The following is a 121896-nucleotide window of genomic DNA, read 5'->3' as shown; positions in this document are numbered from 1 at the left end:
TGTAAAGTATGGTTTACCGTCACAAAGGCAGCTTTAATATCCAGGCATCGTCACAAACTTGTAAGTGGGGTTTTAGTGACTAATTAATGCATTTAAAAGCTGTATTATATTTTAAAACCTACCGAAACAAGTGGCAGTTTTATCCAGCTAACTTAAACAGTTGAGTTTTGAAATATTATCCAACTATAAGCTGTGTTATTGACAGGTAAAGCCAACCTGCTGGCGACACAGTGACCTGTAACACAGTCTGTGTGTGTGCGGGTAAAGTTTTCCTCGTGCCTGCTACATCTGATACCAGTGGGCAGCGCGCGCACAGACGCATGCGGATCTATCTTGTCAATTCACTGTAACCTTCCGACTCCGCTGCCCTTAAAAACTTTTTAGCTCTCATTTTGTACATTTAAAAGCTATTAATGCGTGGTTTTTCTCCTCCTTCTTCCCGTGTGAGCTTGTCACGGACACATTTTCCACGCAGCAGAGAAAGAAGCAGTGGCTGAAGACAGTAAAATTCATGGTTATGGACGGAGAGACTTGTTGAATGTGGTGGTGACAGCGGTGATACAGTGAGGTAGGTAGCACTGTCACAACTGTATTTGGGGTTTGTCTGCTTTTTTTGTTGCTTTTCTGTTTCCCGTTTCTTGTCAGTTGTTGTTGCCAATTTGTTGCCTTGTGTGGTGAATTGACAGCGTGGTATTGAGACACTTCCAATATGGGCGGGGACAGCAGCAGTGACTGTGAGGAGGGAGACAGCTAGCACCATGAATCATAGCTGTAGTATTAGCTGTGGCTCAAGCAGTGATAAGTAGAGCCTTCACAGGACAAACACCTTATTTGTAGCTCAATGTATTTATATTAATTAATTATTTTTCAATGTATATCATTTTTATTAAGCTTATAAAGCCTAATTTTGGTTCATTTGAAGTGTTTACCTGTCCTGCAAAGCATTATGGTACTTTACTTTGGTGCATCCTGCAGCTATATCACCTTACACTTATTTACACTAGCTTAAAAAGGAATCAACACAGTTTCAAAGTTATAGCTACACTGCGTTATTTAATTTCTTGAAGCCTCTTCTTGCATTGTGCAGCATTTTGTAACACATGTCATCTGTCATTTTCCCCCAATATAGCACATAATGTAAGACTAACATGCGTTCACTCCCAGAAATAGGCCGATGCAGGTAGTTCAGGTTGCACACAGGACATTTATCAAAATATCATTTGCCTTAAGTTAACAGCAGTTGTACCTAGGTTTTACTCTCATTCATTCTGCCCCAGGCGGCAGTCATTTTTCTGTCTAATTATTTCCTTTTTTACCGTGCACCACACTTGACAGTGATGGATAGCAGGTTAAAAATGGACATTTTCTCCTCAGTTAGTGTATGTTGGATTGACTTAAGCACGCATGGTGTTCTTCCCTCAGACCGAAGGACCTTGGAAAGATTGTGTTCCCCTCTGCTTTTCCCATTCCAATATGATACAGTTTGTCTTCATTTTCCTCGGACTTGGACTCATTTTCGTGATATATGGCCGAAGCACATCATCAAGACAGAAGTGTAGGTTATGTCAAAGTTATGCCATCATGATTACAGTGTAGGATGCAGACGCAGGCCTTCGACTACAGTGCTGCAGCACTGTGTAAGCATCGGCTGTGTAAAGATGGTGGTTCCCTGATTGGATGTTTTTCTTTGTCTTAGGACCAAGTTGTCAAATATCAGTAGTCTGTTAGAGTCTAAATGTCAATTCAGGAAGCTTTCATATATTTATGCACCTGGTTAAATGTTATGATGAGGTCACTGCTGAGGATTGGCTTGCTTGTGACCAGAGGTCATGCATTGGCTGCACGAACCATGTGGTGCTGTAATCACAAGGGTAGAAAAGTGGAGCAGATGATGTTTGCTTTGTCTGTCTGTCTCATCTGGTCCACATCTTTTTAGTTTAATCTCAGATATTTCTAATGTGAGAGGTTTGGATTCAATGTTGGTAATCAGACTGCTTTTCATGATAGATAAGCCGAATTGTGTATTGTTACTTCTGCCAAGGAGGTCATGTTTTTAGTGCCGTTTGTCTGTTTGTCAGCAGGATTACAGAAGAACTACTGGCCTGATTTTAATGAAACTTAGTGGAAGGGTATAGGATGGATGAAGGAGGAACTCATTAAATTTTGGAGCAGATCTGAATCACGCAGCTGATACACAAATTATTTTTCACTTTCTTTAACAAAGCAAGGTACAGCATTTGGCCTTGGTGGAGAGAGGCGCTCTCTTTGTGCCCCTCTAGTTTATATGCTTTAGCCTTAAGTATCTTTAGTACCCATCTTTCCCTCAGAATATAGGCTGCAACTAACAATTATTGTCATAGTCATTCAATTTGCAGATTATTTTTTGATTAATCGTTTAAAGAAATGTCAGAAAATAGTGAAAAATACCCGTCAGTTCACTAAAATCCAAGGTGGCATCTTCACATTGTTTGTTTTAACTGACCAACACTTAAAGATTTTCATTTTCTGACCACATGAGACAAAGAAATGCAGCAAATTATCGCATCTGAAAGGCTGGAACTGGTCAATAGATCATCAATAGATGCCTGTTTTTCTGTCGATACACTAGGCTAAATAGGCAAATCAGCCATACTACTAACACTGCACTCCTTTCATATTGTGATTAGATCATCGTCTGACAAGGCCACCATTTCACTTTCCTGTCTTTGGGTTGCCTTGCCGAAATATCATCCATTTTATGAACATAGTCAAAATGCACAACACCATAAATGACACATCTATTGTGACTTACGGTCATTACATTTTAAAGCTTTTTCTTTTACTCCGGGTGATCTCACATCCTCTGACTGATATGTTTTATGGAGGTCTTTATTGACACTGTGGAATATCTTGTTTTGTTTCGACCCAGTTTCTTTCCCCCACATTCTGTATTTTCAGCCACTGATCTGAGCTGGAGCAGCTGTGACCTAAGGATTGGACTTCAGTCCGTTTAAAAAAGAGCGGTAGCGCAGCAGGAACACTGCAATGTATCATGTCTGCGGCAATGAGCAGAACAAGTTTTATTCACACATGTACCAGATTCCCTACTGTACTGTACATGTGCTTCACGTTTTCTTTAAGACTTTGACTTCAGAGGGAAGTTCTCCAGTCTGTTCTCCTCACTTTTGAAGTTACATGCTCCTCCAATTACTGGGGCCATGCAGTCTCCCCTATGGTGTCCTTGGACAGCTCTTTGAGTGCCTGAAAATGTTGCGGACCATTAATTCTGGATTGTCTTCATCTGTTTGCATAATTTTCCCTCCGTAACCATTTTCCTCCCCCATTTTCACAGTCTGTGCTCTCAGGTTTATTTTTTTTTCTCTTTTATGATTGTTTGAGTCTTCATGAGATTTCGATTTTATATCATTTTTTTTCAATACCACTGACAGTTGTTAAACTTTTACATCAGCCTGTTTTATGGTATACAGCCTGTCAGCTGTGTACATGTGTGTTTTACAACCTGTGTGCTGATGTTGACTATTGAAACTCCTCACCTGCCAGCGTAAAGCTTTACAGATGTATTCAGTATTTTTTATTTTCTTGTTGAAATTTCCAAAAAAATATAAAGATGATAAACACAGCAGCACAGTCAGTAAACAGCAAATCAATTTTAAGTGAAACACAATGGGCTGTTTTATTTAACCTTATGCATTTTCTAAGGTTTTTCAGTTAAGACTAATTTGCTGTCAGGCAGGAGGTTGTTTTTGCAACTCAGGCAGACTCCAGAAATTAATTTATCCAAATAACCAAGTCCTCCTGGGCCATGGAGGTTGGGACACTGAAATGGCCCTGGTAGGCAAAGCCGCCTTTTGATGTCTGGAATGTTTTGGCTGACTTAGAGCAGGCGACTGGAGTGGAGGGATCATTTTCACTGACCCATGGGATTTTTAACCATTTTCATATACTGAGAACAAAACAAAGTGAGGAAAAATGCCTGAGCTGATTTGCATCGACTTTGCTATCCAAAACCGAGCTGAAAAAATGAGGTGAAACTGATTCGGGGCATCTTTAGTTCTTTTAAAGACATATAAGCATATGTGACAACATCATGCACGTTAGAGTGTACTCTTTAGAGTTTCCAAATTGCTGCTTTTAAGATTGGCTCTTTAAAAAGATCAGCCTCATAATAAAAATGCCCTTTAATAATGCACTCTGAGTGCTAATGATGTGGTCATTTGGACTGCGGGCAAAGCAAATACAAGGCCCATCCTAATAATACAAACACTCTGATTGTACACTATCATTGTATAAAAGCCCTCATTAGGCGCACGCACTGTTGGTGTATAATTTGTTATATCCATTATGAAAAAAAAAATCCCCGCACATTAATAAAACGAACTCCTATTTATATATTGGATTCTCTTAAAGACTTTAATTACAACAACTAAATGCTATGCTTTTATTAAACAAGCCCCGAGGAAAGGGAAGTGCAGGAAACCAGGCGGTCTTGAGTAACGGGGGACTTGAGTTTCCAGCGTAATAAATAATTCACAGGTCCTGTGTGATGAGCTGCTGAGGACAGAAATCCCTAATGACAGCTTTTTATAACCTATGACTCAGCTGGCCATTATGCTTCTGACATCCTTACACAGACCACATTCCCTCTGCATGCTCAGTGCTCGCTCTTCTCTCACGTCTCCGCTTCACCCACCGCATCGACAAGAAGGAGTTATATTACAATCTACTATATACAGTCACTTAATGACAGAAATTGGATGGAAGACATATTAAAATATTTTTTTTGCATGTTAAATTTAATATCAATATTGTTCCTGAACGAAGTCTATCTATAATAACCTGTAAAAGGTGTTTTATGTTTATATTTTCTTAGATCCTGCCCAAAAATCTGTATTTTTCCATAATTCATTTATCAATTAGTATGTCTGTCTTCCTTCTAAAGTAGTTTTTCAAGTGTGAAAATGCAGAAAATGTGAAAATTGCTGTGCTTTTCCTCTCAAAATAGCTCAACTGTGGTTATTAATTTCCCTCCATTGTCATTTCCCACGTCAGGTCCATGCAGGAGGGATTGGGCTGACCTTAACGCCTGTTGCTACCGCTGTGTACGTGTGAGGTAAGAGACTGAATAATTGAGTTTCTCCAGTCTGCTTTAGGCCTGTGACTGATCAAGTGTTACAGTGTTTGATTGGCATAATGGCACCATACCCCCCCAGGTAGGGTCAGTCCGAGCAACATCTGGGTCTATTATGCATTATGCAACTCCCAGTATGAAAGGCAAGGCCTCATATGGTATTGGTTGATATCATTATTGTTATCATTTCCAAACCCCAGCTCTCACTAAGAATAGGTGGTTAATTTTAGATGCAAAAAAAGATCCAATTACTCAGGCCTCTGCTTGTGGTTGTCCCCAGAGTTAGCGCAGGGAAATAAATCTGGTGGCCTTGATTAAGTACCTGACAATAGAGTTAGCACAGCACTAGTGGTTTATAGTAATACAGCGGACATGGGCAATTAGGCCCACCAAGTAATTTACAGTACTGCTTGCAGGTGGTGACCTGGTATGAGCTTGGGACCACCTCAGTAACAAATTAGATCGTATAGGCAGGCAGAGTAGCAGCTCTGTAGGACTTCCAAATACAGCAAAGCAATCAAAGATTATAAAAAGCTTGACGCGTATTTCAAATTTGTTATGGTTTTGTTCCTGTGAAAGGAATAACATATGGCGCTGCGTTCTTCATATGTAATTTTCTGGGGAATGAATGATCACTTTTATACGTTGTTGATCTTTTTACGTCAGCGTGGCGCGCTCTCCTCTCGCTGCTACCTATTAATTATGAAATACTGTAGGTCTTGCCCATTTCGTTTTACTACGTCTTCCTGCTGAACTCGGTGTGAAAGGCTGCTGTTCTTAAATAGGTGTATAAACGTGAGAGTGGGGAAAGTTCCCCCCAGCGCCCACTCTCTCCAGTATTATGTCATCAGAGTCAAAAAGGCACGGCTGAAGAAAAATAGCTTGTTTCACACATGATAGACACCTTAACACATGGAGCAAATGGAGCGGGGTATGTGGCTACTTCTCTTAACCATAGCAGGACGCACAGCAGCGGCCTTCATGCAGTAGGGTTTTTTTTTTATCATCCATGAATGTAACAGTGATTCAAAAAATGCTGGGATGCTGTTTAAGATGTAAATAAAAACAAAATGCAGTGATTTGCAAACACTTTTTGACATACATTCAATTAAATACAACACAAAGACAACATATTTAATGTTCAAACTGATGCACTTCATTGTTTTTTGTACATATACACTCATTCTGAATTTGATGCCTGCGATTCGGTCCAAAATTTGGGACATCTGTGTGTTTTCGACTGTGTTACATCAACTCAGTAAGTGTTTGGAAACTGGGGACACTCATTGTTGAAGTATTGCAAGTGACATTTTTTTCTAAAGATTCACAAAATTCACAAAATCTTCAATATTGTAAGACACTCTGTACCAAAGAATGGGCCAAAACTCCATCTGAACACTGTAAGAGATTAGTTTCTTCAAACAGGAAGTGTCTTGAAGTATCTCCAAGTATTAAATAAATTCTAGTTAGCATGTTTAACACGCTTTTTCTGTGCTATTCCACTGTATTGCACCTAATTTATATGGTTTAAAATGTTATAATTTCTTTTTCTGTGTAGTTTTATTGAGTTGATACCAATGTCCGATATAAATTTCACATAAATAGCTGCACTGGAAATATATTTCATGAAAAAAATGAATGTATTGAATCCCTATTTCCCTCACTGTATGTCTAGAAGGATTTGCAAATAATTGCATTCTGGTTTAATTTATTTTTTAGAGAGATTTGTCTAAAATGAGATATGTGAATTTTCTTGGTTATTAAAGGATAATAACCTGCATTGTAACAACAGTCCACATGCTAGATTATACTCTTTTTATATAGAATTTTGCACACATAAAACCTCTAAGTGCATTTCAGTACCATCAATACTTTTATATAGACTATATTTCCATCATTGAACTGCACTGTGTGTAACAGTGAAGAAAAACAGTGCCCTCTTCTGCCTGTCTCTCTGCCTGTCTCTGTCTCTGTTGTGTCGCCCACAGATTGAAACATTACTTCAGGTTTCTCTGTAGTTTACAGTGTGGAGACTGGCTCTCTGTCTCTGTGGCTTATCAGCCTCTTGTACAGGTCAGCCGCTGGGCTGAGCGGCGCGACCTCTGGAATAACTCTGACCACCATTATCCCCACTGTCAGCACATTGGCTTTAGTGCGAGCTGATTTCATCAAGGCCACCACAGCATGGTGGTCGCCCTGCTCCCCCATGACGGACCACTGCTGGGCTGGTTTCAGGAGCATGTCCTGTGCAGCTTCTTATTTTTGTTTGTGGTCATACACTTAATTTAAAGTATTTTTTTATATTAAAAAAAACTTTTAATCACATGAAAGTTTAATGAACTGATACCAGTAGTCTATTGTTATTCATGTCTTCTGTTTACTCTTATATTACGAGTCAGAGCGAGCCCTGCCACACAGCCGTGGAGGCTATTTTTACGTGTGTCATTCATTCATGACAAACACCCTGCAAATAGGGAGAAAGGCTAATTGGCATAAACTCCAATGATGTAAGCAGCACCACACCACTAACAGCTGTGTGTGGTCCAGCAATGCTTGCACAGCTATTTTGGAGCTCCAATCCAAAAGAAATACAACGTATACTCGCGCTACACCTGCAATGCAGCTCGGTCTTGAGGACAGACGGTGTAAGCAGCAGAACATTTTGTTTTTTCCCTTGACAGAGAAAGGATTAGTTTTGTTGAGCTCAGCTATTATTTCCATGACCCTCTGTCGAAACTAATGCATGGGCAATTATTAATAAATGAAGCCTGTCTTTCTGTAGATGATTGCATTTTCTATTTTTGATAGATCGTGTAAGTGAGCATTGATTGGGAGAATTATCACAGGTCATTTTGTTCAGATGCTTTAAATAATACAAGAAAGAAAATGCTCAATTAAGCTCCTAATTATGAGTGATGTTTCCATTCACCCAGTAAGGAAATGTTCTCTGGGTTATTTCCACAGACGAAAGTGTGAACTCCTTGCCGGACTACTGGAACAATATTTAGCATTTCTGCTACTGATGTTTAATCTCTCATTAGCCTTTAGGTGACACGAAACAGCATCAGCCTCAATCTTGCGTTTGCCCATCAAAGGCAGGTTGAGTGACAGGCACAGAACAGCACATCCCTTATGTAAACCCTTCCTCTACTGCCACGAAATTAGAGTGGCTGTTGCTACACGCCGCCGCCTCCTGCTTCTACACAAATGAGAAAGTAAGCACTCCGGTTCAGAAGTTCACATTTTGGATGCGTGCCGGATATACTTAAGGCCGGTGACGTTTTTTTTTTTTTCTCCAGAGGAACAGGTGGTCAGAGTGACATAATTCTGGCTCAGTGTTAAGATCCTTAGAAATTAGGCCCTGCTGCTCTGTCAAACGTGTTATTACTCTGTCAATATGTATGAGTGAGAGTTTATCTGACTAATGTAAACTGATAAAAATGAAGAGAACACTTCTTAAGACCTGCCTCTATATAATTCAGCAAACAAACAAATCACACACATATGCACCCATCTTTGACAGGTCTCAAGGCCTGGCTGAGAAAGCTATTTATTCTCATACACTGTTAACTACTGGCACGTATGCGTTCGAGCGGAATGCCATTCAGAATGCAGAAAATATATTTAGTTCTCGCCAACAGACAGCAAAAGGCACCAGTGGGTCTAGCCCCTGTGTGAGAACAGTTATTTCTGTCGCAGTATGGACTTTCAATTACTGTAATCCGCTGCTCGACTCCTTTAAGAACATCAGGCCTGATTAACTATGTCGATGCATCAAGTGTTGACACCTACAGTACGCATCATAAATTGACTTATTTTTGACATTTGATAAAAATATTTTGTATATATTCACTACAAAAGTTTGGGAATATGGTGCAAAATTTCTGCCTCCATCTATAGCTGTTTTTAATGACTGTGCATGGAAGCAAGGGAGACAGGAAATACAATATAGAATATCTGCTTGCCTTTGGTTTGATGAGCAATTGTTGCATGCAAGAGAATGTGCAGAAACAGTTTGGCAGATTTGAGTTATTATGAGTTTCTTTAAGCCCATTAATAGGTAGGTGCTTATGGACAGTGGAAATACCCCACAGCTGCAGTCTGGCTGTTGCTCCATATGTGATCCTCCTGTCAGACCCTCAGAAAACACTCAAACTTCACTACCAAGCAGGCGCAGTCTCAACTCCAGCCGACTCCTGCAGACATGTGTCCCACAAACATTCTGGGTGCAGAATGAATCCACCAATAATCTGCTTTCACTCACAGTTAATACAAAACACAGCTGACAGGCCATTAGCATGTAGCTGTGTAGCGATGCATGGTGCAAAGAGTGCATTTCTTTAAGCTATTGGCATTTAAAGTCGCTAAACATTCTGCATGGTTGTATTTTGGGAAGTCCTGTGAGGTCTGTGCTTATATTTGGTGGAGGTTTTACCCAAAGCTGGGCAAATCTCATGGCAAAGCCGTGTGATTCAACAGGGATGAACAGAGAACAATGCCCAGATAAGTGAATTACCTACCTGGTAGGAACACACAAGGGCTGTGTCCTGAAGCTAGGCAACTGGCAGGCCTTCTGTTTGTGTTAGGAAACAGTTGAGCAGCTCCTGCAAACACGACTTATCCTGTTTAATTGGTGCGTAATTCCTGCAAAGTTGTCATATATGTCTGTTTTTCTTGACTTGTGCAAACAGTGGAGGGTGGTGTGAATGGTCGTGGAGTGGTTAAGTGGACGCCTCTAGAATGGCCAATAATTGGTGGTAGGAATTTTGTAAACACTTCTGAGGCTTGAGTTGACAAAATTGCATCATTTATCTTGGAGGAATCTGATTGTTAATCAGACTGACTGACTGACTGACTGAGTTAGACTGACGTATAAAGTACACGTGTTTCCATCTACTGAATTGTATTGTTTAATGCTAATATATTTCTGACGACTCAGGATGTTTGAATTATAAGATCATACCTATTCAACAACTAATTCCTGGTTAGTCATTAAGTATTTAATGATTAGATGAGGCATTAACTTAATTAAGTAATTGTGGAAATTACATGTTAATGCATTTACTAATACTAAACAGAAGGCCCTGTGTTTTTAGTTTGTTCTTTTATGTGAAACTCTTAATGCTGCTTTCTTGGCCAGGACTTCCTTGTAAAAGAGATTTTGAATCAGTTTGTGACAATTCTTAGTTAAATAAAAGTTGAATTAAATAAAATTGAAAAAAGCTTGAAATAAAAATTATATGCACTTATTTTATTCAGACTTTTATTCATTTAATTAACTGTCTTTAATAAGGTTGGGAGTCACCAGAGGGTCCATGATACGATACGATAAGATATTATCACGATACGTCAGTCACAATACAATATTATTGCAAATTCTAAATATGTTACGATATGCTGAGTATTGTGATAAAATATATCGCGATACATTGCAAATTATTTATTACCATTTTCAACTGTAAATTATGTTTTCAGCTGTTTTATGTACTCTGTCAACATCTGTTTTATCTAATAAGATAAAGTTTTCATTTGTTTCATCTCACTTCAGCTATTTTTTTGCAGCAAAATGTACCTAGTGGACTCGAAAAACACAATTTATTATATTATTATAGTAGGATACCTAAAGTTTAATTTGTATTTGTAATAATAATAATTTTATTATTTTAAAAAATTGATACTTGCCACAGAAAAATATCGCAATACTATGCTGTATCGGTCCCCCCCCCCCCAACCCCTAATATTTGATACCTCTCACTGACACACTGTTTTGTGTGCTGCCGCCTCCACAAATGGAAAGCTATTTTTAGAGAAATGTACAGTGACTTGGCTAAAACATATTGAGCATAATTGGATTTTAAATTAAATGCAAATATGGATTACAACAACCATAACATTTTTACATATTTAGTATTTGTTTCCCAGAACATCTGTGCCCTCAGATTTGGAACAAAATCCATCTGGTTTGACTAAAATCATGTAAAATAGATTTGTTAGTCATATCTCTGATCTGCTGCCTTGACTAAACAATACCTTTACCTCCTCTCTCTGTGTTCAAACTTTTTAAATGTCCTGGAGGAGTTCTTGTTCGAGTCCCAAACCTACTGAGATCTCTAATGAAGGCTTTACCTTCCAGGCAAGCATATTTCTCCGAATGACAGTAATTTACATATGATGTATTTAGAGAAGAAGAGGGCAGGCTAATTCTATTTAGAGATTTTCCTTTGTTTTAGGAGTCATTAGCAGCTAGCTCAAATCTAATTTTTACAATTTCATCAGGCCATCTTGGAAAGCCTCTGTGAGCTCATCAGAGAGGAGCATTTATTGCTAAGTGTTCTCTATTGCATTAGCACACAATAAAGCGGCCAGGGACTGCTACAGACGTTTATGTGGAATCCAGTTAACACTCCGCCAATTCGTTTTTTATTGGGACACAATCAATTTTTATTCATTTTAAAGGCAGAATGCTTTCTTTCATTGTGTGCCTACCCCAGCTTATTATGCCCTAAACTAATTACTCAGTTGTTTTCACAAAATGCTAATGTTTATGTTAAAGATTTCCTCTTTGAAATGGAGGCCTGATGTGCATATACATAATGAGAGATTCTAACGCGAGTCTGTCACATATGGTCTTTATTATCACATGCTTCCCACAATGTTTTTTAAGCATAATAATTGCATTCATTTAATTTGTAGTCTGGCTATAACAATAACAATAAAGTCAGAGTAATAACACATTATGTGGCATGTTGAAGCTTTTGAGAGTTTTATTAACTAGATAATAATCGATGATAGACTGTCATCGATCATTGGTATATACGTCTTATTTATTATTGTATTAAAAACTTTATGCTGCTATTTATTTTGATGCTTGTGTGGATGGCTGAGAACTCGATCCATGTGTGGTGGAAAGGTAGCTGAAGACGTCTCGATGTGTGCATCTTCACTGCTGTGTGATAATTAGAGTGCTTAAGTGCTCCTGGAGACAAGACAAACCCAGATACCCTCTTCCTCTTCAGCCCCTCCTCTCATTCACTAAGAAGGCCTTTAATGGCTCCCATTTGACTCTGATATCATTTATTGTTTGGTATCAGATGTACACCTTGTACCCTTCACCATTTGCACTGAAGCACGTTTGACCTGAACTGTAATGCAGGCAACAGACGTCAAGTCTTACTCTTTTCCCTTCATCCTCCAACCCGCAGCCCTCCGCTGCTTTCCCATCAGTAAATTGCACAGGCATCCTCTGCTTGGTATTGCATTTCAATATGCACAAACAAAGAATATTCATAGCTGCATCCTCAAATGACAGTCAGTGACATTGCTCGGCGTACAGTAAATGTGTGTGTATGGGCTTTCCGTACGTGCGTGCTGATATTTTTCTATTCCAGTTTTGGGATTTGCCATGCAGTGGGCTCTGGAATGCTTTCAACACATTGATGAGATGACAAGTTATCATTGATCTGTCCTTACTTAGTGGGATCCATTAAATAATGTATGGGCTCCTGTGCATTACCAGTGCACTCTGCTGTCCTCGACCCATTAGAGGAGTAGGGCATGGGGCCCTTGTGGCTCCAGGCCCTCAGAGGTCCTTGGGCTTTCATTTAATTAAATTATCCTATAATGAAAACTCCCATAACGAGATTAATTTTAATTATTTATCAGCAGCCGATTTGAGGGAGAGGCGGCATTAATAATGCATGAAAGGGCTAAACATTTTTCAATTCATCACCTTTTCCTTTTGTTAAAGGTGCAATTTATTAAGTGCTCCGCAGCTGCTAGAGGTGATGGTGCTGGAGATATGGACGACCAGGCCCAGAGGTCAGTCAGAGGGGCGGCTGAAGTGCTTAGTGTCGGTTGATAATGTGAATTATTTCATTAAATTAGCGTCACCATAAAACGTGCGGTATAATGCATTCCCTCGTGTGTACAGTCATGATTTAGTTTTCTTAGAAGACTTGTCCGCTATGTGAAAAAAGAGCATGTCACAGTTTTGGCATTCTTCAATAATTTTGTCCTCAGTTTTTTAAAGATTCATAGATATTATATTAATACCTAAAGGCAGAGAAGTAATCAAAATTCAGCCTGTAATTCTCCACTACTGTTTGTATACCTCCATCAGGTTGGCACGCTGATTCCCCTCGTGTGAGCAGATTAGAAGTCTTTGGTGGCTGGCCAGCAGAATAGGGGAAGATTGTCGACTGTCACACAGTGTGAAACTGTAATTAGCTGGCGTGCAAGTGTGCTTATTTGAGTTCCCGGGCAAGAGAGATAGCAGTACAGTCGAGATATGTAAGCCGATACATTCTTGAAAACAATTACCCTTTGTGATTTAAATGAGGACATTTCACATCTTCCAAACTTTTGTATCATCTGACAGAAACATATAGGCAGGCAGAAAAGTGGCCCAGGGCAGGAGGCAAGAATGTCATTGGGATTGTGAGCCGAGTGCATTTATCAGGCCTTCATCAATAGTTGATTAATAATTCAGGCAGAGTCTGGGGCTTCTTTAGGGCAGGGTTTCAGCTAGCTTGTAATTTTGTAAATTGCATAGTCATCATGCAATGGATGGGCCAGGCTGCCACTGAGAGTCACAACTGTGAATGTTGGTTGGGATTTTAGTAACAGTTACAGGAAGAGTTTAATCCAGATGTGGTGGAGTTGTAGTCAGGTATCCACAACAAATGCAGCGTGGAAACAAAAGAGGCCTGGAGAGAAACAATATAATGACAGTTGGAAGCTTCTTGATTTCTGAAAAACAAAATATCAAAGCTAGAGTTAGTTGGATACCGATACAAATATTGGAAATGTCTGTGATACTGCCTGAACTGCTGGGTCAGGTCTATGCACTGATCAGACATTGCGTAATTTATTAATAAACTTAAAAGTAGTTTCACACCCAGATAAAGTCAAAGTTTTCTCGGTATTCAATTCTTCCTCGCTGCTCTAGGCAAGTTGTGCTATGGAACCACACACAGCTACTGTTTTAGAGCCGTGAAGAAGAAGTGTGTCGCAAACCAAGCCGCCCATCCAGCCTAAGCGTCAAGGAAGTTTATTTTTAAGATGTTTTAAACCAGTGGTTCCCAACTGGTCCAGCCACGGGGTCCGCATTTTTCCTCAGTCGTTAGTTCAAGGTCCACACAACTTAAAGGCGCTGTATGTAAGAATGTGGCCAAAATGGTTACTGCACTCAAATTCAAAATACTGCCGCAAGTCGTGTCCACCCCCCCTCCCCTACAGATTCGAGGATGCTGCTCTGTGCTGAATTGCTGCGTTGTGCTTCGGCGTCCGGTGATCTAACACAGGCAAAAAAGTCCTGCGTATCTGTTGTGGTGGGCTCTGGATTGCTGCAGCTGAGATGGAGCCGAGACGCAGCACAGCCGCAGCAGGTGGAAACACACACATTGACTAGAATTGAATCCTATCGGCTCTGCTGCCGTGCCGGAGCGCAGACGCAACCAACACGCATCTGGTGGAAATTGGGGGTGATTTGTTTGCCCACGGGTGGCTGCCGTGGCAGGGCTGCATCGCCGCGTCCTTGATCTTCGGTTTTCCAGCCGACCGTTCTAGCAAGTCCGGCTTCTCTGCTGCTAACGCTGCTGCCGGAATACAGCGGAGGAGGAGCCGGCTGCTTGCCGTGTTGCTAACGTTTGTTTCTCAAAAAAATCAGGTCAGGTCAGGTCGATGACCCACCTGCACATGTGCTACAATGTATGATTGAAAATGAGTAACGGTTGAAAGTATTCGAAATGTCCATCCCCATCTAGCTATGATGCTAGTTAGCCAATTCTTCTCCGCTTTCAACCGTCTCCACCATTTAAAAGCTTCTCCTATATAGACCCTCATTTTGCCTCAAGTTTTGTCTTGGCGTTTTTGGGAATCATAACGAGGTCGTTTGGGTTTAGTCGCACCGTCAGCCATTGTAGCTCAGTCATAACTGTACCTGATGCTGAGACTCTACTGACTGTGTGACTGGTAGACGGCAGTGGGTCAACACACAAATTCAAAACATAAACTTGATTTGCAGACCGCAAAAAAATTTTTTAAATGCAAATATTCTGGCTGCACTATTGTTGTCAGTGAGATCATTATGTTATATGAACATTATTCTTTGGTCTCTGTGACATATTAGGATGATTTTACGACTGTTTGCTTTAGATTTCTTACATATAGCTCCTTTAATATATTCCGCATCATACTTGCCTTTTGGGGTTGTTGTGGAGCTAGTTTGCTGTCTCTATTAAGTATCTGTCCGTTATTCACTCATGCTACAGCAGGAAGCAGCACTTCTAAATAAAAATCCTGTGCTGGAAATTCACTTTACTTGAAAATAAAGTGTATTTTTTCCAACTTGAGACATTCACGAGTCACTTGTGGGCGATTTAGAGTGGACCCACGACCCATGAGTTGGGCACCACTGTTTTAAACTACAGTAGCCTAGAGAGCTTTTCAAAGTTTTACAAATGGTTGCAAAACTATTCAACATTAGCAATCATTTCACATCCTTACAGGTGTAGTCGTGCACAGCTGTTATTTTTATTTTTTAACGCAGCAGTATTGGATCAGTAGTCCGTATCGGCTGATTTATAAGTTCAAGTATCGGATCCGGTATCGGGAAGGAATGGTATTGGATGCATCTAATTAAAGCTTGTGATGCACACAGATAATCTAAATCAGACACAGAGCAATAGATGAAGATAAATGGTTGTTTTGTTACATGCAGAAAGGCGACACGTTCTGAGCTCAGCACTCTGGACGCAATTGTAGTCAAACAGATCTATTGCTTTCCACTTTAGCTTGGCTACAGAATTAACAATATTACCCAAGCCCAAATGAAAATCAATATTCAGATAGTGGCCTTTTGTTAAACCAGCAGTCCCGTCCTTTGACAGCTTTCCACCAGATACTTCCCCTGGCTCACAGAAAACAAACAGGCATTTCTTTCCATTGTGAGTTGTTCAAGGTGCCTTGGCCCAGGTGCAGCGTGAGCAGAACAGTCCGCGGCCAGTGAATGAGCAAACCCCTCAATTACCCCAAGCCAGCTCTCTGATAACTCCCATTCAACAAAATGGGCCCTCTAATTGCCCTGACCAGTATTACCTGTTCTGCGTCCAAAAGTGCACTATTCTTCCACATTGTTTCCTAGGCAACTGGAAGTTTTTGTGACCTATAAAAAGTTGCTACTCCTGTAACTGATCCGAGGCTAGGTGGTTGTTTGTTTCCATGGCAGGCTGCTGAGCTATTTATAGGTCTATCTAGCTGGTACGAGAAGGCACAGAAAGCGTTACCAACAGTTTTATTCATTCATTTAGAAGAGAGAAGTTAGTCTTGTAGTTTTTGATAGACAGAAATTCAACTAGAGAGTTGACTGGATGTTTTGAGAACAAAAAACACCTGGGGCCTCGGCAATTGAGTCACAAAGTCAAGAGGAAGAAGGCTTCACACTCTTCTCCCTTGTTTTCCCACTGTCTGCTTTTCCCCCTCAGTGCAGTAGCGGATCCTGGTAACAAAACGTAATGTTTATTTTGGAGTCAGAGGCAATACCCCGGATGGCCGGAATTTCTTTGTTGTGGTTTCGTTTGTGTTTTCAGCAAAGACTTGCGGAGCTGCTGGTATTGATGATTCATGTGTTCATCATCAGAGGTCCTTGGCAGTTCATCACGTCTCCCCTCGCTGTGTGCGTCTTTAGCAAAAGGTTAATCAGAGGGAACCCTCCATATTAAAGTGATAATTTATCTCTGATTCACAGGGTTGAAAAGGCGTATTAATTATCAAAGGTGTCAAGTACAGAGTTCAAGACAAGATGTCCCTTAAGGCATTTGGCAGCTGCATCAAACTTAACTCCGATTTCAAAATCTGTCTGTAACCTTAAGTCCTATTCACTATCCTTATACACTCGGCATATTGTAATATCTCTGTTCCACAGTTGCCTTTAGTCTTATTGTTCCTAAAACATTTTCAAGGTTTAGTTCAAGACAGAGTAATATTTGTTGAATAAAAGAAACTAAAAAGACAGAGTAAAACAGTATTGCTTTATGATAACCAAACGTGGATACAGTAAGAAACTTTGAGTCCACAGAGAAGACTTAAAGAGGCTAGACAATAGATGGAATGAGATGGACTTTTAAAAGAGGTGAGATATCAATAGGAATCCATTTAGTTTATGGACTAGATACATTAACTTAACTAACAATCAATCATTCTTGTCTTTAAAGCTTTTTAATGCACATAAATCTAACCTGTCAATACATTTTCAAGCATCAAGCTCACTCCTAACACCATTGTTGTGGTTATTCACCTACCTTAGTCCGTTTGTTACATCCCCCCCTTGAAATGCGCCTTTTACTGTACAGTCTTCTTCACGAGCACTCTTAGATTCCAGTAATGCTGCTTTGCAACACATCCGATCTACAGTGGAAGAAGATGAAAAGTTTAAAGGTAAAACTCTTGTCAGGGGAGTAATTTATGGAGGGAATGCAATTGTTTTTACATTTCTGTAAATCATGGATACATTACATTTGTACATTTCATACGTATCATTCAGATTCAGATTCAGATTCAGAATACTTTATTAATCCCTGGGGGGAAATTGTTTTTGTTCCAATGCTCCGTGCAAAGTAGAAATAGAAATACAGCATGAATGGAAACAAGAGATAAAGATGAAGATATAAATAAAATACTAAAATAGACAATGAAATAAATAAAATAAAATATTAAAGTAGACATTAAAATAAAATAAAGTAAAATAAAATATTAGACATTAAAATAAAATAAAATAAGATAAAATATTAAAGTAGACAATCTGAAATATATACAATATACAATGAAATGGTTGTAACGTTATAAATGAAATGAGAATGAGTAGTTATATTGTTTGTTTTGTTAAGCAGGAGCAACTGGAACAGGCTGCATACACCGTGGCGCATGCACACTCACATCTATCAACTCATATCAACCTTGTTTAAGTGACATAATTCTGATTACATGTATATAAGCTGCCTTTGTCATCAGGAGGTGTGTGTGTGTGTGTGTGTGTGTGTGTGTGTGTGGGGGGGGGGGGTGCATGACATAAAAACAAGGTGAAATGGTTGCCAAGCTGCAGACCATTGTTCCAGACTAGCAAACAACAAAACCAGTTGTTTTTCAGCGAGACATCAACGACATTTCCAGCCATAATTATGCCAGCAAACCAGGTATTTTAAGCCAAATTATGATCTTTTTCTGCCCATAACCAATTAGTTTTTGTGCCTAAACAAAACCTCGTAACTACATCGTTGTTGAAACGTAAATATCTGCTATATAATAACGTACAAATGGTACATATCTGTGATTTGCAGAAATGTACAATGCCAACAGTCATTCTGGTGATTGGTTTGACTTGTCAGTGTCCTGCCTGGTGGAGGTCATGTGATGTTTTTGTCTCTCACAATTTGCTCTTATTGTTGATAATCTCTTTTTTTAACTAAAACAATAATTACACCATGTAATAGCCTGTAATTATAAAACTATTGTGTTATCTATTAGGACAGTGAGGTCACTAGTTGGCAAGATTTCATTGGTCGCTTTGTGGCAGAAAAAAAAGGTGAAACTCTTTAAGGAGCTGCACCTTGTCAAAATAAATCAAAACCTATATGAGTGGACCATGTGGGAATTTATTTTGAAAGGACAGACACAGGAGGTAGCCACGGGCTAGTTAATAACATGTCAGGCAGGAAATCCAAAGTGTGGGATCATTTTGAGAAGGTGAAGGACGAACCCAAGGTGATATGTAAACTCATCTTCATTGGTCGACTACAAACATGACGTATCATCTGAAACATGGAAGTAGCTACATGCCCATTAGCCCACAGCGTCATTAACAGGCGGCTCGCTCAGTGTGTGACGTGCACTTGTAGATAAAATATAGGCCTATATTAATGAAGGTTCATTAGTACGGTTTTGTATTTCTCTGTAATGTAGCACAGTGTTAACAATGTTACTGATACTATTCTTTCTCACACCTTCAACTCAAACCATTGTGTTGCCCCACCCAAATATATAATTATATAATTAAATAATATCGTAAACATGCAGGCGACTAGTCAACTAATGGCCCTAAATGACGACTATTGGTCGACTAGGAAAATTCTTAGTCGGGGGCAGGCCTGTTATCTCTAGCAGAAAGTCTTGTACTGAAACAGTGAAATACTGTACACCATTATGTGGGTGACTGATACAAAAAGACTGTAAAAAATGAGACTGTTTTTCCTCAAATCACTTGTAAGCAGCTCAATGAGATACAACATATTTTCACGCAAGTACAAAGGGAGAGTGTGCTGCAAGGAGTGCATTGCAAATTCCATTTCCTCATAGAGGAAGTCACCTTTTAGCAGGGCCACTGCTGTTCCAAACACATCAAGAGGAAACAAACATGGAAAGTTGGCATATCATTCAGTCCGGTCGGCTCTATTGATGTCTTTCACAATGATATGTTTGTCCAAATGAACTGCATTAAGAGGCGGCAAAGTCTCAAGAAAGTGGATGAGTATTACAGTAAGACAGGATTGGACAGAGAGAATTGATGTTTCCTTTCAATGAACTACTGTTATATTTGCTATTTCCTCCTGGTTTATAACCCACTGTTAGTGGTCTCCTCACTTAATTGATGCAGTCTTTGTTTTTTCATTTGTAAAGTAGCCTGGACAACTCTTCCTGTTCATTGGTTATTGATAGTGTAGCAGTAGTGCTCTAGTAAAAACACTAAATGAAAGGCTGTCTCCCTTACTCACGATGACTGCAGCGACATGTACCAGACACATGCACAGAAGTCACCAAGAGGTACTTTGGGGTAAGGTATTAGCATATACGTCAGCACTCTCCTCGCATAGTCTTAAACTGCGATTACCCCATTGGTTATTTTGGAACTTCGTGTCATGCCTCAGGTCCCTCTGACATGATTGGAGGCACCCACTGGTTCAGCAAGCCGCTAATAGTTCACACTGTCCTCAAGGCTGTGAAAAATTGTGCAGCTCAGCATGTTTCCTGCTGTTCTATAAAACGAGTGACATTTGGTGCCTAGATAATCCGAGCTTCGGCTTTTTTAAGTGCACATGCAGAAGGAGGCCAGGCGGACAGATAAGCCCAGCTGTTAAGTCTGTCCAGGAGTTTAAAATTACTGAAAACTGGTGTCCGATGGGAATGCCCATTCATCACTGCAAATACCCCCGCTGTGTTCGCTTGCACTTGCCTCTCAGAGAACAAATGTGGATGTAGGTTAAATATAAGTTATTTTCCAGTCTGTAGTTTTTCTGTTTTATTTATGTAGGATAGATGGCTGATTGGTAATACCCCAGGCTTAAATAGCCTTGTCCAAGCTCTTGTATCGTCCTTTGGCACACACAGCACCAGAACTTGAATGTGGAAGCATATTCTGTCAGTGAGACAAACCACTGGCTCGCACAGCACTGCCTCTTTTGTAACTGTACTTAGTCTCTAAGCAGAATGGCACAGACCCAATCTAAGTGGCTTTCATCTGGCCAATTCAAACAGACGTTTGACCCCAGACATTTGCCTAATGTGTTTTTGTTATGTGGACTCCTGGCTTCACAAATGTCACAGTGGCTGGGCTAGTGGGGGTTTGGTGAGTGACTCAGGGGGGTACAGAAACAGGGAGTCAGCCTGAGAGGGTGAGGTTGCAAGGCAGAAGTTACGTCCATAACCTCTGCATTTTGTACTCTAACCCACTGGGAGTTGTGTGGCGTGGTGAACATAAGTTCCCACTGATGACCAGCCCCTCCTTCCTCTTGGGCCAGACCCACTGCAAGCCTGCTGACGAGCGCCCCAGCCCCCAGCTCTCTGCTGACCTGGGCCCAACTGGGCAGGCAGCTGTGGAGGAGACGGGGAGTGCCACATTTCTGGCCGCCCGGGTTGCGCAAGTCAGGAGCAGTCTCAGACAGTTGGGGCTGCCCTGACAAATGCTGCCATTAGAGGGGTGCTGAAAATTTATTACCAAACATATTGGTATTTTAGGGTGCAGCTGACTTAGATTTAGTGGTGCTGCTGATGAGGCTCTGTCTTTAAACCCAAATGCCAGATTACTACCAGAAAGTCACACCCACCTCTTACTGCCCTCATACCACCTACTGTATTTATAATAATCACTGATATCTGCTCAGCGTGTTTCCTCAGCGGTTGTATTTCCACTGAACTTAATTTCAAGCGTGAAACTTGGGAATAAAGTCAGACGATGACTTGTTTCAAGTTACTGGAATCAACTGATTGTCAATATAAATGTTTCCTCTGTTTGTATGCAAATTGTAGGGCAGCGTTGAGAAGAAAGAACAGGAAAAAATATACTGTATATGTTGTATCCAGCGAACCTATATTTATGGTCGCTTTTTTTGGTTTGTATCTTATCTCCTTTCCCAGACTGCAAACATTTTTAGTATCAAACTGCACCAGTGAAATGAAGCTTCATCTAACACTGTATTCAGTGTATTTATGGCGAAGGTTAGGAGAGCATTTATGTAGAATAAGTGAGCCGTACAATGTGAAAGCTTTGTTGTTCGGTTTAAAATCCGTCCATCCAACATTCAATTAGATTACACACTCCTGAGGCCAGACAAATGCTGCTCAACATAAGAAGAAAACGAGAGAAACAAAATACTTCCCTCCTTTATAAATCAGGCAAATTTAAGAATGTGTATTTGATAGTATTTTATCGCAGATATTTGGTCTTAGATCACTGGCTTGGGGACGATTTTAAATCACAAAGGCATGTCAGAGGAATTTGTACAAAGTCCATATGGCCTGTCAGAAAAATGTTTTTACTGGATAAAACAGCACAATGATGCAAAATAAGTGCAGCTCAGATCTTGGCTGTTTAGTGAAAAACTTTTAGTCATCCCCTCACAAAGCCACACTGGTGACTAAAAAAGCAACTGTTACTTTAGTGTTTAGATGATGACATCAATAACAGCTCCCTCAAAAACTGCAAACCTTGTGGACAACTTTTTAAACTATCTTGAGGTGAGACCTTTCATTTATTAAATTACGTCTGCCCCCACACAAATGCACACATCTTAAATCACATATTAAAACTAAAATTCAGATATTTTTGGAAGACATATATATCTCAAAATATACTGAACCTTATTTATGTGACTTTTTAAGCTGAATTTACTCTTATTATTCTCTTTATCTTTTAACAGGCTATATATTTTAAACGTAATGCCTGCGGTGATACTTCCAGCCATAGTGATGTCTCATTCTGAGTAATAGGTCTCTAAAGTGTGCTTGTTTGGCTTTTTTGGGGCCATTGGAGAGCAATAAAGTGTCTGTCTGAGGATTTTCGGGGTCCTCATAGACTTTCTCCAGGTGTGCCTCGCCGGTCATAAAGTACAGCTTGTCTCTCATGGTATATGCGTGGATAAATGTGTCCGCTGAGTGTTCTTTAATCAAATACCACTTAGCATGCACTGGGATCTTTAACACAACAAACTGTAGGAATGACTTTTGTAAATTCTTGTTTGCTTTTTATATTTCAAATGGGTATTTTATTTAGTTTCAAAGCATGTTCTTTCTTTTTTTGTTTGGAACCAAGATGGCGACAACAATAAGGTCACTCTGTTAATTTAAGCTTGTGACGTCCGCTGAGGTTAACCATTTCCTTTGTTCCTAGCTTTTTGTGGAGGAAAACTCCAATGTATTTTCATGTTGAGGTATGCTGTGTTTACTTTTATCACTGCTCCTCGGTAAGGCGGGCCAACCTGATGTTTGTTTATAAGGAATTCTGTCTTCACTCGAAACTTTCATTCACCACTTGAAAGCACTCGACTTGCTACTAATTTACCTTGAGGGACTTCAAAATTATCTGTCTGCGATGTCAAGATCTTTTTTGTGGTGGCAACTTGTCATCATCAAAGTTTTTCTTTCGAGTTTAATGAAAGCCTGGTAGATAGATGGGTTAATGTTATATTGTTTATACTTGAATGCTGCATGCAGAAAGACATCTTAAACTCAAGGTAACATGTTTTCTGAGCCTCAAAATTATGTTGGTTGCGTTTTGTTTTTGCTTCAGTTGCGTTAGCTGTCATTGTTGCTATGCAAGTCGCCTTTTAAGTTTCAGAGTTCACATGAAAACACAAGCAGGGGGAACAGAGGAGGAATGGAAGAGTATTGAAAATGATCTTGAATTTCCCTTGGTCATCAGTGTTGCTTTGCTTTACCAAGGATATGTCACTCTGTGCAGCTCGGTTATTTTCAACAGGAAACTATGCACATTGAATAACTCAGGAATATCCAGTACCTAGCACTTACAGAGCTCTTTGACAAATTGCCATCCAGCAAACTTAATGTCCCACTTGTGTCAGGGGCAAGGCTGGCGGGTGGGAGGTTTGTGTAGTTAAGGGTTTTTTTCTGTTTTCTCCTTAGTCAATAGGTGAACACTTCACCTAGTAATGCCTGTATAAATATATAAAAACTGTTATTTCATCCAAAGTTATCCCAAGTTCAGATTTCCCTTCTTGGGGGAAGGTTCGGAGTGTAATACTCTGCTGAGACTTGTGTCAAAAAAGGAACTTGATCCCCCCAATGTGTGACATTGTATAAACACCGTAGTAGCTCTACCCAAACAAATTTGCAGCATATGCATATGAAAATATTGCAACTGTGTCACTAGGGTGTTAGCATTTTGTTTCATCCGCACCATTTGATCCCTTGTCACACCGCTCCTGCACCTTTCACACTGTTTATGTATTCTTTGTCAAGATAAGCAAACTCACTTTACTGAGATGTTCCCCTTTGTGGAGTGACAGAGGAAAAACCCACCGCAGCTTCAGGATCTAAAACTTTCCAAGCACTAGGATTCCAGTTAGTGTACATTAACCCTCCGTTCCTTATCTCGAAGACGGAATCAGCCATTTGGAAGTGAGTCTATTTTCATGTGTGCAAGAAGCTGAGTGGATAACCTGTTGGCAGCGGAGGACAGTGCAGATCTCTCTTCACTCTAAATTGCAGGCAGGCATCCCTGCAACCCCACATGAGGACCATTGAGTCCCATCAAGATAATCCTTAATAAAGAACGGCTTCGCATTTAATCTTAGCTCACTTCTCAAATTTCTTCCTTGATATAGTTTTTGGCAAGTGACGTTTTAGCGCTGATGTCAGTCGGACAGTATCAGTGCATCTTTTGTTAAGCTTCCATTTGGCAGACGTAAAACTGTCTATTGGGATAAGTTTATATAGTTGCTTAAAAATTATTGTGTTGAATATGTGTTAGTTCCTTTTATGCTGTAATATTTTATGTATGTGAGTATTTTTCATCAGAAGGTTAAGCATCATTCGAAGTTTCATCAATCCAAAGTTCAACCTACATTTTACATCAGATTGTTTGCATTCAACGGCCTTCCATTTAATACCGCTCAACATGAAAATAGCAATCACCAAACATCACCGGTAAAACTGCGAGGTTGATTGGAGCCTTGATTCAAAACATACCACACTGCACTGCATGCAGGACAGTACGAGGAAAATCTGAGTTTAGTCGTCGAGACATAAACAACTCGGGATAATTACACTGTGCAATTTGAAAATAACTCACTTGCAAAATTACATCTCAAACTAATTTTGTACAGCTGCTTATTGAAATAGAGAGCGACAGAGTAAATGCAGTAACTCAATTGGCATGTGTACCCCTCCGCTATTAGAAATAGTTACTTGAGAGTCCCCGAGCATCTATTAGTCAATCGAGTTATCAGGAACCTGCTCAATGTGCAATATATTTCATGCTTCGATACTGAAACGTGAGCCTGCGGATTTACCTGTGGGCAGTTGGTTTGGAGGAAAAGAGGGTAGCACGTCGTCCACACATCATTACTGCAATGTATTTAAATCAGGAGCAGTGCAGCTTGAGTCTATTTCTGTCAGCTCCTTGTTGACTGCTGCTACAGAGGTTGGTTTGTGTTGACCTGCTTTCAGTGTGGGTTGTGAACTCTAGAAACTGACTAATGTATCAGTCCTTTTTTAATTGAAACATGCCATATGATTAACAAAGGAGGTTTGAGTGTGCCCTTTCAGTGACACACATCACCGTTTTCTTATTTTTATCATCACCCACTGACTAGTAACAGTGACACACAAGCGGGCCAACCGCTAACACAGTGTACTATTCTTCCAGCCGTGGGTGTTCTTCTTCTCTCACCACCTCTTTACCATTGTAAATGTATGATTTCCTCTTTCTCGGTAATCATTTTTCAGTATTACAGTCGGTATTTCACCCACAGTTTTATTCTGTGGAAATTAAACAAATTTCAGATGGTCCACTGACCTCTCCACCGTTCATTACACAGATCTGATACTCTTAGAAAAACAAATGGCATGACATATTGAAGCAAAAGTTGTACAAGCCTCATCACCAGCTTGAATAAATCACCAGTTTGAGCTCATCAGTAGCAGCGTGGCCTTGTGTAGCAGCTTCGCACAGTTGAAATAATAACCTGGAGCAGACAGAAGGCAGTCATTACCTTGCACACAGACGCGGTGTGTATGTGTTGACGGAAGACTTCCACTAGACTGCTGTGGAGACGGACAGAGCCGAGCCGCTCGGCCCCCTCTGTTAAACCTCCAGCTTCCCATCACCTAAGCTAATGACCTAAGCCCTTGTTTACCCTCTGAAGTCCCTCTATGACAAAGAGAAATCCAGCAGCGACCTAAGACTCACAAGTGAGAGCAAAAAAATGTGGTTTGTGGTGAAAAAAAAAGAGAGAACATAACAAAAACAAGAGAGAAAAGGGGGGAGAGGAAAAGTGTGGGCCCTTGGGGTGTGTGAGCGGAGCCTGGTGTTCCAGTGGACAGGCAGGCCGGTGGAGAGATCTGCCATTTCATTGTCTTAGTCTCCACTGATACAATCTGGAGAGGGCTCTATTGCTTAAAGCTGTGAGTGAATGACATATGGGGAGCTGGTGTGAGGCACAACTCCCCCGTGCCTCCTCCAGACCCAAAGTCTTCCTGTGAGAGAGCACCGAGCAACTTTTCTGCTTTTTCAAACGGCAGCAGCCTCCCTCTCCCTCCCTCATTCACCCTCCCTCCTCCCTTTCCCTCACTCTCTCACTCCCTCTCTTTTTTTTCCCTCTTCCTCAGACACTCACTAGTCACTGCCTGAAGCAGTAATCGGACAACTCTCTTTCTCACCAGGACCGGGGTCTCCTGAGATACCGTGCGGGGCTCCATGGGTTCCAACACCTAAAATGAAAAAGAAAAAAGTAGTCTTGTAGTTTACATTTATTGTGCTACAGATTCTACCAGCACCTGAAGAAGTCAGCAAAAAAGTTTGCTGTTCGTGCTGCTGGACTGAACGATCTCTCTGTAGAAGGTTTTTTTTTTTTTTAAATAAGAAGATATAAGAAGGGATAAACACACAAGGATTCAACCATAATTGTAGTGAGTATGACTTTAATTTGTACGTGATGTGTGATATGTGCGTTTACTGTCTTGTCTTACCTTGTCTGACTTGTGTGTGTGTGTGGAAATATCTTGTTTATTTGGCACATTTGCATCAGCGTTTAATTCAAGATTTAATTCTCAATTAAGGCGTTCATATTAACAGAGCAGTAGGAGTAGCCATTTAATTTTTGCAATTAGCTTGTCATTAATTTTCATGGTTTAAATTAGCACCTATGTCTTAATTATTGTAAGAACTGGAATATTGTAGAGCTACTAAAAATGTTTTAATATTGATCATAATATCAAGCAAAGAGGAACGTAATGTAAGTCACTGATGATTAGATATAAATAGCTAAAATAAATAAATAATTAAATTCTTCTTGCTGGATGTTTAGTTTTAATTTAAGTGAAAGCAAATGCAAGTCACATCCTGGTAAAGAAGTCAACACAAATTGTAATATGATACTGTTTAAATAGCAATTCACAGTATATTACAGTGTGTTTGATAATTGCTAAACAATTTTATATGTTCTGTATTTATAGTACATATAGTACGTCCAATAGTTTTATAAATGTAACATCCAAATTATCCGTAATTATAAATGTTGTCACCAAAAATTTCCATCTTAAATATCATGATTTACAATTTTTCTCTCCACACACACATTTTTATTTAAACTGCAAAAACATATTTTTGTTAGCAAGAGAAACTAATATCCTAGTTGCACATGTATCCACATTTTCATTTGAAATATGGGATCTTCTGCTTGGCCCAGTTTACATTTTTGATCAGGCTATGAAAACACGCTGCTCCCTGCAGGAGTCCCTTTTTGACTGGCAGAACAAACAAAACCAACACAGTTAAAGCAGTTGACATCTAATGCCATCTGCTGAGGCCAGGAATGCTCAGGGAGACCTGAGAGGCTCCCAGCGTCTGACCGAGACAACAGGCCTCGACTCCCGGCCGCGCTGCTCCTCCGCTCGCCAGTGTTTCGCGTGTAGTAAAGATGACTCACCCGCTGTAATCACTAGCCTCTCTAATTGAAGGATGTTCTGGTTTAATGTTCTGCGTATGATCACAGGCTTACATCACAAGTCAGGGAATTATTGTGTGTGTGAAGGGCATTTCATCTCTCTCAAATTGTGCTTTTTTTTCCTCCCCTCTTTCCTTTTTCATCCTCTAATTCCTGTCATTTTCAAACGCCTGCCCTTTTTGGTGTTTAGAAAGGTGTGTGTTTGTAGATGAAAGAGAGGAAACTGAGAGGTTAGGACAGGCGAGTGAGCCAGGCTGCTTGCAGAGTGGCCTCGGCTCCGTGCAGACAAACATGACAGTGTGTGTGATCGCCTGCTGCAACCATTCACTCACACAATAACCTTATTTATCCAATTAACAGATAATGAGCCGGCTGATTTGGGGCTGTTTACACTGCGTATTTGCTTTGCGCAGGGACAGATCAGGGTCTCTCTGCCTGGCTGCGGAGCTCCATGCATGTGTAGCAGCAGTGTGCACAAGCAGGAGTGGTCGGCGGTGACGGTGGCATTGTTTGCCCAAAGCCTGATGCCTTCCGTATAGATGTGTCTAGCCGGCCGAGCCCTTGTCCTCTTCTCTCAGGGAGGAGATTGAAAATGGTGAAAGACACAGAGGGCTAATTGATCCAGCCTCACTGATAGAGTATTACTGAGGAAGAGGGGGTGAGAGAGCGCGAGAGAAAGACGAAGGAAATAAGGGACCTCCTATTAAGTAGCCCATACTGGGTGATTAGTGGACAGGGGCTGTTTACTAAATACTGTGGGGTGTTATTTTGTTAACACGCCACTGTTTGCATCTGCAATATGGGGCTGAAAGAACAGGAAATGATCGCCATTACAGATCCACAATCACTAATACCCACTTGTGTGTTTGTTTGTAAATGGCAATATGTTTACAGTGTGAAAGAAGATGAGTTGGAAGTCTGAGCAGAAACTGTATTTAAAGGGATCGCACTGCAAATGTGCCTACAGTCAAACGTACCTCTGATTTTACATCATTTTTTTCGTCTTTAAAATTGTAAAAAATGCAGCTTTGAACAAAGCAATTTTAGAATTTTGTCCTCTTCCTCACCTGATAATAATTTTATCAGCATAGCAGATCACTGCTGTAGATTTTGGAGAATTTGAATAACAAGCCACGAGCATTAAAAGTGATATAATCGTTAAGATTCGTCACTGGACTTCCTTTCATCTCTGTGTTGTAAAGCCTCCCTCGTTCTGCGGTGGTCACGGTGGTAGGCAGGTTGTGATAAAAATGTGCACCTTAAATCTTGTTTGATGGCCCCTCAAAGCTGAACTGGCCTTCTGGAAATAATTTGGAAGGTTGAAGAGCACAGTATTAACAGATTTAACGTAGCTATTGAGTGAATTGCTGGAGCACCAATGTCAGATTGAGCCAAATGAGAGAGACAAATTGCACATCGACACGCAGCACATGTGTTAATAATTGTGCTGTTAATTACAGACGAGTACACAATTTTAAATTACGTGTGAAAAGCCATGTGCTTTTATAATTTGTCGCCGTAAGTCTTATTCGTGTACCAACCAGTGTAGCTAATCTGTATAAATAAATGTATGTGGGATATAAAAAATAAAAAGTAATATTAGTGTTTTTTTATATAAATATATTTTGATTTATTGATTTATTTAATTTAGTGTTCTAGTGCTGTTTTATTAAGCTAAAAACATCTTTCAGAAAATGCCCTTATTGTGCAAAATGACACCACCATCTAGTTTCAAATGTTCACCCATTTAATTAAAAATATGCAACGCCTGTCTCCTCTAAAATGCTTTACTTTTGAGGATGAAAAAACACCAAGCCATTTAATGTTGCATTTGTTGGCAGCCGTCATTTTTTCGGCCACGTATAGAGACACAAGTGAAGTGTAGCATTTTGTAAACTGTGCCTAATTCCACTCACATCTGTGTCCAATTGTTGTCTGCATCTACATTCTTTGAGAGTGGATTTATTTTTCCTGGGCCACCATGTGGATTCAGCTGACCAGCTTAAGTGGGGATTAGTTGTTTTAAAGTTAGATTTTGATTAAAGCATTGTTTTTCAAAAGTTGTAACTCACAACACATGGCTTACATAGACTGTAAAATTCAAAGAGCTATGGTCTGTGCCCTATAGAATTAATATCTAGTGAGGATGACACAGGACAGAAGAAATAAACAAAGCATGTTCGCTCATATTTCTGTTTCACTGGCTGTTTTTATTTGCAGCAGTAAACTTTAATATGTGAAACTACCTTTTAACATATATGTTAAAAGTTTGCTGTCTATACAACACATCAGTAACTGTTTGCTGGATAGTAACGGTATATGTAGCAAAGGTGAAGAAGCGATTTGTGCCGGGTCAGACAGCCTGCATGCTGAGATGATCTATGCTAAAAGCTTGGCTGTGGCTATGTTTACCTTTGGAAACGCAGGTCTTGAAATAAGTAAAGCGAAACAAAAGGGCCAGCAAACAACCGTGAGTGAAGCGTGTTGTGGCACTTCTTCCTCTGTTTTTTTTCTTTCGCTCTTGATGACACTTCCAGCGCTTCATCTAGCCTGGCTTTGTTCTTGTTAGCTTCAAAGACCTGGCAGTTCAGGTTGAACCAAGAAGCACATCAAAGATGCTGAATGCAGCCTGTTTTTTTTTTTTTTAACAATAAATATTTAGCGGCGCAGAAAAAAGACTTGTGCTTTTAAATCCCTTCCCCCTCTCCCCATCTTCCTCACTCCCCCCCTCTCTCTTTCTCTCTTCACCTGGCCAGTTTCACCTGCTGGCAATGGCTGAGACACCAGCATGGTAATGGCTTCATTGGCTTGCACTACTGAACAGAGAAACCAGCAACCACACACACACACTCACACACACTATACCACATCTCTCCACCACAACACACTCTCTCCACAACTTCCCCCAACTCTGTGATCGCTGTTAATGTGCTGTGGCAAAATGTGTTTCTCTTTCGTCTTTATGGCTTTTACCTCCGTAGACTTTCTTTTCCATTGATATTTTTACATCCCCTCTGCATATTTTAGTGTTGGGAAAAGCCAGGAGGAGGCACTGCTGTTGTCCGTAGCTTCTAAAATGAGAAATATAATGGTTATTTTTTGCTAAGATGGCTGTACCATCAGCAGAGGGAGAGTGGGCAAATTGTAAAGCTGGAAGGGTATTCATGAAGGCTTTGCCTTGGTGTGAAGAGCAAAGCCTGTTGAAAAAAAAAAACCCTAAGACCATGCAGCTCAGGTTACCCTGGCTCATGTAAACAGTCAGCCATTAAAAAAATCATGCTAGGATTTTTCAGAAAAAGGCTTTATATGCCGTTTTCCCTGACCAGTTGAATACCTTTGACCTTTTTTGGACCCTGTATTCCCATGGTGGGCCGGAGTCAGGTCTAATATAGTGTTATAGCCATGCAAGTATATGGCTGTGCTTGATGTTGGGAGAGAGACGAGCAGAGCGGGAGTGGACAGCAAAATGTAACTGTCAGCTAAAGGAGAGTAATAGAGGCATTCGTAGCGTCATAGGAAACATATGTGGCTCCATATGCTCTCCGTGTTCTTGTTTCCAGTCTCCTTCATTGTCTGAGATGCACCACTGATCTGGGGGCCTCTAAAGTGCCCCTGCGTGTGTATGTGTGTGTGTGTGTGTGTGCGTGTGCGTGTGTGTGTATTTGCAGCACTGATCTGGGGGCCTCTGAAGTGCCCCGTGTATAAGTGTGTGTGTACGCATGCATGCAGACATACAGGCATGAGTTATGTGTCTCTGTGTGCTGAAGAAAAAAGACATTAAAAAAGACACAAGTTTTTGTGTTGCCACAGAGAAAGCAAAGATTTATATAATGTCTGTGTGAGTGTATATATTGTTCTCCTCCTGCCTCTCTGTCCATTGTGAATTGGCTGTGAAGTTAGGATGTTGTGTGTTTCTGTGCTGTGCCATGGCCCCAGGCTGGGGCAGGCCCGCGAGAAGCTGCCCTGACGGTCATTAGGACCTGTCAGTATGCCGGGAGGGGGAGTGCTGATAAATTTCAGATAGTGTCAATTGCAGATGAAAGATCTGCTGAAGATGCTAGGGGTGTCACGCTTGACTTGCCTCCACTCAACAAGTCCCATCTTCCTTCCAGCAGCAGGCTACCTGAAGCAGGAAAGCGGGCAGGCTCTCCCACCCCTCTGCTGTCCCTCAGCCCCTGCTCTCCCTCAACCCCTCACCCCTCTGCCTACCTTCACTCCTTCACCCCCACAACCCCCCCCCCCCCCCCCCCCCCCCACCCCCACCCCTTCCTGCTTACCTTGGCTAAGCCGCTTTGCATGTTGATTGGGGGAGGGCTAATCCAGTTTGCAGCTGTCGTAGACCAATGATGAATCACCTTTCCGTCATTTGGCTGTGCTCCCCTCGCTCAGGGAGGAGGGAGGACCTGGAGGAGGAAACAACAGCGGAGTAGGGCTGCGGCTCGGAGAGAGACAATGTGCGCCTCTGTTCCCCCCGCGAGCCCTTTCTTCCCATTCTGCTCCAGAATAACAATAATGTTTTCTCAGACAAGCCTTTTTGTGTCATGGATGGCTCTGGACTGTGACATCGAGCTGCAATAACAAGGAGTGACATTGTTTCTGCCGGGGCAGGTGGAGGCAGAGTAAAGAAAGGGAGTGTGGTTTGTGAGGACTCAAAGCCATCTAGGTCCAGGTAAGAGCACAGTTGAGCCAGTGCCAGCAGCATCAGAGACATGCAGCTCTGTGCGTGGCATCAGAGATTGACTTAGACACTGTGCTAAACAACTGTCAGCTTCCCTCAGCCTACTGTGCTGTCTGATTTGAGATAGTGGAGGCTTTTTAGCCATGAGCTAATGAGAAAAAAAGTTTGGGCAGAGGAGGAGAAAACAGGATTAAGTAGTGAGTGTGAAATGTGGGGTTAGTTTATTCTGCACGATCCTGAATGTGCTCGTATTTGTACCTCTGTGTGCTTTTATTTTTAGGGGAGACGTAAATGAATACACATCTGGGAAAAGGACAATGCAGCTTCTGTTTTTGTAGCATGTGTGAAAAAGACTTTTTTTATTATTTCTGATTTTTACTTGTATCTCAGTCTTTTTGGTATAAAATATATTTTTCCCATTAGTAATTAAATTAGACTGGAGCCACAAGAAAGGACTACATTTGCCAAGCTATACTGCAAAGTATCATAATATCATAACATTATAATATCATCTTAAATAGAGTAAATGCATATCATAATTTAATCTTTTTATCTCGTAATTCTGGTTTCTTCGTGCCATCTGATAGCACTCAGACTGCTCAGAGTTTCTTCAGCATTTATCTCTGTGGCCTTGTGTAAAAGGCCAATGTTTATCGATAGCAGAGATACCCAGAACCCCAGGATATAATTGGAAATGGCAGTATAATGTACAAAACATTTTGTCCTAATTTCATTAGCTCACTATTGCGATGGGAACGGTGGCAAAGACAAATGGGCTCTGGAGTTTGTGGCCGTACTTTTCAAATCACTCGTGCCTTCTCTTCTGCCTCCATGCTCCATACACTATCAAATCCTTTGAGCGCACAAATGAGAAGATAGAATAATGTTTTCAGTGGCGTGGTCTTTTGTATAAACACAGAAACAATTAAGGAGCTTGCCAGAGCAAACACATGCCTCATGAGCTTCTCATCTGCCCATCACTGAGGCATGGGCTCGTACAATCAGGCAGAGTGCTGCACTTTTAACAGGCACATTAACCATCGCCTCAAACCAGCAAACATCTGTTAACAGTCTTCGATACCACAAAAAACGATATACACTTAAGGCCATTTTTGCTTAAAGACAAATCAGAGTAAATTGACAGTAAACACTTTGTGTGCACTCGATGTAAAACGGTGACTTGCAGTGAGATTGTTGTAATGAGGGCAATCAGAAACTGCCTTGTCAAAATGTTTACTATTCATTTCATAGCTCCGCTCTGTTTTTCTTTGTGCATATGTGAGTGTGTGTGTGTGTGTGTGTGTGTGTGTGTGTGTGTTGCATTCTGCCTTGTATTTTCTTTCATTGTCATATATTAATTTTTTTCCATTTGAAATTCAGTAGAAAATATCATTCAAAATTGCTGTGAATTATATATTTAAAATGTATATTTTAAACCACACTTTTTTTTTTTTTACTCTGTAATATTACCACCATTTTATTCATCTAAATCCACACTACAGGATTTAGCATATTGTGCACACTGCATTGTGTACCAGAGCTGCGTGTCTTCCCTGAAACCAGAGTTATATGTGTAATTTGATTTTGGCGTGTGCATGTGCGTGTGTCTCGTCAGGTCTATGGAAATGCAGGATCTAGCCAGTCCTCACAGCCGAGTAAGTGGAAGCAGTGAATCTCCTAATGGTCCCAACCTCGACAACTCCCACATCAATAACAATTCCATGACACCCAATGGCACTGAAGGTATGTGTGCGGCGCTGTTGCTCTTTAGCTGCTCTCTCAGTCTTGCATGCTATTTTAAAAATTTTTAAAGGGCTGATAATGGTGACAGAAGCTGTATTGTAGCATTTCAGTAATTCAGTATAGCTTCATGCAAGTGTTTATATTGAAATATTTAGTCACTAGTTTTTGTGCGGTGCAGTAATATGATATTAAACAGTTGTAAAACAATTGAGACAAAGCACTTTATATTTGCTGCACTTGTAGCTTCAACAATCCGGTGCGACCAGTAGTTGTTTTCCAGTGACTATTAGCTGTTTATTTAAGTAGCCATGTAATTATTCAAAGCCCACAGCATGGAAATGACAGCGTTTTGCATGAGGTCTCTACTGTACATAGTTATTTACTCAGGTGATTCACCTGCGCTTAAATCTGAGCCTTTGTTTAGTGGAGCAGTCAAACCAACACAACTTATTAAAAACATCCCCTCCCCTCCTCTGTCACGTAATCTTCAGGTTAGCCTGTGCTTTGAGCTCAGGGTTTACTCTTGTGTGTATTCATGATACAGGACCCGTAGACATGGTGCAGACTGTCATGTGTCTTTCTTTCCCATAGGTGATAACATCACAATGCTTACCACTGCAGACTGGTTGTTAGGTTCTAACTCACAGTCCGCTGCAGGTTTGTTTACTCTTGGTGACACAATGAAAGGACAATACTTGGTTTTGAAAGCACTCCTTGTAGTTCCCCTTTTTGAACTCACTTTTAAAGAAATATTATCTATATAAAAGGCCTCAAAATATCAGCTGCTTAATTATGAAGTTGCCTCAACTATTGTGCCTTTCATTCACAAACTCTTTGCTGTAATTGTTGTGGTTTTTTGTTTCGAGCATGATTTGATACTGACTTGGATTTGAGTCCATTGTTCCAGATTGTGAACTTGCATACTGTGCATTTTGTTTTCATTTGGACGCCCCATGTCGTTTCCTGAATACAGTAGTTCCTGTGTGCTCTGTGCCCTGAGTGTGTGCTAGTTTATGCATGCACCTTACCGCTATTTTTTTTTTCATCGGTGTGTTGTTCAAAAGAATCTCCCCTCGTCAACATATGTTTCTGCACTGAACGAGCATAGCAGAAACATGTAAAACATGACAGCAAATGGCTTCTTCAACCATGGGGGATTCCACTGAGCATGACTCCCTTGCCCACATTGTCAATTTGTTTTGCCAAAAAGAGAGAGAGAGAGAAAAAAAAGTCCTCCAGCCCGCCTGAAGTGAAATGGATTGATTTCAAAGATTCCTGAGCTGTCAGAAAGCTGTGAAATTGTCTTTGCAGATCTATCGCTGAGCTGTATAATGGAGCCAAGGTCAAACAGCGTTCGCTACACTCTTAAAAAGATTTTATACACCATACATTTACTTGACATTTCAATTGCAGTTTCACGTCCCTGCGGAGCTCTTTTTTTTTATCTGCGCCTTTAACACATATCTGCAGTCATGATTTTTATTTCATGCTGCATTTAAGCTGTGATAAGGCAGCAATTAATCATAAAATGTAAAGGATAATATATTTTTTTAAGTACTGTTAAATAAAGTTTGATTTATATTGCTTCTGCAAAATATTTAAAATACATTTTACATCAGGAAATGGCTCATGCACATTTCTAAATGTAAAATGCTTTTATCTGGGTTTACCAATAAAGATCAGTGATAAAGATAAACCTAACTCTCTTATGCCATCAGATAAATCCCATCAGAAAGAATTAAACATAATGATAATATTCAAAAAATATATCCGTAAGCCATTTAAGTGGATACAGATGTAATGGATTTAGCTTTAATGACATTATTACAAATACTGAATGTTGTTTGACTCCTCCCTCCTCCTCTGCAGCTCTGTTTTTTATTTTATTCCGAGTAAATTTTTGTTCCGTTAAATCGTAATTTGGTGAATGTGAAAATCTGAAAGGTAGCTAGACATTAATCTGACCTTTTTTTATTTTTCTTTTCTTTTTCCAGACTTGATTTGGTGCATTTGGTGACAATGTGGCTTCTTTGTTTGCAGTTAAAACCGAGCCAATGAGCAGCAGCGAAATCGCCACCTCCGTAGCAGACACCTCTCTAGACAGCTTCTCAGGATCAGGTGAGGCTGGGGGACTATTGTGTGTGGGTGTGGGTGTGTGTGTGCACTGGTGTCTGGCTGCCTCTTTCACACACACACACACACACACAGCTGCTGAACTGATTAGCGAGAGATGAGCCTAGAGATGGGTGACCTATAAGCCGGGGCCCCAGGAAGTGTCCCTGCAGCTACAACACCAATATAATGTGTGTGTTTGTGTGTGTGTGTGTTTAAGAACAAGCGGCTCTACCTTGCCTTTGTCAGCATATTTATATGCTGTGCTTGCTTGCACATGTGTGTGTGTGAACACTGCTGGTTCCCATGCCAGCGAGGACTGAATTATGACCTGTAATGCACTGAACCTGTCTGTCCAGTGGAGTGACACGGCGTCCCAGTGGCCCTCGCTCTCCACGGGCTGTTATCCTATCGCCCTGTCAGAGCCAGGGTTTTCACACCCTCCTTTCAGCACAGGAACATCACACTCATATGCACGCACATAAACACACACACGGGGACATCTCTAAATAAAACCAAGACCTCTCGGAGTATAACAAGCATCGCAGGAATTGTAACAGAAACAATCACTAATGTGATAATTTTTTAGCTTATTTCTTTTTTCCAGCCTCACCAGTATCCGTGCCGTCCTGCAGCACTCTCCTCTATTTTCTATAAACATGCATTAACAATGCTGCATCCAACTGTGCATGGTATTATCTTGCTGCTAATTTTCCTGTATTTCCCTAACTGTTTAACTAAGCACTTGATACTTAATGCTAGAAGCGCATAAATCACTGCTATGACTTTTGTCTCTGACAATATTAATGAAATTTAGTAATCGTACACCCCATATCCTCCGCGGGGAAACCCAAAGCTCCGTTTAGAGGAGCAGGTTTTGTCCAGTGGCAGGTGCTGCTGATGTGGGAAAAGTGTTCAATATTAATAACGTGTGTGAGGGGTTACAGCATACAGTTACATACAGTTAGCGCTCCCCCGCAACCAAATCCCTTATTTTACATGTCACGACCAATTAGACAGATGTTTCAAAACTGGCACTCCACTGCAGTTAAAACGTGTAACGCTGCAGAACTGAGTTTGATTAAATGTCTAACTTTAATTTATTAATTATTAATTTGGAATGTAATTTAAAGTTCATCTGCTGTGTTTTAATCCAAATTTAGATATGAATGTGCGATAAATTGTGTCTGCAATTTAAATAATTATCGATTAAATAAAACCAATAAAAGAATTTGAATGAAGAAAGTTTAATTCATTTAATTATTTATTTTAAAATTGAGATTTTGAATTTTAAAACTGAAGCCTGCAGGTAACATTGGGCACACAAATATTAATTCCCATTTTCCTATTAATGAGAGTTTATTTAGAAAAAAATGTTAAAAAAAAAAAAAATAGCTCAATATGTGTCATTTATAATTCTCACAGCAGATTTAAAACAAGTGCACCTCTGTGAGTTATTTGTGGCTGAACTTTCGCGATTTCACAGCACCGTGGAACCACAGAGTCGCACGCTTAATGAAGGAATGATTATGCAGTAGCACTCATTACCTGCAATCAGTGATGTCACTTCCAATGTGGTTGTGGCCTGAAAGGCCCGAGGCAGCTGAAGCCACAGGCCGAGAGTGATTCAGACCATCCTGTTTGTGTTTACACCAGCAGTCGTCATGGCAGCCCACAAGTATCTCAGAGATACGCGGGTCAGCAGAAAAACCTGATGTTCTTACCTGATTATTTTACTTCATTATTGCTCTCCGGTCTTCAACCCTTAAATAAGGTTACTGAAATAAATAGAGTAATGCAATGTAATTACTGTTTCCTTGGAATCCAGAAGTTCTGTTGACAAAAGACAATATTTACCTTATTTCTTAATGTTTAAATATGTGCTTGCCTCTTTTCTTTTTAACTCTCCTCAGCTATTGGAACGAGTGGCTTCAGCCCAAGACAAACTCACCAGTTCTCTCCACAGATTTACCCTTCCAAGTAAGGCTTCTTTTATTTTTCTTTAAAAAATAAGCAGCATCCAGCTTCATTTGGATCTTTAATTAGATCCTTCTGCTAGATCGGGGGGTTTTCGACTGGCTTTGTTTGCCTGGATGTCTGCAGCTCGCGCACTCTGAAATCTGTTGTAATTATTATCTTGCAAAAAAATGTCCTTTGCCATTTATTGTTCTTTGACTATGTATATCAGCTGTGCGATGCTATCTGTCCCCCAGCTTGGCTCGGTGTTTAAAATGAAGTAGCACAATCACAAGGAATTTGTCAGTTAGCAGAGTTTGTGTTATGGTTTTAGGGATAAAACACGGTCCCCTTTCTTCCTGCCTGCCTTTCTCACTTTTGTCTTTTTGTTTCTTTTCTCAAATAGCAGAACATATCCGCATATTCTTCCTACCCCTTCATCCCAAAATATGGCTGCGTATGGGCAGACGCAGTACACCACAGGAATGCAGCAGGCCGCAGCTTATGCTAGCTACCCCCAGCCTGGCCAGCCCTATGGCATCCCAGCTTATGGTAAGATTTCTCAACACACACAAAGAAGCCTCCTCTTGTCTTGCTAAAAGATGCATGTTGACTACAACTAAATATTTTTCCTCCCTGAAGGTCAGGACCGAGACCTTGCTCATAACAAACTGTTCCCACAATTCCTCCAGCAGAGCAGCAGCAGCAGCAGAGATGCTGAGTTGTTGTTTAGTGCCTGCATAATCTCCTCCATTGCAATAAAACAGAATTTGCTTGTCGAGCTGTTCAGATAGATGTGGAAGATTAATGATAAAAATCTGAAAACTGGTTTCCTCTGGCGTTGCAAGAGAAAGCATGGCTCACTGTGGGCTTTATTTGTCCAAAGTCTTTCGAGTGTTTTGACCCTGAAAGACTCTCCAATATGTGGAGGAATTTACACTGTTTATTTGACTGGAGTCCTGCAACCTACCGCTGCACAGAAACTGCATCATGACTGATTGAGTGTAAGCAGTGGCCAGTTTCACTCACAAACACAAGCAGAATGTTTTATTACTTGTGCGTCTTTTCACAGATGACCTATCATAGATGATTATACTAATAATAACACTAATGATAACACAAAATCAAACAATCAGAGTCCTAACATTTTGGTTTTACAGCCAAATAGATCACTCCTTTGCAGTGTAAGATAATATTTCTAAACAACTGATGATAGTAAAAATCTTTAATCAGATAATCAGCGCTCATCCATTGTGATAAGTGTGTTACGCTAACAGACACAGGCTGTGTCCCTTTGCTGTGTCCAGTGTAATTTAAACCTGTGTGTTGACTGTTGTCTGTGCATCAAACCGATCTGGTGTCACTAACTGATTTAGGTCCATTGTGGGCAGGCATAAAGACGGAGGGGGGTCTGACCCAGTCCCAGTCCCCGGGACAGACAGGCTTCCTCAGCTACAGCTCGGGCTTCACCACGCCGCAGACAGGACAGGCCCCCTACAGTTACCAGATGCAGGGTGAGGACATGTTTGTGAATCCTTCATCTTTTTTTTTTCTCTGCGCATCTTCACATGTCAGTTTGGGTGTTTGTAAGGTGTCACAATGCAGCGTGAGATGCCACTGCTCTCTCTAAAAGTGACACGTTTGCAGCAGTGTATCTGAAACTGCTAACATCACGGGAGGTTTACAAAACTACAAAGCAGATTTTGATTCAGCAGCAGTCTAAAAATATGGTGGAAATCTGGTTGCTGTTATCTTTCCTGTTTTGTTTCTGTCCTTTGAAGTACTTATCTTCTTTGTCCTCTTTTTATATTATTTTGCCAGTGTCACTATTTCCCCCTCTGTCTTTTCCTTACTTAGTCTCATTTCGATGTTTCTGCCATGTGTTCCCTCTGCTTAGCCCATCCAAATAAGGTTTATTGTGCTCTATTTAAAAAAAAAAAGATTAGAGAAAAAGATCTCTGTCCCTGATTTAATAGCACGCAGAGCCAGACTGATTCACAACACGGCCCTCGCACTCACCCCAAAAGATGGTTGCATCCCGGCGGTCGTTATGTGCAGCCACGACGGCTGCCTCCCTCTCGTCTCCTCTTAAAAGAATCAACACAGATGGAAAAATGGCAGGCACTTAGGAGGCACCAGCCATGTCCTCCCCACTCCCCAGCCTTTGTTTTTTCTCTCCCTGTGATCATATTTGTATTTGTTTAAGAGCTGAGACCGTGGAGATTTATGGCCTTGAAACCGATAAAGATGAGTTGTTGCGCCCTGCACTCCCCCTCTTTTGCTCTCTCTGTCCAGTCATGCATTCTGTTTAAATGCAGATCAAGCCTTCTGTCATGTTGTATTTCTGTTACTCTCTCTTTGTATCGAGCCTCTGTTCCACCTGCACCGGGCGAAGTTAGCAGCTAGCTAACAGCCAGCGTAGTCTTTGTGTTCTCCCCTCCAATAGCTAATGTGCGACAGTAGAAACATCTCCACATGTTGTTGAAAAGCCTCTAGAGCATCTCACAATAAATAACGCCAGCTCAGCAGCAGATGTGGCGCGGGGAAGCCTCTTTTCCATGCCTCTTAACCAAATACAGTCGGCCACAGCCGGAGTTTTGCAGCACGCAGCCGAGCGCCTGAAAAAGAGAGGCAGAGAGAGAGAGAGAGAGAGAGGGGAAGAAAGGGAACGAGAGTCGGAGCATGTGCGGCAGAATGTTCAAGCTGCTATCCTGCCCTTAGTGGTTTAACTCACGATGACAGTATTATGTGCCCATTCATCTTCTAAGTATTATGCTCTTACTCTGTCTTTCTCCTTCCCTCTATCTAACTCTGTCTCTGCCTCACTGTCTCCTGCTATCTCTCTGGCTATCAGATGCCCCACGTAGCGTTAAGTGCGTTAGTAATTGACAGCCATGTTAGATGACAGATTGACCACTATTCTGGCCTTGAGTTCTCTAACTGTGGCTCTGGCCCTCCGCCACACCATCATCATTACTCTTTCTGGCCTATTGATCTGCCTGGGCGAGGTGCCTCGGGCCTGGGTGTCCCAACCAAAGACTCTTTTTCCACATCTGATACTCCCCCTCTCTGTCAGTGTCCCTGCCACCAGCCTGTGGCCAGCTGTCAAGGCGGAGGACGATTAGATTAATGTTTTTACTTGCTTTCATGTCCGATGCCATGGAGCTTTGTGTGGGTGCTACAGTCATGGCACCAAATGGTGAAGGGGACTGGTGTTTTCGTGCGTCTCAGTTTTGCAATCCCTCGTGGCAGTTTAAATGTAGTGCTTCTCGTGGATTGTCAGAAAAATCCTAAAACGTCAGAGGTGTGTGATGAGACAGGGAGATTGTGCTGATGGTGGGACTGAGCAGATGCTAATTAGGTGAATAATTGGATTCCAGCATTCTGTCCCAGCGGCAGCGTGAGCTGAAGAAGCCGAAGCCTCGGTTGCCTTTTTAAAAGGAAAGCCCCATCTGGACTTGATAGTCTATTCCCAAGTGGGGCATACAAACTTCTGCTACAAATATTGTGCACTGATGATAGACATAGCCCATGGCAAGGGGACTGATCAAGCAAAGCAAATGGACTTCCAATTGTGGAGCCAGAAGGCAGGAGGGAAGGAGGAGAGGAGGGAGGGATGATGTCTGGTCTTGAGTGAGTGAACTAACTGGAGCAGGACAGGGGGAGGGAGAGAAAACATGCCCCCCGGGGAACCACAAGACCCCCTCTTTCTCCCCCTACTATAACCAGCACCACCACTCCCAACAGCATGGGCTCATTCTCACTGCTAGCAGGGGTCCCCTCGGCTTTTATGTGGCTCCCTGTCCTCCACAGAGCAGCCCTCAAACCCTGCCAGTGAGAGCTTTTATGACTGTTTGAACTGTGCATTAGGCTAATTTGTTGTCCTTCGCAGCCTTACTCCTCCTCGTCTCTGCCTTATTGTTCTGTCAGACTTTCACTTGATGTTGAACTTTCTGCGGAGAACACAAAAGTTTTCAAATTCCCCCTGCAGGCATTGACATATCAGACAAAGTAACAAAGAGAGAGAGAGCAGCTCTGGTGAAAATAACCGGTAGAGGCCAGGATGAAGAATGAGGTAAAAATCTGCTGCGTTTGTAATTGCGGGAAGCATAGAGTGAGAAACTGCACAAATAATTAGTGGATCCTGGTAATCTTGGGAGCTTGGGAGGTATTTGTTTCTCTTTTTTAGCCACAGTGCTGGGTACTTAGCCAACTGTCAAGGCTAAACACTGCACTACGTCCTCTCTTTTCCTTGCTTTCATCCATACGGTACCCTTCATGCCCCCCTCCCCTACTTCCCTGATCCTCCCCCCCTGCTCTGAAAGCTGCTTCACGTTTGTCACGGTGTGGGAGGGCCCTCCTGATGGGGCCAATGACCAGAGGATGAAAGAAACTCTCTATGTTTGTCTCTGGGAACAAAGGTGTAATTACGCCCCCATTTAGGAACAGTAAATTTATCTCCCCCTTCGTTTTCACTGAAGCTACGGGATATTTTTTGGCTTCGGGAGGAGTGAAGAAGCTTTTTGAAATAATTCAATGGTAGTGCTAATGCATGTCTCCTGTGAATGTACGGAGAACTGATTTGTCTTTGGATGCACAAAAGTGAGCAGTGAAGCCCACGGGTCGAATTTGTTAAGGTTGTAAAAGTAAACTGCTCTGACTGGTGCATTTTTATACTTTTTTTAATAGATTATTTGTAATAAAACTCATAAGCGTCTGTTACTAGGTTGAGAAAGTCAACGTCTGCCCAAAGCTACTATTGCTATTGTTATATTTCAATGATTATATATTATTATAATACAGAATAATGCACACACACAGCTGCGTAAATAATCTTATAAAAATTGCGATCACAATTTTGGCCTTCACAATGCATAAACATGAGTTGATGCAATATTTATGCTTAACACGTCAAATCAGACGCTCCCCACTCTCGACTGAATTCTGTGACCAATTTTAGCTAGCCTTTTGCTTCAAGCACTTTGCGATTAAGCGCCATTTATAAACACGGTTGTGGCTGCAGGCAGGCAACCTGCATACATTTTCTTTTAAGGGTCAAATCTAGGGATGCACCGAATATTTGGTAACCGAATATATTCGGCTGAATATTGCAAAAAAACACACATTCGGTATTCGGTGGAATAAGTTAAAAGCAAGGCCGAATAATAGCGGCGTGTTTTGATAACACAAATAAACAGCGTGCCTTGACGGGCGGAGTAAAATGTCGGCAGTGTGGCGATCCGCCCGTCATGGCACTCGCATTTGCGACTAAAAATAGTTTTGAGCGAGCAAAATAGGCTTAAATCATTCAACACGCTGTGCGAGCAGCCTACAGATTTCAACCAGCAGCAGAAACGAAAGGCGAATCCCACCGATTGTGGGTTGAACGGGGGTCACAGACACAGACAGTAATGCATTCCTGTCAATTACAGCGGCCATCGGCTTACCGGGCGACGGAGAAGTCAGCTCCAATAATATCCTCTTCTTGGCGTGTGGACTGCCCAGAAGTACCTGAACAGCTGAGCCAACCGAACACAGACCGTACGTGATGTGTCAGAGGAGAAACGAGCCGTTCACGGTCCACAAACCTCACCGCACTTTAGGGACTGTTCTTTACTTATGAAGGGATGTGTCAGGGGAGGAGGGTGGCTGGTTGATTCTTATTTTATTTATTTATTTTATTTTGATCCCCCCTATGTTAATCACTTATTGATGCTGTTTTTGAAGTATGAATAAGTCAATAAGTAATTTATTCCATTGAAATATCATTGATGTATTATAGAAAAGTGATTTATCTTTTTGTAAACGACAAAAGGCACATCTGCCTCATTTTTGCTGTGGTATCCTGATACTACTCAGAACCATGATATTTTCATTGGTATCATACAATGGGTCCTAATTTTGGTACTGTGACAACACTAATCTGGAGGGGGTTCATCTGCAAAAACTAATGAAAAACTAAACAACGATATTCGGTATTCAGTACTCAGTATTCGGCCAAGCGCTTAATATTATTCGGCTTCGGCCACAAATTTTCATTTCGGTGCATCCCTAGTCAAATCAGGGTTTTAAGGTTGAATTTTGCAGTAGTATTGTTTAAAAAAACAAAACAAAAAAAAGCCCAGTTTCATAATGGTGAGCTTTGGGAAATGTCAAATTTGGGACTTTTTTTTCGTATATGTATAGAGCACAATATGCAAAGTGTTTTTTGTCAAATTAAAATGTAGTGCAATTAAACTGTTTTTGATTTAGGGGCATCTCTTGGCAGAAATGGTGTATCATATTTACAACTAAGTTTTTGTTAGTTTATAATCACCTGAAAATAAGAGTTGTTGTGTTCTCGCTACCTTAAATGAGCCGTCGATATCTACATATGGAGCGGGTCCTCTTCCACAGATTCCACCATGTTGTTTCTACAGTAGCCCTGAACGGACAAACCAAACACTGGCTCTAGATAGGGCTATTCGCATTTTCACATCGCCGTCATAGTTCTCCCACACGCTTCGCACACAGAAGTGTCAGCTCTGCAACCTCACTGCTAGATGCCACTTAATCCTACACACTGGACCTTTAAAGATTATTGAATGATCATAATGCTACATTCACGTGGAATTAGGGAGACGGTAGAGGGGAAACCCAGTATCACGCATGTTTCGCTTTACTGTCCCGCCATTTCGTTGGACTGTTTGTTTTTTCCCGTCCAGAACGTGTGGTCCATTTGCCCTCTACCATCTACGGTCTGATTCCATCTGAATGCAGCACAATTGTGATCTCAAAAATGAGCAAAATTATCTTGCTCTCCTTGTCACCCTGCTGCCTCCCTACCAGTCGCTGATCCCATTAAGAGCTGCTCCTCCTGCTGCTCTCTGGCCTGACATGACAGTACAGGTGGATGACCGCTGAAGAGAGAAGTCGTGCCCCGGGGGGCTGCCGCTGCTCCCCTCCTCTATAACTCATGTCGTGTACATTATTAAGCCATTAGATGCTATCAGCCTCTTTGAATGATTTAATTACCCAGGAGGACCATCCTTTGAGCAAGTGAAAAGAGGGACATACATATTCATTGGGGCTGGATGTCAGTGGCAAACCCCCCTAAGTGCTACTCACTGCGACCTCCACCCTCCTTCCCTATACATCTCTGTCTCACTACACTGCCCATGCACACCCCCCTGGCACCCTCATGCTCCGTCCCAGTGCAGCCATCGTTTCCAGCCTCCTCTTCACCCCCCCCCCCACGCCATCCTTCAGTAGCTCACACACAAAAGTCTCTTGTCTTCCTCACATTGTGCAGGCCTGGACGGCTTTTGGAAGCAGGTTGTGTCCACCCCTCACCCTTCGCTGCCCCCCCTCTGTCATTCATCAGGCCTGATCCAATCACTGATAAGCAAGGAAGAGGAGAAAGATAAGGCCAGTGGTGGGAGCGCTCCCTCAGGCCTCCCTCTGTTCACCACCTCAAATAGCTGTTTCACAAAAGACAATGTGCCATTTCATTTCTGTCACTGCGCTGCTGGAAACACTGCAGATTTATTAATGTTGTTTGATGTAACATGGTGTACACATAACTCAAAAGTTGTTTTATTTCTCCCTAAAGGTGGTACTTTCACAACAACGTCAGGATTGTACGCAGGAAACAACTCACTGACAAACTCCACCGGCTTCAACAGCACACAACAGGTAGCTCTGCACTTCCTTCTGCTCGCTCCATTTCTGTGATCTGGTATCAGTATATAGCTATCAGTGTATGTAAGTTTGCAGACTTCTTCCCAAACCTGGAAATCTTTATGAAACATGCATACTCAATATGTTACATTTCATCCGTGACACATTCAAACATAAATCACTCAGGATGTCAAAAGCTTTGTACGCAGGATTATCTACTGTACCTCCTCCAACACAAATGTATTATGCCACAGAGGGAGAAGGGAGAAGGAAAAAAAAACAAGACAGATCGCTGTCCAGATGTAGGACAGAACAGACATGTGTTTGCATTTATGTTTTGGAATCTGCACTGTAAAGTAGCAACACTGGTGCAGGGCATATCTCACATTACTCTGCCAAACCTCCTACTTCTCTTCCTCAGCTCCGCTACCTTCTGACTTGCTCCACCTTTTTGATCTCAATCTCTCTTACACCACATTGCACATATCTTTCTTTATCTCTCAGTTTTTCTTTTTTTTAATCGCCTTATCTTTATATGTAACCAACCTTTTTACCATTTCCCCTACTCTGTTTGTCTCAACAGGACTACGCCAGTTATCCAGCCTTTGGCCAGGGCCAGTATGCTCAGTATTACAACAGCTCACCCTACACTTCACCCTACATGACAAGTAACAACACCAGCCCCAGCACGCCCTCCACCACCACCACCTACACCCTCCAGGAGCCACCCACTGGCATCACCAGCCAGGCCCTCACAGAGAACCCTGCAGGTAAGAAACCACAGGCCACAGGGTCGCCTTGTGTAACCTGAATATCACGAGTTTGATGTTTCTTTCTTGAGCTTCCCCCCTTTGTACTGACTGGAAGTTGCTGCTGATAAGAGAACACGCGCTAAAGGCCAACAATCTGTATTTATCAGGAAATGATTTCAGCCATCACATCTCGTGTACTGCAGTGTGGCAAGCGGAAAAACAAAAGTTAAAAGTGTAATCATTTCCCATAATTCCATGTGACATTAATGCATCATCTGGCAATCGAACACTGATTGTATCTGTAGGAGTCAGTCAAAATTTTATGACTACATTTGAAATTGTCATCAATCAACACCAAAGACATCAGGCTTTAGATAAACATAATTTCATACACAGTCGTCCAGTTTGGATAAATGACATCCTCGCTATTTCTATTTGACGTGTACTCCATTACGTCTTGTTAATTGAATCAGCGTGGAGCACAATAGCTTTTAGTTTGTGCTCTGCAGCTGATTCATGACATGTTTGTTACCTGTAGGCCTGCACAATCACTAAAAATGTCCTGGGAAGTTGTCTGTCCTGCATGAAGACAAATGGTCACTCGCACTTCTTTGCTAAAAGCAAATAATAGCTCATCTTCGGTGCGCTCTTTTTATACTCTCCTTCTTCCTTCTATCCTTCCTTTCAGCAGAGTACAGTACCATCCACAGTCCATCAACCCCCATTAAAGATTCAGATTCAGATCGATTGCGCCGGGCCTCGGATGGAAAGTCACGTGGTCGGGGAAGAAGGAACAACAACCCATCACCGCCGCCTGACTCCGACCTTGAGGTAGGGTGAGCCCGCTACCTTGGCGACAGACAGCCTCACCCTGTCTGAGGCACATGGACACTAATCCACTTACTATATGGCTGCCACACCGGCTTTAACACTTGATGGGCATTAATTCTTAAAGATTTGATTCCTAAACTATAAATGCATTATTGATGCATTGTGGAATATATGACATCACTAAACACATATCTTATATAAAGCTCTCGTGTATACCTCATGAATAAACAATAAGGCATGTGATTAAGTGAGTCGTCACTGAGGTGAATAATATATATATGGACTCTAGCTGTGGATAACAAGGCTGCACCATGAGCCGTGCAACACTTTGATAGTGACCATATGTCACAATAAATCTTGGTAATTCAGAGGGCTCTTCATTAATATGATATGAATTTAAATGAGTTTAATAGCACCCATTATAGCGCTGACATCATGGCGTGTTAACATATCTAGTTAATTAGTTTGTCACTATTGATTACTCTAATGTAAAGGGCAGAGGGTGGAAAGCGTGCGGTGGGGTGATGGGAGGAGTGTTGCGGTGACCAACCCAAGCAAATGGATCCTGGTCCCTGTGGCGCACAAATACACGCTCCTGGCCTATTGACCAGAAGGATCACCTTGCAGCCCTACAGAGTGCACCATTGATTTTGCCTCTTTTCTCTCTGTTTTTCTTTGTTTCTTTCTTCCCCCCTCTCTCCCCCTCTCCGCCCCCCATCTCTCCAGCGAGTTTTCATCTGGGACCTGGATGAAACAATCATCGTTTTCCATTCCTTGCTTACGGGTTCTTATGCCAACAGATATGGACGGGTGAGTGACATCAGACTGTGGCAGTAGCGGTGCACTTTATCAGCAAAACACATAAATATTAAAAGATGTTTAAAAAAAAAAAGGGATCAGAGGAGGGGAAATGGGCATTGAGCGGCGGATAGATTTCACAGAGTCCAGAAAAGATAGAGCAGAACTCAATGTACAGATAATTGTTTCTTTTTTTAATAGGTCCAATGAGGCTTGGCAAATATTTGGCTGCTCTTTGCAGCTGTTGGAGCTATGCATGGCTGGTCAGGGCTCAGCTGTAGGGGCTCACAACAGTTGCACTCTGGATGTCTATTGACACATCTTAAGTGTTCCTTTCTCCTTCAGAAATGCCACATTGTTAGTTTAATTAAGTGCTTCTCAATCCATCCTTTTCAGACGGGGATCTCCCGGGAGACCCTGGCAGGAGACTGAGTGCACCGAATGTAACTCAGTCAAAACTCAAACTAGAACACGGAGATTCCCCTAAAACCTGCCTTTATATAAACCTTAACAAACATATATTATTATTATTATTATTCTGGAAGGTCATTTTCCATCCCATGTCACTGTGTGTGCTTATAAGATGAGGAGTTTACTTTTCCAGGCTTTGCTATTTGTTGTTCCTTGTAAATTGCTTCTCTAAATTTAAACTTTCAAAACAAACAATTTGGGAAATAAGGCCGAATCCTATTCTCATGTTCGGTTGAGGTCATAGGTTCTACAGTATATAGCCTCCAAAATGCACCACCCACTCTCATATTACCGTTTAGATATAGCAACTACACACAAATAAAGAACCTTAAAGCCAACTTATCACAAATTTTTAAGATGATAAATGAACCTTTATTTCATTGCATTTTTTGGGGGAGTGAAGCAGTTCTAATCACCGGTTGTTTTGGCTATGGAGGTGTCTGGTTTTGAAGTCAAAAATGACATATTGCTCCTCATATGTCAGAGAGCTTAGCGTCTGCGGCCCGCGCTCTGCGCCTTTGTTCTGGTATGAGGGGGTGTTTGATGGGGGCAGTGTTTTGTTTTTGGGGTGAAAGAGGGCTGCCCCACGACCCTCCACTGTTTATTTACTTTATTCTCAGCCCTGCATGCTGGGTAAAGAGAGAGCTAAGGCTTAGGGAGCCGTGGCGCAGTGATGAGGGACTCTCCAACTACACACACACACACATATGAACACACACACACACATGCATGCACAGGGTCTCCAGTGTGCTCCTCTGAAACAGGAAACACTCCTGACTCCATAAGGGCCCGTTCCATCGGAGCTCATATAGGATGTGACAGCCGCTAGAGTCCCTCTCACTCTGTTTTCTCTTTTGTTCCTTCTTTTTTTTCTCCGCACATTTAAGTCCCGTCTTTGCAAAAGTCTCCCTCATGCTCCGACCTGCTGACACTGTCACATTAAAGCGGCATTATGAGAGGGAGAAATGCTTACTCACAGCGACCACAGAGCACGCTACCTCAAAGCCTATCAGAGACACAGATCTGTAAACTACCTCAGAAAGGAAAGTGAAGCAGACCAACATCTACCACAACCACCCATCCACCACCACCACCACAACCACCCCTTCTCTTCCCCCTCTGTCATTCATGTCATCCTCAGCTTAGTCGCATAAACAAAAAAAAGTTACTAAACCGTTTTCCCTCCGAGCTGCTCTGAGCCTACTATAAATAGATGTGTATCTGAGTGAGCACACATCCACACTTTCTCTCACTTGCTGTGACCTCCCACCCACTCTCTCCGACTCTGTCTTTTTTTCTCTCCCTCTCATACACACATAAACACACTGCTGCTCTTATCAGCTCTTTTAATTGGCATCAAGGCAGCTCACCCCCATAAAGCTGATGGCTGAGGCCAGCTGTGCTGCTATTGGGCTGGCCAGAGCTAGAGCTTAAAGTGGGTGGGGATGGATGGGGGGTTGTTATTGGTAAGGGGCTCCGAGGGTGGTGGGGGGGACTTGGCGCCCCTGCGGATGGCACTGACATCTCGGGACAGGTGGTGCTGGAGCAATGACAGCAGCAGCACTTTGGCCTTCTGGCCTGCTTGTATTCTTAACTCCCTCACTGACTGATTGTTTAGATTTAATTGGAAAGGATTCACTCGCGCCAGAGAAGACGGCCTTTTCCCACCAAACCAGCCCCATAAAGCTAAATCACCCGACAGCGCCAGAGGTTCGGGAGAGGGAGCTGGTAGCCAGTTGATGTGGGAGGCTAATTATTTTTGATGAATTCTGACTGAAAGATTGATTCGAACTGGGAGGTTAAGAGGACGGAGAAAGCCTCCAGAAGTGGGGATTGTGCTCTACTTGTGTGGTTTGTCCTCTGTCATTTTAGGGAAAACATAAGCATTGTGGGGTGTGACAGCTAATCAGTGGAAAGCTCAGGTGTGTCTTCAGGTGGTTTAACTCTGTAATCCCTGCTTCTGGTCCTGCCTGGCCTGTCTTTTAACGCAGTCGCACCCAGCTGCAGAAAATCCTCCTGCACAGCCGGCCATTGTCTCTCTTCATCCTTTGCTTGCTGAGGACAATCTGCTAATTAGAGATTTAAGATAAAGAGGATTTTAATTGTGCAACAACAAAAAAGAATGGTGTATTCAGTTAGTTAATTAAAGTGTTTTGCATGCTGTTTTATTATAATAATTTGAAAGCAATTTATTTAATATGTGAAAAAATAATCGTAAATGTTAGGGTGAAAATGCACCGAAGACTTTTCGCCAATTCATTATCTTTTTAAAGGGAAAATCGCACACATTGTCACAGGCTCATTAACTATTTACAGTGCAGTTCACTCCTCTCTCGGTATTATCTTACAGACAGTGCAACCCTATCACCATTACCGCACGTGTCACATTACTGACAGAGATCATGATTTAAAGAAAAATTGCAGCCGTGCCCGGTGCAGAGAGCTATCCGTATCTTAAACGTGAATTATTTTAAATATTAATAAACACATCAGAGTGGTTGCTTCAGGGTGAAGTTTATAACCTGGAGAGCAATCGGATGATGCATCAACGCAAGTATGTGGAGAATGGGCTATTTACGAGGCTGTGACCCCCTAACTCTCCTACATCGACCACCCCTCCTGAGAAGAGACATGCTTTTACAGCATTCATTCAAGTCTGTGGCATTTCTGATGACTATTCTGGTCCGTTTCAGAAAGTCGTAAACAGAGGCTGAAACTTTCAAGTCCGTCTAATGTCTTCTTTTATGGGAACAGCCTGCTGAGGAATTTAAAGGGATTCTGTGTTAATTGAGTGACTTACAGGGACCAGCGTTATTTATTGTTTCACATTAACCCCTTCAAATGGAAAAAATACCTCAATATTTAAAGAGACGTTTTCATTTTTTTTTCTGTTTTTCAGGATCCTCCGACATCTGTATCATTAGGCCTGAGGATGGAAGAAATGATCTTCAACCTGGCCGACACACACCTATTCTTTAACGACTTGGAGGTGCGTCTATTTTGTGTGTTTTTCTCTCTTCTTTAAGCCGCCTTTAGCTCCGCTATGCTCTTGTTACAACTTCTGTTCACCTTGTGATTGTTGTGTATACACTCCAACAGGAGAGCAAGAACAGTCCATTAAGATTTTAGCAAAAGCAGCAACAACTGTTTCATAGCGTGAAGCCTGTTTCTCAGTAATCAGTCCCATAGTGGTGAAGTATTACCTCGGAGCCCAAGGGATACCATGAATTTTACATGTGCTGTCACTCTCCGTCATTCCTGGGTCACCAGCCCTGCCCCCACCCCCCACCTCCTTCCCACTCCCATAGCGGCCAGCTCAATTTGTCAAGCTCTAGTGTTTCTGTGGCCGCTCCGTCTGTCTGTGTGTCATGCTGTGTGCTTGGTGACGCTGTCCACCTACACCACAGACCCTTCCGTTGCAGCATGAAATCCCCCGCCATCTCCCCTCCCACGCCTCTTTGCCCCCCTGATTCATGTACAGCTAGTGTAAAATCTGCCCCTGGGGCACAGGAATAGAGGGATCAAGGGTAGGGAGGTGTGTGTGTGTGTGTGTGTGTGTGTGTGTGTGTGTGTGTGTGTGTGTGCGCGCGCGGTGGGGTGTCTGAGTGTCTGCTTCGCTCTGGGGAGAGGTGAAAGACCAGAGGGTCAGGGATGCTTATAGGCTCAGACTGAATGTACAGAAAAGTGTGTGCCACATTTGTCCATACGTATGTACACATGCACAGACACGAAGCGCACCCGCCACTCTCTTTCCAGATTCAGATCTCAAGCCAGGCAAACTATCCATGCTTGTCTTATTTTAACTTTTCACAAAGCACTTTATCTCAGTGTTATTTCCCTCAACACTAGCTCTATGCTTTTTTTTTTTTATGTTTTCAATTTTTATTTTTGTGATTTTCGTCCCTGCCTCCTCCCGCTGAATCTGATCCCACTGACCCAGTGCTTTTCCTCGGTGTCCTGCTTTATGCTGACCTCACAGTAGAGGAAATGTTTTGTTTGATACTTAAGTGTGAAGAGATCTGTGGCCAGTCTGCCAAGTCTCATTACTCACCACCATGTTTCGGCTGTGTTACATGAAGCAAACCCAAGAAGGAAGGAAAAAACAGCAGAGAGAGTGAGAGAGAGAGAGACAGACACAGAGAAAGCAAAGGTTCATATTCTCCCAGACAGACGAGTGACTGAGATTCCAAGCGCAGTCATTGTGATCAAAGTTAATTGGCTGCAATTGGCTGGTTAAATATTTCCTTATGCCCTGGCCATGTAGAATCCATTGTAGCTGCACTTTATTTAATAGATGTGCCCCAATCATGTGAAAAAATGGCAGTTTGTGACAACGCTTAAATGTGGTTTCGCTCAACATCTGTCCTGTGTTTTGATTTCTTTTCATGTGTGATGAAACCGTTCGCAGACGAATTGGCAGCTCAGTCTGCTTATAAAATTATTTGAAAATGCAACGCATACATTTCTTCTGCTCTATCTCAGTAACAAAATTATTAGATTTTGTTTTGACACTTTAAAGCGTTAGATATTTTTTTCCCAGCCAAAACTAGAGAAGTATTATGACTGGAATATCAATGTGTGGTCTACTGCAAGAATGCTTTTTAGGACATCCAATGTAAAGACCTCTCTGCAGACGCTGCAGTGATTGTCATTAACAATCATACCAGAGGAGGAGTGACATTCTCTCGAAGGCATATTGATCTCCCCTCTTAAACTGAGCTGAGACAGTCCGAGTGTTAAGTGCCAGTTCTCAGCAATGCCTAACCAGTTGTGTTTCCTCTCCGCTGATTTACAGTCCTCCATCTCAGATAGAGCTAAATAGAGTCCAACTATAAATACCGCAGCCAGCAGCAGTTATGTATTTAAGCATGTGCAGAAATGCATATGGTCCATCTAATTTAGTCTAAGCCATAAAGGGAGACCCCAGAGGCTGTGCAGAAACACAGGTGCAGAGTTAGTGGCCTTACGGTGTGTGAGTGTGAGTGGTCTATCTAAGTCTTAACACTGTTGTCCTGCCAGCCTCTGCACAAGAACATTAAATATGAACTCAGCCCCCTTAAAAACTCGCTACATGTGCAGATTATTTTGCTTGTGTTCAAATGGTTTTTTTTTAAGTAAATTTAAATGCACAAGTTTTGTTCAAAACATACAAATTAAGCATAATATCATGCTCAGCCTGCTGAAGCCACAGCCAGCACTCTAGTCTTGTGTATTATGTGTTCAAGTGTGTGTTGGAGTGTGTGTGAATGGAGGCTGGACGGCGTTGATAGAGCTGGTGAGTGACGATTCAGAGGAAAGTCATAAAAAGAAAGAGGGCATGCCGAAGGGGTCAACAGGGATCAGTTTCACCCTTACGTCTCCCTCTCTCTTTCCCTCTTTCTCCTCTAACCTTTTCCTGGATCAGCGTTCTCTCTTTTTTTCTCATTCATAGTAAGGTAGTATTGAAGATGCATCTCAGAAATATTGCACCTCCCCAGAAGATTTCCCCTCGCAACCCACACACACAAATCTCTATCGATCGTCCCACACAAACCATTTGCTGCTCAGCCCTTTACAGGACGGGTGTAGTGTTGTATGAACAGTAGAGGCTGTTTTTATCATCAAAAATGCTCTTACTGAAGGAAGTATTAGGAAAGTAATTCAGGGCAATATGATCCCTATTGATGTGATCTCCACTGTATTAATTTTCCTTATAGAAGAAGTTGTGTTTCAGTAGCTACAGAGATAAACATAGAATCAATGTTATATCTTAGATCAATAGAAAACAAAAATTACTAAATCAAAATTTTGGTTCTTTCTTTTTTAACAGCAACAGTGGAAAAGTTACATCAATAATTGTGGAATTACACTCTTTAAAACTGAATAATAACCTTGTAATATTTATGATATACTTTAACCAAGATTTATTGTTCATAGATCTTATTTTAAAATCTAATAAATTTCCCTTGATGCCGTTTTCACACCAGCGCAGGGTGTGAGGTTGAATGTGGAGTTAATTGATGGTCTAAACTGATGTGTATAATGAAGCCCTCTGAGGCTGAGCTCACTGGGAAGACTGACAGCTCCGCTGTGACTCAGGGTGTGAGTTTACTGTAGGTGCGCTGCTGCAGCCTGAACGCTAACGCCGAGCGGTATGTGGGAACCGGGGGCCTCTCTCTTGCTGGCCGAGCCCCCTGTGTTCCCCTCTCAGTGGGGTACGTGGGCTGCCGTCTCCCCCTTCGCTGGGTGAGAAAACAACCCTCCCTGTCTGGAGGATAAAGGGCACGGGGGCAAACCACTCACATGGAGGGAGAGGGGGAGAGGTCTCTAAAGGTGGGAACATTTTAAATTAGTCCACTGATGCCTCCATGCTGTGTGCAACCCCTGTCACACACACACACGCACTCTAAACATGTTGCTGCGGATTCTTAACTGTACGAACACTCGTGAAGGTATCCACAAACTCACACACACATATACCTGTGGAGCAACCCTGTGACACTGTGAGCTGACTGCTTTTATAGCTCCCAGCCTGCAGTCACAGGGTTGAACCCTCCTCTGTCACTCTCACCCAGGGGCTGCCTGTTAATGAGAGATGCTGTGAAACGCATGGTTACCTTTTCCTAGTGGCTGAAATGGCCCTCCAGAGCCTCTTAGTGTGGAGCATTTCTGTTAGTTTTATGTCCCACTGTAGAGAGTCAGATCCTGTACTCGCCATTCCATAAGATTGGTAGCTTTATGGTGTTTTCCTTGATACTATATTTTATTCCCAGTAAGGGGAAACATAATGCTAACTGTTCTTTTCATTGAAACATGAAATTGAGTCATTCAGTTGATCGGTTACCAATTAACACTGTAGTTTTGGGGCACTGAGTTTTATTTATATTTCGAGAACACCTTAAAACAACCCATCAAGATCTGCACCAGTGGAAAACTGTGAGGCGAGGGAATAGGAGTTCCTATTCCTTTTTTTTTCTTTCAGTTTTTCAATACACATTGTGCAACAGTGAACTAAAAAAAGACCATTTTCATACATAGTATATTTTGTCAGATGGGCTTCTTTAGGCCTGCACACACTGATGTGGGTATTTCATCATTTGCCTGGCCACTGATGCAGCAGTCCTGTCATGCTGCTCGACATAACTCCATCACGTCTCGAGGCGGGGCCACTGATGTGTTTTGGAAAGACTACAGAGAGAAAGTGGAGGTTTCAAAGCCACCCTGTCAGTCTTCGCTCCACAGAGCTCCACCTCACCCCCACCCTCTGCCCACTATCCTAACACAGCCAGTACATGCACCAATAGGGGCGCAGGGTGCATGGAAAATATAAAATTACTGTCTGGTAACAAATGACATTTAAGAATAGATTTCTTGTCCTGAATAAGAGAGGACGACGCAGCACCTGCCCGGCGTGGTCTGTGGAGGAAGAGAGTAGAAACTTGCAGAGATTTGTCCAAACAACAGTGTGTTTGGCAAGAATAAACTGTTTCTCTATGGATACGTTTGTTGCAAAGGGAAAATGCTGAAATGACTGAGATTTGATATTGCATTTAATGTCGCCCTCCTTGAGGTGTGGTTTGAACTTGCAACGCCAAAATTAGGAAATAATGAGAAGCAGCTCATCCATCACACAAAACTAATTTATACTTTTCACTGCCTACCTGTGGGGTGATTCTTTCTTTTCCAACTTTTCAAGTCCCTACAGCTACGCTTTAAACACCACTTTGTTAATATTCAGTCTGTTCCTGAGCAAGGCGTATTTGTGCTCCCTCTGGATCCGTTCCCCTGACCGTGTGAATTTTTGTAAAACCAGCATATATTTCCCTATACCTGTGCTTTGTTTGGCGCCGCTGTTTGAATTCCGTGGCTGTTCAAGCACAGATTGTGGATTGGAATGAAGTGGGTTCGAAGAACTCTCCCTTTGTTACCCACATCCTGTGTTTGACCCCCACGTAATCACAGCCCCCCCTTCTCCCTTCTGCCACGCCCCCCCCACCCCCCCACCCCCCCAGACAGGGGAGCCTGTGGTGGGAACAGAGAAGGAAGTTGCTGGGGGTCACAGACCGCGGGGGGGATGACAGCCACTGCCGGTGGAGTGGCGGTATTGAGAACCTGCGAACCATGGATGAGCCTTTTTCACATGGCATTAGCCTGTAGGGTCACAAGGAATGCTGTGATGACGGCTGTTATCGCTCACACTGTGGTTTTGACCACCCACCCCCACCCCAGCGGCTCACCTGAGAGAGAGGATGAGAGAGAGAGGGCAGGTTGTGTCCAAGAAATGGACACAGTCTATACGGCAGTGACCTAGACCTGCATGGGAAAAAGGTCTAAGAGTTAGTTTAGATAGGTTGGCCCTTTCTGTGTTTTGGTAACATGCATTGCTGACTCGCCCCGTCTTTCTTCTCCCTGCCTCTGACTGTTGCAGTCACCACTCTGAGCTCTTTCCAGGGCTACAGGAAGACTCAGGCCGTCATCGCTGATTGCTTAATGACAGATGCCAAGGGAACAAAGAGGGCTCTGATAACTTCCTCCACAGTGAGGAGTTTTCAGCAGACCAGTGGAAAGACAGAGAGACAGGGAAAGGAAGAGAGAGTGACTGATGTAAAGATGGAGGCATCCTGAGGCAGCAGCATCCTGTCTTCAATTGTTGCGCATTTCTTGGCGTTGTTCCTGTACAGATAAAGACTGTTTGGTAGCTCAGATAAAAGAGAGGAATGTTGCTGATGAATTTAACAGAAAGACATAGTGTTTGCATAAGGAGTAATTGCGATGGCTTCTGGTGGAGGGTCTTCACTCCTGAGTACAGTAGGAACATCTGGTGTGAGTTAGTGGTGATTGTAGGTTTTAGAGAGACCACTGTTTGCTTGGTGAGGGGAGAATGGGGGGATTCGATGGAAAAGACATGTTCAAAAGGTTCTGAGAAATTCTCTGACTGCCAATGTGCCACCATCTTGAAGCCCTGTCATTCTGTTGTTAGTGTTACACAAACAAAATAATAGCAGCATGTTATTTTTGCTTTTAAGCCTTCCAGTGAGTCAGTGACATTAACTTTAAGTGCTTGTGAATTATTTTGATCAAGTCAGGTGACACTAATAAAACTGAAAAATGTATTTTTTATCAGACACACTGTTAAAAAAGGTGCTAACTAGAACCGTATAGGGTTTTGCGGCTTGTCCCCATAGGAGAGCATTTTTTGGTTCCTGATCGAAACCTTAATAAAGGTTCCACCTGGAACCCTTTAAGAGACTTCTACTAAGTGTCCAAAATAAGGTCTTGATCACACAGAAAGCATTTTAGCAATTTTTTGTAATTGTTTTTAATGAGAATGAAGCTTTTTGCTCGCAGTTTTTGTGTTGCAGCGCACCTCGCATTTCTGCGCCCTAGGTGCCTGGCGTTTTTTCTAGAGCACTCAAACTCCTCAACTCAGAGCAGAAAAGTGCCCCACGTCATCTCCACTTTTTTTCCCATTGTCCAAACGGATGATTTGAGAGGCGGGCCTTCTGTGGTGGTCACAACAACAAGCTTACAGTTGGTACACCATGGAGGAGAAACTGGTGGTAGCTGTTGCTGGATACCCAGAGCTATACAGCCCAACACTAGACAGCAGGTTGTCAAACTCCCCCAGAGTCATCCTAAAGAATGCCTGGAAAGGGCCATCATCGAGGCGAAGCTCCTGGACCTACTGGTGGTACTCCCCGTGATCCATACTCTTTTTTAGGGTCTCGTGTACCCACACAGATCTCTGTTTCCCTATGCCCAGCAAACTATTTGCTGACAGCCTCTCACCCTGAACCAGAGGTACAGCAAATATCCTATGCCTGTCCATTTTAGTAACTAGCTGCTAATAAACTTTAGATTGATTACACAGGAAGGTTGGGGTAAGTTTTGCAACCTGCAAAACGCTTCTGTGTGATCCCAGCCTAAAGGGTTATACCTAGAACCATCTGTGAAAGGTTTCACCCAGAACACCACATGAGAGGTTTTACAGAAAACCCTTTTATGGTGTAATTGTTCCACCAGATCTCTCCCTGGGGGTTCCATACAGAAACTTTCCACCTTCTGAGGGTGCTAACAAGAATCCACACAGGAGGTTCTACTAAGAACCCTTTTACATTCAAGGGTTTCATCTAAAAAGCTCCTAATGTACTCTGAAATAACTGACCATATTACCCACAGATCCCTATCCCATTTGTCATAGTTTTAGTTTAACAAGGTAGCCTTGGGTCAAGGGAACCACGTTCAGTAGCTTTTGGCTTCATGAGGCTCCGAAAGGTCCTTGGCTGATGTGGTCCAGTGCAACCCACAGCGCTCATGGTTTACAATCACGCTTTTAAGGGGGTTGTGATTTTGTAAAAATCACTACAATTGGGGTTTCTTTGCTATGGTGGAGTATTGTTGGGAATCGAAATTTGTTTCCGAATTACTGCCGAATACAAAATGTCATGTACCAGGTACCACTTAGGAAAACATGGTATTGTATAGTAAGAAATGGTGGTGAAGATATAGTAAGAATAAAGGGAATTAAGGGGGTTCCAGACACATGTATATTTTAAAAATACTTTTTGAAACATGAGTTAACATTTGAATATTTTGAGGAAGAATTTTTGAGGAAGAACCAAAAATGGTTTTTTGAATGTTCAGAGTTTTTAATGGAACCCCTAGTCTTACAAAAAACCCTTTATTCAGAAGCAAATGGTTCATGGTCGAACCTCTGCCCTCAAAAGAACTCTTTTGAAACCCTTATTTCTAAGAGTGTAGTATGCATTTTTCTGTATGCTATAGAGTCCGTCAGTCCGTAAAACTCACCACTCCATGGTGTTTCTTTCCATCCCATCCACCTCGACTATATGACTGTACTTAACTGACTTGAACCTGCACCGTCCATGGCCCTGTGGTGTTTACGAGGCCTTCAGAAGTGCCTCCTAATGAGTATGTGTAAGGGTTACTGTACAACATTACCCACAGCCACCTCCTCTGTTAGCTCTCCCAGTCCTCCCAGGAAGCCAGTGCAGAGGTTTATGCCAGCCCCAGCTGGGAACAGTAATTGTTGGAGTCTGCGCATTCTTGCAGCGACCCCCTCCCTTTTTATTCACTGCACACACACAGACAGACAAACTTCTATCTGGAGGTCTTGAGCCCCGTTCAGCTGTTAATTAAGCGTTGTAATATTTACAGAATTTAAAACTATGTAAACATGCAGAAACAATGAAATGGAAGGGGTACAAGCATCAGACCCCTGTATTTGTCTTGGTGGTTTGAATCTTTAACACTTTACATTTGTTGAGGTTTGATGTGTTTATTATCTTTGAGGATTTTGGAAAGTCCATGAAAAATCATTCATAATCAGGCTGCAGTTATAATGGCTATGGTTAGGCCTAATTACTGAGACATATTTATGTGTTACGGGTCATGTCAGAGTTCTGGCTCTGGCACCTAAAGTAGGCCCATAATTAACATGCTGAGTCATATTCTTCTCGCATAGCTGTTTTGATCCATGCTGGCTGTCAGACTCTGAAAGAAACACATTACAGGGGAAGAACAAACATGAGGAACTATTGTCATCAAACAAGTACAATTAGGCAATGATATACCAAACGAGTGCTTTGCAGCGGGCTGATTGTGTCTGATTCATCAGCGGGTAATTATTGGATAATAGAAGCATTCCAGTCACTTGCACCAGAATGGGAGGTCTTTGAAAGAAGGCTTTATGAGGTGCTTAACCCAGGGTGCAGTTTTTGTTTTCCTAAACAAACAGACATGCCTCTACTACTTAAGGAATTAAGCACACCAATACTTCTGGCTTTGGTTCTGCTCTGAAAAAAATTGGGGATAATTTGCAAACATAAATTGTCCACAAGTTTGTTGGCAGCAGATCCTCAAGCTGGGACAAATTGCTGCTTTCTTCAACTATTAAAGATCTGCTGGTGAGTGTCTGGAAACAGATTAGGCCAGCAGAGCTAAGAGCCCCCGCCTGAACCCCATCTCCAATTGGCAGTCCATCTTCTGGAACGCGGGGCTCAGAGCTCGCTCCATGTGAGGTCACTCTGGACTCTCTCCCCCAGCCTTTTACCCGCTGCTCTCCTCTGTCTCCACCTCTCTACCCTTCCACCCCCTTATCGGGGTGCCGGAGCCCCGGAGAGGAGGGGAGAGAGGTCACGGGGTCAAAGTCTTTTCCTCTTTGGATCTTGGGGCTTGCTGGGAGAGGCTTGGCGAGAGAATGGCTGCATTAGAGCAGGGGTTGGGGGTCAAGATTTTAATTCTGTTAAAGAACAGCTGGTTTGAGTTTCTCCTCACGTCGCTCTCCCCTCCCTTTCCCCACAAATCCAGGGAGATGAAAAATTTGTTCAGAGGGGAACCAGTAAAATAAAAAAGGTTTACAGTCCAAAGCCCTTACCCTTACCCTGCTCTAGCATTAGAGAGGAATGCAATAACGTCAGCATTTGGCCCCAGTTAGATTGACTTAAAACAAGGAAGTCCTTTCTGTGTTTTGGTGTCTTAACAGCCGGATGAAACTTAATTAAAAAGCTTAAAAAATCGGGAGGGATTTTTCATACTGGAGACTGGAAGAATTCTCTCCCTCAAGTTTCAATTTCCATGTGAAATTATTATTTCTCACATAACTTTAAACAGGTGAGACTAACATTTTGGGCGGTTACACAATCAATTAAAAAACCGTAGCTTTCCAGAGGAATTAATCCAGAGAAACTACTTCATAGAGATATCAAATACTCTCTCTGTTATTCATTCTAGATTAGGACTGACTGAAACAAATTGAGAGTCTGGCGTCACATTAATTTCAAAGTTTTTGATCTTAACAAGGGTATTGCTAAACCTCCTGTTGGCTAGATTGCTCGCCACCAAAGCAGAAAGAAGCTTTGCTACTCTGTCTCTTCTCTGCCCAGTGTGAAATGTGTTGATCTGAATGCCAAGGCAGGACTCCCTCACATTTCAAGCTGGCCGAGGGGGGCGGAGAGAGGGGAGGAAGGGGGAGGCACTAGAGCTCTCCTATAAATGGAAAACTAATAACAGATTTTTAGTCTGCTTTCTCCTGTGCTCTTTTGCTGGCTGACTGGCCCCGGGGCTGTGTTGGTGTGTGGCGCAGCAGCAATCAGAGGTCATAATTTCATTGGCGGTTAGCATCAGGTTCAATTTTTTCTAGTAGGTTACATTTACCAGAAAGTCTGGATTGTGTTACTATGTACCGGCGGAATCAGCGCAGAGCTGCAGAATCCCTCTACCTTTCCAAGAGGAGCCAGGCACCCCCAAGGGGGAAGAGGAGTGCACACATATGTTTAGAGATGCACACACTCATGCACAGACACATGCACAGACCATTAGTGCCAAGGCTCTTCATACATTCAGCTAGCCCACATACATCTGTCTACTGTATGTATATATATCAGTACTTGCAGACATAGCGGTTCAAATGCCAACCTGGGGAGTGCTTAGAGTTGCTGGATTGGGACTTAATTGGTTATGTCTGTGGGTGTGCATATCTTTAGACCCCTCTAGTGGTAGCAGTCCATTCTGACTGATGATGAGGTTACTTTTTGTTTAGATAGAGCTGGTGAGGGCGCAAGGGAAGAAAAATGTGGATAGCTTATTCAAAAAGATATAAGGAGAAAGTCAAGGCAAAGGAGCTTAAGACCGAGGTGTCCAGCCAAAGCACAAATTCCTGAATAAATATGTTGTTCCTAGTGAAAAATGACCTGAAACATGTGGGGAGTGTCCTTTCCCAGGAAAGAAACCCCTCAAAAATGATTTCTTTAAGAGTGTGCAAATCCTACATCACTCAAAGTGTGTGTTCTGTGTGTTCCAGGAATGTGATCAGGTACATATCGACGATGTGTCCTCCGATGATAACGGCCAGGATCTGAGGTACAACACCGGTACACTTACATCCTTGGTTGAAAAGTCAAAATAAACGGTGCCATTTGCTTGCATCAACGTCAGCGCAGCCTGTGCTGACAGATTCTTTCTTTGTCTTCATCCCAGTACGTATAACTTCGGCGCTGATGGTTTCCACGCAGCAGCGACCAGTGCCAATCTATGTCTGGCCACAGGCGTGCGGGGAGGTGTGGACTGGATGAGAAAACTGGCCTTCCGCTACAGACGAGTAAAAGAAATCTACACCACCTACAAAAATAACGTCGGAGGTAATCCCCAACGAGCAGCGCTGCCTCTGTGCAGATCTGTCAAGTAGAAATGAGTCTGCAGATGTACGTGCCCTTATTTGTGTGTGCGTTTGTGTGAGCGTCTGCGCGTGTTCGTGTGTGTGTGTTCTAAAAGCACACATGCCACACCACTTGGTCAGGGTAAATTTTGAAAATTTCAGTGGTATTCGGAGGGCTGGTCCAACCCAAACAATGTTACCCTGCGTTTCAGGTCTGCTGGGCCCAGCCAAAAGGGAAGCCTGGTTGCAATTGCGAGCAGAAATTGAAGCCTTGACGGACTCCTGGTTAACACTGGCACTGAAAGCACTAACATTAATCCACTCAAGGTAGGACTCCAGTGAGGAAAATTGTACCCAGTCCCATACCGCACATCTATAAACTCGCATGTGGTGTAAATAAGTCAACTCCATAGTCTCAAGCTATTAAAGAAACAGTGCTCTGGATTTGTCTTTGATTTTGAAAGTGTGCTAAGAAGTCTGCCTTTGAAAGGAAGCTCAGATTTAATCCTTAATTGCATGACATCTTTTAAACAATTGATACATTGCAGTGTCTTTATTTTTCTGCACACTGTGTTTTCTTTTGTCCTCCCTTCAAGTGATTTAGAATGATGTCATCCTTTTGCTCTCCTCCTCCGTCTCTCTACCACAGGTCAAACTGTGTGAATATCCTGGTGACCACCACGCAGCTCATCCCAGCCCTGGCTAAGGTCCTGCTCTACGGCTTGGGGATAGTCTTTCCTATCGAGAATATTTATAGTGCAACCAAAATAGGTAAATGTGTGATTTGAATCCTCTTCTGTTTCGTCCACTGTGATCAATCAATCACATGAAGTTATGTTAAAGTAGAAAGTTAAGACACACATGTTACCTTAGTGACGGGACAGAGGCGTGGATGGGGTGGGAGATTCAGTCACCGGAGAGGGTTGATGTTCTTCTATGAAGGAATAGGCCTAATCAGCCTGGGATTATTTTCCTGGAGCTGGGCCTGCGCTGGGCCTCCCCAGGCCTCTCCTGTTCAGTCTCTGCATATGAAACCACTTCTGCACATTTATGTCATTCCACAGCAACAAGACCCCCCCCCCCCCAATTCCTCCTCCTCCTCCAATCTCCCCCCTTTTCCTCCAGTCCTTCCCCTCCTTCACTGTTTCAAATGCAAAATAAACATCAAGCTTTACTCCCGCACCATTTTCAGGCCCATCAGCGCAGAGTTGGAGCAGAGTGCAGCTCAAGGTTCCTCGGAGCCTTAAGTTCACTGGTCCTCCTAACCAGACCCTGTAGCATGCAAGAGTGATTTTAGTTGATTTAAGTCCATTTAACCCAGGTTTGGGGAGCAGAAGGGCAGAGTTAATGCTTTTCAGATTGCCTTTATCTACGGGCTGATCTTATCACATCTCCTCGCTGAGCTCAAAGTGTTTACACTCTGCCCTATTTTGTACATGTGGTGTTTTTAAAGGGGCTCTTGTCACCCCGTGCCTTTGAATCACCTTGATGGCATTTAGTGCGGGTCCCCTGAAAGTGTCCATGTGCCTGTGTATCTGTTTGCATCCACTCGACACTCTGCTAACATCCTGCTGTCGACTCCCCTGCAGGGAAGGAGAGCTGCTTTGAGAGAGTAATTCAAAGGTTCGGGAGGAAAGTTGTTTACATTGTCGTTGGAGATGGTGTGGAAGAGGAGCAAGGCTCAAAAAAGGTAAGAGGTCTTGGAATAATAGATACTGCATACTGGGGATGGGACAATACATGATTTTACAGTACATTGCAATAAAAAAAAAACAAACAGTAAGTCAATCATGGTGACTTTCCATTATTGGGATCATCTTAAATATCATTGCCAGCAGCACCCAGAGAGACTGCTGGGCAACCAACCATTAAAGAGACTCCAACTTCAAAAACACAAAAGATCTCAAAGGAGCAGTGTGTAAGATTTCAAGGCCGTAAGTGCCAAGTGTGAACTCCTGTTAGGATTCCTTCAGGTTTCATTGTTCAGGAGGTTTTAACCTGGAGTCGAATAATTAGCGGCGGTTTCTTCCTCTCCAAAACAAACAGACCCAGTGATTTAAACTGGTAAAAACACTAAATGACGCAGTTTCACGGTAAATACATTAGTGTTTTTGGGGCTGTTTGGCTCATCGTGGAGGGGCTGGTAACTATGATGGCCAATGTGAAAATGCGAAGAGCCATATGTAGAGCCAGTGTTTGGTTTGTCTGTTCTTGGCTACTGTAGAAACATGACTGTGCAATATGGTGGACTCTGTGGACGAGGACCCGCTACCTATGTAAATATAAACAGCTGATTTTAAGGTAACAAAAACACGACAAATCTTATTTTCAGGTGATTATACACTAAAGAAAACATACTTATTATATTACACTCCATTTTTGCCAATATACCCCCCTAAATCCTACACACTGGACCTTTAATCAGGCACTGGCATATTTTATATCAAAAGGTATGATGCCATTTTAAATAGTTGAAAAGCCTGGCTTCTGACTGAAAAGGACGTTCAGTAAAATCATGAATCATATCATGAATCGACCAGGATAATCGTGCCATGAAATGTTCATATAGTCCCATGCCTACACCATACACACTGAGTCCTGGTGCAGAGACAGTGTTTGGACTTGTGATTACTCTCCATGAGGTCAGGAGTTCATTATGAATGCTCACAGAACACAAAACATACCTGCCATAGTTTCCCAAAGAAAGGAATCAGCACTCCAGGTTCCCTCCTCAATGGTCTTACTTTCATTCGTTTATCCTCTTATAGGGCGTCCAAGTACAAGGGAGAAAGTCTGTAGTGTGTAATCAGCGCTCTTCCTCCGCCATCTCAGGTTTACAGAGCAGGGGAGGGGAGAGATGGCATAATTATATATTCCTGCTCGGTACCCTGAGCAGCGTGAATGCTGTGTGTGTAATGCTAGGCAAGCCCTTTCAGGCATGTTGAGGGCACATTGTAAATACAGCACGCATACAGGAGACTTAAATCATTGTTGGTGGAATTGGAATATTTACTGCAACGACAAGCCTCTTGGCACGGGACGGATCAAGAGAGCCGACAGTATCTGTTCAGATTAATCTGACTTTGCCCTTTTTGTTACCTGTCGGCTCTTGCTCCACAATTTGTGTACTCAGCATTTCTGCCAAGTTTGGATGTAAACCCAACGCCGCATGCAAGCCGCACACAGCAAACATATTCATTAGCAAATTAATCAGCAGCCCAAGAGCATATTTCCCTGACAGTCATGGTGAGCCACAGTGTCAGGATGAAGACGTGGAGTTTCCCTTTGAAAAGCCTCCAGCTCCTTTTTCACCTGTTTCTCAGTAAACAACCAGGAGAAGCGTGAGGACAGATGAAGAGCGATTAGGCGGCGATTAGGAAGAAGTAGCAACCTTTACCCTGGATAAGTGTGTAAAGCAATAGCTCTGTATTATGAAAAGCGAACACACCCTGGGAATATGGTCTTTGAGGGATGATGGTGGAAAAAGATGCAAATATTTTCACTCAGTCTTGAGTTGTCGGAGTGTGACATTGATGGAAGGATAAGGCGTTTTTTTTCCCCCCACGTCTGAGTGGTGAGAGTCCCACGACACGCCATGCGGTAAAAGGTTTCTGTGTCAACATCAGAGAGGACGTGAAATAACACAACAATTTCACCCGTCAGGAGGCACACATCAGACGTGACACTGTGAGGAACTACAAAAGCAAATGTCAAAAAGTTCTCTCGGCCCTCATTCCTCCGCCCGAAAAAAATCCCTGAAACAATTCTGCCTTCAGTTATTACCGTCGCCTGGGAGAGAGAGCAGAGATAGCATCTCCAGCTTTTAAACTTAAAAGCAAAGACAATTTACAAAACAAAAAGCAAAGAGCTTTTTAAGGGTCAGTGCAGGCTCTCCTAAGCGGAACATAGGCCTGGGAGAGGCCATACCTTTGATAAGGGGAGGGTAATAGGCTCCACACACTGAGGAGCTGAGGACTCTACCTGACAAGCTCCTTTCATTCTCTGCGACTCAGGTTTCTCCCCCGTCCTCTGCTTGGGAACAACAGCTCATTTGCACTGTCCCAAACACACACCAGCAGGCAGGAGGCTCATTCAAAAGACCCTGTGGGGAGTTCATTTCTGTTGAGGTTGAAGACAGCTACTGGATTAGTTTGGCGGTATAAAACTACACATTGGTGCAGAAGAGAAATTAGTTAGAGGTACAGATGTACTATTTGGCTGCACGGACAGATGCACAGGGGAGCAAGAGGAGCAGTTGTGGTGTTACTTGTATGATTGCTTTTCCTGCTGAAAGGACCAGACTCACTCCTTTCATTGAATGTATCAGCTGGAGGGTAAAAAATAAAATCGTCTTCGTAGAGCTGCAACTTGATTATTTTGATTGTTAGGAAGAAGTGGGACCAAGACTCAAGTATGTCTCAAGTCTTAACATTCAAGTTCCAAGTCAGGTCTAGAAGTCAAGACAGGCAAGTCTCAAGTCAAGTCCTGAGTTCAAAACTTTGAGTGTTGAGTCAGACAGCAGACAACAGAGTAATAATATATTAAATTTTAAAAAAATTGTATTTATTTCTAAAAACAAGTTTTAGCTTTTGTATGCCAACAAATTTGTCCTTGGTATCCTCTTTTCCAACTGGTGTTCAGTTACGTAACTTTAGTTCTTCTCGTTTTCTCCTGCAACTTCACTGAAGGCTGTCAGATTGGTTCAAACAAAGCGGATCTAAAGTGTAAATCAAGGGAAATTAACAAATTCCTGACACAAATTTTAATTGAGATACATTTTAATATTTGGGTTTTGGGGAAGGTATCAAGTACTTTCAAGTCAAAAGGCTCAAGTGAAGTCACCAGTCGTTGGTGTTTAAGTCCAAGTCAAGTTGCAAGTCTTTGGTTTTGTCACGTCGAATCTAAATTCATCAAATTTGTGACGCAAGTACACACCTTGATTGTTGATTCATACGTCAGTTTCTTGATTAATCAATTAGTAGAAAAGTCAGAAAGTGGTAACAAAAAAAAATGTCAATCATTGTTTTCCAAAGTCCAAGATGACGTCCTCAAATGTCTTGTTTTGTCCACAACCCAAAAATATTCAGTTTACTGTCATAGAGGAGAGAAGAAACCAGAAAATATTCACATTTTAGAAGCTGGAATTAAAAGATTTTGACTTTTTTTCTTAAGTGCGGGAGTCCTTTTGCAACTTTTTTGACTTTTTTCTTAAATAAATACTCAAACTGATTAATCAAGTATCAGTTTAGTCTGTGATTAATTTAATAGTCAACAACTAATTAATTCATCATTGCAGCTCTACTTGTTAGCACTTCTTGTGAGTGCTAACAAGTAGAGCTACATGGGCTTGTTTTGTTTTGTCTATATTGCCTTTTCAGTCTACCCTCATTTATGTATTCTATGTCACTATCTTTGGATTTTTGTACCTTCCTTTGCATCACTTAAAAAAATAATATAATTTTAAGAAATAAGATAAGAAGCTTACCCTTATTTTCATTTTTGATGAAGTCGTCGACTAATATTTTTTATAAAAATGTCAGAAAATAGTGACAAAATAGTCACAAGTTTACAGTTTTAAATTGCTTGTTTTATCTGACCAGTTGCCCAAAGTTCAAAGATATTCAGTTTACAATAAAAAAAATAGAATAAAGCAACAAATCTACACATTTGCGTATTTGAAGTTGGAATGAGAAATTTTTTGCCATTTTTCTTCAATAAATGACTGAAACAGTTCATTTAAATTTTGTAGTTTACCATAATTTCTGTAAGTTGACTTGTTTCAGCCATGAAATCCTACAGAATTTGTTTTAATAAAACTTAATTAAACAAAATGTGATTTTTTTTTTTTTTTGTTCCTCCCACAGCACAACATGCCCTTCTGGAGGATCTCCAGCCATTCAGACCTCATGGCCCTCCACCACGCTCTAGACCTGGAGTACTTGTAGCACTACACCACCATCGTACACCCTGCTCCGCCTCAGCACACCCTGCAACCTTTCACCTTCGCCCTCCAGCCCCGTCACACGCTTGCCGCAGAGCCTGCAGCTCAGAAAAGACCCCCCTACGCTGCCTGGCGTCTGTCTTCCACTACACAGGAAGAAAAGAAGAGTAGAATGGAGGAAGAAAAAAAGGGCCGAGCGCACGGTTAATGTGCTGACATACGGTCACACTTTGTCTTAACCCTAAACTTTTTTTTTTTTCTTTTTTTTTTTCTCTGGAAGCGAAGGAGAGAGGTGAATTTACGGCGCTGCAGCTGCTTGCCCTGGTTACTGTGAATTGGCCGCTTTCTGAAGCTGTCAAAGTGTTTTACGGCCCCCTGTTTGTGCCGGGACTCACAGGTGTCAGGGTTCACACCTGTGAGGAGAGCAGAGCTACTGATGGCCTCGCCCACCTCGCCTCGCCTCACCTTGCCACAGAACTCAGCTACAGCAAACCACAGGCCCACGACTACTGGTGGTGACATTTCTCCGTCCCTCTAGCTCCCCACCTCCTGCCTCTTCCTGTTCCTTATCTGTCTAACTACTTTTTAGTCTCTCTTCCGTCATGGGACAGACAGACAAAGCGACTGCTCCTCTGTTAACCGCCGGCCTGGGAGTCCTGTGCTTGTTATTTATGAACGGAGACTTTGTGAGTGGCGCCGTGCCACAGAGAAGGTACCTCGACGACAAAAGACTCGTGCCTTTTACAAAGTACTATTGATTTCCACCACAGCGAGAGGAAGACGTTTGGGGAAGAAACAAAAAAAAATGGGGTTTTCTAATAATTTAAGAAAATTACAAAAAACTTTATTTACAATGCTGAGACAATCGTGTATAGAGGAAATCTTTTTTGTGTGTGTAAGTTTGTAATCACTGGACTATTCCTTCCTATATTCATTTAGGTACGTGCTCTTGAAAGGTGGCAATGCTTTTTCATTGAAGTAAAAGATTAAATAAATAAATAAATAAATGAATAAATAAAAGGCATCCCATCGCACATGTGCTTGTGCGACGCCTGAAAGTGTTGATGTGTTCAAGTTTTGTTCAGTAAACAAATATGTAGATAATGGGATTTTGTGATAAATCGTTTTGTCAAGACCAAAAGCATGGATGTCAAGTGTCAATGAACCTTTCATTTGATTCTGTGATGTTTCTCGTCCCTAACAGGAAACTTCAGTCACACCTTTATACAGCTTAACAGGTCTCCTCTACTGCAAGTCCTTTTTAGATGTTTTAAAGGGAAAGACATTTTCTTTTTTTAGTTATTCAGAAAGGTAGCTCAAAACTTGTGTCCTCACGGCATTTCACCAGCTTGCAGCCCCGACCCCAGATAGTTTTTCGGTTTTGGCGTGGAAGTGAGAAACCTTCCTGCCTCTTGAGAGCCATTTTAACAACAAATTTGAAGAATTTAAAGAAAAAAGCAGGCTTGAATAGGTTTTATTATCTTTTATACAAGCGCTATAACGACTCTTGTACAGCGAGCGTAATTTTGTATGATGTAGTGTTTTTATTTCGACTTTGAGAAATACATTCTGTGTCCCTCTTTGAAATGGTTGAAAGTCACGAAGCCCTTTTTTCATGAGGCTTCGACATCTGTGGACGGGGAAAACCGTAATTAACGTTGAGAGAAAAGCCACTAACTTCGAGGGGTTTGTGAACATACAGGACATGTGCTATCGACTGTGAATTTCTTAAACAGAAACCCATTCGTTGTGTTTCTAATTTTTTCCCTCCTTTGCACATGATCACTGTTGGCCTTTACATTTCAATTTGGATCCCTCTCTTCCCCCGAACACACCCATCTTCTCAAAATAACTTCTTCCCCCACACTCTGGGGGTATCTACATATTGCTGCTAGATCAAGGTAATGGTAGGTAACTAGAGGAAATGTTTTATAGATTCATACAGCACGCTTTTTTTTATTATGTTGCAATCATAAATGCAAACTGGAAATACTTTACACTACATGGGCCTCATTGTGAAACGCAAAAGATTGTTGTGTCTGCAAAATATGTGTACAGATGTTTTTGACATTATTATTTGATTGTGTTTAAATTAATAAAAACTGATTTGTGAACTGTTACATGTTGCCTTCTGATTTTTTATTTAAAACTACAACTTAATAGATTATTTAAAATATTGTATACAGAACAGTAGCTGCAAAATACAGTTTAACGCTGACATTTTTTATTAACTAGCGTCCATTGTGTGTTAATAATACTGGAATAACATCACTGTCTGCCCCCAGAGTCCAGAGACTGACACTGATGTCACAGGCCTCTGCCACTAATCCTACCAGGAAACAAATAGAAACTGGAGCTGGTGCAAGTCTAGACCAAACAACATCATGCCCCCACATGCTAATGACATCCTTTAGCTGATAAAAATAAAATCCTTCTTCACCTAAATGACGAAAAGGCTTTGTGTTTTTGTGGTTGAATTTCTATTGTATTGTTCCTGTTAGACAATGCTAGATTTTCTCAGTAGCCTTAACAATGTCAAACATGCGTCACACATTCTTGAGGCTCCAGAAGCCGAGCCAATCCTCAGCCCAATATTCGCAACAGCCCCATCCTTACGTCTGTGCGTAATTAACATATATCCAACCACTCTAAGCCATAGAGAGCTGAGTTAGTTTAAATAACATATGAAAAATATTTATGAGGCTGATTTTATGAGGTGGTCACAGCTAAGACAGTCCTGTGTGTAACACTAGCCCGGACAGGGAAGAAAGTGTCCGGCCTCCAAAACCACGTTGGAGAATTAAGCATGCGTGGAATTTTATTTAGAGTCGCACGGCCCATTTAATATCCAGATCAATTATGTTTTCAGATGGAGTGGGAGTGATGGCCGGGGTGAGGTGCGCACGTCTGCCAGGCTGGACAAAGCAAGTCGGGTTGCTACCGCCGGAATGCGCCGACACAATGACCCCTAATGTGCTTTTTCCACTTCCGAACAGCTGAAAGACTGAGTAGTGTCTGAGGTCCTGCCTGGCTGTGTTTGGAGCAGAGGAGCGCTGCTGCACAGAATAGAGGTCTGTTCTCTTTGATAAGTTTTCCCGATGTTCAGAGACCTGGCAGAGAAACTCAGACACAACCAGACCAGACATTTTGTAAAAGAAAAAGTAGGTGTTGTGGCATGTTGGCCAGCCGCTCTGGCTGCTCGTGCTGAACAGAAGGGAATAAAAATAAGAGCTAGATTGTGTCTGTTTGGCTTGTACCTGACTCGCAATCCTCCAGCAGGACGTTGATTTTCTCTGAGATTTATCGTCCTTTGATGTTGTTGTAGATCCTGTGAACATGTTACGTGCTTGCTTGTGTTGGATAAAGGTGTTCCTGTGCTTTAATCAGGCTTTACAGTAACCATGTAATTCTCAAGAGGCTTGATCTTCACTGAACTCCCATCAACCCTCTTGTGGAAATAAAGGGGCCATTACCTAGCAGGTCCTCTGTTGGGCATTCCTCTCCAGGACGTCCCAGCAAAGCGCCCGCCCTCCATAAAACTGTACTGCAATAATAAACAACGCCATTGGTGATTTACGACCTTGCCCAGACAGTGATTTCATGCAGATTTCCATAGAGGGGGCCTCTGACGGTGCATCACAATTGAACTAATATTGTATTACATGCATATCAAACTCCCCCCAAAAAACCTGATCTGCCACATCTCTTTTATGAGCAGGAAGCCTATTAATAGGCCTGTGTTCTCCTCTTGGTGGCTAGTGTGTCTCAAGTTAGGGGAATTTGTCTCTGTAGCGAGCAGATGTTCACAGATTGAGACAGGCCCTTCGCCATGTTGCGCCGCTCCATCCAGCTGCAAAGACTTTGTGCTCAGTATAAGAACCAAAAGCACACACTATTAAGTTGTCTCAGTCTGCAGTGCTTTATTCTTGGTTTGGCTGATGCTGTTTGTCTGGAGGCGGCATAGACGAACCCACTGTCACTGATTGCAGCTCCTCCTCCAGTGGTTTTCACATGAAGAAAAAGGCTTCTTGCTCCTCTCCAGAGGCTCAGTTTCGCCCTGGCAGCCAGCGGGAGTGACAAACCTGTTGTCATGCTGTGGCGGGCGGTGGTGCTAAACTAGGCCCTTTGTTTACTGTTTGTTTATTTCTCAGTTACTGGGATTTGACAGGCAGAGTGGGGCAAGGACAGCTGGTAATCAGGAAGCTGTGGATGCCAGGGATCCCAGCCAGGAGTGTCAACTCCGGAGGGGCCAGGCGTCCACACAGCTATGCCTGTCCCACACAGACGAGGCATTCCCAAGTGGGTCTAGGCTTTGACAACGTTAAGCATATATGATGGTGAAGAGTTTGAGTATGATTGGTCTAAAAAAGATTGGGTTTTAATAGACTTGAATTGCGGGTTGGGACTGGTAGAGGTTAGCAGGGGTTAAGGCGGATTTATGCTTGTGCGTCAGCTCTATGCAGAGTCTGTGCACGTGGCCTACACCATTGTGAGCATTTATACTTGTGCGGTGGTGTGTCTGTGTCACTGCAGTTACATCTCCAAAACACTAGTCTGTGGTGGGGTTTCTGTGAAGTGCTGTAAAGTTTAGTTGATTCAAAACACACATTAAACACACATTAATAGCGACAATTTCAAACAGAAGTACACAAATCAGCTTCACTATAACTCGCAGCATTCACAGACAAACACTTGTCTTTATCTGGACACATTTCCCCACAAATACAACATGCTAATGTTATTAGCACAAGCCTATGGCATTTTACATTGTATAAATTAGCCTAGCTGCTAGCGGACTTTTCCTCTACTCATATGAAGCCAGGGACAACAACATTTAACAAAGGTAAAGTTACAAAATTTGGCTCTATTACAGCTCACAAGGTTCACTGACAAAACAACTGTCTTATGCTAAACACATTTTCCAAACAAATATAACATGCTAACGTTATTAGCACAAGCCTATGGCATTTTACATTGTAGAAATTAGCCTAGCAACAAGCAGAGATTTCCTCTGCTCATACAGTATGAAGCCAGGATAAATCAACCACAAGACATAAAATGATATTTTGTGGAGGCTTTATTGTCTTCACAATTTATTGTTTATTATGAAATAAAAGTGAATAAAAGCTTTGTTTCCACTGAGGGAAATGGTTTCAGCTTACAAAAATAGACAAGAGGTCTGTGTCGCCGCAATGTGTTGTTGCATTTCTGGGGAGGTGCACGTCAGGCACTGCAAATGATGTGTTACTTTACTATAAGTAGTTGTTGTGTCAAAGCCCATACTGTTCTAATAATGAGATACATTGGTAGGCATTGTCTCTCATCATGCATGTATCCCACACCAGCTCAGCAGTAGTTGCTGCAAGTCTCATAAATCACATACATGTTGAAATATTGAAATATAACTCTTCTCTCAGCCAGTCATCAACATGCTGTTTTAGTATTTGGTCCCCTGATTGCAGAGTTGTTGTTTTTTTATTTCAAACCATTTTCATTGGAAGTTGAAGCAGTGCTTCCCCGCTGCGTGCCTCCTTCAAAAATAATTACTTGTACAACAACTGCTGCGGCTTAGCAGCCACTGAATTTCATTCACTGAGCAAATTCGGCAACAACTGGCACACGTTCACATAACCTCTCACCACGGCTCATAACCAACATGAGGTCGTAGTGCTGCGTTGCCAGGACTGGACCTGGAGCGATGTTCGCTGTCTGCCCAACCACACCACGGCTCCACCTGCGTCTGTGGTCAAACACACACACTCCCTCATATTTACTGGGCCCACCGCACCACTCGCATTTGAAGGTGAGTGGCAGAGATTTATATGGCAAGCTAAGGCCACCCTACAACTGTGAGTGTGTGTGTAAATGCGCACGTGCATGGCTTCTTAGCTAACTCTGAGCTACCAGGTCCCTGAGGGTTTATTTGGCTGCTGCTGCCCCCTCAGACCTCCCTGTATGCTGTGTGTGTGAGCATGCGCAGCGTGTTTATGTGTGCTCAGAAAGTGTATGTGTGTGTTGCAAGGACCTCCCTCCAGGGTGTTAATTGGGCTGGCTCTCCCAAGTCGGGTCTCGGACCCTGGCCAAGCTCCCTCTGGTCTGGCAGCAGAAAGAGCCTCTCAGCCAGTTTAATAAACTCGATGTCATCCGGTTAATAAAACAGCCTCGCGTCCCACCTTGGCTTGTTTTTGCTCGATAAGTCACGGGTGATGTTGTTTTTTCTATAAGTAGAAATGAAGGAAAGGTGAACCCTGTTTCATAGGTAGGTTGTGTGTTTCTTTCCTCTTGGTCCTACTGCTGCTTTATATCCTGAAGTACGACAGCGCAGATAATTCATTTAATTATTTGTATGCTATGACCACATATATTGGTGTATTTCATTTTTTGAAACTAACTGTAGTCAAGGAACAAAATGAAATTTGAGAAGAAAAAGACCTTTTGATATTGTGTTAGCATTTTTAGTCTGGGTACCCTGAAGCAAAGGACTGAGGTTTGATTGTGTGTACGTCGTATATTTAAGGGTCAGTTCTTTTAATTAGAAAAATTCAAAGTATTAGCTTGGCACAGGGCCTGTCTTGCCTTATTCATCCTGTATCTTCATAGCTGACTAGCCTAGCCACAGGTCACCCCACATTCAAGAACCACACAAGTTTTAATCAGAGTTGAAGGTGGAGTGAAGTCACTGGTGTTACCGTGAGGACTGGACGTTTGGAGAGAACTGACATTAAGCTAACTGTTGATGGTCAGTAAATCCCTGCAAACCCTGAGCTGGCTGCTTGCTAAACCAGAATGTCTGTTTTCTATTTCTACCCATATTAAATACCACAGATGTGAAGAGTTGCTATTAGGGCTTTGAAGTCCTTAAGATGAACTGTCGGCTGAGTGTTTAAAGTTATGTACAGTACAGGCCAAAAGTTTGGACACACCTTCTCATTCAATGCGTTTTCTTTATTTTCATGACTATTTACATTGTAGATTCTCACTGAAGGCATCAAAACTATGAATGAACACATGTGGAGTTATGTACTTAACAAAAAAAGGTGAAATAACTGAAAACATGTTTTATATTCTAGTTTCTTCAAAATAGCCACCCTTTGCTCTGATTACTGCTTTGCACACTCTTGGCATTCTCTCCATGAGCTTCAAGAGGTAGTCACCTGAAATGGTTTTCCAACAGTCTTGAAGGAGTTCCCAGAGGTGTTTAGCACTTGTTGGCCCTTTTGCCTTCACTCTGCGGTCCAGCTCACCCCAAACCATCTGGATTGGGTTCAGGTCCGGTGACTGTGGAGGCCAGGTCATCTGCCGCAGCACTCCATCACTCTCCTTCTTGGTCAAATAGCCCTTACACAGCCTGGAGGTGTGTTTGGGGTCATTGTCCTGTTGAAAAATAAATGATCGTCCAACTAAACGCAAACCGGATGGGATGGCATGTCGCTGCAGGATGCTGTGGTAGCCATGCTGGTTCAGTGTGCCTTCAATTTTGAATAAATCCCCAACAGTGTCACCAGCAAAACACCCCCACACCATCACACCTCCTCCTCCATGCTTCACAGTGGGAGCCAGGCATGTGGAATCCATCCGTTCACCTTTTCTGCGTCTCACAAAGACACGGCGGTTGGAACCAAAGATCTCAAATTTGGACTCATCAGACCAAAGCACAGATTTCCACTGGTCTAATGTCCATTCCTTGTGTTTCTTGGCCCAAACAAATCTCTTCTGCTTGTTGCCTCTCCTTAGCAGTGGTTTCCTAGCAGCTATTTGACCATGAAGGCCTGATTCGCGCAGTCTCCTCTTAACAGTTGTTCTAGAGATGGGTCTGCTGCTAGAACTCTGTGTGGCATTCATCTGGTCTCTGATCTGAGCTGCTGTTAACTTGCCATTTCTGAGGCTGGTGACTCGGATGAACTTATCCTCAGAAGCAGAGGTGACTCTTGGTCTTCCTTTCCTGGGTTGGTCCTCATGTGTGCCAGTTTCGTTGTAGCGCTTGATGGTTTTTGCGACTCCACTTGGGGACACATTTAAAGTTTTTGCAATTTTCCGGACTGACTGACCTTCATTTCTTAAAGTAATGATGGCCACTCGTTTTTCTTTAGTTAGCTGATTGGTTCTTGCCATAATATGAATTTTAACAGTTGTCCAATAGGGCTGTCGGCTGTGTATTAACCTGACTTCTGCACAACACAACTGATGGTCCCAACCCCATTGATAAAGCAAGAAATTCCACTAATTAACCCTGATAAGGCACACCTGTGAAGTGGAAACCATTTCAGGTGACTACCTCTTGAAGCTCATGGAGAGAATGCCAAGAGTGTGCAAAGCAGTAATCAGAGCAAAGGGTGGCTATTTTGAAGAAACTAGAATATAAAACATGTTTTCAGTTATTTCACCTTTTTTTGTTAAGTACATAACTCCACATGTGTTCATTCATAGTTTTGATGCCTTCAGTGAGAATCTACAATGTAAATAGTCATGAAAATAAAGAAAACGCATTGAATGAGAAGGTGTGTCCAAACTTTTGGCCTGTACTGTACAAGTAAGTAACTTATGAATTTTGGCAGTAGAGTGCTGCAGGGAGAACATTTTTTTTGTAGGCCGACGCAGAAGTTAGCGTCAGCCTGGTTCCCTCGTCAAAAAGTCAATGGGATTTTTCCATTGGATCCTGGATTTTGGATTATTGCATTTGTGATACTAACACATTTTGTTCAGCAAAATAATCTTCACAAATTTTAAGCGTTAATGCAATTGCCAGAAGTTAAACACCAATTTTAGGCTATACTACAGTCATATGTCACCACAACAAGACTGTAAAAGCTGTGTCCGCCATGATGACGTTCGGTAGTCTCATTTATGGCGCTTTCGCACTTGCCCTGTTTGGTTCAGTTTGGTTAAGTGCGGTTCAGCCAGCAAATGCACTCTGGTGCGCACCAAAATAACCGGACCAAGACCTTCTTGAAGAGGTGGGGTCGATCGGGTTACAAACGAATTCTGATGTGGACCAAAGCAAGACAACTCTAGGTCTGAAAGCACCTTTAGTCACTTGCTAGCAACCACCTTTTTTAAGACACATATGCTTCAGTTTCACAAAAGAGGGATATTTACTGACGTATTTTATGTCATAGAACAAAATGTGAAAGTCTCCTGTTAATCACAGACCTTATTTCAGTCATCCAACTGAAAAACCCATTGACTTTGAGACAAGGGAAATGTAAGTGCTAAAATGCTAACTCATTTCAAGGTTTAAGAACTCATTCTTGTACTGCTCTAGTGTGTGTTTATGGACATGACTAACCCATTTATAATCGAGTTTTTGGAGTATGTGTTTATGTTTATGTGTTTAAGCATGTAAACATCATATTCCATTTATAAGAAATTCGAATTTGCTAGCTGGAGCTGTTTGTGGTGCTCACAGTATTAAAAATGTATTATGAAAAAACCAACAGCAGTCTCTTTCAGGTGGTTCCAATGAAAACTGTCCTCAACAGAGAGTCCTGGCAAGCTGTTGTTAAAACTTTAAAAATGGATTTTAAGTCTGTGAGCTGCACAAACAACATTCCATTTACCTTTGTTGTACTGTGGTGAAAGAACTCTCAAAAATAGGTATGAGTCAATAATCGTTTAAACAATTTAAGGACACTCATCTTGTAAATGGAGAGGAGCCACATGAGAGTTATTTTATGGCACATTTCTCTCTCTTGATATCCTCTCCTCAGTCTTTCTTTTTCTTTTGGGCCCACACTGCCCCAGTAGGAATGTTAATGTTTCGTTCCAGTTGGCTGAAATGGTTTCTTTGCTCTGCCTCTGTCTGGGCAGGGGACACAGTGGGGATGGAGGGGCAGCACGGGGGCGAGGAGCCGCTGGAATGGGAGAAAATATTCTATATCCTGGGTGACTCCGCTCTTCTGGGGGATTACAAAGGGTTTAACTGGCGGATGAAGGAGAGCAAAGTGGTAAGTGACATTTCATGTCTGGGAATATGGCAATCAGCAGCGTGGAGCCATGCCAAGTCTCCTGGCCTGGCCAGAAAATGCTAAAAAGGCTTGGGAGAGTGTAAACAAACGGGGTGCTGGCTAGCAGCGCAGGAGGGGAAAGAAGGGAAGGGAGGGGGGGGGCGGCGTCCAGGGGGACAGATCTGTTAACCATCAGTGGCTGCGTTTCATCCTGCCGCCCCTCTCCAAACCCTTCAAGGGAGGCTTTGTGTACCTGCTCCGCAGACAGGAGCTGGGAATTTGGGGAACAGGAAACCAAGGCTTTCCCCCCCTTCCCTTCTTCCCCACACCTCAACCATTCCCCTTCCCCTGTGCCCGCAGCTGCCCCCCAACACACACACCCCACATTCACCCCCTGCTATGCCCTCTCATGTACGCCACCTCTGCCCTCTGATCGCTCATACATACCTCCACCCTGAATGGGCATGTTGTACAGTATGTCATTCGAAACACACACACACACACACACACACACACACAGGTAAAGTTGATAAGAGGACATTGGCTTGTCCCACTGCGCTCCCCCGTCGGCCAACAGCAGTCAGCTCAGGTATAAATGTACAAAGATCGCCATGCATAATCTAAAGGCCTGCATCCTATATTTGCTGAATAAAACGGGGGTGTGAGTATTTAGACCTCGATCCATAATTCATGATTCTCCCTCTGAACCACCAGCCAAGAGAATCAGAGCATTGACAGAGTTCACTATGTTAATTGTTTCAGTTAGTTCATGAGGACTGTTGAGCCATGCAGCCTACGCCAATTCACATCAGCACGTCGCCTACTAGAAGGATATTGTTCCTGACAAAAAGCTGCTAGGCCGATTATTGTTACACCAGAAAGGTTAGCATGGGAGAGTCAGAGAGAGTCCAGGGGAGTAATGTATGTATGGATCACGAACCCATTGTCTAATCATAGCTTAGCAACAGTTACTAGGCACAGCAGGTCTGTCAAGCTTTTGATTTCTCCAGGTAGTATCAGACTGTAGAGTTTTTTTCCTCTTTTTTCGCCTATCAGTAGCTATTTTGTGGGGTTATGTTAGAAAATAGTCTGGGGAAGTTTACACTCAAGAAAACGGGACGGTGGTGCAGTGGTTAGCATTGTCACCACACAGCAAGAGTGTTCCTGGTTCAAACCCAGGGTGAGGCATTCGAAACCCGGGGTGGGGGAGCCCTTCTGTGTGGAGTTTGCATGTTCTCCCCGTGTCAGCATGGGTTTTCTTCAGGTACTCCGGCTTCCTCCCACAGTCCAAAGACGCTGCAGGTTAATTGGTGACTCTAAATTGACCGTAGGTGTGAATGTGAGTGTGGATGGTTGTCTGTCTCTATGTGTCAGCCCTGTGATAGTCTGGTGACCTGTCCAGGGTGTACCCCGCCTCTCACCCAATGTCAGCTGGGATAGGCTCCATTTATTTACAGGTTCAAATTGATTCATGGCAGTTTATGCCTCAGAAAAAAATGATGACAGTTTGAGGATGGTAGAGCCACATCTTAGGAGGCAGAGGACCAACTACTAGGGTCCTATTGGCCCAGAGCAGCGTCTGGCAGTCGGTCTGAGGTATGTTGTTGTATAAGTTAAGCTACTTTATGCTTTTTCTTTTCCCTCCGTGTTTTCTTTTAGTGAAATGTTTTGAGTGAACTTGAGTTCCCTCAGGTAAATGGCTACTCAGTGTATGTCTAGGGCTTTTATCATAAAAGGTAAGTAGGGAAGGAGTGGTGGTGTGTGCTACTTTTGTCAACGTTAAAAGGAGTAATAACATTTGTTGTCTTGGTTCGGACTATGGCGCGTCTATGCTGTTGTTCTGCACAACATGACTGGCTGATGCCTTTCTTTTAAAGTGCGGAAGCTCAGTCAAACTAACCTTGTTCCGGAAAAAAATGTGTTGCTTTTTTGCCAGGTAGTAAATATCTCATTTCCAGATTTTGCCGCTCATGACAGCAACAACAGTACAAAAACATACTGACTTGCAAATCACTGAAAAAATTCTCCTAGTATGTAAAGTTCTGTATTGTGGGTTATACAAGGTAACTGCAACAGTTTCCTAGCAACGGTTTTTCCTACCAAAATGAATGGCTGTTGGCTATAAAGTGACACACCTGCTTTTGTTTCCTTCTATGTGTAATCCTCTGTATAATGTACATAAGGACAAACTACAGCATTGCAATTTTCCATGAAGTTAAATCACAACCCCAGTGACACAACCTTATTAAAAATGTAACATTAGTTGCTTCAAAAATATTTTTTGCATGGCTACCGTAAAGTCCTGATGAGTCACAAACGTCTGTGTGTTCGTTAATACGCAGGGCGATGAGGAGAAATACTCGTCCCTGGCACTGAGTTGACACAGATCATAAAGGCTTCATTGTGAATGCTGACTTGTCTCCCAGTATGCTAAATTAAAAAATGGATGTAACCTAATATGGGATGGTAGCGGCGATAAGATCTGGAGTCGGCCCGCGTCCCTGCAGGCCCTTCTCCTCCTCGCTACACCACAAGGGAAGGCAGTGCGGTGACAAGAGGTGTTCAGGAAGCAGTGAACACCCTGCAGATCAACAGATAATATTTTTCTGGCAAATAAAGTCATTCCTGAACCTTAAATTACATTTTCACCTCCCAAAAAAATGTCTGCTCTCCCAGCCTGAGGCAGTGTCTGTCTGACATGCAGGGAGGGGGAAAGAGGAAGTGCAAGGTGTTAGCTGACGGGCACTGAGCTGTCTTTATGTACATACACATGTGTGTGTTATGTGATTAATAAATGTGCAAGGGATTGTAAATGTCTGTCAATGGGCATGTTTCATGTACTGTATCGGTGAACGTATTGTGTGCATGTGTGTGTGTATGTGTGTGTGAAGAGAGTCACTCTACAGCACCATGACAACAGTGGGGCCGTCTGATCCTCTCTCTCTAATTGTCTGTGACCTCGTAACTGGAGACGCACTCTCAAGGCAGGAGGAGGGCCTTTCACACGGCAATCACTTTTGGATTTGTCCTCTATGCAACTCCTGAATACCACTGCCAAAAAGAGGTGTGTGTGTGTGTATGTGTGTGTGCGTGTGTGTGAGTGTATGTATATGCAGGTGTGACCGCTTCTTTTAATCCAAACCCCCTGCTGATTGGCGAGAAGTGAGGTGTGTGACAGGACAGGTATGTGTGGATTAGACGCCCGGGTCATATGATTGGTTAGCTTTTGATGTTCTAAAACAAAAAGACTATGCACTGTAATCATAGAACCTATGACTCAAGTGATAATCACAACAGAACGTATGTTTATACCACCAGAATTTCACATACGACATGGGCAAATACAAAAAACATTATAACAAAATTAAAGAGTGTCTTAGTCTTACTCTTCTGACTGCTCAAAGAAATGTGGGCTTCAGTATCTTGCTCACGGATACTTCAACATGGGGACCGAGGACATCCGGGGATTGAACCGCAGATCTTCCAATTACTGGATGACCTGCTCTACCTCTGAGCTACAGCTGCCATGTTTGAAAGACAAACATGGTTGGGCATTGTATAAATTATGTAGGTAAGGATTAGGCAAGTAAAGTTATGTAGTAACGTTACACAGGTTGGGTAAAGGCAAGTAAAGTTATGTAGGTTAGGCTTACAAACACAAACATGGTTGGGCATTATAAGGATTATGTAGGTTAGGGTTAGGCAAGTGTAAGACCCTGGTACATTTGTTAACATTTCATTCTTTAAATATGTGTTTCATCAACAAATATGCAGTATATCTTGAAATATTGTCTGTTAAATAACTGCTGGTGTGAAATAAGTTTACATTTATGTGGAGACATTTATATTTGGTATTTTATTTGGGAGGGTATTTAAATGTCCTATGTTCTGTATAGTCTTTGAAAGTCTCATGTCGTTTCCTCAGTTAATTTGGGCAATCCAGGTGTCAATCAGTTAATTAGCCAATCAGTGCCGGATTCTGAGAGAGGGCGGGACTAAAAGAAAAAGACGAAGTTCAGTGATTAGCAGGAAAAACGGGAAGAAAACGAAGAGACGCCAAGGGCTAGTTGTAACCAGTTTAAACTGTAAAAAATTAATGCTGTTAATGAACATAAACACTGGAGGTTTTACAGTATCTGTGTGGTACTTAGTACAAAACAGAAGAGTGAGCCATGTTTGGAGCTGTTTTAGCCAGTAATTCTACTAAACCAGTCACGCCATTGTCTGCTGTGAGCTAACATTAATGCTAGTTAGCTTTGCCCTCTTTAGTTAGCTGGGAAGAGAAGAGGACTGAGTGTGTGGGGGAGACATGTTTTGCGCCAAGTTTCTGAGTGAGTATGGACATTACATGTGAATTGTCAATGATATGGACATTTATGATAAAAGATTGGGAATTTATTAGTGTTGTGAATTTCTGGATAGAGTGCCTTGGTGTCTGCATGCTACATGCATGTCTGCGGTCTACTGCCACGTGCTGCTGTGGCTGTAGAGGGTGCCCAGGACTTCACGCTGCTGCCAGGAACCTGCTGTTGGAACAAGAAACTGCCTCCAGGACGGTTGTGTCATGTGGTTAATGTAAGGGCTATGTGTGTAAATGGTATGCATGGGAGTTTGTGCAGTTTGTTACAGTAAAGCTATAAAAATAAGATAACCAGGCCTCTCTGTAACCTAGTCAGAGTCATATGCTCTAGTTTAAAGTAGATACATCCCAAAATTGATTTTATTAGACTCCCACCAATTCACCTCCCATAGGGTATGCTATGACAATTCAGTAAAAATTTGAGTTTAGTGGGAGGGCTGCACAAGTTAAGTTACATAGGTTAGGTTTGAAAAAGAAACATGTTTTTGCATAATGAAGTTACATAGGTGAAGGTTAATAAAAAGAAACACATTTTGGCATCGTTAAGATATGAAAGTTATGGTTAGGCAAGTAAGATTACATTGGTTAATTCTAGAAAAAAAACAGGTTGACATTGTAAGGTTACGTGGATTAGGTTTAGAAAAAGAAACATGATTTAGTATTGTAACGTTGCGTACGTAAGTTTTAGAAAAAGAAACATGGGTTGACATTGTAAAGTTACATAGGTTAGGTTTAGACAAGTAAAGTTCCGTAGGTTAGCATTAGTAAAAGAAACGTGGCTGGACATCGTAAAGTTACATCGGTTAGGTCCAGGAAAAGAAGCATGGTGACAACATACCTTAAAATTCAAGTCAAGTGTTGCATTCACAGCATATGTTGAGCAGGTGAGTTCAGGTGGAAGCTGTCATCCTTTCACCTAATAAATCTTACATTTCAGTCTTTATTCTCTTGGATATTTGAGGGCTTTTATTTCCATGACCAGCTCTTACAACAACATGTCCACAAAAAAATGTATGTCTTTTAAATTTGGGTTTTAATACAGACAAGAATCCTCTGGCCTGACTGTAACTGCAGCAGCAAATGGTCAAGCTTCCTTCTTAACACTCTTTATCACTTTAAGTGCAAAGCAAGTAGTAGTGTAATTGATTCTTACATTGTACTTAACATGGTGTCCAGAGTATCCACTCACCTCTATCTGTCCACTGTCTGTCTGTCTGTCGTTCCGTCCATCTGTCTGCAGAGACCGGGCTGTTCTGATGTCTCTGTTTTGTTCCACCATAAAGGGGCCTCAGTAATGGCCCCTGTCACACACACAAAGGTATTAAGGCCTAAAGCCTCTCTCTCCGACGCCACTGGCAGCTGGACCAGGGGAATAATTTGATTTGGTATTTTATGCTGGAAAAGAGCCTTTCTTCCCAAGCCACATTTGCGCTTGGCTTCTCCTCGGCTCTGCAGCCCCCTGAAAGACTTTACATGACATTAACACATTTCAGAGAGCATTACGGCTTGAAAAGAGATTTGTCTAGACAAAGACATGGTTTATTTGTAGTTAAAGCTTCATTTCCTGCCTGTTCCTTCTCCTGCACTCTCTCCCTGCACCTTTACCCCCCCCCAACCCCCCCCCCCCCCCCCCCCCCCACCCCTCCTCCCCGCGTGACTCCTGCCGGGCACACAATGGTTGGCGCCCTGACAGGTAAGAGGATTTCAATTAGTTTACCTCGAAATGGGCCCGGCAAAACGTGATTAATGAAAGCAATTAGTCTCTGTCATGTCTTCAGCACACTCCTGCTAAATCACCGGACTGCTCCTCACTGACACTAAGAGCAAATTACATCACCCAGATCCTCTCTCTCTCGGCCTCTTTATGAGCTCCCCACGTCTCAATGAAGAGAGCAACGGAAAGGAGAAAAAAGAGAGGAATGAAACCCAGCTGATACCCATGTGTGTGCTTTTTTTTCTCTTGACTCTTTAAGGGTGTATCCCATAAACATCGTTTCTTCAAACCTGTAATAAAAAAGAATAACACTCATCTTTTCTACAAATATTCAAACAGATTTAGGGCACTGCTGCTTAAAGAAACATCAACCATGTTACAGTGAGAAAAAAAGCATTTATAAATCACCATCAATGTTCTATATGTGTGTGTGCTTCTGCATGTGTCACACACTAATAATATTCAGCCAATGAGCAGTGTGTGTGTGTTTGTTAACGAGCACTAAATTAATCAGGGGCCTGGGTTTAGCTCCCCTGATTATAGCACGGATGATCTACAGCGTCACACGTATGTTTACACTTCCTAAATGTACTTTCCCCTCCTTAACATCGCACAATACATACAAACTTATAAACTATAGTGGGATTTATGAAGACATGTTTTAAACTTTTAGGCTTCAAAGTGTGCATGCGTTATGGGCTCCTGTCACGAAGAACTGAAGAAACTTTCAACCTGAAGAAGTGAAATCAAATAAAAGGGAATTTACTGAGCCATAGATAATGTTTTGCTAGCTGCAGGCTGCGTGGACCTCAGCCAACAGTAATCACTGCCCACTAGGAGGGAAACAGCCCCACCTGCTTCAAAACCATCGCATGCAAGCTTCCTCTTCTCACAGTTTTTGCTCGTGTTATATATTTATAACACCATCCCACCCACCATCTCTTGTACTTTTTCTCTCAATACTTCCTGACTTCTGTACCATGTCTGTCTGTCAGTTAAGCCCATTTGCTCCTATTGAAGATGTAAATCTTTGAAATAGCTCACAAGTATGTAGTTTCATTTTTACAAAGGCTCAGTAATTTCTTTAAACAGCGGGGCACTGTGGTTTTTAGCAAATGTTACTCAATCTGGAGCAAGTTTGCATTTCCTGGAGTCTATTTTCAACTGTGGATGAAACCACATTTGATTTTATGCTGTGGTCCATTTACCTCAGAGGTCAGAGGTTGGAGCTGGGAATGATGTCACACCTGAGTTGACCGTGCTTCAGTACCACACGTTGGAAAACCAAGCTGTTGTTAACAAGGCATTAAGCTGTATTTTGTACATGAAACACCATATCTTCATGTCCACAGTTGGAAGGACCAGTACTGTATAAATGACTGTTTTAATGAGACACAAATAACACAGAAATAAATAATATATTACAGTAGCTTTCGCTATTGTAACATTGACGGAGGGAAAATGTGTCAATGGTCTTAGCAACTGCAAAATGACATTATCCTTACTCTTAATGTTAATAAACAATTTTCTAGCCTATTGGCAAGCATACTTACCGAGCTAACTCACTAATGTTCTAGTCTAATGGCAAGTTTACTCATTAGCATAGCCAATCTAGTTAGCAAGCTAACTCATTAATATTCTAGTCCATTGGCAAGTTTGCCCGTTAGCATAGTCAACCTAGTTAGCAAGCTAACTCGCTAATATTCTAGCCTATTGGCAAGCTTACTTGTTAGTTTAAGTTTAAGTTTATTTACTTTATTAATCCCCCTGAGGGGAAATTCAATGTTTTCACTCTTGCTTGTCAACTACACACAGGTCCGAAAGACACACACATGCACAAACAGGACCTATACATGCACAAAGTGGAGAGATGTCAGAGTGAGGGGGCTGCCCTTGGCCCGAGCGGTTGGGGGGTTCGGTGCCTTGCTCAAGGGCACCTCGGCAGTGCCCAGGAGGTGAACTGGCACCTCTCCAGCCACCAGTCCACGCTCCATATTTGGTCCAAATGGGGACTCGAACAGGCGACCCTCCGGTTCCCAGCCCAAGTCCCTATGGACTGAGCTACTGCCGTCTAGCATAGACAACCTAGTTGGCAAGCTAATTCGCTAACCCTGCTGTAGCTTATTAGGTTTTTCTTCAATGTTACTGAGGATTTTGTTTAATTGTATTAACTTCAATTTCGAAAACTAGCTTAGCTCTGAAGAAGCACAAAGGTATTTTGAGAGAAGCGCAGGAGCAGCACAGTGATGATGTCAGCAGGCTGTGATTGGTATGTCCAGGAACACAATGTGGGATGTTGATCCAGGAGCACGTCCTGCTTGGCAAAATCACGTTCTGTGAGGTTCCTCTGACTGTCCGAACCCGAAATCAGACTTTCTGAGGGCGTTACAATTAAAATTTCCAACTGGAAATGCAAAATGAGTACTCCAGAATACTCCAGGGATGACCTTTATCTGTAGCATTGCTCTGGTTCTCTTGTATAAAAACCTATGGGATTTTTCCATTGGATTTTGGATTACTGTAGACAATAAGCTCTGTGGCAAACAAACGTTTATGATACTCACACATTTTGTGAAGTGAGATAATCTTCACAAATGCCACTTTCATGATTTTTCAAGCCTAAATTGAATTGCCAGAAGTAAAAAGCTAGTATTAGGGCTATAAAAGAACAACACCATCGTCACACTACTTAACATTGCCACCACAGCAAGGCCGTAAAGCCATGGTCAGTGTGATGATGTTCTGTAGTCTCATTTAGCAACTTGTTGGCAACTGCCTTTTTTAAAACACATAAAAGCTTCAAAATTCACAAGTGGGGTATTTACTGACATATTTTATGTCATTAAGCAAAATGTCAGCATATCCCAAGCTTGTCTTCATTCACCTTACTTCAGTACTAACAAAAAAAACATTGACTTTGAGACGAGGGAAATGGAAGTGGTAAAAAAAATTCATTTCCTGGTTTTAGGACTCATTCCTGGGGCACTCTATGGAACATGCTCTAACTGCACCAGGAAGGTGTATGTCAGGGATACTTAACACAGGCCAAACATGACCCTCGATAGGGTGCCAGGTGGCCTACCAACCATTTTGTAATTTACAGTCAAGATGAATTTATTTACACTGGGAATTTATTTTTTGTACTTTGAATGTGAATAAGGTGCTAGAGTGTGTAAAAAGCATTAAAACAGAGGTTGTCTGTCAAAAAAGTGCAGGTGGAGGATCCCCTGGACCCCTGTCTGAGGTCTGGGCTAATTTATTCTATATGAATTATTAATGTTTGTTCATTAACTGGCCCCTAGCCTCCTGTCATTTTGCAAAAGTGGCCCCAGGGCAAAGCAAGTTTCCCTTGTGTACGTCACTGATGTGTTTGTAATCATTTTACAAGCCAGTGATCTAATTTTGTGTTTTCACCTGCAGACTTTGTTACTTCAGTCAGACTTTCAAGTACGGCCTTGTACGCTGGTGACGCAGTGATTAGTGTTTGTTCTTCTTTGGTTTGATTGTTTAATTATCTCTTCATAATCTCTTTTTAGGGAAGTTCTGTGTTGGTTGGCATGTCTCGCAGAGCGACCGCTCCAGACTCCTGGTTTATTTTGCCATGGCAATCAGTACATTTTTTGCTCATCGTTAAAACACATTTCTTAATAAACTCCATAGAATTGTTTCATCTGGCAAAAGGTTAATCTCCTAAATCCTACGCTGGCTCGCCTGTGGCCTTTGGAAAGGTGTGCTCGGGATGATCGGGGTGCATATTTTGATGTGATCCTATTTCTTCATTTCCTGCATTGGCTGGGAACGGGGGAGCAGCGCAGGCTGTAGCTAGACCAGGTGTTCTCCTTTTCTTGCTCTCTTCCTCTCCTGTTCTTTCTCTTCTTCTCTCACTCTGTCTGTCAGATGGAGGATGCCAGTTTGACAGGCTCGTTCCTATTGGAAATGGGATGATTGGAGATCTTTGGCATCCACCCTGGCCTGTCTGCACGGCTGTTCGATGCACCAAGGCGCAGTCCACCTTCTTACACTGTTTTTCATATTGATGCACATTCCTGAGTGTGTCTATATGCATGTGGTGCTGTGTGTGTGTGTGTGTGTATGTGTGTGTGTCTGAATCCCATGTTTGCATGTCTATCTGCAGCAGTTCACTCATGTGCCAGGGCTTGTGAGCAGTCCGCTCCTTCCTGCTTCAAATGGAGGCTGCCCTGTCAAGCTGTCATGCTTCAGGACAGTAATATCTGAGGTCCCCCCTCTATGCTCCTCGCCCCGTCAGTCAGAAACTGGGAAAGCCAAAATCACGGCACACACACCCCACTCTCTCTCTATCTGTCAGTTCCTTTCTTTCTCCCTCTATCCCTCTCTCCTGTTGTCTAAGGTTTTCCTGTCACCGAGCCAAAATCTAATTGTTCAAAGCTCTGTCAGCCTCCAACACTTTGATATTTTTCCCAGGCTTCAAAAGAGCATGACAACAATAGGCTTGTGACTGCAGGGCACGCCGAGGTAGCCAAGGCTATATTAGTTATCACGTCTTTATGTCTTTATGTTCGCTGGCATGGCTCGCAGACTTTTACTGGGGGGAGGGTGTTTCGGAAGGAAGCAGACTTGTTAGTGGTTTCTCAGGCGGCTTGTTCAATGCCCCGGGATATTTTTTCGTTTGCGAATGACTTTCCAACTCCAGTTCAGGTAAATATCAGGGCGTGTACGGTGTCAAAGCTCAAAATGGTGGCGTGTCTGTTCTATGTTAATAGTGATGTTGAGGTTTGTGTAATTGACACTGTCTTAATGCGTGTAATTTTTACACATTGTTCCTCGTCTAACCACAAGGCCCAGTCTGTATTTAATGGTCTGGGATAATTACGCCTGCAAAGAACAGACGGGATCAGATAATTTGTCACAGATTTAATCTTGGCAACACTTTAGTAAAACTGTAAGATAGCATCACAGAGACATTTACCTCGTAATTTCTTTACACAAACCTCCGGTCAAACCTTTATCCTCAAATCGAGACTACAAAACTTGTGGCAGAACAAATAACACATTCTCCTTCCTCTAAAGATTATGAAGTGTAATTCTAATTATAAAACAAATGTTCTAGCCCTTGAATATGATTGGCTGAGCTGCGTTCCAAGCCATTGTAAAAACCTCTATAAACACAAAGCTGTAACCACATCACAATTGCAGTATTACTGCACAATAATTCACCTATTGTTATATGGGGCACAGGGTTAAAAGGGCAACTGCCAACTGATGCCCGAATCATTTATTAGCGGAGGGTAATGAGCAGAGGGTTGCAATCATTCATTCATTGGATCAAAGCACAAAAAACTGGCGGTGGCAGTGGCCTTGTGAGTATGTGGCGGGAAGCAGCTTTCTCTCAGTGTGTCGTGGTGAAGACTGCAGGTGGCAAAGAGCTTTAATAGTCAGCAGAGTTGACCTTTCGCTAAGCCCCGCCCCTTTGTGATGGTCTGACCAGCTGTCAGAATAAGCATGGAGCCCACACTGTAACTAACTGCACTCCCTGAAGAAATATTATCATATTTTTGTTAAAATGAAAGAGTGATTCCAGAGAGAAGCAGACAGAGGGGTCTACAGTCTGTGTTTGAAGGATATATCCAGGATGTCAAACTGACTCAGCAGCAACAACAGGTTAAAAAGACAAAGATAGTTAGAAGCTAAAGCCGAACTATAGGCTACAGGTCACAGTGTAAAAGTGAACCACCACATCACTGCTGATCACCACACATGACAACGAATACTGTTTGGCTTCACCCCCGTGTTCCGGGGAAGTCAAACAACGTTCATCTGTGCACAATGCGATGACACACAGCTGGTTGAATATCAGCAAAGTTTCCCTGCTTCCCTTCACTGGTTCCTGTACAGCAGGGTCGGTCTTTGTTTCACTGTTATAATCATTAAAACGCAAAAGCAGCATGTGTATACATTCAGTGGGCTATATCTTCAGTAGCTAGCTAGATAACCCTACACTTTTCAGGGTTTGATTTTGGTTTTGGAACAGGGAAGAAACGTGTATCTTTTTCCAACCTCTCCAGGTAACGAGTATCATTAATACACAACATTTAGCCAGAATATGAAGGAACTTCGTGAAGGGTCGGATAAGTGTCTAGAAAAGCTCAGTGCTACATTTTAACCTCATTAGAAGCCATGTTTATTGTTTTGTGGTGGACACTGCAATAAAAACATTGTTGGTGAACAGCACCCGAACATCTCGCCATCCTTCCCTCTACGTGGTCTGGACTGCTGGAAGCTAGTTACCAGCTAATAACAAGCGAAGCTAAATTAATGCAAATAAGCCAGGTTGTTCCCGACAATTCTGAGCCAGTAAGCTGTCACTGAGAGAGGTAACACTGCTGCCCAGTCCACCAGCGTTTTGTTTTCATCTAATGCGGACAAATTAAATCAACAATCTATGGTAAGTTAACAATATAACATTAGCTAGCTTGCATTTTTTATTTGTAGCCTATTATCCTCCCCTTCCTCTAGCTATGCAGTCAATTGCTAGCAACATTTTTGATACAGTATAGCTTGGTTACTTAGCAAGAAATGAGCAAAATAGTGGTAAATACATGTGGTTATAAATCACGAGATCGTTTTGTTGCTGTGCACTTATTTAATGAAACATTGCCAGGCATATGTAGCAGCCATTTTATAAAAGCATTAAGCCACTTGAGGCCGTGGTAACCAGTAGCATATGGTGGCTAATGTTAGCTAAAGTTAGCAACTAGGTAAATTTAGCTATAGCACATTTCTGATTCAGTTTGATGATTTTACGACTCCTCCACTTGTGCTACTGTTACAGTAGATAAGCATTTTAGCTAAACACTAAGCTAGGCTAATCGGGCTAACCTAGGTTTAACCAAAAAATTAAGCAGCAGGTGAGCTAAATGCTTCAGCGACAGTTTAGCATTTAGCTGTGGCTGTTATTTAGCAAAAATGACTTTGGCTTTGGTAAATGGTTACTCTGGAGTAAAATGTTGCCCAACACACATCTGTAACTAAGACAGCATCACAAATTGTAACTAATCTGAGTGGTTTGTTGTTTTTTCCCTACGTTTAACTGAAATTGAACATCACTGTGTTTCTTGGTAACTCTCCAACGCGGATAAAAATGAAAACAGGAAACACACACTCAAGATTACCCATTAGTTCAGTTGATTTTTTAGATTATTATTTTCTTTGGAGTGGGAAAAACATTTACAATTTAATTTTGACATTATTCAGGTTGAGAATTTTGCCAAATCAGACGTATCACACTTTCCAATCTAAAGACATCCCTGTTGTTATTCAATTACTTGTAATGTAATTCTGTCAAGGGAACCAGCCCCTGACAACAATGAGCATTAGATTGCGTTACACTTTCTTGTGTTTTACTCCACATAACATTAGTTCACTTTTCACACAACAGTGATCCAATTTCTGTGTTTCTCTGTAACAAGTATTGTTTAGTGTGGAGGTTGCCAGCAGCAGGTTAGCACCTACTCAGCCCTGCTAACATGATATGCATTCACCTCCATGGGGGATACGCGCCGCACGTTCTATTTATGGATGCTGAGTAAAATGACACTTCACCCTCAAACCCCTCTGTCTGAAAGGAAAAAAAGGACAGACACCATTCTCATATGCTACATGCAGGACAAGAGATGGACAAGACATACAGAAGTCATGTCTGCTGTGATGACACTGGTGTTCCCACATCCACCAGGAAGTTACTCTTTTTCTGATTCAGATTTCACAGAGAACCATGACGAAGGACTATCAGCTGATAGTGTGGGAAGTTCACTTATTTGCTTACTTGCAGAGAGGTAGGTTAGATTGTAAAGCTGCATCCAGGAGATTATTTTGTTAGTTAAACATAAAGACTAGAATCGGAGGGAACAATTTAGCTGGACTCTGTTCATACTGATTGCTGGTGGCCAGCAGCCGGGTTCAGTGACGTCTTTGAGTCTCAGCTCTTTGCTTTGTCTTCAGAGTGATAACAAGAAGTCCCTGCACCAAGCCAAGAAACAGTTCTAGCACGTAACTCCCCATAAAACCACAACTTCTAACATTTGTGTTTGTGTGCAGATTAAACAAACACTGGGCCTCATGAAGGAAACAAATTTCCACTTTTTTTTTTTTTTTTTTTTTTGTATCCATGATTTGCTCTTACTTTGTTAGTACTCTTTGATTTATGGGATTTGCTAATGTTTTCTCATTTTTGCTCCGCTCATAGGTGAGAGAACATTAAAAGAAACGATTTTTGCTTTCAACACCACAAATTGTTTGACTAATGTAAAGAAACCTAAGTTTTAAATTTGAGGAACATTGAAAAAAGCATGAATAGCCTATCATAAAATCAAATCTAGATTATTTTATGTGAGTAATTATGATGATTGATTTTTAAATTTGTGGACTAAAGAAATACAATTATTCCCAGTTAAGTCAATTAAAACCATTTTCTTTTAATGTCAGTTACTGTGCGTCCTTTTGCTGACGTGGCATTTACAGTATCACAAATGTTTACTGGATGTAGTTACCGTGACGTCAGCAATTGGTTTATAGACTCACATTTTAAAGCCTAGAGTTTGGCATTTTGGCCATCGCCATCTTGAATTTTTGGATCCATAAGTTAACAAATTGGGATGTGAGGGTGGAGCTGTGGAAGAGCGATTAGTGGCCCTGCCTTTAATCATACATAACTTTAAGCCTTAATAAAATGTAAATGGGCAAGTAAATGGTAAATGGACCTGCATTTGTATAGCGCCTTTCTAGTCATCTAGTGACCACTCAAAGCGCTTTTTACACTACGAGTCACGTTCACCCATTCACACACACATTCATACACTGGTGGCCGAGGCTGCCATACAAGGTGCCACCTGCTACTCAGTTTTAACACACTCACACACCGATGGAACAACCATCGGGAGCAATAAATATATATATATATAAAAAACAAAACAATTCACCCAGGGACCAAAACCGATGTTGCACCATGCTGTAAACTTGTTTATTTTTGCTGTTAAGTTGAGCATTGTAACATGGGGTATATGGGGAATGAATTGCTTTTTGAGCCAGCCTCAAGTGGCCATTAGAGGAACTGCAGCTTTTGGTACTTTGATGCTGGCTTTATTTATCAGCCCTGGAGGTTGGTACTTTGTACCGACGCTCTGTGTTACTTTGAATTTATTTAACAGTAGGTCACAGTTTCATTACTGCTGAAGTTCTGTTTATTTTTATTTATTTAAGAAAAGGGACAGTGTGCATTAATCAACATTTTAACAAGTGTAAATGTTGCCGAAATAGCTGAAAGGCTAGTTTTCATCGGCAGTCCCTTCGCCAGCTGTAAAAAGGCATCCTAGAAAAAATAAAAAGATTAAAATACAGCATGTAAAACAGGTCAAAACATATTGTATCATAGCAAAAAACACATCACAGTCCTTGGGCATGTGCCAGAGTATTTGCATTACAACACCTGCCCTCATATAGTGTTTAGGGTGCATTATCTGTGCTAATATCAAACAATCGGCCATGTGCCGATTGATCAAGTGGGTTCATCATTTAGCACACCTGGGTATGAGCAGGTAAGAGTTGACTTCGTTCTTATTTTTTCTCTCATAACAGAAAATTAAAAGGCAAAAAATTAGAAATTAATGAAAATTTTGCTCCATGAGGCCCAATATATAATGTGTTAGTATATTTTACAGAGGCTGGTGGTTGGATTTTGTTTTTAAACACTGAATAGCACAAAGCTAGCTATTTCTCATGGCTTCCAGTCTTTATGCTAAGCTAACTGTCTCCTGGCTATAGTCCAAGTGAGATTACACTTACAGCACACAGACATTAAAGTGTTATCCATCAGCCAAAATGACTGAACTAAGACCCAAATTGTAATAAACTGGAATTTTCCCTTAGATGTAAAACACATTAAAACACACCATGTAAAATAACTTAGCCCCCTCTCCACCCATGCATGTAATAAGTAAAGTGACTGCAAACACCTTTACCAGGTAGAACAATGTGTGAAAATGGTTGTGGGCTCCAGCCCTGACAGGAGCCTTTGTTTTGACTGAGTCTCTTTTCAACTCTGTGGGATTTCCTCCAATATCCCAGCGCTCCCGTTTGAATGAGGAACGGGTAAAGGCAGAGCTGCCTAACAAGCTGCCTACTCCGTCTGAAACCAGACTTTCACTCTCTCTTGCAGAAAATGGCACTTTCCGCTGGGACAGGGGAGGTTTGGCGCAGGCTTCAGACGCAGATCGCGGTCAGCCTGCTGGCAGTAGCAGCCAGTCAGTCCCCAGCTTCTCTTCCCTGCCTCGGCAGCTGGGAACAGTGGGAGTTGCGGGCTGCAATCGTTGGCCAGGACGAGAGCCGAGGTGAGCTCAGACTTGCTGCTTTTCACTCACTCACCAGGAGCTCTGTTTTTACAAGTCTCCGAACGTGACAGGAAATGGGAAGCAAATGAGCTATGATGTCCTTCATCAAAACACACTACATTTGATTTCTGTTTTCCCAGGGTAAAAATATCATACAAGTGCATATATATATATATATATATATATATCCCTATTTTTAAAGCTACTGTATATAAAGTAGACATTTGACGGAGATATGTCAGGTATCAAATATTAAATCTGCATTTAGGTTCAAGAAACAGTAGAGACAGTATTTACACAATAGCTGGCCTTCACATACATTACCATAAAATCAGCTGTACAGGCTACAGGAAACAGTATACATCTACATCTTTAGAGACCTCCTTTCCTTTCGAGGCATGATTTTCGCAGTCTTCTTGAATCTTTCTTTAGGTTTTTGTTCTGCAGGTGAGGAAAGAACAAACAAACGAACAAAATCCCAATGTATTCCTGCATTTTCATTTTGTATTCTGCCCATAGAGCATCTCTGCTTCTCATCACGCGTTCATACTAAATTTCAAGCAAGCTAAAGCAATACAGACAAACACATGAAAAATTTAACATGCTAGACAATTTTCTTTGGTAAGCAATCAGTGTCTAGTACATGCACAACAGAACCAGACATCACTTCAGAGCAGATTCGCTCCCAAATGCAAAATGATCTTTCATCGTGTCTGTGAAAACACAAACTAAAAACAGAGCAATGCGAGACAGCCTCTCTTACGTCTGTCTGACAACAGTGGAGTTCATCCCAGTTCCTCAAACTGAGAAAAGTATGTGGTGTCTATTTTGACACATAGAGCACATACCGCTCATTGTTAAACAAAGTCTGGATTAAGTCGGGAAGAAATTAATCAAGATTCCAGAAGCTTCTTGTTTCGCCTTGTATATTTTTGCAGCAGCTGCAGTAGATATTACACTTTCTGAGAAAAAAAAGGCTGAAATCATCTGCATCACCTGGAGTTTCATGTGCTTCACGTGCCTCCATAAAACTACATACTGTAAATTGTGGTTTCATGTAAAACAAAAAAAAAAAAAAGAATGATTTTCATGCTTTTGTTTATGATGATCTTTTATACATTCAGGAGGTTTATGGTCGTGCAGCACATGAAACTCTCACCAAGGCCTTTATAGCTTCAGAAATCTTTAATTGCCAATTTAAAAAACGCTCTTTAAAAATGTTTTTTTATGTATAAGGTTTGGCGAAGTCCTTATGCCACGCTCTCACTGTGCCATTTCCTCTCATCCTCTTCCTCCGGTGACAGCGAGTGGATTTATGTGTATGTGGTTGCCCAGAAGACCCTCTACTGTACCCTCCCTGCAGAGCCTGTCACACAGGCTGATGTATTCCCCTCCACCCCCTCTCCCTCGCCAAGCTTTATGATGGAAACTGATACAAACACTGTGATAGGGTTTCGGGATAAATTATTCACGCTTCCAATGCTCTCTGCTGCTGTTTCGTTTCTTAGAGGACGTCCACTCTACAAATGGAGCCCCTTTTTTTAGACCTCATCCTTTTAATTGATCCGTGGCAAAGATAATACATGTGTGATTGAGGGAGCGGAGGATTGTAAAAGTTCAGCGCAGCGCGTAACACTTTGGCTGGGCTGGTGTGTGTTGTCGGGCGCTGGCGGGCCTGTGCTGCGGGGCATTAGGTGCCTTAAGATTTACTGCCTGGTAAATGAAATGGCTGTCCATCGGTTGCAGGGGCGGCACATCAACAGAGCACTGGCCTAATGTCTCTACCATCTGGTAGGATAGGCCTTTAATTGAAAAGAATTTCTGGACTGAAGGGGAAGAGCTGGACCAAGTCTCCCAGTCCCCCAAGAGAGAGAAGTAATGAAAAGAAAATAACTTCTCTCCTCTTTAGTGCCTATGGAAGCCATAAAGAATAACAGGACATGGTGATATAACAGACACACTGCCGTAGTGAGTGGGTGAATAACTTTCATATTACAGCCAGCCATCTGCTAAGACGGTTAGGAAGCCAATTGGATTAAACGTTATGGCCACTTTGCTCACCGCGACTTTTAGGACTACCTTCAGGTGGCAGTTCATAAAGCATTTCTTTGTCAGATTTATTTAGACATGAAAGATGTGTTTTTACTTTTGTGTCAGACGCACCCACTCCGTACTCCCACTTTGAGATTTTTCTAAAAACAAACAGGAGGGCGGGAGGGGATGGCAGACATCCTGGAGGCCATAGAGGATAACTGATGAGTCTAGCAGGACTGAAGGCAGAATAACAACACTCACCTTTAATGTGGCTTTTACCGTTGGGATCCACCGAGTCCCAGACACAGCCGGTGTGTGAGTCTGTGTGTGTGTGTGTGTGTGCGTGGAGAGAGGAAATCATTCGGAATTATTTCACGTATTAAACAAATTATGAATCTGATTGTCTGATGTGTTTGGCTCAGGGTTGGTTGTGGAGATTATGGGCACAGCTTACATCACGGCTTCGGTATGCTCATGTGGCACAAAGACACCCTTCCACTTGACAGTATTACCGTCTGTGATGAGCATATGGCCAGGATACATGTCTGCTCGCAGGGCCAGCTGAGCTGAGCTGGCTACCTCTGTGACAACCCTCTCGACTCCCAGACTATTCAGCTATGTGAGAAAATATATCATTTACATCCACCTTCACAAAAAAAAAAAAAAAGAAAGCCGTACCAAAATGTTCTGTATGAATTCCAATTCCCAGTTGACAAGCGTGTGTATTGGATGAGGTCATCGGCAAAATCATTTTAAGCACCCAAAGGAATCACCCACGCCCAAGGTAAACAGATATAGATACTAAAGGTAAACAATAAAGAAAGTCAAATGTAGGCAACATCAATGGCCGACACTGTGCTGCAGCGGATGAAATAAAAACAAGCAGTAATAATGATGATTTTCAACATCTATTTTTCCACGTCTTCGCCAATGGTGGCGGTGTTGAAATTAGACAGCCAGGCCCTCTTTGAACACATGTTGTGTGTTTTGGCATTTGTTACTTTTTACAGGCATGTGCACACGAAGATGAAAATGCACACAGCCTCATGGGGCATGGGTGCACGCACACATGCACAGATTTTGATTTTACACCAAATTCGTGTGGGGATGGTGTGTTCCAAGATGGATCATTGCATTACAAGTTGCTCAAAAGACAGGCAGGGATAGACTGGGAAAGGCTGCAACACATTTCACTTTCTGGCCTGGATTTAGAGTTGACAAAACAAGAGCGGTGTCACTGAAAAACACTCCTGTCAATAAAGCGCCTGAGTAAGCCGCAGTCTTATGGCGAGGAAAAATGTAATGTGATACATCTCCAGTCATAAATACAGCATTGGACAAATTGCACATGGGTAAACCATTTTGTTAAAACAATAGCCGGGAATAGGCAGGGTGACACAAGCTCTGTCCCCGTGTGTGTGCGTGTGTGTGTGTGCAAGCATGGGTCGCAGCTTGTCCACTGACATGGACCCCATTAGATCAGATGACAGCACTTCATAATATTGACACATTCGCAGCATGAGGTGTGCTATTCAAGAGGTCACCGCGCTGATGATATACTGTACACACCTGACGTGTCACAGGCTAATTTTGAATCAGTCAGCCACCTCGGTCACCAGACAAAATGAGAGAAAGCTGAGCCTTACGGAAATATAATATTCTAATGTAACTCTGAGGGTATAACACACACAGGCACACATACAGTATGTACATGCATCCTGCTCTCCTGCTCTACATTACATATATGTGGTTTTAAAGCATGAGTCATACACATAAATATATTCTTTTTAAAATACATTAATATGATCATTTACTATTTGAGAAAAATATTTTGGTGCATATTTGAAAGTGCATAGATGCATGCATGTTTATTTGCATGTGTGTGTTAGAATTTTTTTTTAGAAATGTTTGTCGTTAAAAAAGTGCGGGGACACAAAAAGCCAGACAAAAGTCATATTAGGTGGTTACACATTTATTTCTAGTGGACATATTTTTATATGTACCGGATGTTCTTAGCGTACAAAATTAGATCATATGCTTCCTTTTTTTTTTTTTTTTTTTTTTTTTTTGTTCGTTTTTTGCCTCTGGCAATTTTCCTGTGCAAGATGTGCAGTTCGGGCATTAAGCCAGGGGCGTTGTAGTGGGTGGAAAGGTGAGACTGATAACCCAAGGGCCCCAGTGGGAGGGGGGGGGGCTCAAAAAGCCTGGAATGAAAAGTTTGGATTTGTTTGCAATTTCTATTTTTTTGTTTAGTAATTAATTAAAAAAAAAAAAAAAAAAAAAAAAATTTAATAAAAATTAACATTTAGTTAAAAAAATACAAATAAACAAATTAAAAAAAATAATAACAACACTAAACTTTATTTATGTAGCACCTTTCATACAAGAAATGCAGCACAAATTGCTTTACAGTAAGGGCAGTACAAGAATTGAGTGTGTCACATGGAAGTATAATAATGGACATAAAACAGACGAGGCAATTCAATACAAAAGAATATAAAAACAGTTTAAAACACAGATTAACTAATAAAATCATAGAGTTGTAAAATCTTTAATCATAAAATCAATTAAGATTTTAAAACAGTTGCAGCAGTGTGAAGCATGAATAGGAAGAGTTTCAGACCCTGTATCAGGAAGTCGGCGCTAGTTAAAGGCTAAAGTGAACAGAAATTTAGCGAGCTAGCTTTCCTTATATCCATAGGTGGTGTGTTCCATAGCTTTGAGGCGTAACTGACAAAGGCTGCATCCCCGATCTTCTTCCGGCTGTTGCTGGGAACCTCCAATAAACCTGCAGCAGATGATTGCAGTGTTCTTGGAGGCAAGTAGTTAACAAGGGAGTTAGCAATGTAGCTCAGTCTCAGCCCATGTAGGGCTTTATATACAAGGAGGAGGAGCTTAAAATCAATTCTAAATGTAATAGGAAGTCAGTGCAGAGCAGCTCAGACTGGCCTGATGTGCTCTCTCCTCTTGGTTCTGGTTAATAGCCGAGCTGCAGAGTTTTGAATGAGCTGAAGTCTCTCAGTGGTGTTTTTTGGGAGGCCAGTAAAAAGTGCATTAAATCGGTTGAAAGACTGAACTTTGTATAAAAGAAATAGAGGAAGCTCTTTGAGGGTCCCCTCACCGCACACTAGAGTTTGTCTTTAGACGTAGCTAAAGCCAAGTTAGTGACTGCATTTGCAGCTGGAGCACCAACGTACATGTCTTATCCCAAGAAATGTACCAAAAAAAGAAAAGAAAGACAGGAAAGGGAATAAAGCAGACTGACTTTGTAGGGGGGAAAATCCTAAAGGTGCATGAGGGAGACATGGATTACGAGAGGAAGGGTGGGGTGCCCATAGGGACTGCTTATGCATAGGCCCCAGAATTTGGTGCTACGCCCCTGCATTAAGCTCTGAGCTGCATCCAAATAACTGTTATAGAATAATTTCTGTAACATAAGTTATGCTGATTTTTAAATTGGCACACTCAGCAGATAATAACATTATGTAAACAATGATTTTGATAGTGTTAGCATATAATATTTCTTAACTATTTAAAGGATTCAAGCTAATTTTCTGTACTCGGCTGCGGTGATTATTTTGCGTCGCTGTAAGGTCAGATTAGCTCAGAATAATTTGTCAGTGTTTGGAGGGTAAATGGGGTAATTATGATGTTGACGGCCCAGAGATGATTCAAACTGGTGTTGAAGCCTCCCCAATTATGTGTGTGAGGTAAAGTGGCCTCAGCCAAAGCCAGTGAGAGCGGCCGTGGCTCTCCTCGCCTCCTTGCCCTTAGACAAACACAGCAGTCAGACATCAATAGGAAGTGTCTCTGTTTTAGCACGCCTGACCTTTAGCCGCTGTCCCAGTCTGTGCCCACCAAGACCAGACCTGCACGTCTCAGACATTTAGCAGTAATCACTAACACCCACATCGCTCGCCCACGCAAATTACATTGTAAACCTGGTGTGACCCTCCTCCGCCACTGGTGGCTGTGCCCAGCTGATCTGCAAAGCGTGACGGACAGATGCATTGCTCGGGAGAACAGCAGAGGACTAAAATAAATAAAACAGTGCTGCCTGATGACAGCGTGGGGCTTTAAATGGTGGTTGATGGAGGGGGAGGAGAGGAAAAAAGAGTGAGAGGGCATGATTGAGAGTGTGTGTATGTGTGTGAGAGAGATAGCATAGGCGGGGGCCCTTGCGGGGCTAACATAGTCTGTGTTATGCCATGCCACGGGGCCAGCTGGCAGGGTCCAAAGCTGGCATGACAGAATGTGACAGAGGATCCGCAGAGCAGGGACTCGGGGAATCCCGACACAATAATGCTGATGGCAGGGGCTAAAGCCCAGATTTAATCACAGCCATCACCCACCTGCCAATAGAAAATTACACAACGGATATCAATGGCAGCCTCCCCATAGTGTTGAGCCCCCAACAGAGTTTCCAGGCCGGGCCCAGCTGTCAATCACCGGGCTTTAATGGCGGCGCTCACGGACTACACAATGGCAATGCTATGTAGTGAGCACCGTTTAGTCACAGCTGAAGACTGCAACTCTCAGAGCGATATCGAGATTTCAAATCTGGGGAAATAAAAAACTGGACTGATTGCTGGTTCACTGTTGAACGCTAATAATATGACAGGCAGCTTTCCAAGCCATCCTGTATGATTTAATATTTTTTGACATAGAAATATATCCATAAGGTGTATAAAAAAACAAAGTGAATTTAAGATTTTTATTTATTTTAATGTTGATTTCGATTATTAATAAACCTATATATTTGAAATTTTGCCCATTTTTTTGTTCATAAAATGTCAAAAATTAAGACCGCATACAGTTGTGTCTTCAATACTAAAAGGAAAATAGACATTTTAAAATTATATGCTATATATTTTTTAAAACAAAAAAAAAACAAGCCAAACCAAATTGTTATCAATTAATCATTTACCCAGAATTGCACTAAATTATTTCATTTAAACTGACTAATTATTTAATCTGTTCCTGAGATTTGAAATTTATAAGTACAGACATGTATATGAATATTTTAATTGGATTTTTTTCTCTCTATCTAAATACATATTTACAGTTTCAAATGTCAGCTGCCAGGTTTTGACCATCGTATTATCTTGGGGAAAAAAAACATTTGTCTGGCTCATCAAGACTCACTTTCTCCGCTCATTTACATTTCTTTCTCCTGCGTTGTCAGAAATCAAATCTCCGAGAATTTAGATTATACGATGGCGTTGTCAGTCTGGAGCGGAGCAGCACTCTCTGATTCTAACCAGAGCTTTTTTTAGTGTCTCGAGCAGGCCTGGGTTTCAATCATATATAATCATGTACATACACACACACACACACACATCTCATCAAGTTAGTACGCGCTGCTCGGACTTGACAGGTAACGGTCCTGCGGTTTGGATACCAATCAGTCTCTGAAAATGTTTACATTTCGACTGTGCTGTGTGCTTTGACTCTCAGGTGCCCTTGTATAGATTGCTCGACCACAATTAAGACCTATTAAAATTAGAGCGGTTTTACATACAGGACACACACACCGACACCGACACACACACACACACACACAGACACACACATATGTGCAGTATTCCATTTTCGTCAGCTAGGTCATTGTTTTTTTTCTCGGTAAGATACACAACAACATATTTCAGTTGTTCAGAGTTTGAGTTTCTTTGATAATGAAGGGTTTCTCTTTGTTTGAAGTATCCCGTCTGATAATTTTACTTTTCAGAATTGAGTCATCCCCCTCTTTGTTTGCAGCATTGTTCATCAGATTAGGCCGACCAAAAACTGAGTCAGCCCTAACCATTCACATACGCTTGATTTCAGCCTTTCTTTTATGTTGGTTTGGTTGGACTGCGCGTGTTTACATGTGTGTGTGCGTGTTTATGCTTCTGTGTGTTGGATCCTGACAGCTATCACTTCTGACACAAAGTGGTTGTTTTCTGAAGGCTTTGCTCCGTTTCATGTTGTAATAGCTTCCCTGTGATGGCGGAGAGGACCTCTGCTCCGTGCTGCTCTCAGCCATGACTCCTGCAATATTTACATGTTTACGCTCACAATTTCCATCTGTTGTTTCTGGAACAATCAGCAGCAGGGGCCTGGAGAGAAGCACGGGGAACTGCTGTAAGTCGCGCTCAACTTGGGTTTCATGATTGGGAGGCTGGGCCTGATTATGCTCGGCTCTGAGGGGAGGGAGGGGATGGAGGGGGGGTTCGTTTTCTTTCCTTCAAGGCCCTCTCAAGGTTTCTGACGGAGGGCTGGAAAAAAGGCGAGGGCTCTGGGGATCTGTGCGAGCTCGCCCTCAGAGAGACGCTTCACCAGGGTGAGATCAGGGCCTGTAACCCCGCTCACCCCCGCTCCAACCGGCCGGGGCCAAAATCACTAATGGATTTCAGATACATTTCAAAATCAATCGCAAGGTTCAAATGTGGTCAAAAAGATTTTAATGCGGCCGATCATGATTGAAATTAGTATGTTTATCTGCCATGAAGTTAGAACGGCCATTTTCGAAAAGAGTGGAAAAAAAAATCAGTCATGGTTAATAATAGGTTTGAGTTTGCAAAATAAAAGAAAGGTTTATTAATCAGTCTTTAAGTGTTGCCTTTCAAAAAGCAAAGGAATTTAGGGAGATGGCTGACATCATGCACTTTGGAAAATGTTGCTCGCAGTACAAGGGTAATTAGATCTTATCAAAGTATCAGCGACACTGTTATGTGCTACAAAATGGAATGCTAAATAATCATTTAGAAGTCAAAAGAAAACTATTACTACTGAGAAGTAAAGCTAAACCCCCCGAGGACAAATGGGAGCTCTAAAAGAAAGGGTGATACTGATGACTGTGTGGATAGAGGGAGAAAGAAAGCAAAGAAACACAGGCAGGATGAAAGGGTGTGTTGGTCCCTTGTGATGTGGCTGCAGACGTAGCGGGTCCCAGCGTCAGCCTGGCCCAGCGTCGGGTTTCCCCATGCCGGAAGTGGCGCGTTTCCCCTGGCGACAAGCTCTTCCTGCAAAATAAAGAAATCATTAGAAAGATGACAGCTGGGCCAGCCAACAGAAAGCCCAAAGGGCCCGGCCTCAGAGAGCTGCCACCCAGCATTAGCTAGCCGCGCTTGGCTTCACCATCACCTCCTTCAAAGGGTAAACAACGCCGCTCTATCACAGCTCGCTGTACCTTATGTCACACTCTATCTCACTCCTAATTATTCTTTTTCTATCTCTGATCTGAACGCTGAATGCTTATCTCACACTCACTCGCACACATCCTCTGACTTCTTATAGTCCCCAGAGGACGATGAGAGGGGGTTGGCCGAGAAGCAGAGAAACATTCTGACATGTGAACCCCAAATCTTGCTTAGTGAGTCTGGAGCTGAAGGGTCCGGGCTCAGGCGGTGACCCCTGGCAATCATGGCGTGTGGCAGCCACACTGGAGCCCTCTGCAAGCACGGCCTTCTGGGAGCACACCGCGCCACATTCCAGCCCCAAGTCCTCCCCGAGAATTTCCTCCACAAGCCATCGCTTACTTCTGTCTGCCAGACGAACGTAGCCAAAGAGCCAGAGGACTTAAGGGTGCATTAAGAGAGCTCTCCCGAAAACCATCAGTACTTGACCTCAGCTGAAATGATTACACTGTAAGGAAGATATTTTGAAGTTGATCCCAAAAGATAGTCTCATCTTGTGCTTAAGAGCCTACAGGGGATGAATTGATGCTGCCCTTGGAGCAAATGATGCTGTTCTTGCATTTCGTTGGTTATTATTTCAAGAGACGAGTCATTGAGAAAGATGTTTTACTTCTTTACCTTTTATTTTGTTCTTTTTTTTAATGCTATTGAAAAAAACAGCAGATGGATTTTGTTAGGCAGAGACAGAGGTGTGGACTCATGTCACATGACTTGGACTGGAGTCAGACACAAATTTGATGACTTAAGACTTGATAGGATCAAAGAAGAGCTGGAACTTGACTTGGACTTCAGCACCAGTAACTCGTTGCTTTACTTGGACTTTAGACTTTGTACTTGAATACTTAAACCCTCTCCCCAAACCCTGAAAAAGTGTGCTTCCTGAATCAACTCATGTTAATGCTTTTCATTCCCAGCGAGTCAACTTAATTCCCCTCGTCCACATTTTGTTTGCGTTAAAAAAAAAACACACCGTGGTCAACAAAAAACAAATTGCCAACACATTCTCACTCTGACCTCATCACATATCATCACATTCCATGTCCAGATACGACATGCAAGGTACCCTGGGTGCATTGGTTGTTGACGTTCTGGGACGCTGTGTCAAGTTCGGCCTGTTGTGTGCATTGTCTTCTTTCAAAATACACTTCTGTTTTCACAGGAAATATAAGATTTACATACAGTCTCTTTTAACATAGACGCACTACGTTGGTACAACACCGTGAATTGGTATTTTCTTTCCTTCAACAACAAACACGTGGTTGGGTTTCAGTAACAAACGTGGTTAGGTTTAGGAAAAAACAACAGGGTCTGGCTTTATAATCTTGCAGGACATCACTCTCCCCCACCACCCGTCTCACCCACCCTACTCGGACTTGCGCTGCCTTAACTTTTGTTTTTGTCCCAGCACATTTTCCCCTTCGTCCACTAGTCGGAAGATCCTCCAGTCCACATGTCGAAGGCTCCTTGAGCAAGATACTGAACCCCAATTTGCCCCTGATGGCTGTTCCATCGGTGAGGCGTTAGAAAGTGAGTAGCAGGCGGCACCTTGTACGGTAGCCTCAGCCACCAGTGTATGAATGAGTGTGCGTGAATGGGTGAATGTGACTCATAGTGTGAAAAGCGCTTTGAGTGGTTGGAAGACTAGAAAGGCGCTATACAAGTGCAGTCCATTTACCATTTACTTGTGACTTGCAAAACAGTGACTTGGCTTCAGCCTCATGTTGGAAAACATACGAGATTGGTGTAGATCTACTCAACTAATTCTCGGCAAGAACATATATACGTCATAATGTCCAAGCATATCTCCCAAAATTCTTTTAATCAGCAATTATGTAGTCACAAACAGAAGTTATTTGTACCTTTTTGTTGATTTGTGTGTGTGTTTGTATGTACATGTGTGTGTAGCATTGGTAGTGGGTAGGTGATGATCAAAACATCACACACGCCTCACAAACACCTCCAGGTGCCACGACTCTGTTGCCATGGCGATTAGGAGTGACATAGGTTAACACCTGCTAGCGCTCACTCATGGAGATTAATGTGGCTGCTCAACCAAGACACACACACACACACACACAGGCGCAAACACAGACGCACACTCACACCCGAGCCCTGTCCCCTCTAATGGGGACTGATAAAAGACAGGCTCCATCTCCCGCAAACAGGACTGACTGGGCAGCTCGGGGTCAGCTCCACTGCAAACATTTCCATGTGCTGCTGCATTTAGACATCCAGGCCATGACTATGAAGCAGGACACAGTTTCTCTGGACTCACTTGGCCTCACTATACTCCCCCGCAACACTGTGACAGAAGGCCAGTGGCGACACGAGGTCACTACATTTTCTCTGTGATATTAAGTTACACAAACTCATGTCAGCAGGTCACCACGGCTGACAGGTAGACAGATGTTAGATGCTTTTTGCAGTCTCTGCAAGAGATGTTTTAAGAGAGCTGAAGGCAGACACGTAAAAATATAACCATTAATCTGAGAGTAGGAGAGGCTGACGGATCGTCAAGTCATCTAGTCAGCATTGTCACCATGGCACAGCAATCCTAAATGAAGCAGGATCAGCAAGTTGATCCAAACTGCTTTTTGGATGTTGACACACTGTGGCTCATTTCCATTGCCCAGCATGGCCGTGGCTCAGACTTATTTACACACACAAATGAGGCCGACTGTAGAGGCAGACGTTGCCCTGATGGGAAGAATGCCAGGATTTGTCTTGCTATTGGATGCTCTGTCTGTTCTGAACTTTAAATGAGTTCAAATGTATATCCTCTCACTTACCTCGAGAGTATGTTGTCATGATAGTTATGTTTTTTTTTTTCTTTTTCCTAAATGATCTGTTCTTGTGGTTTCTGCTTTAACCCCAGTGCAGCAGAGGTGAATGGAATTTCGCTTGTCGTGAAAATTTGCATTTGAAAAATCTGTTTTTTCCAGTTCAGACAGACAGACAACAACTCTTTCCAGAAACAGCATAAATGTTACTCTGGATAATCCACAGACCTCCCTGTCAACAGATGCACAGGGACTTCTTCTTCCAAACCACGCACAGTGAGGTCTGTGGATCCTCCAGAGTAACCCGGACATTGTTTTTGGAAAGGCATTGTTCTGTTAAATCTTTTAGCGGTGATGTCAACATGGCTCTAGTGATGGCATTGTCAGCCTGTTTGTCTTTGGCCCAGAGTGTAATATCTCAACAGCTATCACTGTTGGGCAGGCATTCATTGTTCCCAGTTGATGAATCCCAATGACCTCAGTAAGTCCCTGGCTTTTCGTCCAGCGCCATCATGAGGTTGACAACTTTTGGATGGATTGCCATGAAATTTGGTGCACACATTTATTTTAACTTGTCTCATACATTGGTTTATGACCAAATATCAGCAAAGCTCATGACTTTGCCATCAGTCTCAGCTGTGCTCACTAATTAGCATACTAGCATGTAAAACTAAGACGGTTAGCATGTTAGCATTTTCATGCTAAAGCCCAGTTCAGACCAATGATTCGCAACGAGACGACACCATTTTAGAACATTGCAGAGAAAAGTAGCAGTGGTGCGAACTGGCCGTCTGAGCTTGACTCACGCCGGCGGATGGTAGCACATGCGACTCAGCTGGTAAAATCGCCAGCGGATTGTTTTAGAACGTAAAGCACGTCACCTGTTTCAGTAGCCAGTTGGCTTGTAGTGAAGTCTTCTGGTCAAGTCAAAATAACCAGAGGCTGCATGTTTGCTTGCTGCAGCAGGTGCTCTATCCACACAGAGCCCTCTTTTCACCTTCACAGCATGCTGGCCGCTGTTGCCTGTTGTATGTACTTATGCCACCTCACACACATTTTCATTGACTAACTAACTGCTAACTGCTTACTTACATTATTGTGGCATATTTATTATGAATACAGTCCATCAGATGCTCGTCTTGTTTCTGTTTTGCGACGTTTCATCACAACCACAAATGCACCTGTAGCCAGTATCTCACTATCACTATTCTCATTCATATTTTAAGAAGCTCCAAATTATATTCAGTCACAAAATAAACCTGAAAAGTCAGAAATCAGAACAGAAGTACAGAGAGCTGTTGCATAGAGATGAAACAACGTCTCATCTAGTTGCATTAATGTGAATTGGCAGGTTTTCAGAACATTGTAGAATGGCGCATTGCGAGTAATTCAACTTGTCTCATCATGAATCTTAGGACTTAGGACAATCTTAGGACTTAACATTCACTGTGAGAATGTTAGCACCCTGACATTAGCATGCTTAGGGTGACCATATTTTGATTTCCAAAAAAGAGGACACTTGGCCAGCCACAACATAGCCTACTTAAATGATACTCGCAGTTTACTCAAAGATGCCTTATAATTTTAATATATTTAAAATTTATATGTATGGGTAGAAAATTCAGTTATATTACAAAATAATATCTCTCAAAGACAGAAATTCAGATAGGCCCCAATAGGGGACACATACACACACTAGAGTGTGGCGATCCGAGCCCGATGATACCCGACGGGTCGGTCCGGGTTTGGTCAAAAATGTAGCTATAAATTGTATTCGGGCTCGGGTCGGATTCGGTCAGCTTTCAGTGAAAATGTAGTGTAAAAATAAATAAAATCCTATTGTCTGTCCTGTTTATTGCTTGGGCACTGTTATTTACGTGACAACACCTGAACATAACACACACAGACACACATTGGCTGTTTGTTTCTACCTCTCCCCTCTCTGGAAGTCTCAGACCTCCAGCCGCCAGCCTCCGCCTTGATTAAACGCTGAAAATAAAATAAAAGAGGGAGACAGGTTTTTCCTATTTTATCTTATTTTGTTTTATTTCTCCCTCTCCTCTTGCTAGAAGCGTCGAAACTCCCGCCTCCCGCTCCCGTCTCAAACACGGAGGTCTCCCTCTCCGCAGCTGAGCACCCATGGCGCACGCCCGGCCTGTTAAATAGCCTGTAAGAACTGTGTGACACAAACTCAGTGCTTTGGTCATTAAATAATGTCGGGCTCGGTTCGGGTTCGGACAGAAATATGCTGCCCGTGCCGCACTCTTACGCACACACACACACACACACCCACACATACACACACAAACACACGGAAAACCGGACATTATCATCAGTTTATAAAAACCCCCCGGACGCCCCGGACGGGATGTGAAAAGTGGACATGTCCGGGCAAAAGAGGACGTTTGGTCAGCCTAAGCATGCTGTACCTAAGTACAGCCTCACAGAGCCGCTAGCATAGCTGTTTAGTCTTAGTCTTGTTTAAATGTATTTTTTTAAGCTGAGAGCACCAAAAAGAAAATCCTCAGTTAATAGATCGAAACACAATGTTTTTTTTTTTTACAATAACTTCTGGGTAGAAAACTCTGTATCACAGACATACAAAGAAACAGCACTGAGCAAATACTACCTCAGTTGCCTACCTAAAAAAATCCATTTTAGTTTGACCTTACGCTATCTTGAAAATATTTTCACTGATTTGAAGCCATTATCTTAAAGCCACTAGTTGATAAAAGCTGATGATCTGTTGATAAAAGCTGTCAAAATACAGGAGTTGCTGGTCTACCACTGCCTTGATCACTTAGTGAATAAGTTAAAGCGGTGAAAATATTCCAAATATACCGTACATTTAAACTGATTTCATTTTTTTAGGTTGGTCATCCACACTAGTAAATTGCTTAGCTTTTGTGCCAGTAGATTTGGCTTATCAAAGATGCTATCAAAGCAACGAATTACATAAGATAATCACAACAGAAACATCAGATAGGTTGGACCATAGTATTGAACTATATATCTTTAAACGTTGCAGTTCCAGCTGAAAATGACAACAGAAATAAACAAGTTTGCTGATTTTAAATATCTCTGTAATTCAATACAATTGCCAGTTGTCTGTCTGGAAGTGTTAGCGCAACGTCAGGGTGGTTTAGTTTATTTGAGTGATTGTAGAATTCTCAGGAGATATTTCCAAATCTGAACAAATACATCAAAACATGTATGTGGCTAGATACCAGGGCTAAATGTGAGAACATATTTTGGATGAACTGACCCTTTCAACTTGTACTGCCAACCTTTTTGAATAATAATGATGTAATACTCTGCGATCACTGTTGTCCTTCATTCAAAGTGCACCTCTGACTCCACAAGTGGTTTTCATTGGACTGTGCAGCCTAGAGCGGCTCCTAGCCTCCACGCCGGCATGTGTCCCAGAGCAGTGACTGTAAAATCCATTTGGGACACTAAGCCCTTAATGATGAGGGGATGCTGAGGTAAGGCAGGTACCCTGACTTCCCTCCTAAACTCTGATGGTTTTTGGACAACACTAACTCCCCTGGACTCGGGTGTCCATCTGGGCCAAATCACTCACATGGTACTATTTATTTGGCCTGTTAGAGACTCAGGGATAATCGGACCCCCCTGTTTTTTTTTCCTTTTCTCTCTTCTTTTTCCTCTGGTCCTAATAGCAATTGATATGCGCTATTAGAGGGTATTCACTGTGTAGTTTGTGCTCACATGAAAGCGGTGGTCTGTTTACAGAATTCTAAATGATTGGGATTTGGAAAGCATTGTCATCACGGTTAAGACCAGGGAAAGGATACAAGGTACTTAATAACAATGAAGGAAAAGATCCACGGGCATGCTTCACTGACAGGGCAGAATGTCAGAGAGAGCGAGCGCCAAATTCATACACTGACACATAACCAGTAAACTGTGGACTGGCATGTTTTTCTGTAGCGTTTATTATATTCGCTGGAGAATCTAAGGAAGTACATTATTTTCTAATGAGTTGAGGTTCTAAGTCAAACATAGTCCACCAGCCAGAGGTTTCTTGGTTTGCTGTGACACAGTTGTATGTTTCTTTTAGAAAACTGATTTGAACTCAACATACTGCAAAAGACCTTCCAAAACCGCTCCTACCATAGTTATAAAAACAAGCTCGTTCTGGTTATAATGGACAGCAATGCTTCGTTTTTGAGGAGGGTGCTTCCCATCAACTAAATCAAACACTGTAGGAATGATATTCATAATAACTGTGTTTTTTCCATATAACGTATGCCAACTGCTGAACTCTCTAATACAAGCAACATGGCGGATCTCAATCTGTTCGTGATTATCAACAATACGTCACTCTGCATTAAATCTGAAAGGAGCTGTTGTCACAGCGCTGTCACGCTATGGGCTGCCACCATAATGGCACACAACAACAATAAGGCCTTCAGTCTTTTGTGGGACAGCCCTGTGGGCCACATGCACTTATTCCAAAGTTCCCGAAATATTTTTGTGCAATTGATCGGCCCTGTCATTTTGTACATTTCACAAAAATAGGGAGGAGGGGAGGACGACAAAGCTTGGAGGTGTAAAAATAGCCTGGAGGCTCTGGGATGCATTGTTTTGTTTCTCAATACAAAAGGGAGGAGTGAGAGGAGCTGAGGCTGGGAATCACCCCAGGGGGCGAGGGTGGGGAGGTGGAGGCACGCTAAGAAACAAAGTCCAGGTGACATCCTAGTGTCAGTGTCACCCATTTAGAGGACAGCGCAGCCATATCACTGACAAAAAACGCTGCGGGCTGTAAGCTCTGTCAATGCTGGCGTGATCCTGACAGGGAGGAAAAGAGTCAAAGTTTTCAACACAGACCTTAAGAAGACAATGTGTGTATTATATAATGCCCCACTTATTGTACATGCTAAATGTTGCCCTCTTTGACTTGATGATGGATGGGCTTTTTCTGGGTGTGTGTTCCTTAAAGGTGGAGACGGTGATTCTAATCCAATACACTTTTTGTCAGATTCAATGAATATCTCCTCTTCTGTGTGTGTGATGAATAATAAATCTGGTCTTCATACACAACCCTGGTCTTGAGTTCAAATATCAAAAATCTTTGTCCAGAGTCACAGACTCCACCTTTTTTATTCTTGTCCATCTCCTTAGCACTGTTGAAAAAACTCATTTAAATGTTATACAGTGTTGGAGTCTCCAGCAGAACTAGAGCTCTGATAATGCACACAAACAACTTATTTTTTATCAGTTGTAGTCATTTATAAAGTAATACATTGTATGGGTGATCTCATTCTTTTGGCCTTTTTTAGAGTTTATGACCAAAGTTCAGGGTGGAATCTACAGTGGCTGGCAAATGAAGACCTTTATCTTCAGGCTCAGCCACCTCTCCTCCATGAAAGTGCGGTATAACGGCCACATCATTGAATGCTGCATCACATGCTGCAACAAACCATCTTAGTGCGCAACAGAAGTTATGGCAAGATTATGCAAACAGAACTACATCATCAGCAAAAAAGCAGAGATGCTACCCCAAGCCACCAAAGCAAACTGTTCCTATTCTCAGTTAGCTAAATACCAACACTTGGTTACACTCCTGATGCCAACGCACAAGGTACCATTTAGCATCTGTATGAAACGCTCAGAGAAACTGATCCAAGGAATGTTGGGTCAAACAGACACAGGACTTTCACCCAAAAGACCGCTTTCTGTGTCCCACATGAAACAAAAATTCAGTTGAGTTATTCTGAGTTATTTTAACTATGTAGGGGACATGTGCAAGTCACATGACTATGTGGTCACATGATATATGTAAATCATATGATGTTATGCTGAGTAAGAAAACAAACCTTTTTTTTTTTTTTTTTAACCCAAACCATGGTCTGTTTTTGCTCTACCTAACCAAGCAATTTTGTTCCTAAACCAAAGCGGACGTTTATTTTGAAAAGACACTGTATGCCAACCAGGTCTCACTCCACAGTCGTCGAAAGCCAGTGCTTGGGCAATGACTTGCACTGTCAGACACTGACGAAAAAAGTTTAACGTCAATTCGCACTATAGTACTGATGTGGTGCATTTATTTTGACAGAGACTGTATGTGAACGGTAAATTTCCTGTGAAAACGCAAGTGTATTTTGATGCATGTAACAAGCTGAACTTGACACCACATCCCAGAGAGTCAACAACCAACGCACCCAGGGAACTTTTCACATCGTATCTGGACGTGGGAAGTCCATGTAGGGAGTGAGATTGTGTTGTGTATGCATGTTACTAGCAGAAATGAACACATCCAAAACTGATGCTAGAGGGGTTTTTTTGTTGTTTTGTTTATGTGTTGACCGAACTGGATACTTTTTACTTTGTGTAGACAAAAGCTTACTAAGATGGTCCAAGCATCTGATCAGAATGCCTCCCTGCAGACATATCCTCCAGGGAGGCATTCTGAATGAGACCCTCGTGAAAAAAAAACCCAGAGGGTTGGCATATCTCAACTGGCCTGGTGATATCTCAGGATCCTCAGGATGACTTGGAGGACATGGCTAGGAAGAAGGACGTCACAGCTACTTTGCTTAGCCTGTAGACACCTTGACCTGGACCCATACAAGCAGCAGAAAATGGATTCAGATTATGATATGGAGCTCCAGTTTTGCCTCTGTCTCTCTCAGGTGTGAGTCTTTTCTGTTTTGAGATCCAGGCTGGGCCTCCTTCCAATCACTGTGGTGGTCGGACATTTTCCTATGACGAAGTAGAGTCTAGAGTAATGGATCTATTTAGCAGTAATATTCCTTAATGGAAACAGCCTAATTACAACCGCAAATAACCACAAGCCTTCACAAAGGATTAAATATACAATAGCAGAAAAAAGGCAGGTATACATTTTCCAAATGATGAAAAAGTGAAACATCTGCTGTTCTTAGCAGGTTAAAAAAAATTGGACAAGGGCTCAGAGGGAGAGAGAAAAATGCTTTGTCACTTTAGATTTCACAGCACCAATTTGAGCTATGAGGCGGCTGGTTTGGATTTCAAAGCCCTCTACTTCCAGGGAGAAGAAGAAAAACAAATATTTGTTTTGTGGTTTATTGTGTTTTAATATGGCAACAAGACAAGACGCAAATTGAATGCAGGAAAAAAGTAAGATGCAGCTGCTCAAATCAACGAAAAGGATCTGTCTCTTCCTTTGAGGAAGATTTGTGATTTTGATTACTGCCCAGTTTGATTATTTGGGTTTTAATCTTATGTTATGGTGCAGATTTTGCAGGAAATAGGAGCTTTTTTTTACTTTCTCAAAGGATTTGCTTGACTTAGCTTGTCCTGTCCTCTCAGCTATGGTCTAATTTCCATTGTTACCACTGAGATGATCTCAGATATGAAAGCACAGATGGCACAAACCTCTTTAAAACCTCTAAGACTCAAAGGGTACAAAACAGAAACTACCTCACCCAAACAAATAACAGTATAATCTCCTCTGCTGTGGAGATAATTTCAAATAAGGCCTGAATAAAAACCCAAATATCCAGGGTTATTAATAGTGTCCACGGTTGATGACAGACCACAGTAAGTGGCAGGTATAGTGAAATGAGGCCACGAGGGACTGCTGATTGTGAGTGAGGGCCTGTGATCATCACTCATCACCAGTCGTTACACCCCTGTCACTGCTCTTGGTTAGCCCCACTGGCTGCTAAAATTGAATCTCAAGTTGTGTCCTATTTTGGTTTGAGGAACAGGTGATGTGCTTGGCCCGACACGTTCCCTCGCCTCCACACCACCCCCTTGGGGCTGTTAGTGAATGCAATGACAACATAGTTTTCCAAGAAAAGGAGCTGAGGCAAAAGAGGGCTGTCTATTCCACAACGCAGATCAATACCTGATTAGCGGGGCCTGAGTGCTGCAGAGCCGCCCACGCATGGTTGTGTTTAACATGGGAAAAAGACATGTTTCCCATGAGCACCTCAATACAAGACATTTGTCTCTGCTTTTGTTTGGTAAAATAAATCCGTGTTGGACAGCGAGCGGTAATCAGTCCAGCACTGTTTAATTTGCTGTCAGCTTGCGTAGCGTAGAGCTGTCTGTCTCGCTTTGTTGGCCTCTGTTGACAAATGCTTGACTGACTTGAAAATATCCACTCAAATTAGGCAAATCCTTTGTTCCTCGTGTGCTCCGACTGAGAGCTGCACGGGCTAAAAAGTTAAAAATATCACTGCAATGAGCGGGGTAAATGATACATCATTTAACAAGTCGTTTTCTAGAAGGGTAAATTGCATATTCCTCTGCTTTTGCAGCTGGAAGACTAACAGCAACGACACAGACTGGATGTGTGTCATTGTCAGCGGCGGCACACCTGGACTCTCCTGTGCTCTGCACCTGCCCGCCAGCTTTCAGTGTAAACTTCTCCCAACCCACCATTTACATGCAGGTCAAATCCTATTCAAATGGCTCCCTCTAAACAGAGGAGCATTTCAAAACAGACACCGTCAACTGACTTTTGATTATGCATCAGTTTGTATAAGGTCTCCACAGACGCAGGAACAGAAATAATCTAATTAACGCTGCAGACAATAATCTCTGATTGTTTATACTGTCATAATAGAGGCTTAAATATGTTTTTTTTAATTAGTCTACAAGTCAGTTTATTCCTCTTAGTCATTTTAAATCCATTTCTGGCAGCTGTAAACATAAATATCTTTCCTGTTACTCACAGTAGGGGTGGGATTGAGAGAAATAATGCCGCACTGCTGTGACAAAATAGTTGTTATTTGCTTGGCACACTACCTAAAACTTTCCTACAATCTTACAATTATTCCTACCATGTGGATGATTACGGGGAGAGCAACAAATATGCACAGGCAAATTATACTCCAATCTGGGATGCTTAGATTTGAATACCAGCATGCTTAACTACAAAGACCATGCTAGAGAGCATGAATCATATAAGAGGGGGGAAATAAGAGGAAGAGAGCATGTGGCCAAAAGTTCCACATCCCTGCTTTCAGGGGTACAGAGCGGTCTGTGGATGGCATATTAGTGTAGAGTTATATATTATGTGTAATTATGAGACTTAATTTAAAAGGTTTCAAGGTAAAAGTTCTGCAGCATGCCAAGAAATGACATCCTGGGGGAGTATACCCCGATGCTGTAACTTCATTTAAAGAAATGAGCCATTTCTATTAACCACAATGAAGACAAACTGGTACAGTGGCTGCTCTTTCCTGTGAAAGTGATCACATCTTTATGGCTCCCGTCACTGCTCTTTACAGATCTGTTTCCCAGAGGTATTTGACAGGGAGAGCCAAAGAGGGAGGAAGTGTGGGTCTGCAGCCCCCGTGTTAACAATGGCTCTCCTCAGACCCCCGGCCCAGGCCCAGCCAGTCATGAAACACCATGGAGATGTTATTGACCTCAAGGTTAACTCTCCTCAGGTAAGCCTGGGAGATAATGGACAAAGAGCAGTTCTTTTACAGGTGGAGTGACACGGCATATCCGCGCAGCGCAGCTCCTCTCGCATTGACAGATTTTCTAATTCACTGCAGATTCCCATAAAACTGGGTGGCCAGGGCCAGCTCTGCCCAACAGAGGGCCCATTCATGCTGGGTGGGATAAGGGGGCCCGGCCAAATTAACCTGGATTAATTTAAAAGAGCAAAGGGTCCTTACATCCGAATAAAATGAAGATCAATAAATTAAATGTCCGGGTCAGGATGTCAAGTTGCGGCGATGATCGACCGACACACAGAAAGCTAGGTTCTTTGGCTGAGAGTGGCAGAAAAAAAAAATGGGCGAGAGATCCTTAATTACTTTATTCCAAGGAAGAGAAGTGCTTCCATGCGTCTCTCTTTACATGCTAGAGTTGCGCTCCTATAAACACACTCATGTCAGAAAAGAATGCTCATTACTTCTCTCATTTGGCTCTGGGATTAGTCACTGCAACAGAAAAAGAAACCACTCGGAGACTGTTAAACTTGTTTGTATTCACAGTAAGAATTATTATTTAATGTGTGATTTATGTCTCTCAGGATTTTCCAGTAACTTCTGTTTCTTTTTCACTATTTATGGCTGGATTGTTCTCCTCTCCTATAGACAGGGAATGAATGAGATTAAATTTATGTCTTACACACATTAATTTGTCCACACAAGACTATGAAGTTATGGCCTCAAAGAAAAGATGTTGCGTAAAGAAAAAAGTTGATCATGTCTCCGTGGTGGAGCAGCTAGACCTAAACCTGAACCACAACATGTCATTCACTACATGATCAATTATCCAGTAAGGGCAGCCTTGTAAGGAGGCCATCTCATCATGCAGCCATTAATATCTAAACAGTGTCTGCCTGGAGATGACATATAGGACAATGGAAGGAGAGCCAAAGAAATGACCAAGTGGCCCAAGCCCAAGCTGTTAGCAGATTAAAGTGACTTAAAGATGCAGGGACCCGAATTCTCCATGACAAAAGGTAGGGCAGGTGATACAGAGATTTCGGTAAGGTCATTTGAAGGGTTGTCGCCGTTTTTTTTCATTATGTTAGAGCAGTGTAAAGTCACCGACAACAAATATAATTTGTTCGTGTTAATTTTCATCTATAATATCCATATTTTACTCTAAAGAACAATTTGTGAATTAAAGGCAATTACATATTTAATTTGACATGTAGAAAGTTAAGTTCATATGCAAGGAGATCGTTCATGTGATGTTCTGCGTAGGAATAAAGACAGAAAAAAGTGAAAGGGTTCTAATCCCAATTTAAAACATTACATTTGTTGAATGAGTCTCCCCTCAGCTGTCAGTCTCGTGATGCCCACAGTGGCTTTCTAAATGAAATACCAAACCTGTGGCTGAGGCAGGCTTCGCAAATATGCCAACAGGATACTTCCTCAGATTAGCAGGGCTGTTTACACAGTCCCCTGGTAATCTGGGCCACAGGGGACATACCTGTACTGTGTCAGAGACAGAGCTAGAGTTACACAGTGGGACCAACCAGCCACAACGGCCCACACCAGAATACGATCCAGAGGGTCCAGCGGGACTGGCCTGGCTCCAGAGGGGTTGGCACTGGGTACAACTGGCCTCGTCTCCCCCTGCCAGACTAGAGGAGGAGTGGTGTGTGTGTATATGTGCGTTTGTGCGGTTGTGTAAGTTGGTAGTGGGAGGGGTGTACCGGCTGCCACCTCTACATCCTTCCTTCCTGTTCTTGTTTTTTTTTAGGGACATACTTTAGTAATTGGCTTGTCTACAGGTCCATAAGCAATACTGTTGTGGTACACACTGGCACACACACATGCACACACAAAGAGGAAGTTTTCCGTCGGGTAAAAAAAAGGGCAACCGTGCCTTATGGGTCTGGACAATGACAGCACACAGAGAATACTGCTGTTATTGTGCACTGAGGGGAGGGCAGTTTTAATGGAGCCTAAAGCCGATGGAAAGATAATACCAGAGAGTTGCCCTGTTTGAACTGCATGCTTTCTAATCAGACACACACAAGTGTATGTGTGTGTATTCTCTAGACTGTCCCCATCCTCCCATGTGCTCTTCACTCTTCATCTTTGGCCTGCTTCTCTTGACAAACAGATGTCTGAGGACAAAAGACAGCGACGCTCACCTAGTAAAGACACAGTCTGGCATTATATCTCTCCTTAACCAATCACAACAGCACCTGAGCAGACTCCACCCTGACATGTGGTACACGCCAAGCTGAGACAGAACAGGACTGGTGTGGCGAGCTAGACCGGTTCAACATTGTTCCATCTATCAGTCTGTCCATCCGTCCATCCATCCGTCCCTAACCCGGTGGGAAAGGGTACCAGCAGGCAGCAGTGCACCACACAAAGGCTTTCTTTATCACACCAGGGCTTCAAACTCGGAGTTCAGTTTTCACGGGCTTATCAAGATCTTCTGCAAGTGTGCTGGAAAGCCACTGATGCAATGTAAAGAAACACCCCTGGGATTTCACAGCCCCACACATATATTACAGGTGAGGTAGAATGTATGTGCACACAACGGGTAGAAACGTCAGCAAACAGCGGTTGTATTGTGTAGAGTTCAGGCTGAAAACTGTAATGTAGCAGTTAAACAGGAGCAAAAGAAGGGATGAGAGATACATAACAATGCTGCTAATCAAAATGACGATGATAATGATGCCATTACGCCACCCACCCTCCCTCCTTTTCCCCCCCTCTTCCTAACATTAGAGCAGCCACAGGGTGTGTTCAACAAGCTAGTGAGGCAGGAGGATGATTCTGGAGTAAATCACTTGTGGAAAGGTGAAATGTGGCCAGCACGAGTCGGCCTAATCCATGCCAGACATGTGCAGAACACCAGAGGAGCAGGTGCAAACAATTGAAGCAGCTGTCAGTGAGCTGCCGTGATCTCTTCTGATATCTTAATTGTTAGTCAATCCAAGAGCAATTTTGGCAACATTGCTGTCAGCCCCGGGACTTGCCCCGCTCAGCTCCCATCTGTCAGGGGCTTGCAGGGATCTGGTGCTGCTCTCCCTCCCTTGACTGAGGGCCCATGTCTCTGGGATGTGTGTGTCCAGCCCATCCAGCATCTCTGAGGGAAATCGGGCCTGATTGCTGCCATTTCCGCTCACTTTGGCGGTTTGGGTCGGGGGTGCAGGCTAATGCTGATAATTGCCACGTTTCAAAACTACTGGAATTCGTCGGGCCTCCCACCCAAACCCCGTCCAGCCCCGTCCCGACCCCCTTGTCGGTTCAATGTTCCTAACATCGTGATTAGCATAAGAGCAGAGTGTGTGTCAGTATAGATTCAGGTCTAGGATCTGAGACTCTCCAGATACCCCCACTGTGGAGTCGTTAGGACAGGGGTGATCAGGAGCTGCGTGGCCCGAGCTCTACAGATGTGAGGCCATGCAATCAGACAGTAAACAGCACCACAAAGAGCGCAGTGAGCTAATGCAGCTCTCAGCCAACATTAGCAAAAACAATTGTTCTAATTTAACTCAATGTCGAAAAATTAAACTTGAGGAGTTCTTGTAAAAAAATTGGCTAACATGTATTTTCACACACATTCACAGACAGCCAAGAGGCGTCATTATAAAGAGATAACTCACAGAGCAGTGACAGTGAGTGACCTGCCTCATGTTGAATGGGCCTGACTCTAGGCCCGGCCTGACCCTCCCGGTGATTTATGTGGCCCCAGTAAGCCGGGTCTATTTGAGGGCCTAGCAAGGAATGAAAGTGTTAACAGTGAGTGTTGGGGAAGGTGGGCGCTGAGGGGAGAGTTATGAGTTTTCTCAGCTGAGCACCCAGCTTTGGGTTTCTGACATTGTTTTCTTCCGAGAGGGAGGAGAGAGCAGGAGTAGTAAAAAGGTGGGGAGAGGGGGGGCCGGCAGAAGGATGGGGTGGGTTGTGGGGCGTCCACGGAGCCCGCGGGCTTGAACTCCACAGCTGAACCACTGACCCCGACCATCCATCAGTGCAGGGGTGTGACAAGGCAGGAGCAGGGGTATGTGACAGGAGGGGGAGAGAGCTGGTGACGGGGGGAAAGGGACTGAGGGGCTATAATGGGCTTTGGGACATGGGAGGGGCCAGTCACTGAGAAGGGAAAGGAAAGTCCAGTGTACTATAAGGACGGAGTGGGTTAATGGGCCGGGAGGGAGGGAGGGATAGCTGGTTGGTGAATGAAACAACGAAATAAGTGTGTGATACAAGAAATATAAAAATGATGTTCCCTTGAAATGCAAATCTGCCCCAAGTGTAGATTTCGGTGGGGACATGGGGCAAGTCCCATTCAATATTTAGAACATGTGCATTTGTTCCTTCCTATAAAAAACATGGAAGCAGCAGAGGACTTTTATTTTGACATTTACACCATGAATTGGTGCAGAAAAGGAACATAGCGGTGCGTAAAAATTCAACAGAATGTAGGAAATTAGGTGTTTGATGCTCAAAATGTTCTGGCTGAGGGTCCCTAAACCCCCATTTCATATGTGCCCCCCCCATTGTTGAAACAAAACCTACACCTCTGAAATATACCTAGGTCTTACTTTGACAGATTTATCCAACAGAAGTTAAACATTCAAAAGCTTAAAACTAGGAATTGCCCAGATAATTTCTTCTTTGTGCTCTTGATACTTAGTTTCACCATGGATGCACTTGAACTGACCAGATCTGATTATTTAGATATAATTAATTAAAGGAGTTTATCATCATGACACTCAGGTTATGGCTGCTAAAAAATCATGCTTTGCATTTTCATGTGAATAATGAATTATAAATCATTTCCAGCTGTAATAGCTATTTGCATAATCAGTATTGTCTTGGCAATGTTGAAATCAATTTAATGCCACTTTGGTGTAAAAAATATAATCAAGTTCTTTTATTATTTGCTGTAGTTTGTACCTTGTTGTTCGCATAAAAATGAAAGAAAATGTAAGATTTGTTGTAACTTGGACCCAAAATCAAAGATCCAAAATGGAACCAGACTACTGGAACCCAAAACTCCTGCTATAGACAACAACTACATTTTTGTGTTATACTGTTTCCACTTTTGGGAGATTTAGGCAGCACTCAAAGCCAGATTGAACCCTCCCCCCGTACGGGCTCATACTGCCAGCGTCTTTCAGCTGTTGCCCAAGACTCACTGTCACTTGGCTCCACACAATGCATGGCCAATGGGTAGACTGGATCCCAGCATCCGTCCTCAGAGGGGCACTGGCCCTCGGCCAGACAAGCCTGAGCTGGGGCCCCTGTCGCACTGAAAGACTAGAGGAACACTAATGGTTAAGTCTGAGGAAGAGTCTGTGGGAGAGAGGGGAGGATCGTTTTAATATGATCCAGTTTGGAACTCCATAACACATATTCCGGTTTCATTAGGGGCCAAAGATGGAGCCTTGTGTCGGCGGCA

General features: G+C 42.4%; 1 protein-coding gene across 20 annotated transcripts; it reads left to right on the top strand.

Moving 5' to 3' along the window:
• The first annotated feature begins 291 nt into the window (after window positions 1-291).
• Window positions 292-70795, top strand: eya1 (EYA transcriptional coactivator and phosphatase 1). Of its 20 annotated transcripts, none has more exons than XM_078162657.1 (19): window positions 292-568; window positions 5050-5110; window positions 33873-34000; window positions 34592-34657; window positions 36041-36118; window positions 38026-38092; window positions 38478-38620; window positions 39445-39582; window positions 45660-45742; window positions 46311-46497; window positions 47171-47310; window positions 48037-48120; window positions 51479-51568; window positions 62381-62439; window positions 62557-62717; window positions 62947-63061; window positions 63384-63505; window positions 64324-64424; window positions 68599-70795. In XM_078162657.1, exons 3-19 carry the CDS (start codon window positions 33877-33879, stop codon window positions 68677-68679), a joined length of 1839 nt encoding a protein of 612 aa, XP_078018783.1. In that variant the 5' UTR covers window positions 292-568; window positions 5050-5110; window positions 33873-33876; the 3' UTR covers window positions 68680-70795. The 20 variants fall into 20 exon arrangements, with proteins under 20 accessions (XP_078018783.1, XP_078018768.1, XP_078018784.1 ...); XM_078162642.1 differs by having other exon boundaries at window positions 38475-38620; XM_078162643.1 differs by having other exon boundaries at window positions 293-568; window positions 47168-47310.
• The last annotated feature ends 51101 nt before the right edge of the window (window positions 70796-121896 follow it).

The sequence above is a fragment of the Epinephelus lanceolatus genome, chromosome 20 (assembly GCF_041903045.1).
Source record: "Epinephelus lanceolatus isolate andai-2023 chromosome 20, ASM4190304v1, whole genome shotgun sequence".
NCBI classification, from domain to species: domain Eukaryota; kingdom Metazoa; phylum Chordata; class Actinopteri; order Perciformes; family Serranidae; genus Epinephelus; species Epinephelus lanceolatus.
Note: the sequence above shows the minus strand (reverse complement) of the source record. Positions and strands in the feature narration are given on the sequence as shown.

Coding starts and splice junctions, on each gene's coding strand:
- eya1 (XM_078162639.1), top strand. CDS start 33,877: ATGGAAATGCAGGATCTAGCCAGTCCTCACAGCCGAGTAAGTGGAAGC. Junction 38,093..38,474: donor CCACAGATTTACCCTTCCAA/GTAAGGCTTCTT, acceptor TTTCTCAAATAG/CAGAACATATCCGCATATTC. Junction 46,498..47,167: donor CCTCACAGAGAACCCTGCAG/GTAAGAAACCAC, acceptor CCTTCCTTTCAG/CAGAGTACAGTACCATCCAC.